Source organism: Lactuca serriola, chromosome 5 (genome assembly GCF_051521515.1).
Source record: "Lactuca serriola cultivar US96UC23 chromosome 5, Lser_US96UC23_V15, whole genome shotgun sequence".
In the NCBI taxonomy this organism is placed as follows: Eukaryota; Viridiplantae; Streptophyta; class Magnoliopsida; order Asterales; family Asteraceae; genus Lactuca; species Lactuca serriola.
In genome coordinates this window covers 20,003,559-20,147,737 of record NC_136412.1, presented here as the reverse complement: position 1 = coordinate 20,147,737, position 144,179 = coordinate 20,003,559, and the positions used below count along the sequence as shown (strand labels likewise).

The window sequence follows — 144,179 nt, the reverse complement described above, 5'->3', positions numbered from 1 at the left end:
TAAATATGATTAAGTGTAATTTTGAATTGATTAAAGGGTTTAGATCAATAGCAGAACGAATAAGAAGAATCAAGTAGGCAGAAAGATAAAAGTTTCTCCATTCTAAGAAGATGGGAGAGTACCTTTTATGCTTTATGATAGGTCTTAATGATTAAGAACCATATCTCAATTGATCCTCTAAGTGAGTCTTAGTACGATTGTATGTCTAAGAAGAGGAATCAAGAATTGAAGAAATGGTTAAATCAATAAGTCAATCATACTTCGTTCCAATAACAAGTCTTAAAGTTAAGATTGTGACAATGAGTGAAACGTATTAAAGGTTTACAACATTCATTAAATGTGGAAAATTGTGATGTCTTGGATAAGACAAAGACCAACTAGGACCAATTTATGAGGTGTTTTGATAAAAGCTACACTAACTCTTGAATATTTGTGTGTCAAGAAATGGTTTTTGACAAGAGAATCTTATATGTCAAGGAGTCAGTGGGAGTCTTAATGGTCTTGAAAGGTTTCAAGAACAAATCAAATGAACCTTATCGATCATCACTAACACACGAGTTGAGGTTTACAACCTATCGTGTTGACATTATTTTGATTCTGTGCCAATCCAATCGAGTTAATTATGCATGTGAGTTCTATGAGTTCTCATTTTGAATGCATAAAAGGCAAAGCACCTTAATCAATGAAAGGTACATTGATAGGAAAGGGTGAGTTGCTTAACTACTTGGAAGATATGGTGGGCAGCTGTGCTACCATAAAGGCAAGAAATCGAGATCAAGAAAGTTCGGTCCATATGAGTTTGAATTTGTCGTAAACTTTGGTTTTAACAAATTCACATGGATAGGAACACATACACCGCTCAAATCTAAGTGTCATAAGATTTCCTCCTTCATGAAAATGATTGTGAGGAAATGCTTTCACTAAGAAAGATTTAAGAAGATAGTGATTGTAAAATTGCATTCTCGAATTTGATTATGGTTACGGTATCCCTTTCCATAATTTGAATTGTGAGGTTTGGCAATTAGTCTTAACTGTTTAAACACACATATGGACTATCGAAGGCAAATGTGTATAAGTTCAAGAAACCTTGATAAAAGATTATCAAAGCACTAAGTATTAGAAACATGAACTTAAGAAATTCAATAAGCATTGTTTTTCTGAAAGTTAAGATGTTTATGAATACATGTCGAAGCTAGTGGGAGCATAAGTGTTATGTTTTATAATAATCATCAAGATAGTGGGAGCATAAAAGTTATGATTGTATGATTATTAAGGAAAGTATTGCAAGGTTAGCAATATTAATTATAGAAAACAAGAGTCATACTTTGCAAAGTCGCAATAGTTGAAGAGTTGTTTTGCTATAATTAAGGGAGAGAATATTATGCTTCATTTCAAATCTAAAGGTTTAGGTTGAGAAATGTTAATAAAATTTAGTCAAAGGTGCAAAGTGTGTTCTTAAAATTTCGATTATGATTACGGCATCCCTCTTCACAATTCGAATTTTGAGAACATAGCAAATAAAACATTATGCGTCGTGTCCCATACGCTTCAGGTATAAGATCGATTGCAAATGCTTTAATGTTTGACCATTCTAAAATTTTCCAAATGTCGAGCGCATTTAGAGGGAAAAGGGACTACAATTGGTTTTGGCTAAAATAATTAAACAACTATCAAAGGACAATCCAAGTTCGACGAGGATTGGTCGCTTGTGAGTAGTTGGAAGTATAGTATTGGAAAATATAGAAATGTTTCCATATTGGATGGACCATATCGACATCATTACGAATAGATAAGATTCTATTAAGAATGAGTTGTCATATGAAACATATGGAAGTGTGTCCATATTGGGAATTGAATATTGAGAAATCTATGATTAGATTAGAAACTTCTATGCAAAAGGATGTTCAAAGAATGTACTTTGAGTGAGAGACATCACGTCTATGGAATTGTCTTGTAACAATCTCCGATAGAGGACTTTGTAATATCATTGGCAATAGTCTTTGTGACTTTGGTGCAGTGACATTACGAAAGGATAAGTTGCATAGAATGTTAAATTTAACTTATGGAAAAAGGATTTGGAGTTGTGAAATGAGAATGATTGGAAATGTGTTCAATATGATCTATTTCACAAAGTAAGAACCATAGGTAAACATTGTGTGCATGCTAGGAGCATGGGACAAGTGTTGTAATTCAAGTAAGAAGTTGATTACCCGAAACTACAAATAATGAGTAATCAATATGGTGATAAATAAAAAGTGTTTTATTTATGCTCAAAGGGTTGAGGCCATATGGGATTAGTATTATTCTTGTGTTTCACATTTGCATGTTTTGACTTCCAGAATAATTGAGTTTATTAAGAATAATGGAATTATTCAAACGGGCCACAGTCGTTCATATGTTGGAAGTAGATATGAATGAAGACTGTCGTGAATTGGTGTGTGGATTGTCTAAAAGAGTATTACACATAAGCAAATGTTTGCTGCAACGTTCATGAGTACTTATGAATGTGATTTGAGCATTGGATTAGACCCACACTCACTTGGATCACTCCATGGATTGTATCACGAGTGATTGGTGAGACGATAACATCTTATATTCTTGAAACCGAGATGTGTGAGTTGTATCTTGCGAATCGGTTGCACATTGATAATATGTAAACGCACTAGTAACTTGGTGTTATAAAACATATTGTTGTGTGTGATTCGGTGCGTGAGTGCAAGCGAGCATTGTATCAAAGTTTATCCGTTCCTTTTATTCAAAGTAGGATAAAAGCGATATCTTTGGGCCCCTCGATGGTTTAGTGATGACAAACATAAATGCTCGGCCGGGCTAGGGCTAATTTGATTTGTTCAATTAGTCAGTTGTCATAAATCGGAAATCGAGATATAGTACAAAGAGAATGATTTGAAATCATATCTCATATGATATCTAGAATGGAGGAATATATGATCCCTTATCTAAGGACACGCGTATCTGATAGGATCAGAGTTGACAACGGCTTTGGAAAGCTACGATTGCAGATCGGGATCCGAAGTCATACGCAAAATAGTTGTTAGACTTATCCAAGTGGGAGACTGTTGGATTAGTGTCTAAGTCCATAACTATTTTGGTATGTACTTGACCCGATGGTGCATGGTCCTTTTGGGTTGCCTTCACCAAAGCAACTTGATTGGAGAAATAAATAGAGAGAGAGGTTATTATGATTTATTAATATGTTATAAGAATAATATATTAAAGGAGAAATCATATTTGTTTAATTAATATTGGTCAATAATTAATTAAGAATTAATTTTGTGATCAAGTGTAATTAATTAAACTAGAGGGGCTGAATTGTAATTATGTGATAGTTACAAAATAAGGTAAGGATTATCTTAAATATAGGGTGAACGAATTTAAGGAGATAATGCCTTAGAATTCGACTAGGATAAGGGTTTCTAAGACTTATCTTATGGTTGCTTGGTGGGCAAGCAACTAGATAAGGATAAGGACTAAAACCCTAATCTTTACACCTATATAAACCCCCTAAGGCTCATGAATTCGTCTAACCCTTCCCAAGAGGTCCTTAGGACGAATTCTAACCTCCCTCCTCTCTCTTTATACCTTCTCCACTTGCTCTTGGTGTTTGTAAGCCATTAGAGGAGTGACACTTGTGACTCTCTGCTTTCCAAGGTCAATTCAAGGAGGAATTGGATTGTTATTGCTATATAACAATCAAGGTATGTTCTTAAACCTAGTTACATGTTTATATTGATTTCCATATGCTAGAATTAGGGTTTATAGTCTTGGATTCAAAGCATATACAATAGAGAAACCTAGATCCACGCATTAGGGTTTGTATGAGCACATAGGATGTCTTATGACCAAAACCCATCAAAATCTTCATCTTACATACAATTGCCAGAGGCCAGATCCTGGTCGTTTATACAATTGTCAGGGTCTAGATCTGGTCTTACATATAATTGCCATGGGCCAAATCCTGGTTTTTTTCATACACATTCTAGGGGCCACATCCTGGTCTTCCATGCAAGTGTCACAAAGATAATTAGCATTCTACATAGTTTAGTGAGAAGATTCACCTACCTCTTGCTGTTGAACAAACACAGTTTGAAATGTCCAAATACTGGTGTTGCATCCCACCTATCGAAATATCAAAGGTCAAACCTTCATCCAAACTCAAAGACTAGTAATTTTCCCAAAATTCGAACAAGTCAAAAAGTCAACGGTAAAAGTCAACATCAGCTGACTTCCACGTCGTGATCAATCTATGGTTACGTCGTGGAAAACAAACTCATACTCGATCAAAATCTCATTCACGATCCAAATCAGCCATGATCAAATCTACTGTTATGTCGTGGTGTTCATGCCATCATGCTGTGACAGTGTCCGTCCAAACAGTCGATGAGCCTCATCGTCACATCATGACATCAATATGGCCACGTTGTGAATACTGCATTGAGGCAGCATAATGCATTAAGCCCTTAATCCTTTAAGCCATCTATTCCAACTTTCCAGAATGTTAGAGATTTTTTTTTGAAAGAGCTTTCCAGAATGTTATCTTACTCTAAGAACATTATCAAAATCGATGATTTATATACATGCATGTCTTGAGCTCATGCTAGGTTAAAATAAAAAAGTTGGAACTTCATGTTAGGTCAAAATAAAAAATTTGGAACTAAAATCTAATGCATGGATTCAAAAATCAACCAAACTTCATATTCATAGCATATAATCCTCAAGGGGACCTCAAGGATCCACAAAGTTGCCAACTTTATGGAATCCATCCATCCAAACTTTTTCAAAATCGGAGAAAATGCACAAAAAACTAAGATCTAGAAGCAAAGAAGATAAAGCTTGGAACTTGAACACTTATAATGGTCTAGAGAAAATTCTAGGAGATGATGATGAGACTTGCAAGCTGGTCCATGCATTAAGGACGCTTCCTTCTCCTCCAATACACCAAAAACACCACAAAAGACTTCATTCTCTGTCAAGACATCGAAAACACTACCAAAAGCTCACAAACTCAACAATGGAGGCTAGGTTTCGTTGAAAGGGTTTGGGGCTGAAGAGGATGCCCTAAACCTTGATTTTAGGGGCTTAAATATGGAAGGAACTCTAAAAGATCACGGGCTTGGGCTGTAGCTACTGTCACGTCGTGACCTTCCTCTTGTCATGTCGTGACAACCATTAAAAGCACACGTTCTTCATTTGGCATGCCATATCGTGACACTCTTTGATGCACGTCGTGGCATATGGTTTTCTTCAAAAACCTTGGCTTTTATTCCTTTATATCATCAACTCATCCAATCCGAGAAACGGGTGTTACAACTCTCTCCCACTTAAATTAGATTTCTTCCTCGAAATCTGTCCTTACTGGATACTCTTAAAACACCATTTGAACCCCTTGAGGGTTCTTCTAAGTCCATTTGCTTCTTCCAACATGCTAACGTTACTCCGAATGCTAGAACCATAACTATGACCATAATGATTTCCAAACTAAGTGCATGGACCATACTCGAGTAGAAACTCCCAAAGGACAAATTTACATCCGCCACAGTATTGGAAATATGTTTGAAATAATGACGCCCTTCAGACTGAAGGCCAACCCAATCCTTGGCGAGAAACAAGTAACCCGACGATGGGACAACACCAACACATCAGGACTAAACTACACCAAGAAGAATTAAATTCCCTATCCATAAACTAAAGATCCTGAAACCATGTCTAACTTCCAGACAGGCAAATCCACCTGAACCCTAACCATGTGGATTAAAACTCACAAATCCGGTCCGAACCATTCCTCCACAACCTTACGACATCTTACTGATTTACTGAAGGATAGAATTCACAGTCAATCATCGATGTCGACAACCTCACACTCAAATACATGAGCCTCAATAACTGAAACTACACTTGTAACACCTAGACATTAGGTATTTTCCATTTAACCCTAAGTATGAGAATTTATTTCAATATTGGTCCTTACGCCAAGCGTACTTGGGGTGTACTCTTGGCGTAGCTAATTAAAAAGGGTCGCATGTGTACGTGAGTACCTTGGGCGTACTTGTCAGGTGAGATAACCCTAATTTTTTTAGGCTTTGAGCACTATTTAAGCATCCTTATCCCCTCAAAACCCTTTCCTCCATCAGCCTCCATCTCCAAAAAATGTCCCTTGCAAAACTTAGTTCTTTGGTGTGTATTTTGAGCTAGAAAAGAGTGCGTTCTTATGCTTGTGAAGGAGGAAAAAGGTGGTAGATCAAATTGGAAGCTCAAGGCAACTTAGATCCAGAAGTATCTCACCCTCAAGCATCCCTTGAAGGTATAAAGCTTGGAACTTGATGAATGTTTTCCTTGGATCTTGCTAGTTCTTAAACTTTTATGCATTTTGATCCCATAATCTTGTTATTCATGAGTATGGCTTACTCTAAACCATAAGAATTGTCCTTTCAGATGTTTTTGAGTGCTAGGAACCATAAAAATGTGATATTGTACCCTTTCTTCCCGCCATGCAAGAGTTATGATGTTTTGGTTTGTGTATTAAGTTAGGGTTTTGGTTTATGGATTCCTTCTAGCCTTGGAAAGCCATAAAGTTGGAAACTTTATGACTTAGAATGATATTTGGGACTAGATATGTGTTGAGAGAAAAACTTTGAGACACACTTGAACAAACTTTAGAATAAGTATATTGCGGAATAGTTAATCTTGAAGGATCTAAAAGCTCAACAATAATATTTAATGTTAGATGGTTAGAGAGTTAGTTGCGGAAAAGTAAAGAAAAGGAAATGACAACAATTGTTATATCAAGTATACACATAAGTTGATTCATAACGAGGAATGCATTCAATCCAAGTTAATAAGTGAGATCAAACTTAGTGATTAAGTCACAAAAGACTTGCTCCGAAGAGTGATTGTAATCGATTATGGGAGAGTAAGAAGTGTGAGCAAGAGAGATAGAAAAGATAACCTCAGAGATGTGTATTCAGAGATGTGTATTCAGAATAAAAGATAACCTCAAGGTGTTTGTAAAAATGCATCAGTGAAAAAGACTATAGAACGATCAATTATGGTTATCTGTGTTGTAAACTAGATAATTTTACACAAATTTCTTTTCTTTTCTGAATTGAACTGCTACCTTTTTTATGTGTTATTAACTTTGCTAATTGTTATATATAAAGAGATTCATTTGAAAAAAAAACCATTGACTTAGATGCAATTTATAGGAGATAAAAGACATTGGTCAATGTTTCAAGACTAAACATGTCACATGGTGATCATTCTTCTCATCAAAAAGTCATTGATCTGGTTAAAGAATACAATGCTCAACATAAGGATAATGTCATTGCAATCATGCTCGACACCAAGGCACGTGTCCTCATATCACCAATTCCAATTTTTTGTCCCACCCACCCACCCACCCACCCAATCAACTCAACTTTTTTCCCTAATCAACAAAACTAATTAACTTAGCAAGTGCCCAAGAATTCACATTCACAATAAAAATAGGTGTTGGTACAGCAGACTATGTTAGTGTTAATTATGATGATCTTGTTAATGATGTAGAAGCTAATGACATGCTTCTGGTTGATGGTATGTTAACATGTCTATTCAACTTTAATTACTTGTGATCCAAGAGATGTAATGGAGACTATTCAGAAATGTAAAAACTCCAAGATTAGGTGTTCAGTTATTGGCTCTCAATAGAACTTTATATATGCAAGTATTTATGCCAAGAAACTAGAGGGTTATATTTTGTTGCTTTAGATGAGGCGAGGTCAAAAAAGTAATTTCAAATCTTTTAGTCCAAAATATATGTAAGAAGTTAGGTAAATTACATTTTTGGTCCTTGAATATAGCTCTATAGCTGGCTTCTTTAGTTTTGGTCCTTCGTTGAAGTTTTTGTAATGTTTTTGCTTCTGTTTCAAGTAAACTCACTATATTTTGGAGCAATATTACATTTTTAGTCCCTGATTTATTTTTTAAAAATTTTGGTCCAAAAAGTTTGCTCTTGCGGGTTTGATTCTTGTTCCAAGAATTAACTATATGTTTTGGGACCAAAAATTGGTATTTTTACTTGAAACAAGGACCAAAAGTGTTACAAGAACCTCAAATAAAGACCAAAATTGGAAAAATTAACTAGACTTGGGGACAAAAATTCTAATTTACACAAATGACTACATTTCAAGACCAAAATTTTAAAAGTCTGCTAAAGTAAACGTTACAAGAACCTCAAATAAGGACCAAATTGCAAGAAAAAAAATCTTTTTAGGACCAAAAATGAAAAAAATAGGCTATATCCAATACCCAAGGACTACAAATATAATTTACTTGAAGTTATCTAACATGTATATTGTTTTACAGGGACATTTAAAAGAGCTAATTATAGAGCATGCACCACCACCTCCCACCATAGCCGAATTTGCAATTGCTAATTTAATAAAAATGGGATTCCCACATTGAGGTGAGTGACTGACTGTGAGTATTTTTTTATATAAAAAAATCATTTCAATTTTCAACCCCATTCAGTCCTGTATTAAGTACTTAATCAGACACAATGTTTGTCTGGAATAGATGTTGCATCCAAATTAGATAAAAACTCAAAGATTATAGTAGCTTGCTCTTCTGACAACAGATATTATCCAATGTTATGGTGTTATTCAAGTAATGCAGTCGACTGGATCCTCCTTACGATCTAGACTAGTAAGAGTGAGTTTTATATCTTTTAATACTTATTCATTTGAAGTTTATAAAAGTGAATGATGTTGTAAATAAATTGCTTTTCTACAGTTGGAGGGGACAAATTGGGTGGTTTCTGAACTTCCGACTATAGTAACACAAGATATAGCTCTTCTTGATCAATGTGAAGCTTTATTCACTTGTGCATCTTCTTTATAGGTAAATATTTACATTTTAAATTGTCAAAAAAAATTAATAAAACTACAAAGGAACATGTAATTCACATGTAACTCACAAGTGATTTACATGTGAATCATAAGTGATTCATATGTGAATCACAAGTGATTCACATTTGAATCACAAGTGATTCACATATAAATCACAAGTGAATCACATATAAATCACAAGTGATTTACATATGAATCACATGTAATTCACATATAAAATCACATGTAATTCACATGTAAATTACAAGTGAATCCCATATGAGTTACATATGAATCACAAGTGATTCACATATGAATTACATGTGATTCACATGTAGTTCACAAGTGAATCACATAAGAATTACATGTGATTCACATGTAAATAACATGTAACTCACATATAAGATTTACATATGATTCACTTATGAATTACATGTGATTCACATGTAAATCACATGTAATTCACATATGAATCACATGTAAATATTATATGATATATGCATGTGCATTTTTGTGAGTGTTCTTGCATTAATCAATTTGTTTTTTAATTTTCTTGTAGATTTTGAAGAATTTGTGAAAAATATTGAAGAGGTGAAAAGTGATAAATTGAAGAAAATATGACAAAATGATAACATTGTGAATCTTCGTAGCATTTTTTATTTTTTATATTTTATTTTGTATCGAATAAAATACTTGTACTATTATGTTTATAGATTGATTAATAAAAATGAGATTTTTTATGATTTACTTACGAATATTATAGTATAAGAAATATGCATATATTCATTTGAAAAAAATATGAATATATGCACCTAAAATGTTTTTTTTTTGTTAAAAAAATTAGAGTTTTTTTTTTTATAAATATTTTAGTTTTTTTATATAAATTTACTAATTTTTAAAAATTTTTACTTTTTAAAACATGCAGCTTTATTAAAAAAATTACATTTTGTTTTAAAAAAATTGCAGTTTTTTTTCGAAAAGTTGCACTATTTTTGAAAAAAAATTGCAGTAATTTAGAAAAAAAATGAAGTTTCTTTTTAAAAAGTTACATTACAATTTTTTTTCTAAAAAACTGTAGTTTTTAAAAAAAATTCAAATTTTTTAAAAATTTATGCTTTCCAAAAAAGTTAAAAAAACAAATTTTTTTTTAGAAAAAAATCCAAAATTTTGTTTTATAATGTTAATTTGAGAGCTTTTTATTAATATTTCCAATAATACAAAAAATTAAGTGGGATTGGTATGATGACGATCATGTCCTTAATGATATGATTTTGATCCAACGTTCCACCTTTAGTTCTTAGGTTCTCAGGAAATTATGAATTCTCAACCGATTTCAACCCTATATATATATATATATATATATATATATATATATATATATATATATATATATATATATATATATATATATGTGTGTGTGTGTGTGTGTGTGTGTGTGTGTGTGCGTGTGTGTGTATGTGTGTGTGTGTGTGAGATCGGTTGAGAACTAATAGTTTTCCGAGAACCCAAGAACTAAAAGTGGAGCGTGAGATCAAAACTAATTCAATAAGGGCATGGTCGTAATCATACCAATCTCATTTAATGTTTAAATTTTTGTGTTATTGGAAACATTAATAAAAAATATTAAACATTTACATAATAACTCAAATTTCAGATTTTTTTAAAAAATATTATCAATTTTTTTTAAAAAAAATGGAGATCATTTAATTTTTTTTTAAGAAAACATGATTTAAAAAAAAATGAAAAAAATATTAAAAAAAACAGCAATTTTTTCAAAAAAACTGCATATTTTTATCAAAAAAACTGCATTTTTTTTTCAAAAAAAATCTGCAATTCTTTCATAAAAAAAATAAAAATTGTATTTCAATTTAAAAAAACAACATTTTTTTTTAAAATCTGCAAACTTTTCAAAAAAAAAAAGCTGCAATTTTTTTAAAAAACCTGTATTTTTTTTAAAAGCATTTATTTTAAAAAACTGCAGTTTTTTTAAAAACCAAATTTTTTCAAAAACACATTATTTTTTTAAAAAAAACTGCATTTTTTAGGTGCATATATACATATTTTTGGTACATTTATGCATATTTTTACAAGTGCATATATGCATATTTCATATTTTATAATATTTGTAAAAGAATCATAAGAAAATTCATTTTATTTACTAATATATAAACACAATACAATAAGTATTTTATTCGATACAATATAAAATATCAAAAACAAAAAATAGTATAAAACATCAAACTGTTTTCATGTCTTCGTGTCAATATTTCCATATTTTATTCAATTTATCATTTTTCATCTCTTCAATATTCAACACAATTTCTCCGAAATCTACAAGAAAAATAAAAAGAAATTTTTTGATGCAAAAACACTCACAAAAATACATATGTGATTTACATGTGAATCACATGTAATTCATATGTGATTTACATGTGAATCACATGTAATTCATATGTGTATTACATATGATTTACATGTGAATCATATATAATTCATATGTGAATTACTGTGAATTACATGTGAATCACATGTAATTTATATATGAATTACATATGATTCATATGTGAATAACATGTGATTTACATGTGAATCACATGTAATTCATATGTGAATTACATGTGATTTAAATGTGAATCATATGTAATTCATATGTGATTCACTTGTGACATGTGATTCACATATAATTTATATATAATGCACTTGTGATTTACATGTGAATTATATGTGATTCAAATGTGAATTACATGTGATTTTTATCTGAATCACATGTAATTTATATGTGATTCACTTGTGACATGTAATGTTTTTTTTTTAATTTTTTTTTATAAAGAACCATTTTTATAAAGTACACCATAATGCATTAACAAAAGCAAACCAAACCTTTGTTTATGAGCGAGGAGCGGCCATTTGTTGCTTCTTTATCATGTTTTACCATGATGTAAATAAATACATACACACACACACACACACATATATATATATATATATATATATATATATATATATCAAGTAATTAAATAAAATGTTACAACACTATTCTTTTTTTTCTTTACTACAGAACTTGTCATAAAATGTTATAAACATCTCTTTTGTAAGTAAATAAAGAAAAAGAAAGAAACTTGAACTTAGTGGTTTACCTTATATCACGAGGTGTAATAAATGTCCACTATGATCCTTGTGCCAAAGCAAAATCCACAACCATTTCCAAGCTTATTTTTCTACTCACAACATCTTGCAATATAAAGATCATTAAAAGTTACAACCAAGCCACTGATTGTGTTTTATTAAAAGAAATTTAATGTGGTTAAAAAGAAGAATATAAACAACTAGTTATTCATGTAAATTAATTTTACCATAAACACATCAAACTCATCCATAGCTGAAATTGAGCTTTTGTCATCTCATGAAGTGCAAGTGCAAAACATAGTGATGAGAATGATTTCTCTCCTCCTGTTATGCACTATAAAGATTATTATACAAAAAGGTTAAAAAAAATGATAGCTAAACTCTGTAGATTATCCCAATGTATAAAAAAGTGGTGATAGGAGTCATATGGTTAATAAGTATGACTTGTGGGAAATATAGTTTTATAGAACTTATAGCACCCGGTTCAATTTGAGTATGTAAATAAACATATGCAACTCACTAAACTCCCGTATACATAAAAAACATGATGATAGCAACCAAATAAACCCACTAGGACATAAACACAAACACATGGTGTGCATGAGGAACTTAACTAGAATAGAAACCTGTGTGTCCCTCGATTGGAGGCAGGAAATGGGGGGGAGGGTGGTAATCTAGGAATTCGGGGGTGGGGACGGAGGTGGGGAGGCTGGAAATTTCGAGGGTGAGGGCAGGGGATGCAATTCCTATACCTTTTGTCCTGTTGACATCCCTAAATTTCAACAAAGAAGTCACAAATCTTTTTTTTTTTTTTTTTTTTTTAACGTGTATATTTTTTAGAGTTCTACATTTCACACCGGTCCACCGTGAATCCATGATTATTTTGGTAAACTCTTGAATTATGGTTATTTTGTTAGAATTCATTTAACATTATGTTTTTGTGATTTTCTCTAGAACTTTGATTAGTTGGATTTCATATTTGGAGACAAAGTTAATCATAAATTCATATACTAAACTAGTGAAACTTTTAGATGTCAATTTTAAAAATATAATTTATAGAATAAAAAACAACTGAAAAATGCATGTAATTTACCATTTGAAATATACTATGCACTCTACCGAATTATATATATGGCTGTACAATTTCATGTAAAAATCGCATAAAATAATATTGAACTAGATTTGGTTTTATTATTTAATTATTCAAATCCAAGATTTAAAAGCTCATCATCTCCTGTCATCTCTCTCTAGGCTCCTCCAAATATTCTTACACCAGAGGATTGCCCAAAACACACTGTCTCTCTTTCTCTTTCTCTCTCTCTCCTCTTTCTATTAATTTATACTATTCCCATCAATCCCAGCTACAAATTCCATTTCTTTTCATTTATATACACAAAGGAGTGGAGGAATAACCAAGAAATATGTAAAGTTTTTTTAGTTAAAATATAATAACAATACCTTGCCTTTGGGGAAGAAACCCACATCCACCGTTCTCAATTATATGCATATTCATTCTTAGATCTTACCCACCTTCAAATCAGACCTCCATTAATGGTAAGTGTATACAGAAACTAATTTTCTTGTGTAGATTTCCCTAATTTTGTTTTGTATTGATCGATTTCTGTGATCTATTTGAATTGTGGGTTTTTATGAATCTGAAATCTACTTGAGATTGATGTTTGAGGGATCCGATTTTCTTGATTTTAGTTCGTGAATACTCGGACTGTTTTCCGATCACTCTTTGGTACCCGATTCTTCCTAATTTTGTCCGGATAAGGTAAGCATTTACTTGTTTTAATCCTTTCTTATCTACATTTTGATCTGTTGAAACTGGAAATATGCATAATTGTGTTGTTCTATCTGCTTCTTCACTAAATTTTTGTTGGACTCATGAAATCTGTAGCGTTTGGATTGATTTGCATCGATATAATAGGGTAAAGTTTCGATTTTTAATCAGAATTTTGATATCTTTCATTCTGTCGTTGTTGTAGTTGAATTGGGTTAGCAACTCAGCACCCCGATTAGTTTTTAGTTGAGGGTTATATCCAATTTCATGGCAATTCAACATGGGGTTATAGTAAAGATGGAATCGGATTTCGGTAAACTATTCATTGGTGGGATTTCATGGGACACCGATGAGGCTCGATTGAAAGAGTATTTTAGTGGTTATGGTGAAGTTATCGAAGCCGTGATCATGAGAGATCGTATAACTGGTCGTGCTCGTGGATTTGGTTTCATCGTCTTCGCTGATCCCGCTGTTGCAGAGAGAGTCGTGATGGAGAAGCATATGATTGATGGTCGAACCGTAAGTTAATTCAAAAATTCTCTAACCCTAATTAATAACAATCAACAATGCGATTTAGATTCTTAATTTCATTAAAAAAAAAATCACACAGGTCGAAGCCAAAAAAGCTGTTCCTAGAGAAGACCACCATGGATTGAACTTGAACAGAAACAACAACAACAGCATTCAAGGATCACCAGGTCCGGGAGGTCGTACGAAGAAGATATTCGTAGGAGGATTAGCGTCAACAGTCACCGAGAGTGATTTCAAGAAATACTTCGATCAATTTGGTACGATTACAGATGTGGTGGTGATGTATGATCACAACACTCAAAGGCCAAGAGGTTTTGGTTTCATCACATTTGATTCAGAGGAATCAGTGGATCGTGTTTTGCATAAAACCTTCCACGAACTCAATGGCAAAATGGTTGAAGTCAAACGGGCCGTCCCAAAAGAGTTATCCCCGGGCCCCAGTCGAAGCCCGTTGGTTGGAGTTGGATTCAACTACGGGTTGACCCGACCCAACACGTTCCTCACCAGCACCTACCCGCAAGGTTACAACATGAGCTCAATTTATGGAGGTCGAACGGATAGCCGGTTCAGCCCGATTGCACAATCGGGCCGAAACGGGTTCTCACCGTTTGGGTCGTCCGGTTACGGGATGGGTATGAACCTGGACCCGGGTTTGAGCCCGAATGCATTTGGAACGACCTCTAACAACATGGGTTACGGGCGGGTTTTGAGCCCGTACTCGAATCGGTTCGTTACCCCTATCGGTTACAACCAAAGTAATGTTAATGTTAGAAACGAGTCGTTTATCGGGTCAACAACTCGAAATGTTTGGGGAAATGGTGGTGGGCTGACGAGCCCGGGTGGGTCCGGTCCGTATTTGGGTTCGGGAACCAACGGTGGGTTTGGAGTATTTGGAAACGGGTCGAACTGGGGTTCGAACCCGATATCTACTCAAGGTGGTGGAGTGAGTTCGTCTGGCTACAATGGTGGAAGTATAGGCGAAAACAACTATGGAATTGGAGGTGGAGGTGGTGGTGGACTTGGAAGAAACAATGGGGTAACCCATGAAGGGTCTTATGGTAATTTATACCGTGGGGGTTCAATGTATGGTGAAACCACTTGGCAGCAGCAGCCTTCTAATGAGCTGGAGGGTTCGGGTCCCGGTCCGGGTTCATTTGGTTATGGGCTTGATAATTCGGAAGATGTCACAGGCAGAAGTTCTGAGGGCTATGTTGGTAATTATAGCATTGCAAATAGACAAACTAATAGGGGTATGTGTTATGTGTATGTCTAATTATATAAATAAGAAAATCACAAAATTGACCAAAATGGGTACGAGTTATTTAACAAAATAGTAACATCTTTTTGGGGCTTATCACACAAAATGACCACCTATTTCACAATGAGCCTCCTTAGAAATTGAAACAATGTTTTTTTTATGGTCTACACCACAAAAACAAAAAAAAAGATATATTGCGAAATACTACATGATTTTTCTTCGAAGGCTTTTATAGTCGAAAAACAATTTCACAATTTGCAAAATGGTGGTCATTTTGTTAAAAATGCATCCCACCCATTACCCATATTGGTCATTTTTGTAATTATCTCTAGATAGCATATATTCGTTTTGCTTTACATGTAGATATGTTGGTTTTAACTCTGCTTTTGGTGAATGATTTACATTACAGGGATTGCTGCATAGAAGTTTTTCAAGATTTGCATACAAGAAAGAAGGTAACTTTTAGGAGGAAGTGTTATTTGGTAGAAAACCCAAACCCTCTTTAGTATACAACACGAGGCAGGTTTTAAGGCTATTTGATTTTGTGGATTCTTCAGAAAAAAGATATAAACTACAAGATTTGATGGCTTTTAAAAAGGGGATTGGATTTGGTGACAAATTATGAATTTTGAATTTTGAATTGACGTTTAGGTTTCCAGTTCAGCATGTGTTCTTGGACAACCCCAACCCAACCCAACCCCCCCCCCCAGTAAGTTCCACTTTTGATGTGTTGTTGTGCATCTTTTCAACATGATGAGAGTGGTTAGATTTAGATCAAAATAATTTGTGTTTCTTTCTTTCATTTCGGATTTTATTTCTTCTTATTGTTGAGTTGTTGTAATGTCTGGTAAATTTGCCAGTACTTGATGATGTTGCTTTTCTTTCCTGAGAATGTACTTTTCAGCTTTCTGTTTGATTTACAAATTAAGTGTGAATGATTTAGAGAGATGTAATCCTTAACCTTTTAGGATTCTTATTAATTAATAAGTTGAATGAATGTTCGTTTTTTTATTTTTTTTTGTTCTTTCATCATCATGGTTTGTATGTTTATATATGTTTTTGAACGAGGTTTAAATGATCTCGTGACGTAATCATTTTCATCAGCCTTCTGTTCTTTAGACCATTTACTATGTCTAATCATTTAACTTGTTTATTTTAGTTTATGTTATTTGGGGTTCTTAAATATCTCTCTATGGCTTTGTCATTATGTTATTTTTAGAGCAACATGACAAAAGTAGAAACATAAACCCTACATTACCAATAGATGAAAACAGTATGGAAATATGTTCCAAATTTTAACAATATGGTGTAAAGGTGATGTTCTTCTTGTTCTATCAAGGAAGATCTATCTCTGAACTAAAATCTTTTTTCAGAACCGAATGAAATAAGTTAACATAATAACTTCGACGACAAACAAACTATGTTACTAATAGGGGTGTTCATGGTTTAGTTTGAAACTGTGAAACCGGTCAAACCGGGCATCGGTTTGGTTTCGCGGTTTGTATTTTTCTTTACAGTTTGGCTTGTGGTTTCAAATTTTCGAAACCGTAATGAATGGTTCGGCTTATGGTTTGAAAAGTTTTAAACCGAATAAAACCGGACCGAACCGTAGTGTGTGTGTGTGTATATATATATATATATATATATATATATATATATATATATATATATATATATATATATATATATATATATATATATATATATATATATATATATATAACCATTAAAACAATGTCATTTTGATAGAAAAAACAACAAGTTTCTTTTTATTCATTTGTTGCGTCTAAATTTATTTTTTCTAGTTTCCTAATGCAACCATGTCATATTTCGATTGTATGTTTTTTTTTATTAAACCTTCAGGTATTTATATCACTAAGTGTGAGACCCATGTATTACATGAGTTTAATTAAAAAAAATAAATATAAAATTTTAATAATTTGAAAGGTTTGAATTTATAAGAAAAATGAGAAAAATTTGAATTATTAAAATTAGTGAAACTTTAATGTATTGAATACATTACATATATAAACATTTTCTAATAAATACCTTACATATATATTACCTTACATATTAAATGTGGAATTTTAATTTAATAAAATGAAAAATACAATAAAATGACAAGTGGAAAATAGAAAATTTAAAAATTGTAGAAAATGTCATGTGTTCAAATAAATGAGAAGATGACATGCGCCAAAAAAACTTTCATTTATTATAGTAGATATTGGGCTTGTTTGGCAGGGAGCTTTTGGAAGCTTTGGGAGCTTCTAGCTTTTAGCTTTTGGCAAAACGCTCTAGTTTAAACAAAAAGGTTCGTTTTGCAGTACGAGCGTTTAGTTTTTAGTTTTAACAAAACGCTCCGATTCTAAAAGCTACTTCATGTAGCTTTTAACAAAACGCTCTGAAGCTTTTGAAATCAATTTCCATAATTACCCTTAAAAATATATTTATACATATTTTTATTTTTAATAAATTGTCCTTTTATGTAATTTTATATATTTCAAAAGCTTCCAGCTACTTTTGCCAAACATTCATATAACAAATAAAAGCTACAGCTTCCTGCTACCAGCTACCCGCTACCAGCTAACCGCTACCCGCTTCCAGCTAACAGCTACTTTTGCCAAACACGCCCATTATCATGTGTGATATTTTAAGTAAGTCTTGTATAAAAGTTTAATGGTTTTATTTTAGTGATAAATCGTGACTAAGGTAGTTGTTTCTTTTAGTCCATCAATGTTTATTCTTTATGTTAATTGTCAATGATTCAATTTGGTTTGTTCTTAATTTTATTTGAAAAATTAGGCGAATGCTCGCGCGTTGCGCAAAAACACATATATAGTTGAAGTCTTTACAAATGTTTTTTTTTTAAATAAAACAATAACGTTGTTGTTAAATTTGATATCATAATTTGTATACTAAATTGATATAATATATTGATTATTTTGAGTTATATGATAATATATAGATCTATTATAACTTAATAATCTCAATCTTTTGAATGACTTCTACCCGTGAGTTACACATGAATAAAATTAAATATAATATATAGTTTAATGTTATTTATAGTTGCTATTATTGTTAATTTATTTTTTTTAAATTTATTTGCTTAATGTTTTAATTTCAATCATTATAATTATTTAAAACATCAAACATTATTTTTTGATTTTAAATGTAACAATATAATCATTTATATAGAATTAGTTTTAACTATTGTTATTGAAAGTTATTTTAAGCTGCTTATTTAGAAACTTTTAACGATTATAAAAAAATCTTTAGGAAATATTTTAGTTAAATTGAGATTGCAATTTAGTTTTTGCATTTATCACTACAGTTTATCACTTATAACTATTTACAAAATATTCTTTGGTTTTTTAAGTGGAACTGAAATTTATATTTAAGTTGACATTGTAAAGCGTAGAAACATCTATATAGTTGAAGTCTTTACAAATATATGTTTTTTTTTTAATATAACAATAACGTTGTTAAATTTGATATAATAATTCGTATACTAAATTGATATAATATATTGATTATATTGAATTTTATGATAATATATATACATCTATTATAACTTCATAATCTCAATCGTTTGAATGACTTCTACCCGCGAGTTACAAATGAATAAAATTAAATATAATATATGATTTAATGTTATTTATAGTTGTTGTTATTGTTAATTAATTTATTAAAATTTATTTGCTTAATGTTTTAATTTCTATCATTAAAATTATTTAGAAAAATCAAACATTATTTTTTGATTTTAAAGGTAACAATATAATCATTTATATAGAGTTATTTTTAATTATTGTTATTGTAAGTTATTTTAAGCTACTTATTTGAAAACTTTTAATGATTATAAAAATATTTTTAGGAGATATTTTAGTTAAATTAAGATTCCAATTTAGTTTTTGTATTTATCACTACAATTTATTACTTTTAACTATTTACAAAATATTTTTTAGTTTTTTAAGCGGAACTGAAATTTATATTTAAGTAGACATTATAATGTTATATTTAAGTTAACAATTTAAGTATTTTGTCAAAGCTGTTCAAAAGTTGTAGCTTTACCAAAACGCCACTTTGACTCATCTATGTGTATAGAAATAAATAATAGTTGAAAATACATATAAAAATATGAATTATATACAAAATTGCCGCCTTAAGTCACGTCTTACAAACGACATGGCTCGCCAAGACTCGGAAAAGCTTAAGATTTGACATTTCCGCCTAGTCATGCCTTACGTTATTTAGAACTTTGCTATTAACCGACTAAAATGTTAACCGATTCACATTGGTTACCAAAATTCATTAACCGATTGAAATGATTATGGTTTGGTTTTGGCCTATAACCGAACGAAACCGACCCATACACACCCCTAGAAAATATAGCATATACATGAATTTTAGTTAGTTATTTTTTGAAGCAACATATATAATATGATCGATAACATGTATATAATATAATTTGCATTAACGATTCAACCACAACATACAATAATTATATTAAAAGAATACTATAACCAAAAAAATATAAAAAAAGAATTAACATATAACAAACATATAAATTAAAAGCTCTACCATAATAAAATAATTCAAAAAACGGTCAAAATACTTCAAACCATTACAAAAATCTTTAAACTTGTTTTCTTTTTCAATTGTATGTGATTTATATGGTTGTCTACATAAAATATTGACCTTTTATAGTAATATTTTCATTAAATGCATATGAAACATAATATATATGTTATAAAACTTTTGAGTGTTTAAGTCATTATTAAGAAAATTTTTGAGTGGTATTAATTTAAAATGGGGGGTTTCAAATGAATATTACACTAATATGTTATAAAATATTATAATTAATTTAAATAGACCATAAACATATATATATATATATATATATATATATATATATATATATATATATAAACCAAATCATTATAATAGCATCTACTTATGGTCCATCAACTTAGATAGATGTATTTTAGGATCATATCATCTCATTGGTATCCATTCATATATTGTGTGTGAATTTAGTTAATTAAATGTAGTTTTTTATTTGATACATTTTTTAGCTATTGACATTGTTATTTGGAAAACCATTTATTTAAACATTTTTTTATTTCGTTTATGATTAATTTCAAGCATTAACCGTTTTTCCAATGTATCAGAATCTTTTTTTTTTTTTTTTAAATTTATGTTGTTTAAACTATTATTGTTATCATGTTGTTTTAAGAAAATAGTTATAACAATTTTTATTACTTATCATAGAAAAAACAATATTTGTTAATAAAATGTTAATTATAAACACCTATTGGTGTTTAATTGTTAAGGAAATTAAGCATTTGGTTGAAAATACTTTATATGCTATAACTGGATGAAATTTTAAGTTATTTATAAATAAAGTTATTAATAATGCTAATTATTTTAAATCTTAAATGTGTCCATTTGTGACCTACACAAATGGGAAAAAATAGAAAGGACAATCGCATCCCAATATTAAAAAAAGTAAACATTTTAGAATTTCTTCTATATAAGTGGAACAAAGATAGAACTTGTGTAGCAAGACTTTTCCAAGAGAATTGGTTTTTGCCATCCAGAAAGTGCTAGCGGCGCAACTTATATAACATGTTTGATGTATAAACAATTAATAATCATTACTAAAATGCATTTGAAAAGTCATTGGAGAATATGAAAAAACATGGAAGTTTCAAATCAATATGGTGCTTGGAAATTTGTCTTTTTTATAAGTTTTGAGAATATGAAAGGACAAAGGAGTTTCAAATCAATGTAATGCTTAGAAAAATGCTAGCTTTATAAGATACTAGGCGAATCTCTGCGCGTTGCGCGAGAATAGAATTATATAGTTAAAGTAATAACTTTTACAAAATTATTATTTAATATTTCTACTTTGAAACAAAATTTTGTAGTAAAGCAAACATATAGTTAATATATTAGTTTTATTAAACATTCTAGTTTAATTTTTAAGTCATTGTGATATATACAATTATTTGATAATTTTATAAACCGTTTAAAATTGTGTAAATTATATATCAAATGAATGATAATATAACGGGTAACAAAACGTATGAAAAAAAAATATGAACTGCAACTTTTAGTAACATAAAAATAGAAAAACATCTATTATAACATTTGTATTAAAAAAGATATATACAATGAATAATAAAAAATACAAAAAATAAACACTATAATTTTTAATAACATAAAAACACTAAAACATCTATTATAACATTTATATTAACTTTTCATATTTAAATCATAAATCTCTTCAAATACATTAATGTTTTTAATGATCAAAACTTTACAACTTTATAAAAGAAAGGAAAATAAAAAGTTATTAGTGATTACTAATTAATAATCATAAGTTAAAAACTTTTGAGTTGTAACTAATTATTATTATTATTATTATTATTATTATTATTATTATTATTATTATTATTATTATTCTTATTCTTATTCTTATTCTTATTCTTATTCTTATGCTTATTCTTATTGTTGTTGTTGTTGTTGTTATTATTATTATTATTATTATATTCGTCCAAATTATTGGTTTTGATGCATCATTTTAATCCCTTCAATTATTAGACATAAATATATTTAATTATAAATTTATAACATACACAGGTGTATATACATGTTAAACAAATCACATATAATATATATATTTTCGTAAATGTCATATGTAATTCTTGTCGTAGTAATATGGATAAATTACTTTCATATGAAGAACATATCATGATAAGTCTAATATAATTACATATCAAACGTTCAAAATTATGTTATCTTTTAAATATCGTCTTTTAAATATGTTGTGTACGATAACCCAATAAAAAAAATAATAGAAAATAAACATAATCAAAATAGAAAAACTACAATAAAATAAATAAAAGCATTGAGTGGTTGAATATATAAATAAAGATGTTACATAAACATACATTTAAATCAAAAGAAAAAACTAACATTTGTCAACTTTGCTCAAACAAAAAAAACCTATATCCATTTTATGAATTTTCTTTCTTCATTTAACACCATTCAACCATAGAAACTTGATGACAATTCTTCACTAACTTGCAATCAAAATATTTTTCTTGAAAAAGAAGAATCAGAAAGATATTCGAAGCAAAACATTGATGTTTGGAGAGTCACATTCAAGATTGAGTAATACACACAAATCATATATAAAGATTAAATGAGAAACTGAATATAAAGAAAGAATAGAAAAGCTTCATTTGTTTTGGTTGAAAGAAAAAAAATCATATTACAATTACCATCGATGCGACATAACCCATTTCTTCAAATCATTATATTTGGATCGTTAATGCTTCAACTATATGAAAACTTTTGAATCACAATATCTTCAAATCCGTCTTACATGTAATATTTTATATAACACAAAAGACACAAAAGATTGACCTTTTTATAGTAAACTTTTCACTAAATGCTAATTAAACATAATATAAGTTATAAAACTTTTGAGTGTTAAATCATAATTAAGAAAACTTTTGAGTTGCATTAGTTAAAAAGGGGGGTTTCAAATGAATGTGGTTTGAGAAAGTTAAAAAATGGGGTTTCAAATGCATCAGATTTAAGAAAAAATGCTAGCTTTATAAGTATGTATGATATAGATAGATAATGATCCTAGTCTAATGGGTCCGGCTTAAATGAGCGTAAAAAGCTCAAACCATGAAACCAAATCGGAGCCAAACGTTAGTAACGGTTTGGTTTGGTTCGGTTTTAATTTTCAATGGTTTGGCTTTGGTTTTCGATTGACAAAAACCGTTACTAACGGTTTGGCATTGGTTTGACATAAAACCGAAAAAACCGGACCATGAACACCCCTAGTTACTAATGTTACTAATACATCAATGTGTGATGTATTATTTTTACCGTTGTTATAACGAAAGAACAGAAGATGGGATAACTCAGTTGGGAGAGCGTCAGACTGAAGATCTGAAGGTCACGTGCACCTTCACCGCATTTTATTTTTTACATTTTACAACTCTAGTCTTCATCCTGGTTTTGAATTGACTATTATGGTTATTCTTAGGATTTATATAATCTTAGAATAAAAAAGAACAATAGCGGGGATAGCTCAGTTGGGAGAGCGTCAGACTGAAGATCTGAAGGTCACGTGTTCGATCCACGTTCACCGCATTTTTATTTCTTCAATAATACAACCTCCTCGTATTTCTTCATTAAAAGCTCAGTTTTGTGTGTTGCTCGGATGTTCTATATATTAGGGATGGTTTATTTTTTTGTTTTCTTCATTTTTTACTTTAAACAACTCAAATAACAACAAAATCTCCAATGAGAAACAAACAAGCTATAAGCGGCCTAGGCTAAGTAACAGTGAAGCTGACATAAATATAAACAAGGACTACAAGCGTTGAAAGCATGATGTCAGGATAAATAATATAATTATAATGAAAAGATAGGTTTTACAAGTTAGGTAAGTCATCGATGGAACATATGTTAGCTGCTGAGGTTGAAATTTATGGTCAACTTTCAAGTTGGTTTACCAGGTCTTAAGTGAGTCCTATTCGTAAGGATATGGTGGGTAGAGTTTTCAATAATCACGTATGCAACGTATCTTTTTTCATGTAGTAAAAATCTTAAATTTTCCATTTAAGCATCAATATTATATACTTGCATCATGGCATAGAACATTTCATTCTGCACTTTAACTCCTTTAATACTTGTTCAATGTTTCACAGTATCTCCTTATCTATTAGAACATTCTCTAGTTATCATCATCATGAATCAAAAACTTGTACTTAGTACATAGGTACATGTATACCTTCATGCTTGACACCTTGCACCTCTTATTCATTTCTTGTTATAACATCTACAATGATGTATAGTTTAAATGGATTTTTGGATAATGTGAAATGAGTAATTGTCTTTAAATAGATTAAACATGATCATAGTTGAATGGCGTTGGCATTTAATTAATATGAAATTCAATGACCATTGAAGTTTTCATGGTCATTGAAATGTTCAACGAATATATGTAGACGTTGGTTCAAATCAGAACAATTATGTAATTAAGAACGCAGGAAAAAATATGAACCATATAATTCATTTTGCATCAAAAAGAACAGTAGCGGGGATAGCTTAGTTGGGAGAGCATCAGACTGAAGATCTGAAGGTCACGTGTTAGATCCACGTTCACCGCATTTTTATTTCTTCAATAATACAACCTCCTCGTATTTTTTCATTAAATGCTCAGTTTTGTGTGGTGCTCGGATGTTCTATATTTTAAGGATGATTTATTTTTTTTGTTTTCTTCATTTTTTACTTTAAACATCTCAAATAACAACAAAATCTCCGATGAGAAACAAACAAGCTATAAGCGGCCTAGGCTAAGTAACAGTGAAGCTGACATAAATATAAACAAGGTCTACAAGCTTTGAAAGCTTGATGTCGGGATAAATAATATAATTATAATGAAAAGACAGGTTTTACAAGTTAGGTAAGTCATCGATGGAACATATGTTAGCTGCTGAGGTTGAAATTTGTGGTCAACTTTCAAGTTGGTTTACCAGGTCTTAAGTGAGTCCTATTCGTAAGGATATGGTGGGTAGAGTTTTCAATAATCACGTACGCAATGTATCTTTTTTCATGTAGTAAAAATCTTAACTTTTCCATTTAAGCATCAATATTATATACTTGCATCATGGCATTGAACATTTCATTCTACACTTTAACTCCTTTAATACTTCTTCAATGTTTCATAGTATCTCCTTATCTATTAGAACATTCTCTAGTTATCATCATCATGAATCAAAAACTTGTACTTAGTACATAGGTACTTGTATACCTTCATGCTTGACACCTTGCACCTCTTATTCATTTCTTGTTATAACATCTATAATGATGTATAGGTTAATTGAATTTTTGGATAATGTGAAATGAGTAATTGTCTTTAAATAGATTAAACATGATCATACTTGGATGGCGTTGGCATTTAATTAATATGAAATTCAATGACCATTGAAGTGTTCATGGTCATTGATATGTTCAATGAATATATGTAGACTTTGGTTCAAATCAGAACAATTATGTAATTAAGAACGCAGGAAAAAATATGAACTATATAATTCATTTTGCATCAAAAAGAACAATAGCGGGGATAGCTTAGTTGGGAGAGCATCAGACTGAAGATCTGAAGGTCACGTGTTAGATCCACGTTCACCGCATTTTTATTTCTTCAATAATACAACCTCCTCGTATTTTTTCATTAAAAGCTCAGTTTTGTGTGTTGCTCGGATGTTCTATATTTTAAGGATGATTTATTTTTTTTGTTTTCTTCATTTTTTACTTTAAACATCTCAAATAACAACAAAATCTCCGATGAGAAACAAACAAGCTATAAGCGGCCTAGGCTAAGTAACAGTGAAGCTGACATTAATATAAACAAGGTCTACAAGCTTTGAAAGCTTGATGTCGGGATAAATAATATAATTATAATGAAAAGACAGGTTTTACAAGTTAGGTAAGTCATTGATGGAACATATGTTAGCTGCTGAGGTTGAAATTTGTGGTCAACTTTCAAGTTGGTTTACCAGGTCTTAAGTGAGTCCTATTCGTAAGGATATGGTGGGTAGAGTTTTCAATAATCACGTATGCAATGTATCTTTTTTCATGTAGTAAAAATCTTAAATTTTCCATTTAAGCATCAATATTATATACTTGCATCATGGCATTGAACATTTCATTCTGCACTTTAACTCCTTTAATACTTCTTCAATGTTTCGTAGTATCTCCTTATCTATCAGAACATTCTCTAGTTATCATCATCATGAATCAAAAACATGTACTTAGTACATAGGTACATGTATACCTTCATGCTTGACACCTTGCACCTCTTATTCATTTCTTGTTATAACATCTATAATGATGTATAGGTTAATTGAATTTTTGGATAATGTGAAATGAGTAATTGTCTTTAAATAGATTAAACATGATCATAGTTGGATGGCGTTGGCATTTAATTAATATGAAATTCAATGACCATTGAAGTGTTCATGGTCATTGATATGTTCAATGAATATATGTAGACTTTGGTTCAAATCAGAACAATTATGTAATTAAGAACGCAAGAAAAAATATGAACTATATAATTCATTTTGCATCAAAAAGAACAATAGCGGGGATAGCTCAGTTGGGAGAGCGTCAGACTAAAGATCTGAAGGTCATGTGTTAGATCCACGTTCACCGCATTTTTATTTCTTCAATAATAAAACCTCCTCGTATTTTTTCATTAAAAGCTCAGTTTTGTGTGTTGCTCGGATGTTCTATATATTAGGGATGATTTATTTTTTTTGTTTTCTTCATTTTTTACTTTAAACATCTCAAATAACAACAAAATCTCCAATGAGAAACAAACAAGCTATAAGCGGCCTAGGCTAAGTAACAGTGAAGCTGACATAAATATAAACAAGGACTACAAGCTTTGAAAGCTTGATGTCGGGATAAATAATATAATTATAATGAAAAGACAGGTTTTACAAGCTAGGTAAGTCATCGATGGAACATATGTTAGCTGCTGAGGTTGAAATTTGTAGTCAACTTTCAAGTTGGTTTACCAGGTCTTAAGTGAGTCCTATTCGTAGGGATATGGTGGGTAGAGTTTTCAATAATCACGTATGCAACGTATCTTTTTTCATGTAGTAAAAATCTTAAATTTTCCATTTAAGCATCAATATTATATACTTGCATCATGGCATAGAACATTTCATTCAGCACTATAACTCCTTTAATACTTGTTCAATGTTTCATAGTATCTCCTTATCTATTAGAACATTCTCTAGTTATCATCATCATGAATCAAAAACTTGTACTTAGTACATAGGTACATGTATACCTTCATGCTTGACACCTTGCACCTCTTATTCATTTCTTGTTATAACATCTACAATGATGTATAGTTTAAATGGATTTTTGGATAATGTGAAATGAGTAATTGTCTTTAAATAGATTAAACATGATCATAGTTGAATGGCGTTGGCATTTAATTAATATGAAATTCAATGACCATTGAAGTTTTCATGGTCATTGAAATGTTCAACGAATATATGTAGACGTTGGTTCAAATCAGAACAATTATGTAATTAAGAACGCATGAAAAAATCTGAACTATATAATTGATTTTGCATCAAAAAGAAAAATAGCGGGGATACCTCAGTTAAGAGAGCGTCAGACTGAAGATCAGAAGGTCACGTGTTCGATCCACGTTCACCGCATTTTTATTTCTTCAATAATACAACCTCCTCATATTTCTTCATTAAAATCTTAGTTTTGTGTGTTGCTCGGATGTTCTATATATTAAGGATGATTTATTTTTTTGTTTTCTTCATATTTTTACTTTAAACAACACAAATAGCAAGAAACTCTCCGATGAGAATCAAACAAACTATAAGCGGGCTTGGATAAGTAACAGTGAAGCTGACATAAATATAAAAAGGACTTCAAGCTTTGAAAGCATGATGTCGGGATAAATAATATAATTATAATGAAAAGACAGGTTTTACAAGTTAGGTAAGTCATTGATGGAACATATGTTAGCTTTTGAGGTTGAAATTTGTGGTCAACTTTCAAGTTGGTTTACCAGGTCTTAAGTGAGTCCTATTCGTAAGGATATGGTGGGTAGAGTTTTCAATAATCACGTATGCAATGTATCTTTTTTAATGTAGTAAAAATCTTAAATTTTCCATTTAAGCATCAATATTATATACTTGCATCATGGCATTGAACATTTCATTCTGCACTTTAACTCCTCTAATATTTCTTCAATGTTTCATAGTATCTCCTTATCTATTAGAACATTCTCTAGTTATCATCATCATGAATCAAAAGCTTGTACTTAGTACATAGGTACATGTATACCTTCATGCTTGACACCTTGCACCTCTTATTCATTTCTTGTTATAACATCTACAATGATGTATAGGTTAATTGAATTTTTGGATAATGTGAAATGAGTAATTGTCTTTAAATAGATTAAACATGATCATAGTTGGATGGCGTTGGCATTTAATTAATATGAAATTCAATGACGATTGAAGTGTTCATGGTCATTGATATGTTCAATGAATATATGTAGACTTTGGTTCAAATCAGAACAATTATGTAATTAAGAACGCAGGAAAAAATATGAACTATATAATTCATTTTGCATCAAAAAGAACAATAGCGGGGATAGCTCAGTTGGGAGAGCGTCAGACTGAAGATCTGAAGGTCACGTGTTAGATCCACGCTCACCGCATTTTTATTTCTTCAATAATACAACCTCCTCGTATTTTTTCATTAAAAGCTCAGTTTTGTGTGTTGCTCGGATGTTCTATATATTAGGGATGATTTATTTTTTTTGTTTTCTTCATTTTTTACTTTAAACATCTCAAATAACAAGAAACTCTCCGATGAAAAACAAACAAGCTATAAGCGGCCTAGGCTAAGTAACAATGAAGCTGACATAAATATAAACAAGGACTACTAGCTTTGAAAGCTTGATGTCGGGATAAATAATATAATTATAATGAAAAGACAGGTTTTACAAGCTAGGTAAGTCAATGATGGAACATATGTTAGCTGCTGAGGTTGAAATTTGTGGTCAAGTTTCAAGTTGGTTTACCAGGTCTTAAGTGAGTCCTATTCGTAAGGATATGGTGGGTAGAGTTTTCAATAATCACGTACGCAATGTATCTTTTTTCATGTAGTAAAAATCTTAACTTTTCCATTTAAGCATCAATATTATATACTTGCATCATGGCATTGAACATTTAATTCTGCACTTTAACTCCTTTAATACTTCTTCACTGTTTCATAGTATCTCCTTATCTATTAGAACATTCTCTAGTTATCATCATCATGAATCAAAAACTTGTACTTAGTACATAGGTACTTGTATACCTTCATGCTTGACACCTTGCACCTCTTATTCATTTCTTGTTATAACATCTACAATGATGTATAGGTTAATTGAATTTTTGGATAATGTGAAATGAGTAATTGTCTTTAAATAGATTAAACATGATCATAGTTGGATGGCGTTGGCATTTAATTAATATGAAATTCAATGACCATTGAAGTGTTCATGGTCATTGATATGTTCAATGAATATATGTAGACTTTGGTTCAAATCAGAACAATTATGTAATTAAGAACGCAGGAAAAAATATGAACTATATAATTCATTTTGCATCAAAAAGAACAATAGCGGGGATAGCTTAGTTGGGAGAGCATCAGACTGAAGATCTGAAGGTCACGTGTTAGATCCACGTTCACCGCATTTTTATTTCTTCAATAATACAACCTCCTCGTATTTTTTCATTAAAAGCTCAGTTTTGTGTGTTGCTCGGATGTTCTATATTTTAAGGATGATTTATTTTTTTTGTTTTCTTCATTTTTTACTTTAAACATCTCAAATAACAACAAAATCTCCGATGAGAAACAAACAAGCTATAAGCGGCCTAGACTAAGTAACAGTGAAGCTGACATAAATATAAACAAGGTCTACAAGCTTTGAAAGCTTGATGTCGGGATAAATAATATAATTATAATGAAAAGACAGGTTTTACAAGTTAGGCAAGTCATCGATGGAACATATGTTAGCTGCTGAGGTTGAAATTTGTGGTCAACTTTCAAGTTGGTTTACCAGGTCTTAAGTGAGTCCTATTCGTAAGGATATGGTGGGTAGAGTTTTCAATAATCACGTACGCAATGTATCTTTTTTCATGTAGTAAAAATCTTAACTTTTCCATTTAAGCATCAATATTATATACTTGCATCATGGCATTGAACATTTCATTCTACACTTTAACTCCTTTAATACTTCTTCAATGTTTCATAGTATCTCCTTATCTATTAGAACATTCTCTAGTTATCATCATCATGAATCAAAAACTTGTACTTAGTACATAGGTACTTGTATACCTTCATGCTTGACACCTTGCACCTCTTATTCATTTCTTGTTATAACATCTATAATGATGTATAGGTTAATTGAATTTTTGGATAATGTGAAATGAGTAATTGTCTTTAAATAGATTAAACATGATCATAGTTGGATGGCGTTGGCATTTAATTAATATGAAATTCAATGACCATTGAAGTGTTCATGGTCATTGATATGTTCAATGAATATATGTAGACTTTGGTTCAAATCAGAACAATTATGTAATTAAGAACGCAGGAAAAAATATGAACTATATAATTCATTTTGCATCAAAAAGAACAATAGCGGGGATAGCTTAGTTTGGAGAGCATCAGACTGAAGATCTGAAGGTCACGTGTTAGATCCACGTTCACCGCATTTTTATTTCTTCAATAATACAACCTCCTCGTATTTTTTCATTAAAAGCTCAGTTTTGTGTGTTGCTCGGATGTTCTATATTTTAAGGATGATTTATTTTTTTTGTTTTCTTCATTTTTTACTTTAAACATCTCAAATAACAACAAAATCTCCGATGAGAAACAAACAAGCTATAAGCGGCCTAGGCTAAGTAACAGTGAAGCTGACATAAATATAAACAAGGTCTACAAGCTTTGAAAGCTTGATGTCGGGATAAATAATATAATTATAATGAAAAGACAGGTTTTACAAGTTAGGTAAGTCATTGATGGAACATATGTTAGCTGCTGAGGTTGAAATTTGTGGTCAACTTTCAAGTTGGTTTACCAGGTCTTAAGTGAGTCCTATTCGTAAGGATATGGTGGGTAGAGTTTTCAATAATCACGTATGCAATGTATCTTTTTTCATGTAGTAAAAATCTTAAATTTTCCATTTAAGCATCAATATTATATACTTGCATCATGGCATTGAACATTTCATTCTGCACTTTAACTCCTTTAATACTTCTTCAATGTTTCATAGTATCTCCTTATCTATCAGAACATTCTCTAGTTATCATCATCATGAATCAAAAACATGTACTTAGTACATAGGTACATGTATACCTTCATGCTTGACACCTTGCACCTCTTATTCATTTCTTGTTATAACATCTATAACGATGTATAGGTTAATTGAATTTTTGGATAATGTGAAATGAGTAATTGTCTTTAAATAGATTAAACATGATCATAGTTGGATGGCGTTGGCATTTAATTAATATGAAATTCAATGACCATTGAAGTGTTCATGGTCATTGATATGTTCAATGAATATATGTAGACTTTGGTTCAAATCAGAACAATTATGTAATTAAGAACGCAAGAAAAAATATGAACTATATAATTCATTTTGCATCAAAAAGAACAATAGCGGGGATAGCTCAGTTGGGAGAGCGTCAGACTAAAGATCTGAAGGTCACGTGTTAGATCCACGTTCACCGCATTTTTATTTCTTCAATAATACAACCTCCTCGTATTTTTTCATTAAAAGCTCAGTTTTGTGTGTTGCTCGGATGTTCTATATATTAGGGATGATTTATTTTTTTTTGTTTTCTTGATTTTTTACTTTAAACATCTCAAATAACAACAAAATCTCTGATGAGAAACAAACAAGCTATAAGCGGCCTAGGCTAAGTAACAGTGAAGCTGACATAAATATAAACAAGGACTACAAGCTTTGAAAGCTTGATGTCGGGATAAATTGTAACAGCCCGGAATCTCAGGTATTGTTAAATTATGTTTTTGGGTGAGTTAAGAGGGGACTCGGCGAGTCGGAGCCTAGACTCGCCGAGTAGGATCGCAGACTTGGTCGCGGGTTCGCGACTGGACTCGACGAGTCCGATATGGACTCGGCGAGTCTACGCTGTTTAGCGAAAACCCTAACCGTTCAGGTTTGGGTCGTATATAATGCACTTATAGGCCGTCATTGTCCGTCTTTAGTCGACTGAGAAGAACCCTAAACGGCTGTGGGCGTCTAGAGCAAGAGTGAAGGATATTAGGGCTTTGAAGAAATTGTTGTGCAAGGAGGAGAAGAGTTTTGGCTAAAGGAACATCAAGGGATTCGAGTTCTGCGGTTTGGAGACACAGTGAGGGCATATTTCAGGTAATATTTCGGATTCCTTTCTGTTATGTTGATGTGTGCATGGATTTAGGGTTTATGGAACCCATTTGGTGATTAGATGAATTAGTACCTTGTTACCCAACGACTATAATCATGTATTAGGACCTTTAGAGGTCCAGAAGGTCCCATGCTTGTGTATTTCGGGACGAAACTTATCTCAGGAAGCAGTTTGATCGACTGCATGGCGTGGACTCGCCGAGTCCGATGAGCAGACTCGGCGAGTAGCTTGGAGATTGTCTGGAACTCGTCGAGCTGTTCTTCAGACTCGGCGAGTGGAGTCGGGGTGGCCCCGCGATTTTTCCACAAGGATCTCGTCGAGTCAAGAGGGATACTCGACGAGTAGAAAGGGAACATCAGGGGAAGTCGGGGAGGACGTCTAGACTCGCCGAGTCGCCATGGCACTCGCCGAGTCCGGTCGAGTTGACCGTTGACCGTTGACCATTGACCGTTGACCAGAGTTGACCTAAGTCTGCCTCTTTAGGGATAGTCACACTTATAAGGTATAAGTGTTAATGAGAGATATGTGATGTTATAGGGAGGTTGTAGCTCGTCGGATTGTGCACGAGTGACTTCAGGATTTGCTAGCTTTCAGCATTTACGAGGTGAGTCTTCTCACTATACTGTACCTGGAAGGGTTTGACTGTGTGACCGGAAGGTCAGATATGATATGTGATATGTATGCTATATGTGGTAAATTATTTGTTATATGTGTTATGTATGTCATGGGCCGGAAGGCGATTATATTATGGGCCGGAAGGCAATATGTTATGGGCCGGAAGGCGATATGTTGTGTGATGGACCGGAAGGTCGGCGTGGGTAGGACCGGAAGGTTTACCCAGCAGGGACGGAAGTCCCCTGAGACACATGGACCGGAAGGTCATGGCCTGGAAAGGCGTATGTGCGTAAGTTGTATATTGGGGAACTCACTAAGCATTTATGCTTATAGTTGTTTATGTATGTGTTTCAGGTACTAGCGAGGACCGTGGGAAGGCGCCGGCGTGATCGATACACACTGGAGAATGTTTTTATGATCTTGGGATTTTGACTATTTGTATTTGATAGAATACTCAAACTCTTTATGCCTTGTTTTGAATGGAAATACTTTATTTTTAAAAAACGAAAATTTGTTTGAAAATTTGAGTTGTTACAATTGGTATCAGAGCCTTGGTTTGAGGGATTCGGGTGCACCTTCGGGAGTAACTGAACTCAAACCGAGGATTTGAGGAAAACTTTTTAAATAAAGGCGTAAACTTTTGTAAATGGTTGTGTGGTAAGCAAGAAAGAAGCAGTGTGTACGATCAGTCAGCGCCCGAACGGTAAAGATCCCCAAAATACCTTACAATGTTATATGATATAAATTTTTATGCATGCTAGAAGACTAGGTATTCATGATAGGACTAGAGTGGCCTGATTTGTGATGCCTTAGTCTAGGGAAGTTTGCCGATATGAGATGCTTTGCTAGTATGCGGGTAGATAGTGCATATCAGAAGTAGAGTACTCACTATCCGGGGTTTGGGGAGGAAGACTTGGGATGAATGCTGATGCGGTGTGGTCGGTAGTATTGGGCCCGTACTACCGAAGACACCGGGTCAGTGGGAGACCCAAGTACGAATCCCTGGATATCGGAGACTGAGTAGGGTTGCGTTATCGAGTGCAAATACACTCGATGGAGTCTCTGATAGTTTTATGTTGTATTTCAGAGACATCATGGTTAGACCACACCACGGAGCGAGTACGAGCGGTGTGAGTGACGAGGAGATTCGTCAGATGATTCACGAGGAGGTAGCGGCGGCGATCCGGGCTGAGATCCCGGAGATGTTTGGGTCTATTAAGACCACCCTGATGGAGACATTCGATGAGCGGTACGCCACATTGACTGAGGCTGCAACCGCTGCAGTTACCGCAGCTGTGGCCGCTGCTAGGCCACAGGGGGGTGACTCGTTGCTGTTCCGAGAGTTCAGCAACACGAAGCCACCGGAGTTCGATGGGACGCAGGATCCGATTGCTGCGATGAGGTGGATCGCGGACATAGAGGGGTGCTTCTACACTTGTTCATGCCCGAAGCACCTGAGGGTACGGTTCGCTTTGAACCAGCTCCGTCTGGGAGCGAAGGACTGGTGGAAGTTCGTGACGGCGAACTTCACTTTGGCAGAGACTACAGCGGTGACATGGGAGGGGTTTACTGCCATGTTCAGGGATGAGTACGTTCCCCCGGTGGAGCGGGAACGATTGGTTCAGGAGTTCTTAACCCTCAAGCAGGGTACAGATTCGGTGGCGGTGATCACGCGGAAGTTTCATGAGAGGGCGATGTTTTGCCCCGAGCTGGTGTCCACAGAGCAGGCTCGGATGAGCCGGTACTTGGGTGTCTTGAGGAGGGATATCCGGGAGTTTGTGTCAAACTCCACTTACCATACTTTTGCGGAGCTTCAGGCGAATGCCAGGAAGCGCGAGATCGAGTTGGAGACCCAGGCCAGGGAGGAGGCCGAGTCTCAGCGGGTGGACCGGCGACCGGCTCAGTCCCAGCCGGCAGCCAAGCGGATAAAGTCCGCCGATTCGAGGACAGGAGGTTCGAAGGGTCGCACTTGCGGGAAGTGCGGCAAGAGTCATGATGGGGTATGTCGATCTGGTGCTTGCTACAAGTGTGGCAAGGAGGGGCACATTGCTAGGAAGTGCCCCAAGGGATTGACGGTTTGCTTTCATTGCAACCAGACTGGCCATAGGAAGGCCGAGTGCCCTCAGCTTCTTCAGGGATCTGCACCTGCTACCGGAGCTACTGCGACTCGACCGGTGAAGGCCGAGGCCCCGAGGGCTCGGAGAAGAGCCTTTCAACTGACTGCGGAGGAGGTCCGCGCTGCGCCCGATGTCGTGGCAGGTATGTTGTAATTCATGTATTTATTTTAATGTCGAGATGTTATGCTTATGTTATTATATGCGTAGGTACTTTCCTTGTGAACTCTGTGCCTGCCTTAGTGTTATTTGACTCGGGTGCGAGTAGGTCCTTTGTGTCCTTAGCCTTTAGTCAGCATATCAGCGCTAGTCGTGAGTCGTTGAGTCGACCTTTGAGAGTTTCTATAGCTGACGAGAAAGTGATCTGTGCTAGAGATTTTCGGGGTTGAATTCCCGATTGACCTGATTCCTATTGCGATGGGTGATGTCTGTGTCATCGTGGGCATGGACTGGTTGAGCCGATTCGGCGCTGTCATCGACTGTGAGCGTCAGTTGGTGACTATACGAAACCATAGTGGGGGAGTTCTTTCGGTGTACGGCGAGGGTACCCGTTTGGGATCAGCTTTTTGTTCGGCCACTAGGGCGAGGCAGTGTCTACAGCAGGGCTGTAAGGGTTTTGTGGCGTATGTGATGGATACGCGGATGGTTTCCGAGAGACCGAAGTCAGTTGAGGAGGTCCCTGTGGTGCGTGAGTTTCCAGATGTTTTTCCCGAGGAGCTGCCGGGAGTACCTCCTGTGAGGCAAGTAGAGTTTGGTATCGATCTGGTTCTGGGGGCCGCGCCTATTGCTAAAGTGCCTTATCGTCTTGCACCTCCAGAGATGCAAGAGTTGTCCTCGCAGCTCCAGGAGTTGCTGGGGAAGGGATTCATTCGGCCGAGCAGCTCGCCGTGGGGAGCACCTATTCTATTCGTCAAGAAGAAGGATGGTTCACACCGGATGTGCATTGATTACCGGGAGTTGAACAAGTTGACGGTCAAGAACCGTTACCCGTTACCGAGGATCGATGACTTATTCGATCAGTTGCAGGGAGCGTCTTGGTTTTCCAAGATCGATCTGAGGTCAGGGTACCATCAGGTGAGGGTGCGGGATGGGGATGTCCATAAGACAGCGTTTAGGACGCGATATGGGCATTATGAGTTTGTGGTGATGCCTTTCGGGCTCACCAATGCCCCGGCTGTGTTCATGGATCTCATGAACAGGGTATGCAGGCCGATGTTGGATCGATCAGTGATTGTATTTATCGACGACATTCTGGTGTATTCTAGATCTAGAGAGCAGCATGAGGAGCATTTGAGGGAGGTCCTTGAGGTATTGAGGTCAGAGAAGCTTTATGCAAAGTTCTCCAAATGTGACTTCTGGTTGCGGGAGGTCCAATTTCTAGGACATGTTGTTAATCAGAAAGGGATATTGGTCGATCCGGCCAAGGTTGAGGCGGTGATGAGTTGGGAAGTGCCGAAGTCACCTTCTGAGATCAGGAGCTTCCTTGGGTTGGCAGGGTATTATCGGAGATTTATCAAGGATTTCTCCAAGATCGCAGTGCCACTCACCAGATTGACCCGGAAGGGTGTTGCATTCTCATGGGGGCCCGAGCAGCAGACCTCCTTTGAGATACTCCGCCAGAGATTGTGCGAAGCCCCGGTATTAGCCCTCCCGGAAGGGATGGAAGATTTTGTAGTATATTGCGACGCATCGATTTCGGGACTGGGTGCAGTGTTGATGTAGAGGGGTCATGTGATAGCGTATGCGTCGAGGCAGCTGAAGCCTCATGAGGCGAGATATCCCACGCATGATTTAGAGTTGGGGGCAGTAGTATTCGCTCTCAAGATTTGGCGTCACTACCTGTATGGGGTTCGATGTACAATATATACGGACCATAAGAGCTTGAAGTATTTGATGGATCAGCCCAACCTAAATATGCGTCAGAGGAGGTGGTTGGATGTGGTCAAGGATTATGATTGTGAGATCCTGTACCACCCAGGTAAGGCTAATGTGGTAGCCGACGCGTTGAGCCGCAAAGCGGAGAGCACTCCATTGCGAGATGTATGCTTGAGACTGACTGTGATGACTCCTGTATTGGATGCTATTCATGGGGCACAGGCTGAAGCTGTGCGACCGGAAATGCAGAAGAAAGAGCGGGTTGTGGGGTTAATTTCAGAGTTCGTTAAGGATGGGCGAGGGCTTATGACATTTCAGGGTCGGATTTGGGTACCGTTTGTGGGCGGGACGCGTATTACTTTGATGGAAGAGGCTCATAGATCGAAATTCTCGATCCATCCCGGTGCTACGAAGATGTATTTGGACTTGAGGAAAGAGTATTGGTGGCCCTGCATGAAGAGGGACGTTGCATGGTTCGTTGAGAGGTGCTTGACCTGCCGTAGGGTTAAGGCCGAGCACTAGAGACCGCACGGCAAGTTACAGCCATTGGAGATCCCCGAGTGGAAGTGGGAACAAATCACTATGGATTTCATCACCAAATTGCCGAGGACTGCCAGGGGAGTTGATGCAATTTGGGTGATTGTGGATAGGTTGACGAAGAGTGCACACTTCCTTGCCATCAGTGAGAGTTCTTCAGCGGAGAAGTTGGCGGAGATATATGTGAGAGAGGTAGTATCTCGGCATGGGGTACCGATCTCGATTGTTTCAGACCGTGATGTGCGTTTCACTTCCAGGTTCTGGAAGAAATTTCATGAGGAGCTGGGTACTAAATTGCATTTTAGTACCGCATACCATCCCCAGACAGACGATCAGAGCGAGCGGACGATTCAGACGCTGGAGGACATGCTCCGGGCGTGTGTGTTAGACTTCGGGGGTAGTTGGGATGCGTATTTACCTTTGGCATAGTTTTCCTACAACAACAGCCATCATTCGAGCATTGGTATGCCACCTTTTGAGCTGTTGTATGGTAGGAGATGTCGGACCCCCATTTGCTGGGGAGAGGTGGGACAGAGAGTGATGGGCAGCACGGAGATCGTGCTTTAGACGACAGAGCAGATTCAGCAAGTTAGGCAGAGGTTATTGACTACCCAGAGCCGACAGAAGAGTTATGCAGACAGGCGCCGATCCGAGCTTGAATTTCAGGTCGGCGACTTCGTTCTCCTGAAGGTCTCCCCTTGGAAAGGAGTGATTCGATTCAGGAAGAGGGGCAAGTTGGGGCCCCGGTATATTGGGCCATTTCGTGTGATTGCAAGGATAGGCCGGGTAGCTTATCGGTTGGAGTTGCCAGCGGAGTTGGGACAGATCCACGACACTTTTCATGTGTCGCAATTGAGGAAGTGCATAACCGATGAGTCGGCAGTGGTTCCATTGGAGGATATTCAGGTGGATGCGAGCCTGAATTATGCCGAGAGACCAGTGGCCATCAGGGATCGGAAGATCAAGGTTATGAGGAACAAGGAAGTACCTCTGGTGTTGGTTCAGTGGCAACACCGTAAGAGGTCGGAAATGACTTGGGAGCCGGAATGTGAGATGCGGGAGCAGCATCCGGAACTATTTTCAGAGTGAGACTTCGAGGGCGAAGTCTAATCCAAGTGGGGGAGAATTGTAATAGCCCGAAATCTCAGGTATTGTTAAATTATGTTTTTGGGTTAGTTACGAGGGGACTCGGCGAGTCGGAGCCTAGACTCGCCGAGTAGGATCGCAGACTTGGTTGCGGGTTCGCGACTGGACTCGACGAGTCCGATATGGACTCGGCGAGTCTACACTGTTTAGCGAAAACCCTAACCGTTCAGGTTTGGGTCGTATATAATGCACTTATAGGCCGTCATTGTCCGTCTTTAGTCGAATGAGAAGAACCCTAAACGGCTGTGGGCGTCTAGAGCAAGAGTGAAGGATATTAGGGCTTTGAAGAAATTGTTGTGCAAGGAGGAGAAGAGTTTTGGCTAAAGGAACAGCAAGGGATTCGAGTTCTGCGGTTTGGAGACACAGTGAGGGCATATTTCAGGTAATATTTCGGATTCCTTTTTGTTATGTTGATGTGTGCATGGATTTAGGGTTTATGGAACCCATTTGGTCATTAGATGAATTAGTACCTTGTTACCCAACGACTATAATCCTGTATTAGGACCTTTAGAGGTCCAGAAGGTCCCATGCTTGTGTATTTCGGGACGAAACTTATCTCAGGAAGCAGTTTGATCGACTGCAGGGCGTGGACTCGCCGAGTCCGATGAGCAGACTCGGCGAGTAGCTTGGAGATTGTCTGGAACTCGTCGAGCTGTTCTTCAGACTCGGCGAGTGGAGTCGGGGTGGCCCCGCGATTCTTCCACAAGGATCTCGTCGAGTCAAGAGGGATACTCGACGAGTAGAAAGGGAACATCAGGGGAAGTCGGGGAGGACGTCTAGACTCGCCGAGTCGCCATGGCACTCGCCGAGTCCGGTCGAGTTGACCGTTGGCCGTTGACCATTGACCGTTGACCAGAGTTGACCTAAGTCTGCCTCTTTAGGGATAGTCACACTTATAAAGTATAAGTGTTAATGAGAGATATGTGATGTTATAGGGAGGTTGTAGCTCGTCGGATTGTGCACGAGTGACTTCAGGATTTGCTAGCTTTCAGCATTTACGAGGTGAGTCTTCTCACTATACTGTACCCGGAAGGGTTTGACTGTGTGACCGGAAGGTCAGATATGAAATGTGATATGTATGCTATATGTGGTAAATTATTTGTTATATGTGTTATGTATGTCATGGGCCGGAAGGCGATTATATTATGGGCCGGAAGGCAATATGTTATGGGCCGGAAGGCGATATGTTGTGTGATGGACCGGAAGGTCGGCGTGGGTAGGACCGAAAGGTTTACCCAGCAGGGACGGAAGTCCCCTGAGACACATGGACCGGAAGGTCATGGCCTGGAAAGGCGTATGTGCGTAAGTTGTATATTGGGGAACTCACTAAGCATTTATGCTTATAGTTGTTTATGTATGTGTTTCAGGTACTAGCGAGGACCGTGGGAAGGCGCCGGCGTGATCGATACACACTGGAGAATGTTTTTATGATCTTGGGATTTTGACTATTTGTATTTGATAGAATACACAAACTCTTTATGCCTTGTTTTGAATGGAAATACTTTATTTTTAAAAAACGAAAATTTGTTTGAAAATTTGAGTTGTTACATAAATAATATAATTATAATGAAAAGACAGGTTTTACAAGTTAGGTAAGTCATCGATGGAACATATGTTAGCTGCTGAGGTTGAAATTTGTGGTCAACTTTCAAGTTGGTTTACCAGGTCTTAAGTGAGTCCTATTCGTAAGGATATGGTGGGTAGAGTTTTCAATAATCACGTATGCAATGTATCTTTTTTCATGTAGTAAAAATCTTAAATTTTCCATTTAAGCATTAATATTATATACTTGCATCATGGCATTGAACATTTCATTCTGCACTTTAACTCCTCTAATATTTCTTCAATGTTTCATAGTATCTCCTTATCTATTAGAACATTCTCTAGTTAACATCATGATGAATCAAAAACTTGTACTTAGTACATAGGTACATGTATACCTTCATGCTTGACACCTTGCACCTCTTATTCATTTCTTGTTATAACATCTACAATGATGTATAGGTTAATTGAATGTTTGGATAATGTGAAATGAGTAATTGTCTTTAAATAGATTAAACATGATCATAGTTGGATGGCGTTGGCATTTAATTAATATGAAATTCAATGACCATTGAAGTGTTCATGGTCATTGATATGTTCAATGAATATATGTAGACTTTGGTTCAAATAAGAACAATTATGTAACTAAGAACGCAAGAAAAAAATATGAACTATATAATTCATTTTGCATCAAAAAGAACAATAGCGGGGATAGCTCAGTTGGGAGAGCGTCAGACTGAAGATCTGAAGGTCACGTGTTAGATCCACGTTCACCGCATTTTTATTTCTTCAATAATACAACCTCCTCGTATTTTTTCATTAAAAGCTCAGTTTTGTGTGTTGCTCGGATGTTCTATATATTAGGGATGATTTATTTTTTTTGTTTTCTTCATTTTTTACTTTAAACATCTCAAATAACAACAAAATCTCCGATGAGAAACAAACAAGCTATAAGCGGCCTAGGCTAAGTAACAGTGAAGCTGACATAAATATAAACAAGGACTTCAAGCTTTGAAAGCTTGATGTCGGGATAAATAATATAATTATAATGAAAAGACAGGTTTTACAAGTTAGGTAAGTCATCGATGGAACATATGTTAGCTGCTGAGGTTGAAATTTGTGGTCAACTTTCAAGTTGGTTTACCAGGTTTTAAGTGAGTCCTATTCGTAAGGATATGGTGGGTAGAGTTTTCAATAATCACGTATGCAATGTATCTTTTTTCATGTAGTAAAAATCTTAAATTTACCATTTAAGGATCAATATTATATACTTGCATCATGGCATTAAACATTTCATTCTGCACTTTAACTCTTTTAATACTTATTCAATGTTTCATAGTATCTCCTTATCTATTAGAACATTCTCTAGTTATCATCATCATGAATCAAAAACTTGTACTTAGTACATAGGTACTTGTATACCTTCATGCTTGACACCTTGCACCTCTTATTCATTTCTTGTTATAACATCTACAATGATGTATAGGTTAATTGAATTTTTGGATAATGTGAAATGAGTAATTGTCTTTAAATAGATTAAACATGATCATAGTTGGATGGCGTTGGCATTTAATTAATATGAAATTCAATGACCATTGAAGTGTTCATGGTCATTGATATGTTCAATGAATATATGTAGACTTTGGTTCAAATCAGAACAATTATGTAATTAAGAATGCAGGAAAAAATATGAACTATATAATTCATTTTGCATCAAAAAGAACAATAGCGGGGATAGCTCAGTTGGGAGAGCGTCAGACTGAAGATCTGAAGGTCACGTGTTAGATCCACGTTCACCGCATTTTTATTTCTTCAATAATACAACCTCCTCGTATTTCTTCATTAAAAGCTCAGTTTTGTGTGTTGCTCGAATGTTCTATATATTAGGGATGGTTTATTTTTTTGTTTTCTTCATTTTTTACTTTAAACAACTCAAATAACAACAAAATCTCCGATGAGAAACAAACAAGCTATAAGCGGCCTAGGCTATGTAACAGTGAAGCTGACATAAATATAAACAAGGACTACAAGTGTTGAAAGCATGATGTCAGGATAAATAATATAATTATAATGAAAAGATAGGTTTTACAAGTTAGGTAAGTCATCGATGGAACATATGTTAGCTGCAGAGGTTGAAATGTATGGTCAACTTTCAAGTTGGTTTACCAGGTCTTAAGTGAGTCCTATTCGTAAGGATATGGTGGGTAGAGTTTTCAATAATCATGTATGCAACGTATCTTTTTTCATGTAGTAAAAATCTTAAATTTTCCATTTAAGCATCAATATTATATACTTGCATCATGGCATAGAACATTTCATTCTGCACTTTAACTCCTTTAATACATCTTCAATGTTTCATAGTATCTCCTTATCTATTAGAACATTCTCTAGTTATCATCATCATGAATCAAAAACTTGTACTTAGTACATAGGTACATGTATACCTTCATGCTTGACACCTTGCACCTCTTATTCATTTCTTGTTATAACATCTACAATGATGTATAGTTTAAATGAATTTTTGGATAATGTGAAATGAGTAATTGTCTTTAAATAGATTAAACATGATCATAGTTGGATGGCGTTGGTATTTAATTAATATGAAATTCAATGACCATTGATGTAACATCCGAAATTTTAGGTATTTTATTATTCATTGAATTTCAAGTTTTATGGAAGAAATCGACGAGTTGATGCGTAGACTCACCGAGTAGAGACGCGAATCATTATCCGGGTGGATGGCTGGACTCTGCGAGTCGCCCCAAGGACTCGGTGAGTCCACACTGTTTAATGAAACCCTAATTCCTCGGGTTTAGGGCCTATTTAAAGGGCCTTATGGCTGTCATTTGCGACTACCAGACCCCAGAGAGAAACCCTAAGTGAGCTAGAGCGTTTGTGAGAGGAAAAGAGTCATTTCTTGATCATTTGTTAATGTGTTTGCAAATAGAAGAGGAGCAATACAAGAGGAGGCTGAAGAGGGTGCTAATCCAGTGATTCCAGGGCTTAGAGACTTCATTTTGAGGTATTCATTCGACCCTTCTTCAGTTTATGGTGTAATTCTTAGAGTTAGGGCTTTTTAGCCCCTTTAGAGGATGGTTATATGGAGTAATTGGTCCCTTCTCGTGTTGGTGCTGTAGATCTGGACCTAAAGAGGTCCAGAGACCCTTTTCCCTTGAGCTTTATGGGTGTTAATGGAGGTTATGAGCTTAGGATGTCATGTTAGAGGCCATATCTTCAAATAAGGCCTTTGAGCCTTTGCATGAGCACCAAGATATTAGCTTTACATGATTATAATGCTTTAGGAAGCTGGATATATGGTTTAGAGAAGCGGATCTGACCTCAAGAGGTCAATTCAGCTTGAGCATGGCATGAACTCGCTGAGTCCAATAGCTGACTCGACGAGTTGGACGAGGGTTTTCCCGATAATCACACAGTTGGTGACTCACTGAGTTGGGGAAGCGACTCGGTGAGTCAGAGGGAATCTAGAGGACAGAGTGCACGATGGTACTCGCCGAGTCAGGAGTCGGACTCGGCGAGTTGGGTCGGGACATTTCACATATTGTGATTAGTGATGATTTTCAGAGTTGAGGTTGACTCAGTGAGTTGAATGAGGACTAGGAGAGTGAAGAACACGTGTGGACTCGCCGAGTCACAGTTGTGCACTCGGCGAGTTTGGTCAAGGTTGACCGTTGACTTCGTTGACTTTTAGGGTTAGTCAATGTTTGGACCTTAGAGTCATCGGAATGGTAGAATAGTCTTTTACCCTTCCTAGAGGATGATGAGATAGAAAGAGATTAGCCTAGCCCTGAAGGTTGTATCAATTAGAGTATTTATTTCATGTGATTTGGCAGGGGCTAGACCAGAATTTACCGAGTCAGAGATTTAATGAGATATCTGAGGTGAGTCTTCTCACTATACTTTACCTTGAGTAGGTAACTAGAGTTATGTGATACAGTGTTTGTACGCTGTATATGTGTTATGTGTTGCACTGCATTATTCTATGTGATTTATGTTGTGCATGTTTACAGAGTTAGAACCTGAGGGTTCACAGAGTTTGGGTGCACGGACCCATAGAGTTATAGCCTCGAGTGGCTAATATGTGTTATATGTGGTATTTTGGGGAACTCACTAAGCCTTGTGCTTAGAGTGTTTAATGTTATGTGTTTCAGGTACTAGTGAGGATCGCGGAAAGGCGCCGGCTTGATCAGTACACACACGGGATTTTTATGTTATGAGATCTTGGGATTGATATATGTTATGAATTGAGTTTTAAACAATGATGTTTTTATGAATAATGAATGAATTATGTTTTTATAAAACGTGAAAAATTGTTTTGAAATTTACGGTGTTACAATTGAAGTGTTCATGGTCATTGAAATGTTCAATGAATATATGTAGACTTTGGTTCAAATCAGAACAATTATGTAATTAAGAACGCAGGAAAAAATCTGAACTATATAATTCATTTTGCATCAAAAAGAACAATAGCGGGGATAGCTCAGTTGGGAGAGCGTTAGAATGAAGATCTGAAGGTCATGTGTTCGATCCACGTTTACCGCATTTTTATTTCTTCAATAATACAACCTCCTCGTATTTCTTCATTAAAAGCTCAGTTTTGTGTGTTGCTCGGATGTTCTATATATTATGGATGATTTTTTTTTGTTTTCTTCATATTTTTACTTTAAACAACTCAAATAACAACAAAATCTCCGATGAGAAAGAAACAAACTATAAGCGGGCTAGGCAAAGTAACAGTGAAGCTGAAATAAATATAAACAAGGACTACAAGCTTTGAAAGCATGATGTCGGGATAAATAATATAACTATAATGAAAAGACAGGTTTTACAAGTTAGGTAAGTCATCGATGGAACATATGTTAGCTGCTGAGGTTGAAATTTGTGGTCAACTTTCAAGTAGGTTTACCAGGTCTTAAGTGAGTCCTATTCGTAAGGATATGGTGGGTAGAGTTTTCAATAATCACGTATGCAATGTATCTTTTTTCATGTTGTAAAAATCTTAAATTTTCCATATAAGCATCAATATTATATACTTGCATCATGGCATTGAACATTTCATTCTGCACTTTAACTCCTCTAATATTTCTTCAATGTTTCATAATATCTCCTTATCTATTAGAACATTATCTAGTTATCATCATCATGAATCAAAAACTTGTACTTAGTACATAGGTACATGCATACCTTCATGCTTGACACCTTGCACCTCTTATTCATTTCTCGTTATAACATCTACAATGATGTAGAGTTTAAATGAATTTTTGGATAATGTGAAATGAGTAATTGTCTTTAAATAGATTAAACATGATCATAGTTGGATGGCGTTGGCATTTAATTAATATGAAATTCAATAACCATTGAAGTGTTCATGGTCATTGAAATGTTCAATGAATGTATGTAGACTTTCGTTCAAATCAGAACAATTATGTAATTAAGAACGTAGGAAAAAATATGAACTATATAATTCATTTTGCGTCAAAAAGAACATAGTGGGGATAGCTCAGTTGGGAGAGCGTCAGACTGAAGATCTTAAGGTCACGTGTTCGATCCACGTTCACCGCATTTTTATCTCTTCAATAATACAACCTCCTCGTATTTCTTCATTAAAACCTCAGTTTGTGTGTTGCTCGGATGTTTTGTATATTAAGGATGATTTAGTTTTTTGTTTTCTTCATATTTTTACTTTAAACAACTCAAATAACAACAAAATATCCGATGAGAAACAAACAAACTATAAGCGGGCTAGGCTAAATAACAGTGAAGCTGACATAAATATAAACAAGGACTACAAGCTTTGAAAGCATGATGTCGGGATAAATAATATAATTCTAATGAAAAGATAGGTTTTACAAGTTAGGTAAATCATCGATGGAACATATGTTAGTTGCTGAGGTTTAAATTTGTGGTCAACTTTCAAGTTGGTTTACCAGGTCTTAAGTGACTCCTATTCGTAAGGATATGGTGGGTAGAGTTTTCAATAATAACGTATGCAATGTATCTTTTTTCATGTAGTAAAAATCTTAAATTTTCCATTTAAGCATCAATATTATATACTTGCATCATGGCATTGAACATTTCATTCTGCACTTTAACTCCTCTAATATTTCTTCAATGTTTCATAGTATCTCCTTATCTATTAGAACATTCTCTAGTTATCATCATCATGAATCAAAAACTTGTACCTAGTACATAGGTACATTTATACCTTCATGCTTGACACCTTGCACCTCTTATTCATTTCTTGTTATAACATCTACAATGATGTATAGGTTAATTGAATTTTTGGATAATGTGAAATGAGTAATTGTCTTTAAATAGATTAAACATGATCATAGTTGGATGGCGTTGGCATTTAATTAATATAAAATTCAATGACCATTGAAGTGTTCATGGTCATTGAAATGTTCAATGAATATATGTAGACTTTGGTTCAAATCAGAACAATTATGTAATTAATAACACAGGAAAAAAATTTGAACTATATAATTCATTTTGCATCAAAAAGAACAATAGCGGGGATAGCTCAGTTGGGAGAGCGTCAGACTGAAGATCTGAAGGTCACGTGTTCGATCCACGTTCACCGCATTTTTATTTCTTCAATAATACAACCTCCTCGTATTTCTTCATTAAAAGCTAAGTTTTGTGTGTTGCTCGGATGTTCTATATATTTGGGATGATTTTTTTGTTTTCTTCATATTTTTACTTTAAGCAAGTCAAATAACAACAAAATCTCCGATGAGAATCAAACAAACTATAAGCGGGCTTGGCTAAGTAACAGTGCAGCTGACATAAATATAAAAAAGGACTTCAAGCTTTGAAAGCATGATGTCGGGATAAATAATATAATTATAATGATAAGACATGTTTTACAAGTTAGGTAAGTCATCGATGGAACATATGTTAGCTGCTGAGGTTGAAATTTGTGGTCAACTTTCAAGTTGGTTTACCAGGTCTTAAGTGAGTCCTATTCGTAAGAATATGGTGGGTAGAGTTTTCAATAAGCACGTATGCAATGTATCTTTTTTCATGTAGTAAAAATCTTAAATTTTCCATTTAAGCATAAATATTATATACTTGCATCATGGCATTGAACATTTCATTATGCACTTTAACTCCTCTAATACTTCTTCAATGTTTCATAGTATCTCCTTATCTATTAGAACATTCTCTAGTTATCATCATCATGAATCAAAAACTTGTATTTAGTACATAGGTACATGTATACCTTCATGCTTGACACCTTGCACCTCTTATTCATTTCTAGTTATAACATCTACAATGATGTATAGTTTAATTGAATTTTTGGATAATGTGAAATGAGTAATTGTCTTTAAATAGATTAAACATGATCATAGTTGGATGATGTTGGCATTTAATTAATATGAAATTCAATGACCATTGAACTGTTCATGGTCATTGAAATGTTCAATGAATGTATGTAGACTTTCGTTCAAATCAGAACAATTATGTAATTAAGAACGCAGGAAAAAATCTGAACTATATAATTTATTTTGCGTCAAAAAGAACAATAGCGGGGATAGCTCAGTTGGGAGAGCGTGAGACTGAAGATCTGAAGGTTACGTGTTCGATCCACATTTACCGCATTTTTATCTCTTCAATAATACAACCTCCTCGTATTTCTTCATTAAAAGCTCAGTTTTGTGTGTTGCTCGGATGTTCTATATATTAGGGATGATTTAGTTTTTTGTTTTCTTCATATTTTTACTTTAAACAACTCAAATAACAATAAAATATCCGATGAGAAACAAACAAACTATAAGCGGGCTAGGGTAAATAACAGTGAAGCTGACATAAATATAAACAAGGACTACAAGATTTGAAAGCATGTTGTCGGGATAAATAATATAATTATAATGAAAAGATAGGTTTTACAAGTTAGGTAAGTCATCGATGGAACATATGTTAGTTGCTGAGGTTGAAATTTGTGGTCAACTTTCAAGTTGGTTTACCAGGTCTTAAGTGAGTCCTATTCGTAAGGATATGGTGGGTAGAGTTTTCAATAATCACGTATGCAATGTATCTTTTTTCATGTAGTAAAAATCTTAAATTTTCCATTTAAGCATCAATATTATATACTTGCATCATGGCATTGAACATTTCATTCTGCACTTTAACTCCTCTAATATTTCTTCAATGTTTCATAGTATCTCCTTATCTATTAGAACATTCTCTAGTTATCATCATCATGAATCAAAAACTTGTACTTAGTACATAGGTACATTTATACCTTCATGATTAACACCTTGCACCTCTTATTCATTTCTTGTTATAACATCTACAATGATGTATAGGTTAATTGAATTTTTGGATAATGTGAAATGAGTAATTGCCTTTAAATAGATTAAACATGATCATAGTTGGATGGCGTTGGCATTTAATTAATATAAAATTCAATGACCATTGAAGTGTTCATGGTCATTGAAATGTTCAATGAATATATGTAGACTTTGGTTCAAATCAGAACAATTATGTAATTAAGAACACAGGAAAAAAATTTGAACTATATAATTCATTTTGCATCAAAAAGAACAATAGCGGGGATAGCTCAGTTGGGAGAGCGTCAGACTGAAGATCTGAAGGTCACGTGTTCGATCCACGTTCACCGCATTTTTATTTCTTCAATAATACAACCTCCTCGTATTTCTTCATTAAAAGCTTAGTTTTGTGTGTTGCTCGGATGTTCTATATATTTGGGATGATTTTTTTGTTTTCTTCATATTTTTACTTTAAGCAAGTCAAATAACAACAAAATCTCCGATGAGAATCAAACAAACTATAAGCGGGCTTGGCTAAGTAACAGTGCAGCTGACATAAATATAAAAAAGGACTTCAAGCTTTGAAAGCATGATGTCGGGATAAATAATATAATTATAATGATAAGACATGTTTTACAAGTTAGGTAAGTCATCGATGGAACATATGTTAGCTGCTGAGGTTGAAATTTGTGGTCAACTTTCAAGTTGGTTTACCAGGTCTTAAGTGAGTCCTATTCGTAAGGATATGGTGGGTAGAGTTTTCAATAAGCACGTATGCAATGTATCTTTTTTCATGTAGTAAAAATCTTAAATTTTCCATTTAAGCATAAATATTATATACTTGCATCATGGCATTGAACATTTCATTATGCACTTTAACTCCTCTAATACTTCTTCAATGTTTCATAGTATCTCCTTATCTATTAGAACATTCTCTAGTTATCATCATCATGAATCAAAAACTTGTATTTAGTACATAGGTACATGTATACCTTCATGCTTGACACCTTGCACCTCTTATTCATTTCTAGTTATAACATCTACAATGATGTATAGTTTAATTGAATTTTTGGATAATGTGAAATGAGTAATTGTCTTTAAATAGATTAAACATGATCATAGTTGGATGATGTTGGCATTTAATTAATATGAAATTCAATGACCATTGAACTGTTCATGGTCATTGAAATGTTCAATGAATGTATGTAGACTTTCGTTCAAATCAGAACAATTATGTAATTAAGAACGCAGGAAAAAATCTGAACTATATAATTTATTTTGCGTCAAAAAGAACAATAGCGGGGATAGCTCAGTTGGGAGAGCGTGAGACTGAAGATCTGAAGGTTACGTGTTCGATCCACGTTTACCGCATTTTTATCTCTTCAATAATACAACCTCCTCGTATTTCTTCATTAAAAGCTCAGTTTTGTGTGTTGCTCGGATGTTCTATATATTAGGGATGATTTAGTTTTTTGTTTTCTTCATATTTTTACTTTAAACAACTCAAATAACAATAAAATATCCGATGAGAAACAAACAAACTATAAGCGGGCTAGGGTAAATAACAGTGAAGCTGACATAAATATAAACAAGGACTACAAGATTTGAAAGCATGATGTCGGGATAAATAATATAATTATAATGAAAAGATAGGTTTTACAAGTTAGGTAAGTCATCGATGGAACATATGTTAGTTGCTGAGGTTGAAATTTGTGGTCAACTTTCAAGTTGGTTTACCAGGTCTTAAGTGAGTCCTATTCGTAAGGATATGGTGGGTAGAGTTTTCAATAATCACGTATGCAATGTATCTTTTTTCATGTAGTAAAAATCTTAAATTTTCCATTTAAGCATGAATATTATATACTTGCATCATGGCATTGAACATTTCATTCTGCACTTTAACTCCTCTAATATTTCTTCAATGTTTCATAGTATCTCCTTATCTATTAGAACATTCTCTAGTTATCATCATCATGAATCAAAAACTTGTACTTAGTACATAGGTACATTTATACCTTCATGCTTGACACCTTGCACCTCTTATTCATTTCTTGTTATAACATCTACAATGATGTATAGGTTAATTGAATTTTTGGATAATGTGAAATGAGGAATTGTCTTTAAATAGATTAAACATGATCATAGTTGGATGGCGTTGGCATTTAATTAATATAAAATTCAACGACCATTGAAGTGTTCATGGTCATTGAAATGTTCAATGAATATATGTAGACTTTGGTTCAAATCAGAAAAATTATGTAATTATGAACACAGGAAAAAAATCTGAACTATATAATTCATTTTAAATCAAAAAGAACAATAGCGGGGATAGCTCAGTTGGGAGAGCGTCAGACTGAAGATCTGAAGGTCACGTGTTCGATCCACGTTCACCGCATTTTTATTTCTTCAATAATACAACCTCCTCGTATTTCTTCATTAAAAGCTAAGTTTTGTGTGTTGCTCGGATGTTCTATATATTTGGGATGATTTTTTTTGTTTTCTTCATATTTTTACTTTAAGCAAGTCAAATAACAACAAAATCTCCGATGAGAATCAAACAAACTATAAGCGGGCTTGGCTAAGTAACAGTGCAGCTGACATAAGTATAAAAAAGGACTTCAAGCTTTGAAAGCATGATGTCGGGATAAATAATATAATTATAATGATAAAACAGGTTTTACAAGTTAGGTAAGTCATCGATGGAACATATGTTAGCTGCTGAGGTTGAAATTTGTGGTCAACTTTCAAGTTGGTTTACCAGGTCTTAAGTGAGTCCTATTCGTAAGGATATGCTGGGTAGAGTTTTCAATAAGCACGTATGCAATGTATCTTTTTTCATGTAGTAAAAATCTTAAATTTTCCATTTAAGCATAAATATTATATACTTGCATCATGGCATTGAACATTTCATTATGCACTTTAACTCCTCTAATACTTCTTCAATGTTTCATAGTATCTCCTTATCTATTAGAACATTCTCTAGTTATCATCATCATGAATCAAAAACTTGTATTTAGTACATAGGTACATGTATACCTTCATGCTTGACACCTTGCACCTCTTATTCATTTCTAGTTATAACATCTACAATGATGTATAGTTTAATTGAATTTTTGGATAATGTGAAATGAGTAATTGTCTTTAAATAGATTAAACATGATCATAGTTGGATGATGTTGACATTTAATTAATATGAAATTCAATGACCATTGAACTGTTCATGGTCATTGAAATGTTCAATGAATGTATGTAGACTTTCGTTCAAATCAGAACAATTATGTAATTAAGAACGCAGGAAAAAATCTGAACTATATAATTTATTTTGCGTCAAAAAGAACAATAGCGGGGATAGCTCAGTTGGGAGAGCGTGAGACTGAAGATCTGAAGGTTACGTGTTCGATCCACGTTTACCGCATTTTTATCTCTTCAATAATACAACCTCCTCGTATTTCTTCATTAAAAGCTCAGTTTTGTGTGTTGCTCGGATGTTCTATATATTAGGGATGATTTAGTTTTTTGTTTTCTTCATATTTTTACTTTAAACAACTCAAATAACAATAAAATATCCGATGAGAAACAAACAAACTATAAGCGGGCTAGGGTAAATAACAGTGAAGCTGACATAAATATAAACAAGGACTACAAGATTTGAAAGCATGATGTCGGGATAAATAATATAATTATAATGAAAAGATAGGTTTTACAAGTTAGGTAAGTCATCGATGGAACATATGTTAGTTGCTGAGGTTGAAATTTGTGGTCAACTTTCAAGTTGGTTTACCAGGTCTTAAGTGAGTCCTATTCGTAAGGATATGGTGGGTAGAGTTTTCAATAATCACGTATGCAATGTATCTTTTTTCATGTAGTAAAAATCTTAAATTTTCCATTTAAGCATCAACATTATATACTTGCATCATGGCATTGAACATTTCATTCTGCACTTTAACTCCTCTAATATTTCTTCAATGTTTCATAGTATCTCCTTATCTATTAGAACATTCTCTAGTTATCATCATCATGAATCAAAAACTTGTACTTAGTACATAGGTACATTTATACCTTCATGATTAACACCTTGCACCTTTTATTCATTTCTTGTTATAACATCTACAATGATGTATAGGTTAATTGAATTTTTGGATAATGTGAAATGAGTAATTGTCTTTAAATAGATTAAACATGATCATAGTTGGATGGCGTTGGCATTTAATTAATATAAAATTCAATGACCATTGAAGTGTTCATGGTCATTGAAATGTTCAATGAATATATGTAGACTTTGGTTCAAATCAGAACAATTATGTAATTAAGAACACAGGAAAAAAATTTGAACTATATAATTCATTTTGCATCAAAAAGAACAATAGCGGGGATAGCTCAGTTGGGAGAGCGTCAGACTGAAGATCTGAAGGTCACGTGTTCGATCCACGTTCACCGCATTTTTATTTCTTCAATAATACAACCTCCTCGTATTTCTTCATTAAAAGCTAAGTTTTGTGTGTTGCTCGGATGTTCTATATATTTGGGATGATTTTTTTTGTTTTCTTCATATTTTTACTTTAAGCAAGTCAAATAACAACAAAATCTCCGATGAGAATCAAACAAACTATAAGCGGGCTTGGCTAAGTAACAGTGCAGCTGACATAAGTATAAAAAAGGACTTCAAGCTTTGAAAGCATGATGTCGGGATAAATAATATAATTATAATGATAAGACAGGTTTTACAAGTTAGGTAAGTCATCGATGGAACATATGTTAGCTGCTGAGGTTGAAATTTGTGGTCAACTTTCAAGTTGGTTTACCAGGTCTGAAGTGAGTCCTATTCGTAAGAATATGGTGGGTAGAGTTTTCAATAAGCACGTATGCAATGTATCTTTTTTCATGTAGTAAAAATCTTAAATTTTCCATTTAAGCATAAATATTATATACTTGCATCATGGCATTGAACATTTCATTATGCACTTTAACTCCTCTAATACTTCTTCAATGTTTCATAGTATCTCCTTATCTATTAGAACATTCTCTAGTTATCATCATCATGAATCAAAAACTTGTACTTAGTACATAGGTACATGTATACCTTCATGCTTGACACCTTGCACCTCTTATTCATTTCTAGTTATAACATCTACAATGATGTATAGTTTAATTGAATTTTTGGATAATGTGAAATGAGTAATTGTCTTTAAATAGATTAAACATGATCATAGTTGGATGATGTTGGCATTTAATTAATATGAAATTCAATGACCATTGAACTGTTCATGGTCATTGAAATGTTCAATGAATGTATGTAGACTTTCGTTCAAATCAGAACAATTATGTAATTAAGAACGCAGGAAAATATCTGAACTATATAATTCATTTTGCGTCAAAAAGAACAATAGCTGGGATAGCTCAGTTGGGAGAGCGTCAGACTGAAGATCTGAAGGTTACGTGTTCGATCCACGTTCACCGCATTTTTATCTCTTCAATAATACAACCTCCTCGTATTTCTTCATTAAAAGCTCAGTTTTGTGTGTTGCTCGGATGTTCTATATATTAGGGATGATTTAGTTTTTTGTTTTCTTCATATTTTTACTTTAAACAACCTAAATAACAATAAAATATCCGATGAGAAACAAACAAACTATAAGCAGGCTAGGGTAAATAACAGTGAAGCTGACATAAATATAAACAAGGACTACAAGCTTTGAAAGCATGATGTCGGGATAAATAATATAATTATAATGAAAAGATAGGTTTTACAAGTTAGGTAAGTCATCGATGGAACATATGTTAGTTGCTGAGGTTGAAATTTGTGGTCAACTTTCAAGTTGGTTTACCAGGTCTTAAGTGAGTCCTATTCGTAAGGATATGGTGGGTAGAGTTTTCAATAATCACGTATGCAATGTATCTTTTTTCATGTAGTAAAAATCTTAAATTTTCCATTTAAGCATCAACATTATATACTTGCATCATGGCATTGAACATTTCATTCTGCACTTTAACTCCTCTAATATTTCTTCAATGTTTCATAGTATCTCCTTATCTATTAGAACATTCTCTAGTTATCATCATCATGAATCAAAAACTTGTACTTAGTACATAGGTACATTTATACCTTCATGATTGACACCTTGCACCTCTTATTCATTTCTTGTTATAACATCTACAATGATGTATAGGTTAATTGAATTTTTGGATAATGTGAAATGAGTAATTGTCTTTAAATAGATTAAACATGATCATAGTTGGATGGCGTTGGCATTTAATTAATATAAAATTCAATGACCATTGAAGTGTTCATGGTCATTGAAATGTTCAATGAATATATGTAGACTTTGGTTCAAATCAGAACAATTATGTAATTAAGAACACATGAAAAAAATTTGAACTATATAATTCATTTTGCATCAAAAAGAACAATAGCGGGGATAGCTCAGTTGGGAGAGCGTCAGACTGAAGATCTGAAGGTCACGTGTTCGATCCACGTTCACCGCATTTTTATTTCTTCAATAATACAACCTCCTCGTATTTCTTCATTAAAAGCTAAGTTTTGTGTGTTGCTCGGATGTTCTATATATTTGGGATGATTTTTTTTGTTTTCTTCATATTTTTACTTTAAGCAAGTCAAATAACAACAAAATCTCCGATGAGAATCAAACAAACTATAAGCGGGCTTGGCTAAGTAACAGTGCAGCTGACATAAGTATAAAAAAGGACTTCAAGCTTTGAAAGCATGATTTCGGGATAAATAATATAATTACAATGATAAGACAGGTTTTACAAGTTAGGTAAGTCATCGATGGAACATATGTTAGCTGCTGAGGTTGAAATTTGTGGTCAACTTTCAAGTTGGTTTACCAGGTCTTAGGTGAGTCCTATTCGTAAGAATATGGTGGGTAGAGTTTTCAATAAGCACGTATGCAATGTATCTTTTTTCATGTAGTAAAAATCTTAAATTTTCCATTTAAGCATAAATATTATATACTTGCATCATGGCATTGAACATTTCATTATGCACTTTAACTCCTCTAATACTTCTTTAATGTTTCATAGTATCTCCTTATCTATTAGAACATTCTCTAGTTATCATCATCATGAATCAAAAACTTGTACTTAGTACATAGGTACATGTATACCTTCATGCTTGACACCTTGCACCTCTTATTCATTTCTAGTTATAACATCTACAATGATGTATAGTTTAATTGAATTTTTGGATAATGTGAAATGAGTAATTGTCTTTAAATAGATTAAACATTATCATAGTTGGATGATGTTGGCATTTAATTAATATGAAATTCAATGACCATTGAAGTGTTCATGGTCATTGAAATGTTCAATGAATGTATGTAGACTTTCGTTCAAATCAGAACAATTATGTAATTAAGAACGCAGGAAAAAATCTGAACTATATAATTCATTTTGCGTCAAAAAGAACAATAGCGGGGATAGCTCAGTTGGGAGAGCGTCAGACTGAAGATCTGAAGGTCACGTGTTCGATCCACGTTCACCGCATTTTTATCTCTTCAATAATACAACCTCCTCGTATTTCTTCATTAAAAGCTCAGTTTTGTGTGTTGCTCGGATGTTCTATATATTAGGGATGATTTAGTTTTTTGTTTTCTTCATATTTTTACTTTAAACAACTCAAATAACAATAAAATATCCGATGAGAAACAAACAAACTATAAGCGGGCTAGGCTAAATAACAGTGAAGCTGACATAAATATAAACAAGGACTACAAGCTTTGAAAGCATGATGTCGGGATAAATAATATAATTATAATGAAAAGATAGGTTTTTCAAGTTAGGTAAGTCATCGATGGAACATATGTTAGTTGCTGAGGTTGAAATTTTTGGTCAACTTTCAAGTTGGTTTACCAGGTCTTAAGTGAGTCCTATTCGTAAGGATATGGTGGTTAGAGTTTTCAATAATCACGTATGCAATGTATCTTTTTTCATGTAGTAAAAATCTTAAAGTTTCCATTTAAGCATCAATATTATATACTTGCATCATGGCATTGAACATTTCATTCTGCACTTTAACTCCTCTAATATTTCTTCAATGTTTCATAGTATCTCCTTATCTATTAGAACATTCTCTAGTTATCATCATCATGAATCAAAAACTTGTACTTAGTACATAGGTACATTTATACCTTCATGCTTGACACCTTGCACCTCTTATTCATTTCTTGTTATAACATCTAGAATGATGTATAGGTTAATTGAATTTTTGGATAATGTGAAATGAGGAATTGTCTTTAAATAGATTAAACATGATCATAGTTGGATGGCGTTGGCATTTAATTAATATAAAATTCAACGACCATTGAAGTGTTCATGGTCATTGAAATGTTCAATGAATATATGTAGACTTTGGTTCAAATCAGAAAAATTATGTAATTAAGAACACAGGAAAAAAATCTGAACTATATAATTCATTTTAAATCAAAAAGAACAATAGCGGGGATAGCTCAGTGGGAGAGCGTCAGACTGATGATCTGAAGGTCACGTGTTCGATCCACGTTCACCGCATTTTTATCTCTTCAATAATACAACTTCCTCGTATTTCTTTATTAAAAGCTCAGTTTTGTGTGTTGCTCGGATTTTCTATATATTAGGGATGATTTAGTTTTTTGTTTTCTTCATATTTTTACTTTAAGCAAGTCAAATAACAACAAAATCTCCGATGAGAATCAAACAAACTATAAGCGGGCTTGGCTAAGTAACAGTGCAGCTGACATAAATATAAAAAAGGACTTCAAGCTTTGAAAGCATGATGTCGGGATAAATAATATAATTATAATGATAAGACAGGTTTTACAAGTTAGGTAAGTCATCGATGGAACATATGTTAGCTGCTGAGGTTGAAATTTGTGGTCAACTTTCAAGTTGGTTTACCAGGTCTTAGGTGAGTCCTATTCGTAAGAATATGGTGGGTAGAGTTTTCAATAAGCACGTATGCAATGTATCTTTTTTCATGTAGTAAAAATCTTAAATTTTCCATTTAAGCATAAATATTATATACTTGCATCATGGCATTGAACATTTCATTATGCACTTTAACTCCTCTAATACTTCTTTAATGTTTCATAGTATCTCCTTATCTATTAGAACATTCTCTAGTTATCATCATCATGAATCAAAAACTTGTACTTAGTACATAGGTACATGTATACCTTCATGCTTGACACCTTGCACCTCTTATTCATTTCTAGTTATAACATCTACAATGATGTATAGTTTAATTGAATTTTTGGATAATGTGAAATGAGTAATTGTCTTTAAATAGATTAAACATGATCATAGTTGGATGATGTTGGCATTTAATTAATATGAAATTCAATGACCATTGAAGTGTTCATGGTCATTGAAATGTTCAATGAATGTATGTAGACTTTCGTTCAAATCAGAACAATTATGTAATTAAGAACGCAGGAAAAAATCTGAACTATATAATTCATTTTGCGTCAAAAAGAACAATAGCGGGGATAGCTCAGTTGGGAGAGCGTCAGACTGAAGATCTGAAGGTCACGTGTTCGATCCACGTTCACCGCATTTTTATCTCTTCAATAATACAACCTCCTCGTATTTCTTCATTAAAAGCTCAGTTTTGTGTGTTGCTCGGATGTTCTATATATTAGGGATGATTTAGTTTTTTGTTTTCTTCATATTTTTACTTTAAACAACTCAAATAACAATAAAATATCCGATGAGAAACAAACAAACTATAAGCGGGCTAGGCTAAATAACAGTGAAGCTGACATAAATATAAACAAGGACTACAAGCTTTGAAAGCATGATGTCGGGATAAATAATATAATTATAATGAAAAGATAGGTTTTTCAAGTTAGGTAAGTCATCGATGGAACATATGTTAGTTGCTGAGGTTGAAATTTTTGGTCAACTTTCAAGTTGGTTTACCAGGTCTTAAGTGAGTCCTATTCGTAAGGATATGGTGGTTAGAGTTTTCAATAATCACGTATGCAATGTATCTTTTTTCATGTAGTAAAAATCTTAAAGTTTCCATTTAAGCATCAATATTATATACTTGCATCATGGCATTGAACATTTCATTCTGCACTTTAACTCCTCTAATATTTCTTCAATGTTTCATAGTATCTCCTTATCTATTAGAACATTCTCTAGTTATCATCATCATGAATCAAAAACTTGTACTTAGTACAAAGGTACATTTATACCTTCATGCTTGACACCTTGCACCTCTTATTCATTTCTTGTTATAACATCTACAATGATGTATAGGTTAATTGAATTTTTGGATAATGTGAAATGAGGAATTGTCTTTAAATAGATTAAACATGATCATAGTTGGATGGCGTTGGCATTTAATTAATATAAAATTCAACGACCATTGAAGTGTTCATGGTCATTGAAATGTTCAATGAATATATGTAGACTTTGGTTCAAATCAGAAAAATTATGTAATTAAGAACACAGGAAAAAAATCTGAACTATATAATTCATTTTAAATCAAAAAGAACAATAGCGGGGATAGCTCAGTGGGAGAGCGTCAGACTGAAGATCTGAAGGTCACGTGTTCGATCCACGTTCACCGCATTTTTATCTCTTCAATAATACAACTTCCTCGTATTTCTTTATTAAAAGCTCAGTTTTGTGTGTTGCTCGGATTTTCTATATATTAGGGATGATTTAGTTTTTTGTTTTCTTCATATTTTTACTTTAAGCAAGTCAAATAACAACAAAATCTCCGATGAGAATCAAACAAACTATAAGCGGGCTTGGCTAAGTAACAGTGCAGCTGACATAAATATAAAAAAGGACTTCAAGCTTTGAAAGCATGATGTCGGGATAAATAATATAATTATAATGATAAGACAGGTTTTACAAGTTAGGTAAGTCATCGATGGAACATATGTTAGCTGCTGAGGTTGAAATTTGTGGTCAACTTTCAAGTTGGTTTACCAGGTCTGAAGTGAGTCCTATTCGTAAGGATATGGTGGGTAGAGTTTTCAATAAGCACGTATGCAATGTATCTTTTTTCATGTAGTAAAAATCTTAAATTTTCCATTTAAGCATAAATATTATATACTTGCATCATGGCATTGAACATTTCATTATGCACATTAACTCCTCTAATACTTCTTCAATGTTTCATAGTATCTCCTTATCTATTAGAACATTCTCTAGTTATCATCATCATGAATCAAAAACTTGTACTTAGTACATAGGTACATTTATACCTTCATGCTTGACGCCTTGCACCTCTTATTCATTTCTAGTTATAACATCTACAATGATGTATAGTTTAATTGAATTTTTGGATAATGTGAAATGAATAATTGTCTTTAAATAGATTAAACATGATCATAGTTGGATGATGTTGGCATTTAATTAATATGAAATTCAATGACCATTGAAGTGTTCATGGTCATTGAAATGTTCAATGAATGTATGTAGACTTTCGTTCAAATCAGAACAATTATGTAATTAAGAACGCATGAAAAAATCTGAACTATATAATTCATTTTGCGTCAAAAAGAACAATAGCGGGGATAGCTCAGTTGGGAGAGCGTCAGACTGAAGATCTGAAGGTCACGTGTTCGATCCACGTTCACCGCATTTTTATCTCTTCAATAATACAACCTCCTCGTATTTCTTCATTAAAAGCTCAGTTTTGTGTGTTGCTCGGATGTTCTATATATTAGGGATGATTTAGTTTTTTGTTTTCTTCATATTTTTACTTTAAACAACTCAAATAACAATAAAATATCCGATGAGAAACAAACAAACTATAAGCGGGCTAGGCTAAATAACAGTGAAGCTGACATAAATATAAACAAGGACTACAAGCTTTGAAAGCATGATGTCGGGATAAATAATATAATTATAATGAAAAGATAGGTTTTTCAAGTTAGGTAAGTCATCGATGGAACATATGTTAGTTGCTGAGGTTGAAATTTTTGGTCAACTTTCAAGTTGGTTTACCAGGTCTTAAGTGAGTCCTATTCGTAAGGATATGGTGGGTAGAGTTTTCAATAATCACGTATGCAATGTATCTTTTTTCATGTAGTAAAAATCTTAAAGTTTCCATTTAAGCATCAATATTATATACTTGCATCATGGCATTGAACATTTCATTCTGCACTTTAACTCCTCTAATATTTCTTCAATGTTTCATAGTATCTCCTTATCTATTAGAACATTCTCTAGTTATCATCATCATGAATCAAAAACTTGTACTTAGTACATAGGTACATTTATACCTTCATGCTTGACACCTTGCACCTCTTATTCATTTCTTGTTATAACATCTACAATGATGTATAGGTTAATTGAATTTTTGGATAATGTGAAATGAGGAATTGTCTTTAAATAGATTAAACATGATCATAGTTGGATGGCGTTGGCATTTAATTAATATAAAATTCAACGACCATTGAAGTGTTCATGGTCATTGAAATGTTCAATGAATATATGTAGACTTTGGTTCAAATCAGAAAAATTATGTAATTAAGAACACAGGAAAAAAATCTGAACTATATAATTCATTTTAAATCAAAAAGAACAATAGCGGGGATAGCTCAGTGGGAGAGCGTCAGACTGAAGATCTGAAGGTCACGTGTTCGATCCACGTTCACCGCATTTTTATCTCTTCAATAATACAACTTCCTCGTATTTCTTTATTAAAAGCTCAGTTTTGTGTGTTGCTCGGATTTTCTATATATTAGGGATGATTTAGTTTTTTGTTTTCTTCATATTTTTACTTTAAGCAAGTCAAATAACAACAAAATCTCCGATGAGAATCAAACAAACTATAAGCGGGCTTGGCTAAGTAACAGTGTAGCTGACATAAATATAAAAAAGGACTTCAAGCTTTGAAAGCATGATGTCGGGATAAATAATATAATTATAATGATAAGACAGGTTTTACAAGTTAGGTAAGTCATCGATGGAACATATGTTAGCTGCTGAGGTTGAAATTTGTGGTCAACTTTCAAGTTGGTTTACCAGGTCTGAAGTGAGTCCTATTCGTAAGGATATGGTGGGTAGAGTTTTCAATAAGCACGTATGCAATGTATCTTCTTTCATGTAGTAAAAATCTTAAATTTTCCATTTAAGCATAAATATTATATACTTGCATCATGGCATTGAACATTTCATTATGCACATTAACTCCTCTAATACTTCTTCAATGTTTCATAGTATCTCCTTATCTATTAGAACATTCTCTAGTTATCATCATCATGAATCAAAAACTTGTACTTAGTACATAGGTACATTTATACCTTCATGCTTGACACCTTGCACCTCTTATTCATTTCTAGTTATAACATCTACAATGATGTATAGTTTAATTGAATTTTTGGATAATGTGAAATGAATAATTGTCTTTAAATAGATTAAACATGATCATAGTTGGATGATGTTGGCATTTAATTAATATGAAATTCAATGACCATTGAACTGTTCATGGTCATTGAAATGTTCAATGAATGTATGTAGACTTTCGCTCAAATCAGAACAATTATGTAATTAAGAACGCAGGAAAAAATCTGAACTATATAATTCATTTTGCGTCAAAAAGAACAATAGCGGGGATAGCTCAGTTGGGAGAGCGTCAGACTGAAGATCTGAAGGTCACGTGTTCGATCCACGTTCACCGTATTTTTTATCTCTTCAATAATACAACCTCCTCGTATTTCTTCATTAAAAGCTCAGTTTTGTGTGTTGCTCGGATGTTCTATATATTAGGGATGATTTAGTTTTTTGTTTTCTTCATATTTTTACTTTAAACAACTCAAATAACAATAAAATATCCGATGAGAAACAAACAAACTATAAGCGGGCTAGGCTAAATAACAGTGAAGCTGACATAAATATAAACAAGGACTACAAGCTTTGAAAGCATGATGTCGGGATAAATAATATAATTATAATGAAAAGATAGGTTTTTCAAGTTAGGTAAGTCATCGATGGAACATATGTTAGTTGCTGAGGTTGAAATTTTTGGTCAACTTTCAAGTTGGTTTACCAGGTCTTGAGTGAGTCCTATTCGTAAGGATATGGTGGGTAGAGTTTTCAATAATCACGTATGCAATGTATCTTTTTTCATGTAGTAAAAATCTTAAAGTTTCCATTTAAGCATCAATATTATATACTTGCATCATGGCATTGAACATTTCATTCTGCACTTTAACTCCTCTAATATTTCTTCAATGTTTCATAGTATCTCCTTATCTATTAGAACATTCTCTAGTTATCATCATCATGAATCAAAAACTTGTACTTAGTACACAGGTACATTTATACCTTCATGCTTGACACCTTGCACCTCTTATTCATTTCTTGTTATAACATCTACAATGATGTATAGGTTAATTGAATTTTTGGATAATGTGAAATGAGGAATTGTCTTTAAATAGATTAAACATGATCATAGTTGGATAGCGTTGGCATTTAATTAATATAAAATTCAACAACCATTGAAGTGTTCATGGTCATTGAAATGTTCAATGAATATATGTAGACTTTGGTTCAAATCAGAAAAATTATGTAATTAAGAACACAGGAAAAAAATCTGAACTATATAATTCATTTTAAATCAAAAAGAACAATAGCGGGGATAGCTCAGTGGGAGAGCGTCAGACTGAAGATCTGAAGGTCACGTGTTCGATCCACGTTCACCGCATTTTTATCTCTTCAATAATACAACTTCCTCGTATTTCTTTATTAAAAGCTCAGTTTTGTGTGTTGCTAGGATTTTCTACATATTAGGGATGATTTAGTTTTTTGTTTTCTTCATATTTTTACTTTAAGCAAGTCAAATAACAACAAAATCTCCGATGAGAATCAAACAAACTATAAGCGGGCTTGGCTAAGTAACAGTGCAACTGACATAAATATAAAAAAGGACTTCAAGCTTTGAAAGCATGATGTCGGGATAAATAATATAATTATAATGATAAGACAGGTTTTACAAGTTAGGTAAGTCATCGATGGAACATATGTTAGCTGCTGAGGTTGAAATTTATGGTCAACTTTCAAGTTGGTTTACCAGGTCTGAAGTGAGTCCTATTCGTAAGGATATGGTGGGTAGAGTTTTCAATAAGCACGTATGCAATGTATCTTTTTTCATGTAGTAAAAATCTTAAATTTTCCATTTAAGCATAAATATTATATACTTGCATCATGGCATTGAACATTTCATTATGCACTTTAACTCCTCTAATACTTCTTCAATGTTTCATAGTATCTCCTTATCTATTAGAACATTCTCTAGTTATCATCATCATGAATCAAAAACTTGTACTTAGTACATAGGTACATTTATACCTTCATGCTTGACACCTTGCACCTCTTATTCATTTCTAGTTATAACATCTACAATGATGTATAGTTTAATTGAATTTTTGGATAATGTGAAATGAGTAATTGTCTTTAAATAGATTAAACATGATCATAGTTGGATGATGTTGGCATTTAATTAATATGAAATTCAATGACCATTGAACTGTTCATGGTCATTGAAATGTTCAATGAATGTATGTAGACTTTCGTTCAAATCAGAACAATTATGTAATTAAGAACGCAGGAAAAAATCTGAACTATATAATTCATTTTGCGTCAAAAAGAACAATAGCGGGGATAGCTCAGTTGGGAGAGCGTCAGACTGAAGATCTGAAGGTCACGTGTTCGATCCACGTTCACCGCATTTTTATCTCTTCAATAATACAACCTCCTCGTATTTCTTCAATAAAAGCTCAGTTTTGTGTGTTGCTCGGATGTTCTATATATTAGGGATGATTTAGTTTTTTGTTTTCTTCATATTTTTACTTTAAACAACTCAAATAACAATAAAATATCCGATGAGAAACAAACGAACTATAAGCGGGCTAGGCTAAATAACAGTGAAGCTGACATAAATATAAACAAGGACTACAAGCTTTGAAAGCATGATGTCGGTATAAATAATATAATTATAATGAAAAGATAGGTTTTTCAAGTTAGGTAAGTCATCGATGAAACATATGTTAGTTGCTGAGGTTGAAATTTTTGGTCAACTTTCAAGTTGGTTTACCAGGTCTTAAGTGAGTCCTATTCGTAAGGATATGGTGGGTAGAGTTTTCAATAATCACGTATGCAATGTATCTTTTTTCATGTAGTAAAAATCTTAAATTTTCCATTTAAGCATGAATATTATATACTTGCATCATGGCATTGAACATTTCATTCTGCACTTTAACTCCTCTAATATTTCTTCAATGTTTCATAGTATCTCCTTATCTATTAGAACATTCTCTAGTTATCATCATCATGAATCAAAAACTTGTACTTAGTACATAGGTACATTTATACCTTCATGCTTGACACCTTGCACCTCTTATTCATTTCTTGTTATAACATCTACAATGATGTATAGGTTAATTGAATTTTTGGATAATGTGAAATGAGGAATTGTCTTTAAATAGATTAAACATGATCATAGTTGGATGGCGTTGGCATTTAATTAATATAAAATTCAACGACCATTGAAGTGTTCATGGTCATTGAAATGTTCAATGAATATATGTAGACTTTGGTTCAAATCAGAAAAATTATGTAATTATGAACACAGGAAAAAAATCTGAACTATATAATTCATTTTAAATCAAAAAGAACAATAGCGGGGATAGCTCAGTTGGGAGAGCGTCAGACTGAAGATCTGAAGGTCACGTGTTCGATCCACGTTCACCGCATTTTTATCTCTTCAATAATACAACTTCCTCGTATTTCTTTATTAAAAGCTCAGTTTTGTGTGTTGCTCGGATTTTCTATATATTAGGGATGATTTAGTTTTTTTTTTTCTTCATATTTTTACTTTAAGCAAGTCAAATAACAACAAAATCTCCGATGAGAATCAAACAAACTATAAGCGGGCTTGGCTAAGTAACAGTGCAGCTGACATAAATATAAAAAAGGACTTCAAGCTTTGAAAGCATGATGTCGGGATAAATAATATAATTATAATGATAAGACAGGTTTTACAAGTTAGGTAAGTCATCGATGGAACATATGTTAGCTGCTGAGGTTGAAATTTGTGGTCAACTTTCAAGTTGGTTTACCAGGTCTGAAGTGAGTCCTATTCGTAAGGATATGGTGGGTAGAGTTTTCAATAAGCACGTATGCAATGTATCTTTTTTCATGTAGTAAAAATCTTAAATTTTCCATTTAAGCATAAATATTATATACTTGCATCATGGCATTGAACATTTCATTATGCACTTTAACTCCTCTAATACTTCTTCAATGTTTCATAGTATCTCCTTATCTATTAGAACATTCTCTAGTTATCATCATCATGAATCAAAAACTTGTACTTAGTACATAGGTACATGTATACCTTCATGCTTGACACCTTGCACCTCTTATTCATTTCTAGTTATAACATCTACAATGATGTATAGTTTAATTGAATTTTTGGATAATGTGAAATGAGTAATTGTCTTTAAATAGATTAAACATGATCATAGTTGGATGATGTTAGCATTTAATTAATATCAAATTCAATGACCATTGAAGTGTTGATGGTCATTGAAATGTTCAATGAATGTATGTAGACTTTCGTTCAAATCAGAACAATTATGTAATTAAGAACGCAGGAAAAAATCTGAACTATATAATTCATTTTGCGTCAAAAAGAACAATAGCGGGGATAGCTCAGTTGGGAGAGCGTCAGACTGAAGATCTGAAGGTCACGTGTTCGATCCACGTTCACCGCATTTTTATCTCTTCAATAATACAACTTCCTCGTATTTCTTCATTAAAAGATCAGTTTTGTGTGTTGCTCGGATGTTCTATATATTAGGGATGATTTAGTTTTTTGTTTTCTTCATATTTTTACTTTAAACAACTCAAATAACAATAAAATATCCGATGAGAAACAAACAAACTATAAGCGGGCTAGGCTAAATAACAGTGAAGCTGACATAAATATAAACAAGGACTACAAGCTTTGAAAGCATGATGTCGGGATAAATAATATAATTATAATGAAAAGATAGGTTTTACAAGTTAGGTAAGTCATCGATGGAACATATGTTAGTTGCTGAGGTTGAAATTTGTGGTCAACTTTCAAGTTGGTTTACCAGGTCTTAAGTGACTCCTACTCGTAAGGATATGGTGGGTAGAGTTTTCAATAATCACGTATGCAATGTATCATTTTTCATGTAGTAAAAATCTTAAATTTTCCATTTAAGCATCAATATTATATACTTGCATCATGGCATTGAACATTTCATTCTGCACTTTAACTCCTCTAATATTTCTTCAATGTTTCATAGTATCTCCTTATCTATTAGAACATTCTCTAGTTATCATCATCATGAATCAAAAACTTGTACTTAGTACATAGGTACATTTATACCTTCATGCTTGACACCTTGCACCTCTTATTCATTTCTTGTTATAACATCTACAATGATGTATAGGTTAACTGAATTTTTGGATAATGTGAAATGAGGAATTGTCTTTAAATAGATTAAACATGATCATAGTTGGATGGCGTTGGCATTTAATTAAAATAAAATTCAACGACCATTGAAGTGTTCATGGTCATTGAAATGTTCAATGAATATATGTAGACTTTGGTTCAAATCAGAAAAATTATGTAATTATGAACATAGGAAAAAAATCTGAACTATATAATTCATTTTAAATCAAAAAGAACAATAGCGGGGATAGCTCAGTTGGGAGAGCGTCAGACTGAAGATCTGAAGGTCACGTGTTCGATCCACGTTCACCGCATTTTTATCTCTTCAATAATACAACTTCCTCGTATTTCTTTATTAAAAGCTCAGTTTTGTGTGTTGCTCGGATTTTCTATATATTAGGGATGATTTAGTTTTTTGTTTTCTTCATATTTTTACTTTAAGCAAGTCAAATAACAACAAAATCTCCGATGAGAATCAAACAAACTATAAGCGGGCTTGGCTAAGTAACAGTGCAGCTGACATAAATATAAAAAAGGACTTCAAGCTTTGAAAGCATGATGTCGGGATAAATAATATAATTATAATGATAAGACAGGTTTTACAAGTTACGTAAGTCATCGATGGAACGTATGTTAGCTGCTGAGGTTGAAATTTGTGGTCAACTTTCAAGTTGGTTTACCAGGTCTGAAGTGAGTCCTATTCGTAAGGATATGGTGGGTAGAGTTTTCAATAAGCACGTATGCAATGTATCTTTTTTCATGTAGTAAAAATCTTAAATTTTCCATTTAAGCATAAATATTATATACTTGCATCATGGCATTGAACATTTCATTATGCACTTTAACTCCTCTAATACTTCTTCAATGTTTCATAGTATCTCCTTATCTATTAGAACATTCTCTAGTTATCATCATCATGAATCAAAAACTTGTACTTAGTACATAGGTACATGTATACCTTCATGCTTGACACCTTGCACCTCTTATTCATTTCTAGTTATAACATCTACAATGATGTATAGTTTAATTGAATTTTTGGATAATGTGAAATGAGTAATTGTCTTTAAATAGATTAAACATGATCATAGTTGGATGATGTTGGCATTTAATTAATATGAAATTCAATGACCATTGAAGTGTTCATGGTCATTGAAATGTTCAATGAATGTATGTAGACTTTCGTTTAAATCAGAACAATTATGTAATTAAGAACGCAGGAAAAAATCTGAACTATATAATTCATTTTGCGTCAAAAAGAACAATAGCGGGGATAGCTCAGTTGGGAGAGCGTCAGACTGAAGATCTGAAGGTTACGTGTTCGATCCACGTTCACCGCATTTTTATCTCTTCAATAATACAACCTCCTCGTATTTCTTCATTAAAAGCTCAGTTTTGTGTGTTGCTCGGATGTTCTATATATTAGGGATGATTTAGTTTTTTGTTTTCTTCATATTTTTACTTTAAACAACTCAAATAACAATAAAATATCCGATGAGAAACAAACAAACTATAAGCGGGCTAGGCTAAATAACAGTGAAGCTGACATAAATATAAACAAGGACTACAAGCTTTGAAAGCATGATGTCGGGATAAATAATATAATTATAATGAAAAGATAGGTTTTACAAGTTAGGTAAGTCATCGATGGAACATATGTTAGTTGCTGAGGTTGAAATTTGTGGTCAACTTTCAAGTTGGTTTACCAGGTCTTAAGTGAGTCCTATTCGTAAGGATATGGTGGGTAGAGTTTTCAATAATCACGTATGCAATGTATCTTTTTTCATGTAGTAAAAATCTTAAATTTTCCATTTAAGCATCGATATTATATACTTGCATCATGGCATTGAACATTTCATTCTGCACTTTAACTCCTCTAATATTTCTTCAATGTTTCATAGTATCTCCTTATCTATTAGAACATTCTCTAGTTATCATCATCATGAATCAAAAACTTGTACTTAGTACATAGGTACATTTATACCTTCATGCTTGACACCTTGCACCTCTTATTCATTTCTTGTTATAACATCTACAATGATGTATAGGTTAATTGAATTTTTGGATAATGTGAAATGAGGAATTGTCTTTAAATAGATCAAACATGATCATAGTTGGATGGCGTTGGCATTTAATTAATATAAAATTCAACGACCATTAAAGTGTTCATGGTCATTGAAATGTTCAATGAATATATGTAGACTTTGGTTCAAATCAGAAAAATTATGTAATTAAGAACACAGGAAAAAAAATCTGAACTATATAATTCATTTTAAATCAAAAAGAACAATAGTGGGGATAGCTCAGTTGGGAGAGCGTCAGACTGAAGATCTGAAGGTCACGTGTTCGATCCACGTTCACCGCATTTTTATCTCTTCAATAATACAACTTCCTCGTATTTCTTTATTAAAAGCTCAGTTTTGTGTGTTGCTCGGATTTTCTATATATTAGGGATGATTTAGTTTTTTGTTTTCTTCATATTTTTACTTTAAGCAAGTCAAATAACAACAAAATCTCCGATGAGAATCAAACAAACTATAAGCGGGCTTGGCTAAGTAACAGTGCAGCTGACATAAATATAAAAAAGGACTTCAAGCTTTGAAAGCATGATGTCGGGATAAATAATATAATTATAATGATAAGACAGGTTTTACAAGTTAGGTAAGTCATCGATGGAACATATGTTAGCTGCTGAGGTTGAAATTTGTGGTCAACTTTCAAGTTGGTTTACCAGGTCTGAAGTGAGTCCTATTCGTAAGGATATGGTGGGTAGAGTTTTCAATAAGCACGTATGCAATGTATCTTTTTTCATGTAGTAAAAATCTTAAATTTTCCATTTAAGCATAAATATTATATACTTGCATCATGGCATTGAACATTTCATTATGCACTTTAACTCCTCTAATACTTCTTCAATGTTTCATAGTATCTCCTTATCTATTAGAACATTCTCTAGTTATCATCATCATGAATCAAAAACTTGTACTTAGTACATAGGTACATGTATACCTTCATGCTTGACACCTTGCACCTCTTATTCATTTCTAGTTATAACATCTACAATGATGTATAGTTTAATTGAAATTTTGGATAATGTGAAATGAGTAATTGTCTTTAAATAGATTAAACATGATCATTGTTGGATGATGTTGGCATTTAATTAATATGAAATTCAATGACCATTGAAGTGTTCATGGTCATTGAAATGTTCAATGAATGTATGTAGACTTTCGTTCAAATCAGAACAATTATGTAATTAAGAACGCAGTAAAAAATCTGAACTATATAATTCATTTTGCGTCAAAAAGAACAATAGCGGGGATAGCTCAGTTGGGAGAGCGTCAGACTGAAGATCTCAAGGTCACGTGTTCGATCCATGTTCACCGCATTTTTATCTCTTCAATAATACAACCTCCTCGTATTTCTTCATTAAAAGGTCAGTTTTGTGTGTTGCTCGGATGTTCTATATATTAGGGATGATTTAGTTTTTTGTTTTCTTCATATTTTTACTTTAAACAACTCAAATAACAACAAAATATCCGATGAGAAACAAACAAACTATAAGCGGGCTAGGCTAAATAACAGTGAAGCTCACATAAATATAAACAAGGACTACAAGCTTTGAAAGCATGATGTCGGGATAAATAATATAATAATAATGAAAAGATAGGTTTTACAAGTTTGGTAAGTCATCGATGGAACATATGTAAGTTGCTGAGGTTGAAATTTGTGGTCAACTTTCAAGTTGGTTTACCAGGTCTTAAGTGAGTCCTATTCGTAAGGATATGGTGGGTAGAGTTTTCAATAATCACGTATGCAATGTATCTTTTTTCATGTAGTAAAAATCTTAAATTTTCCATTTAAGCATCAATATTATATACTTGCATCATGGCATTGAACATTTCATTCTGCACTTTAACTCCTCTAATATCTCTTCAATGTTTCATAGTATCTCCTTATCTATTAGAACATTCTCTAGTTATCATCATCATGAATCAAAAACTTGTACTTAGTACATAGGTACATTTATACCTTCATGCTTGACACCTTGCACCTCTTATTCATTTCTTGTTATAACACCTACAATGATGTATAGGTTAATTGAATTTTTGGATAATGTGAAATGAGTAATTGTCTTTAAATAGATTAAACATGATCATAGTTGGATGGCGTTGGCATTTAATTAATATAAAATTCAATGACCATTGAAGTGTTCATGGTCATTGAAATGTTCAATGAATATTTGTAGACTTTGGTTCAAATCAGAACAATTATGTAATTAAGAACACCGGAAAAAAATCTGAACTATATAATTCATTTTGCATCAAAAAGAACAATAGCGGGGATAGCTCAGTTAGGAGAGCGTCAGACTGAAGATCTGAAGGTCACGTGTTAGATCCACGTTCACCGCATTTTTATTTCTTCAATAATACAACCTCCTCGTATTTCTTCATTAAAAGCTAAGTTTTGTGTGTTGCTCGGATGTTCTATATATTTGGGATGATTTTTTTTTGTTTTCTTCATATTTTTACTTTAACCAAGTCAAATAACAACAAAATCTCCGATGAGAATCAAACAAACTATAAGCGGGCTTGGCTAAGTAACAGTGCAGCTGACATAAATATAAAAAAGGACTTCAAGCTTTGAAAGCATGATGTCGGGATAAATAATATAATTATAATGATAAGACAGGTTTTACAAGTTAGGTAAGTCATCGATGGAACATATCTTAGCTGCTGAGGTTGAAATTTGTGGTCAACTTTCAAGTTGGTTTACCAGGTCTGAAGTGAGTCCTATTCGTAAGGATATGGTGGGTAGAGTTTTCAATAAGCACGTATGCAATGTATCTTTTTTCATGTAGTAAAAATCTTATATTTTCCATTTAAGCATAAATATTATATACTTGCATCATGGCATTGAACATTTCATTATGCACTTTAACTCCTCTAATACTTCTTCAATGTTTCATAGTATCTCCTTATCTATTAGAACATTCTCTAGTTATCATCATCATGAATCAAAAACTTGTACTTAGTACATAGGTACATGTATACCTTCATGCTTGACACCTTGCACCTCTTATTCATTTCTAGTTATAACATCTACAATGATGTATAGTTTAATTGAATTTTTGGATAATTTGAAATGAGTAATTGTCTTTAAATAGATTAAACATGATCATAGTTGAATGATGTTGGCATTTAATTAATATGAAATTCAATGACCATTGAAGTGTTCATGGTCATTGAGATGTTCAATGAATGTATGTAGACTTTCGTTCAAATCAGAACAATTATGTAATTAAGAACGCAGGAAAAAATCTGAACTATATAATTCATTTTGCGTCAAAAAGAACAATAGCGGGGATAGCTCAGTTGGGAGAGCGTCAGACTGAAGATCTGAAGGTCACGTGTTCGATCCACGTTCACCGCATTTTTATCTCTTCAATAATACAACCTCCTCGTATTTCTTCATTAAAAGCTCAGTTTTGTGTGTTGCTCGGATGTTCTATATATTAGTGATGATTTAGTTTTTTGTTTTCTTCATATTTTTAATTTAAACAACTCAAATAACAACAAAATATCCGATGAGAAACAAACAAACTATAAGCGGGCTAGGCTAAATAACAGTGAAGCTGACAGAAATATAAACAAGGACTACAAGCTTTGAAAGCATGATGTCGGGATAAATAATATAATTATAATGAAAAGATAGGTTTTACAAGTTAGGTAAGTCATCGATGGAACATATGTTAGTTGCTGAGGTTGAAATTTGTGGTCAACTTTCAAGTTGGTTTACCAGGTCTTAAGTGAGTCCTATTCGTAAGGATATGGTGGGTAGAGTTTTCAATAATCACGTATGCAATGTATCTTTTTTCATGTAGTAAAAATCTTAAATTTTCCATTTAAGCATCAATATTATATACTTGCATCATGGCATTGAACATTTCATTCTGCACTTTAACTCCTCTAATATTTCTTCAATGTTTCATAGTATCTCCTTATCTATTAGAACATTCTCTAGTTATCATCATCATGAATTAAAAACTTGTACTTAGTACATAGGTACATTTATACCTTCATGCTTGACACCTTGCACCTCTTATTCATTTCTTGTTATAACATCTACAATGATGTATAGGTTAATTGAATTTTTGGATAATGTGAAATGAGTAATTGTCTTTAAATAGATTAAACATGATCATAGTTGAATGGCGTTGGCATTTAATTAATATAAAATTCAATGACCATTGAAGTGTTCATGGTCATTCAAATGTTCAATGAATATATGTAGACTTTGGTTCAAATCAGAACAATTATGTAATTAAGAACACAGGAAAAAAATCTAAACTATATAATTCATTTTGCATCAAAAAGAACAATAGCAGGGATAGCTCAGTTGGGAGAGCGTCAGACTGAAGATCTGAAGGTCACGTGTTCGATCCACGTTCACCGCATTTTTATTTCTTCAATAATACAACCTCCTCGTATTTCTTCATTAAAAGCTAAGTTTTGTGTGTTGCTCGGATGTTCTATATATTTGGGATGATTTTTTTTGTTTTCTTCATATTTTTACTTTAAGCAAGTCAAATAACAACAAAATCTCCGATGAGAATCAAACAAACTATAAGCGGGCTTGGCTAAGTAACAGTGCAGCTGACATAAATATAAAAAAGGACTTCAGGCTTTGAAAGCATGATGTCGGGATAAATAATATAATTATAATGATAAGACTGGTTTTACAAGTTAGGTAAGTCATCGATGGAACATATGTTAGCTGCTGAGGTTGCAATTTGTGGTCAACTTTCAAGTTGGTTTACCAGGTCTTAAGTGAGTGCTATTCGTAAGGATATGGTGGGTAGAGTTTTCAATAAGCACTTATGCAATGTATCTTTTTTTCATGTAGTAAAAATCTTAAATTTTCCATTTAAGCATAAATATTATATACTTGCATCATGGCATTGAACATTTCATTATGCACTTTAACTCCTCTAATACTTCTTCAACGTTTCATAGTATCTCCTTATCTATTAGAACATTCTCTAGTTATCATCATCATGAATCAAAAACTTGTACTTAGTACATAGGTACATGTAAACCTTCATGCTTGACACCTTGCACCTCTTATTCATTTCTAGTTATAACATCTACAATGATGTATAGTTTAATTGAATTTTTGGATAATGTGAAATGAGTAATTGTCTTTAATTAGATTAAACATGATCATAGTTGGATGGCGTTGGCATTTAATTAATATGAAATTCAATGACCATTGAAGTGTTCATGGTCATTGAAATGTTCAATGAATGTATGTAGACTTTCGTTTAAATCAGAACAATTATGTAATTAAGAACGCAGGAAACAATATGAACTATATAATTCATTTTGCGTCAAAAAGAACAATAGCGGGGATAGCTCAGTTGGGAGAGCGTCAGACAGAAGATCTGAAGGTCACGTGTTAGATCCACGTTCACCGCATTTTTATCTCTTCAATAATACAACCTCCTCGTATTTCTTCATTAAAAGCTCAGTTTTGTGTGTTGCTCGGATTTTCTATATATTAGGGATGATTTAGTTTTTTGTTTTCTTCATATTTTTACTTTAAACAACTCAAATAACAACAAAATATCCGATGAGAAACAAACAAACTATAAGCGGGCTAGGCTAAATAACAGTGAAGCTGACATAAATATAAACAAGGACTACAAGCTTTGAAAGCATGATGCCGGGATAAATAATATAATTATAATGAAAAGATAGGTTTTACAAGTTAGGTAAGTCATCGATGGAACATATGTTAGTTGCTGAGGTTGAAATTTGTGGTCAACTTTCAAGTTGGTTTACCAGGTCTTAAGTGAGTCCTATTCGTAAGGATATGGTGGGTAGAGTTTTCAATAATCACGTATGCAATGTATCTTTTTTCATGTAGTAAAAATCTTAAATTTTCCATTTAAGCATCAATATTATATACTTGCATCATGGCATTGAACATTTCATTCTGCACTTTAACTCCTCTAATATTTCTTCAATGTTTCATAGTATCTCCTTATCTGTTAGAACATTCTCTAGTTATCATCATCATGAATTAAAAACTTGTACTTAGTACATAGGTACATTTATACCTTCATGCTTGACACCTTGCACCTCTTATTCATTTCTTGTTATAACATCTACAATGATGTATAGGTTAATTGAATTTTTGGATAATGTGAAATGAGTAATTGTCTTTAAATAGATTAAACATGATCATAGTTGAATGGCGTTGGCATTTAATTAATATAAATTCAATGACCATTGAAGTGTTCATGGTCATTGAAATGTTCAATGAATATATGTAGACTTTGGCTCAAATCAGAACAATTATGTAATTAAGAACACAGGAAAAAAATCTGAACTATATAATTCATTTTGCATCAAAAAGAACAATAGCGGGGATAGCTCAGTTGGGAGAGCGTCAGACTGAAGATCTGAAGGTCACGTGTTCGATCCACGTTCACCGCATTTTTATTTCTTCAATAATACAACCTCCTCGTATTTCTTCATTAAAAGCTAAGTTTTGTGTGTTGCTCGGATGTTCTATATATTTGGGATGATTTCTTTTGTTTTCTTCATATTTTTACTTTAAGCAAGTCAAATAACAACAAAATCTCCGATGAGAATCAAACAAACTATAAGCGGGCTTGGCTAAGTAACAGTGCAGCTGACATAAATATAAAAAAGGACTTCAAGCTTTGAAAGCATGATGTCGGGATAAATAATATAATTATAATGATAAGACAGGTTTTACAAGTTAGGTAAGTCATCGATGGAACATATGTTAGCTGCTGAGGTTGAAATTTGTGGTCAACTTTCAAGTTGGTTTACCAGGTCTTAAGTGAGTCCTATTCGTAAGGATATGGTGGGTAGAGTTTTCAATAATCACGTATGCAATGTATCTTTTTTCATGTAGTAAAAATCTTAAATTTTCCATTTAAGCATCAATATTATATACTTGCATCATGGCATTGAACATTTCATTCTACACTTTAACTCCTCTAATATTTCTTCAATGTTTCATAGTATCTGCTTATCTGTTAGAACATTCTCTTGTTATTATCATCATGAATCAAAAACTTGTATTTAGTACATAGGTACGTTTATACCTTCATGATTGAGACCTTGCACCTCTTATTCATTTCATGTTATAACATCTACAATGATGTATAGGTTAATTGAATTTTTGGATAATATGAAATGAGTAATTGTCATTAAATAGATTAAACATGATCATAGTTGGATGGCGTTGGCATTTAATTAATATCAAATTCAATGACCATTGAAGTGTTCATGGTCATTGAAATGTTCAATGAATGTATGTAGACTTTCATTCAAATCAGAACAATTATGTAATTAAGAACGCAGGAAAAAATCTGAACTATATAATTCATTTTGCGTCAAAAAGAACAATAGCGGGGATAGCTCAGTTGGGAGAGCGTCAGACTGAAGATCTGAAGGTCACGTGTTCGATCCACGTTCACCGCATTTTTATCTCTTCAATAATACAACTTCCTCGTATTTCTTCATTAAAAGCTCTGTTTTGTGTGTTGCTCGGATTTTCTATATATTAGGGATTATTTAGTTTTTTGTTTTCTTCATATTTTTACTTTAAACAACTCAAATAACAACAAAATATCCGATGAGAAACAAACAAACTATAAGCGGGCTAGGCTAAATAACAGTGAAGCTGACATAAATATAAACAAGGACTACAAGCTTTGAAAGCATGATGTCGGGATAAATAATATAACTATAATGAAAAGATAGGTTTTACAAGTTAGGTAAGTCATCGATGGAACATATGTTAGTTGCTGAGGTTGAAATTTGTGGTCAACTTTCAAGTTGGTTTACCAGGTCTTAAGTGAGTCCTATTCGTAAGCATATGGTGGGTAGAGTTTTCAATAATCACGTATGCAATGTATCTTTTTTCATGTAGTAAAAATCTTAAATTTTCCATTTAAGCATAAATATTATATACTTGCATCGTGGCATTGTACATTTCATTCTGCACTTTAACTCCTCTAATATGTCTTCAATGTTTCATAGTATCTCCTTATCTATTAGAACATTCTCTAGTTATCATCATCATGAATCAAAAACTTGTACTTAGTACATAGGTACATTTATACCTTCATGCTTGACACCTTGCACCTCTTATTCATTTCTTGTTATAACATCTACAATGATGTATAGGTTAATTGAATTTTTGGATAATATGAAATGAGTAATTGTCATTAAATAGATTAAACATGATCATAGTTGGATGGCGTTGGCATTTAATTAATATCAAATTCAATGACCATTGAAGTGTTCATGGTCATTGAAATGTTCAATGAATGTATGTAGACTTTCATTCAAATCAGAACAATTATGTAATTAAGAACGCAGGAAAAAATCTGAACTATATAATTCATTTTGCGTCAAAAAGAACAATAGCGGGGATAGCTCAGTTGGGAGAGCGTCAGACTGAAGATCTGAAGGTCACGTGTTCGATCCACGTTCACCGCATTTTTATCTCTTCAATAATACAACCTCCTCGTATTTCTTCATTAGAAGCTCGGTTTTGTGTGTTGCTCGGATGTTCTATATATTAGGGATGATTTAGTTTTTTGTTTTCTTCATATTTTTACTTTAAACAACTCAAATAACAACAAAATATCCGATGAGAAACAAACAAACTATAATCGGGCTAGGCTAAATAACAGTGAAGCTGACATAAATATAAACAAGGACTACAAGCATTGAAAGCATGATGTCGGGATAAATAATATAATTATAATGAAAAGATAGGTTTTACAAGTTAGGTAAGTCCTCGATGGAAAGTATGTTAGTTGCTGAGGTTGAAATTTGTGGTCAACTTTCAAGTTGGTTTACCAGGTCTTAAGTGAGTCCTATTCGTAAGGATATGGTGGGTAGAGTTTTCAATAATCACGTATGCAATGTATCTTTTTTCATGTAGTAAAAATCTTAAATTTTCCATTTAAGCATCAATATTATATACTTGCATCATGGCATTGAACATTTCATTCTGCACTTTAACTCCTCTAATATTTCTTCAATGTTTCATAGTATCTCCGTATCTATTAGAACATTCTCTAGTTATCATCATCATGAATCAAAAACTTGTACTTAGTACATAGGTACATTTATACATTCATGATTGACACCTTGCACCTCTTATTCATTTCTTGTTATAACATCTACAATGATGTATAGGTTAATTGAATTTTTGGATAGTGTGAAATGAGTAATTGTCTTTAAATAGATTAAACATGATCATAGTTGGATGGCGTTGGCATTTAATTAATATAAAATTCAATGACCATTGAAGTGTTCATGGTCATTGAAATGTTCAATGAATTTATGTAGACTTTGGTTCAAATAAGAAAATTAAGTAATTAAGAACGCCGGGAAAAAAATCTGAACTATATAATTCATTTTGCATCAAAAAGAACAATAACGGGGATAGCTCAGTTGGGAGAGCGTCAGACTGAAGATCTGAAGGTCACGTGTTCGATCCACGTTCACCGTATTTTTATTTCTACAATAATACAACATCCTCTTATTTCTTCATTAAAAGCTAAGTTTTGTGTGTTGCTCGGATGCTCTATATATTTGGGATGATTTTTTTTGTTTTCTTCATATTTTTACTTTAAGCAAATCAAATAACAACAAAATCTCCGAAGAGAATCAAACAAACTATAAGCGGGCTTGGCTAAGTAACAGTGCAGCTGACATAAATATAAAAAAGGACTTCAAGCTTTGAAAGCATGATGTCGGGATAAATAATATAATTATAATGATAAGACAGGTTTTACGAGTTAGGTAAGTCATCGATGGAACATATGTTAGCTGCTGAGGTTGAAATTTGTGGTCAACTTTCAAGTTGGTTTACCAGGTCTTAAGTGAGTCCTATTCGTAAGGATATGGTGGGTAGAGTTTTCAATAATCACGTATGCAATGTATCTTTTTTGATGTAGTAAAAATCTTAAATTTTCCATTTAAGCATCAATATTATATACTTGCATCATGGCATTGAACATTTCATTCTGCACTTTAACTCCTCTAATACTTCTTCAATGTTTCATAGTATCTCCTTATCTATTAGAACATTCTCTAGTTATCATCATCATGAATCAAAAACTTGTACTTAGTACATAGGTACAAGTATACCTTCATGCTTGACACCTTGCACCTCTTATTCATTTCTAGTTATAACATCTACAATGATGTATAGTTTAATTGAATTTTTGGATAATGTGAAATGAGTAATTGTCTTTAAATAGATTAAACATAATCATAGTTGGATGGCGTTGTCATTTAATTAATATGAAATTCAATGACCATTGAAGTGTTCATGGTCATTGAAATGTTCAATGAATGTATGTAGACATTCATTCAAATCAGAACAATTATGTAATTAAGAACGCAGGAAAAAATCTGAACTATATAATTCATTTTGCGTCAAAAAGAACAATAGCGGGGATAATTCAGTTGGTACAGCGTCAGACTGAAGATCTGAAGGTCACGTGTTCGATCCACGTTCACCGCATTTTTATCTCTTCAATAATACAACCTCCTCGTATTTCTTCATTAGAAGCTCGGTTTTGTGTGTTGCTCGGATGTTCTATATATTAGGGATGATTTAGTTTTTTGTTTTCTTCATATTTTTACTTTAAACAACTCAAATAACAACAAAATATCCGATGAGAAACAAACAAATTATAAGCGGGCTAGGCTAAATAACAGTGAAGTTGACATAAATATAAACAAGGACTACAAGCTTTGAAAGCATGATGTCGGGATAAATAATATAATTATAATGAAAAGATAGGTTTTACAAGTTAGGTAAGTCCTCGATGGAACATATGTTAGTTGCTGAGGTTGAAATTTTTGGTCAACTTTCAAGTTGGTTTACCAGGTCTTAAGTGAGTCCTATTCGTAAGGATATGGTGGGTAGAGTTTTCAATAATCACGTATGCAATGTATCTTTTTTCATGTAGTAAAAATCTTAAATTTTCCATTTAAGCATCAATATTATATACTTGCATCATGGCATTGAACATTTCATTCTGCACTTTAACTCCTCTAATATTTCTTCCATGTTTCATAGTATCTCCTTATCTATTAGAACATTCTCTAGTTATCATCATCATGAATCAAAAACTTGTACTTAGTACATTGGTACATTTATACCTTAATGATTGACACCTTGCACTTCTTATTCACTTCTTGTTATAACATCTACAATGATGTATAGGTTAATTGTATTTTTGGATAATGTGAAATGAGTAATTGTCTTTAAATAGATGAAACATGATCATAGTTGGATGGCGTTGGCATTTAATTAATATAAAATTCAATGACCATTGAAGTGTTCATGGTCATTGAAATGTTCAATGAATTTATGTAGACTTTGGTTCAAATCAGAAAATTATGTAATTAAGAACGTCGGAAAAAAATCTGAACTATATAATTCATTTTGCATCAAAAAGAACAATAGCGGGGATAGCTTAGTTGGGAGAGCGTCAGACTGAAGATCTGAAGGTCACGTGTTCGATCCACGTTCACCGCATTTTTATTTCTTCAATAATACAACCTCCTCGTATTTCTTCATTAAAAGCTAAGTTTTGTGTGTTGCTCGGATGTTCTATATATTTGGGATGACTTTTTTTGTTTTCTTCATATTTTTACTTTAAGCAAGTCAAATAACAACAAAATCTCCGATGAGAATCAAACAAACTATAAGCGGGCTTGGCTAAGTAACAGTGCAGCTGACATAAATATAAAAAAGGACTTCAAGCTTTGAAAGCATGATGTCGGGATAAATAATATAATTATAATGATAAGACAGGTTTTACAAGTTAGGTAAGTCATCGATGGAACATATGTTAGCTGCTGAGGTTGAAATTTGTGGTCAACTTTTAAGTTGGTTTACCAGGTCTTCAGTGAGTCCTATTCGTAAGGCTATGGTGGGTAGAGTTTTCAATAATCACGTATGCAATGTATCTTTTTTCATGTAGTAAAAATCTTAAATTTTCCATTTAAGCATCAATATTATATACTTGCATCATGGCATTGAACATTTCATTCTGCACTTTAACTCCTCTAATACTTCTTCAATGTTTCATAGTATCTCCTTATCTATTAGAACATTCTCTAGTTATCATCATCATGAATCAAAAACTTGTACTTAGTACATAGGTACAAGTATACCTTCATGCTTGACACCTTGCACCTCTTATTCATTTCTAGTTATAACATCAACAATGATGTATAGTTTAATTGAATTTCGGGATAATGTGAAATGAGTAATTGTCTTTAAATAGATTAAACATAATCATAGTTGGATGGCGTTGTCATTTAATTAATAAGAAATTCAATGACCATTGAAGTGTTCATGGTCATTGAAATGTTCAATGAATGTATGTAGACTTTCATTCAAATCAGAACAATTATGTAATTAAGAACGCAGGAAAAAATCTGAACTATATAATTCATTTTGCGTCAAAAAGAACAATAGCAGGGATAATTCAGTTGGTAGAGCGTCAGACTGAAGATCTGAAGGTCACGTGTTCGATCCACGTTCACCGCATTTTTATCCCTTCAATAATACAACCTCCTCGTATTTCTTCATTAAAAGCTCGGTTTTGTGTGTTGCTCGGATGTTCTATATATTAGGGATGATTTAGTTTTTTGTTTTCGTCATATTTTTACTTTAAACAACTCAAATAACAACAAAATATCCGATGAGAAACAAACAAACTATAAGCGGGCTAGGCTAAATAACAGTGAAGCTGACATAAATATAAACAAGGACTACAAGCATTGAAAGCATGATGTCGGGATAAATAATATAATTATAATGAAAAGATAGGTTTTACAAGTTAGGTAAGTCCTCGATGGAAAGTATGTTAGTTGCTGAGGTTGAAATTTGTGGTCAACTTTCAAGTTGGTTTACCAGGTCTTAAGTGAGTCCTATTCGTAAGGATATGGTGGGTAGAGTTTTCAATAATCACGTATGCAATGTATCTTTTTTCATGTAGTAAAAATCTTAAATTTTCCATTTAAGCATCAATATTATATACTTGCATCATGGCATTGAACATTTCATTCTGCACTTTAACTCCTCTAATATTTCTTCAATGTTTCATAGTATCTCCGTATCTATTAGAACATTCTCTAGTTATCATCATCATGAATCAAAAACTTGTACTTAGTACATAGGTACATTTATACATTCATGATTGACACCTTGCACCTCTTATTCATTTCTTGTTATAACATCTACAATGATGTATAGGTTAATTGAATTTTTGGATAGTGTGAAATGAGTAATTGTCTTTAAATAGATTAAACATGATCATAGTTGGATGGCGTTGGCATTTAATTAATATAAAATTCAATGACCATTGAAGTGTTCATGGTCATTGAAATGTTCAATGAATTTATGTAGACTTTGGTTCAAATAAGAAAATTAAGTAATTAAGAACGCCGGGAAAAAAATCTGAACTATATAATTCATTTTGCATCAAAAAGAACAATAACGGGGATAGCTCAGTTGGGAGAGCGTCAGACTGAAGATCTGAAGGTCACGTGTTCGATCCACGTTCACCGTATTTTTATTTCTACAATAATACAACATCCTCTTATTTCTTCATTAAAAGCTAAGTTTTGTGTGTTGCTCGGATGCTCTATATATTTGGGATGATTTTTTTGTTTTCTTCATATTTTTACTTTAAGCAAATCAAATAACAACAAAATCTCCGAAGAGAATCAAACAAACTATAAGCGGGCTTGGCTAAGTAACAGTGCAGCTGACATAAATATAAAAAAGGACTTCAAGCTTTGAAAGCATGATGTCGGGATAAATAATATAATTATAATGATAAGACAGGTTTTACGAGTTAGGTAAGTCATCGATGGAACATATGTTAGCTGCTGAGGTTGAAATTTGTGGTCAACTTTCAAGTTGGTTTACCAGGTCTTAAGTGAGTCCTATTCGTAAGGATATGGAGGGTAGAGTTTTCAATAATCACGTATGCAATGTATCTTTTTTCATGTAGTAAAAATCTTAAATTTTCCATTTAAGCATCAATATTATATACTTGCATCATGGCATTGAACATTTCATTCTGCACTTTAACTCCTCTAATATTTCTTCAATGTTTCATAGTATCTCCTTATCTATTAGAACATTCTCTAGTTATCATCATCATGAATCAAAAACTTGTATTTAGTACATAGGTACATTTATACCTTCATGATTGACACCTTGCACCTCTTATTCATTTCTTGTTATAACATCTACAATGATGTATAGGTTAATTGAATTTTTGGATAATGTGAAATGAGTAATTGTCTTTAAATAGATTAAACATGATCATAGTTGGATGGCATTGGCATTTAATTAATATGAAATTCAATGACCATTGAAGTGTTCATGGTCATTGAAATGTTCAATGAATGTATGTAGACTTTCATTCAAATCAGAACAATTATGTAATTAAGAACGCAGGAAAAAATCTGAACTATATAATTCATTTTGCGTCAAAAAGAACAATAGCGGGGATAGCTCAGTTGGGAGAGCGTCAGACTGAAGATCTGAAGGTCACGTGTTCGATCCACGTTCACCGCATTTTTTTCTCTTCAATAATACAACCTCCTCGTATTTCTTCATTAAAAGCTCAGTTTTGTGTGTTGCTCGGATTTTCTATATATTAGGGATGATTTAGTTTTTTGTTTTCTTCATATTTTTACTTTAAACAACTCAAATAACAACAACATATCCGATGAGAAACAAACAAACTATAAGCGGGCTAGGCTAAATAACAGTGAAGCTGACATAAATATAAACAAGGACTACAAGCTTTGAAAGCATGATGTCGGGATAAATAATATAATTATAATGAAAAGATAGGTTTTACAAGTTAGGTAAGTCATCGATGGAACATATGTTAGTTGCTGAGGTTGAAATTTGTGGTCAACTTTCAAGTTGGTTTACCAGGTCTTAAGTGAGTCCTATTCGTAAGCATATGGTGGGTAGAGTTTTCAATAATCACGTATGCAATGTATCTTTTTCCATGTAGTAAAAATCTTAAATTTTCCATTTAAGCATAAATATTATATACTTGCATCATGGCATTGAACATTTCATTCTGCACTTTAACTCCTCTAATACTTCTTCAATGTTTCATAGTATCTCCTTATCTATTAGAACATTCTCTAGTTATCATCATCATGAATCAAAAACTTGTACTTAGTACATAGGTACAAGTATACCTTCATGCTTGACACCTTGCACCTCTTATTAATTTCTAGTTATAACATCTACAATGATGTATAGTTTAATTGAATTTTTGGATAATGTGAAATGAGTAATTGTCTTTAAATAGATTAAACATGATCATAGTTGGATGGCGTTGTCATTTAATTAATATGAAATTCAATGACCATTGAAGTGTTCATGGTCATTGAAATGTTCAATGAATGTATGTAGACTTTCATTCAAATCAGAACAATTATGTAATTAAGAACGCCGGAAAAAATCTGAACTATATAATTCATTTTGCGTCAAAAAGAACAATAGCGGGGATAATTCAGTTGGGAGAGCGTCAGACTGAAGATCTGAAGGTCACGTGTTCGATCCACGTTCACTGCATTTTTATCTCTTCAATAATACAACCTCCTCGTATTTCTTCATTAAAAGCTCGGTTTTGTGTGTTGCTCGGATGTTCTATATATTAGGGATGATTTAGTTTTTTGTTTTCTTCATATTTTTACTTTAAACAACTCAAATAACAACAAAATATCCGATGAGAAACAAACAAACTATAAGCGGGCTAGGCTAAATAACAGTGAAGCTGACATAAATATAAACAAGGACTACAAGCTTTGAAAGCATGATGGCGGGATAAATAATATAATTATAATGAAAAGATAGGTTTTACAAGTTAGGTAAGTCCTCGATGGAACATATGTTAGTTGCTGAGGTTGAAATTTGTGGTCAACTTTCAAGTTGGTTTACCAGGTCTTAAGTGAGTCCTATTCGTAAGGATATGGTGGGTAGAGTTTTCAATAATCACGTATGCAATGTATCTTTTTTCATGTAGTAAAAATCTTAAATTTTCCATTTAAGCATGAATATTATATACTTGCATCATGGCATTGAACATTTCATTCTGCACTTTAACTCCTCTAATATTTCTTCAATGTTTCATAGTATCTCCTTATCTATTAGAACATTCTCTAGTTATCATCATCATGAATCAAAAACTTGTACTTAGTACATAGGTACATTTATACCTTCATGCTTGACACCTTGCACCTCTTATTCATTTCTTGTTATAACATCTACAATGATGTATCGGTTAATTGAATTTTTGGATAATGTGAAATGAGTAATTGTCTTTAAATAGATTAAACATGATCATAGTTGGATGGCGTTGGCATTTAATTAATATAAAATTCAATGACCATTGAAGTGTTCATGGTCATTGAAATGTTCAATGAATATATGTAGACTCTGGTTCAAATCAGAACAATTATGTAATTAAGAACGCAGGAAAAAAATCTGAACTATATAATTCATTTTGCATCAAAAAGAACAATAGCGGGGATAGCTCAGTTGGGAGAGCGTCAGACTAAAGATCTGAAGGTCACGTGTTCGATCCACGTTCACCGCATTTTTATTTCTTCAATAATAAAATCTCCTCGTATTTCTTCATTAAAAGCTCAGTTTTGTGTGTTGCTCGGATGTTCTATATATTAGGGATGATATATTTTTTTTGTTTCCTTCATATTTTTACTTTAAACAGGTCAAAAAACAACAAAATCTCCGATGAGAATCAAACAAACTATAAGCAGGCTTGGCTAAGTAACAGTGAAGCTGACCTAACTATAAAAAAGGACTTCAAGCTTTGAAAGTATGATGTCGGGATAAATAATATAATTATAATGATAAGACAGGTTTTACAAGTTAGGTAAGTCATCGATGGAACATATGTTAGCTGTTGAGGTTGAAATTTGTGGTCAACTTTCAAGTTGGTTTACCAGGTCTTAAGTGAGTCCTATTCGTAAGGATATGGTGGGTAGAGTTTTCAATAATCACGTATGCAATGTATCTTTTTTCATGTAGTAAAAATCTTAAATTTTCCGTTTAAGCATAAATATTATATACTAGCATCATGGCATTGAACATTTCATTCTGCACTTTAACTCCTCTAACACTTCTTCAATGTTTCATAGTATCTCCTTATCTATTAGAACATTCTCTAGTTATCATCATCATGAATCAAAAACTTGTACTTAGTACATAGGTACATGTATACCTTCATGCTTGACACCTTGCACCTCTTATTCATTTCTAGTTATAACATCTACAATGATGTATAGTTTAATTGAATTTTGGGATAATGTGAAATGAGTAATTGTCTTTAAATAGATTAAACATGATCATAGTTGGATGGTGTCGACATTTAATTTATATAAAATTCAATGACCATTGAAGTGTTCATGGTCATTGAAATGTTCAATGAATATATGTAGACTTTGGTTCAAATTAGAACAATTATGTAATTAAGAACGCAGGAAAAAAATCTGAACTATATAATTCATTTTGCATCAAAAAGAACAATAGCGGACAGCTCAGTTGGGAGAGCGTCAGACTGAAGATCTGAAGGTCACGTGTTCGATCCACGTTCACCGCATTTTTATTTCTTCAATAATAAAACCTCCTCGTATTTCTTCATTAAAAGCTCAGTTTTGTGTGTTGCTCGGATGTTCTATATATTAGGGATGATTTATTTTTTTTGTTTTCTTCATATTTTTACTTTAAACAGTTCAAAAAACAACAAAATCTCCGATGAGAATCAAACAAACTATAAGCGGGCTTGGCTAAGTAACAGTGAAGCTGACATAAATATAAACAATGACTACAAGCTTTGAAAGCATGATGTTGGGATAAATAATATAATTATAATGAAAAGACACATTTTACAAGGTAGGTAAGTCATCGATGGAACATATGTTAGCTGCTGAGGTTGAAATTTGTGGTCAACTTTCAAGTTGGTTTACCAGGTCTTAAGTGAGTCCTATTCGTAAGGATATGGTGGATAGAGTTTTCAATAATCACGTATGCAATGTATCTTTTTTCATGTAGTAAAAATCTTAAATTTTCCATTTAAGCATTAGTATTATATACTTGCATCATGGCATTGAACATTTCATTCTGCACTTTAACTCCTCTAATACTTCTTCAATGTTTCATAGTATCTCCTTATCTATTAGAACATTCTCTAGTTATCATCATCATGAATCAAAAAGTTGTACTTAGTACATACATGTTTATTGCTTCATGCTTGACACCTTGCACCTCTTATTCATTTCTTGTTATAACATCTACAATGATGTATAGTTTAGTTGAATTTTTGGATAATGTGAAATGAGTAATTGTCTTTAAATAGATTAAACATGATCATAGTTGGATGGCGCTGGCATTTAATTAATATGAAATTCAATGACCATTGATGTAACATCCGGAATTTTAGGTATTTTATTTATTCGTTGAGTTTCAAGTTTTATGGAAGAAATTGGTGAGTTGATGCGTAGAGTCGACGAGTAGAGACGCGAATCATTATCCGGGTGGATGGCTGGACTCGACGAGTCGCCCCTAGGACTTGGCGAGTCCACACTGTTTAATGAAACCCTAATTCCTCGGGTTTGGGGCCTATTTGAAGGGCCTTATGGCTGTCATTTGCAGCTACCAGACCCCAGAGAGAAACCCTAAGTGATCTAGAGTGTTTGTGAGAGGAAATGAGTCATTTCTTGATCATTTGTTAGTGTGTTTGCAAATAGAAGAGGACCAAGACAAGAGGAGGCTGAAGAGGGTGCTAATCCAGTGATTCCAAGGCTCAGAGACTTCATTTTGAGGTATTCATTCGTCCCTTCTTCAGTTTATGGTGTAATTCTTAGAGTTAGGGCTTTTTAGCCCCTTTAAAGGATGGTTATATGGAGTAATTGGTCCCTTCTCGTGTTGGTGCTGTAGATCTGGACCCAAAGAGGTCCAGAGACCCTTTTCCCTTGAGCTTTATGGGTGTTAATGGAGGTTATGAGCTTAGGATGTCATGTTAGAGGCCATATCTTCAAATAAGGCCTTTGAGCCTTTGCATGAGCACCAAGATGTTAGCTTTACGTGATTATAATGCTTTAGGAAGCTGGATCTATGGTTTAGAGAAACGGATCTGACCTCAAGAGGTCAATTCAGCTTGAGCATGGAATGAACTCGCCGAGTCCAATAGCCGAGTCGACGAGTTGGACGAGGGTTTTTTCCCGATAATCACACAGTTGGTGACTCACTGAGTTGGGGAAGCGACTCGGTGAGTAAGAGGGAATCTAGAGGACAGAGTACACAATGGTACTCGCCGAGTCAGGAGCCGGACTCGGCGAGTTGGGTTAGGACATTTCACAGATTGTGATCAGTGACGATTTTCAAAGTTGAGGTGGACTCAGTGAGTCGAATGAGGACTAGGAGAGTGAAGAACACGTGTGGACTCGCCGAGTCACAGTTGTGCACTCGACGAGTTTGGTCAAGGTTGACCGTTGACTTCGTTGACTTTTAGGATTAGTCAATGTTTGGATCTCAGAGTCATCGGAAGGGTAGGATAGTCTTTTACCCTTCCTAGAGGAAGAATAGAGAGAAAGAGATTAGCCTAGCCCTGAAGGTTGTATTAATTAGAGTATTTATTTCATGTGATTAGGCAAGGGCTAGACCAGAGTTTACCGAGTCAGAGAGTTACTGAGATATCTGAGGTGAGTCTTCTCACTATACTTTACCTTTAGTAGATAACTAGAGTTATGTGATACAGTGTTTGTATGCTGTATATGTGTTATGTGTTGCACTGCATTATTCTATGTGATTTATGCTGTGCATGTTTACAGAGTTAGAACCTGAGGGTTCACAGAGTTTGGGTGCACGGACCCACAGAGTTATAGCCTCGAGTGGCTTATATGTTTTATATGTGGTATTTTGGGGAACTCACAAAGCCTTGTGCTTATAGTGTTTTATGTTTTGTGTTTCAGGTACTAGTGAGGATCGCGGAAAGGCGCCAGCTTGATCAGTACACACACGGGATTTTTATGTTTTGAGATCTTGGGATTGATATATGTTATGAATTGGGTTTTAAACAATGATGTTTTTATGAATAATGAATGAATTATGTTTTTATAAAACGCAAAATATTGTTTTGAAATTTACGGTGTTAAAATTGCAGTGTTCATGGTCATTGAAATGTTCAATGAATATATGTAGACTTTGGTTCAAATCAGAACAATTATGTAATTAAGAACGCACGAAAAAATATGAACTATATAATTAATTTTGCATCAAAAAGAACAATAGCGAGGATAGCTCAGTTGGGAGAGCGGCAGATTGAAGATCTGAAGGTCACGTGTTCGATCCACGTTCACCGCATTTTTATTTCTTCAATAATAAAACCTCCTCGTATTTCTTCATTAAAAGCTCATTTTTGTGTGTTGCTCGGATATTCTATATATTATGGATGATTTATTTTTTTTGTTTTCTTCATATTTTTACTTTAAACAACTCAAATAACAACAAAATCTCCGATGAGAAACAAACAAACTACAAGCGGGCTAGGCGAAGTAACAGTGAAGCTGACATAAATATAAACAAGGACTACAAGCTTTGAAAGCATGATGTCGGGATAAATAATATAATTATAATGAAAAGACACGTTTTACAAGTTAGGTAAGTCATCGATGGAACATATGTTAGCTGCTGAGGTTGAAATTTGTGGTCACCTTTCAAGTTGGTTTAGCAGGTCTTAAGTGAGTCCTATTCGTAAGGATATGGTGGGTAGAGTTTTCAATAATCACGTATGCAATGTATCTTTTTTCATGTAGTAAAAATCTTAAATTTTCCATTTAAGCATCAATATTATATACTTGCATCATGGCATTGAACATTTCATACTGCACTTTAACTCCTCTAATATTTCTTCAAAGTTTCATAGTATATCCTTATCTATTAGAACATTCTCTAGTTATCATCATCATGAATCAAAAACTTGTACTTAGTACATAGGTACATGTATACCTTCATGCTTGACACCTTGCACCTCTTATTCATTTCTTGTTATAACATCTACAATGATGTATAGGTTAATTGAATTTATGGATAATGTGAAATGAGTAATTGTCTTTAAATAGATTAAACATGATCATAGTTGGATGGCATTGGCATTTAATTAATATAAAATTCAATGATCATTGAAGTGTTCATGGTCATTGAAATGTTCAATGAATATATGTAGACTTTGGTTCAAATCAGAACAATTATGTAAATAAGAACGCAGGAAAAAAATCTGAACTACATAATTCATTTTGCATCAAAAAGAACAATAGCGGGGATAGCTCAGTTGGGAGAGCGTCAGATTGAAGATATGAAGGTCACGAGTTCGATCCACATTCACCGCATTTTTATTTCTTCAATAATAAAACCTCCTCGTATTTCTTCATTAAACGCTCAGTTTATGTGTTGCTCGGATGTTCTATATATGAGGGATGATTTATTTTTTTTTTGTTTTCTTCATATTTTTACTTTAAACAAGTCAAATAACAACAAAATCTCCGATGAAAATCAAACAAACTATAAGCGGGCTTGGCTAAGTAACAGTGAAGCTGACATAAATATAAAAAAAGACTTCAAGCTTTGAAAGCATGATGTCGGGATAAATAATATAATTATAATGAAAAGACAGGTTTTACAAGTTAGGTAAGTCATCGATGGAACATATGTTAGCTGCTGAGGTTGAAATTTGTGTTCAACTTTCTAGTTGGTTTACCAGGTCTTAAGTGAGTCCTATTCGTAAGGATACGGTGGGTAGAGTTTTCAATAATCACGTATGCAATGTATCTCTTTTCATGTTGTAAAAATCTTAAATTTTCCATTTAAGCATCAATATTATATACTTGCATCATGGCATTGAACATTTCATTCTGCACTTTAACTCCTCTAATACTTCTTCAATGTGTCATAGTATCTCCTTATCTATTAGAACATTCTCTAGTTATCATCATCATGAATCAAAAACATGTACTTAGTACATAGGTACATGTATACCTTCATGCTTAACACCTTGCACCTCTTATTGATTTCTTGTTATAACATCTACAATGTTGTATAGTTTAATTGAATTTTTGGATAATGTGAAATGAGTAATTGTCTTTAAATAGATTAAACATGATCTTAGGTTGATGGCATTGGCATTTAATTAATATGAAATTCAATGACCATTGAAGTGTTCATGGTCATTGAAATGTTCAATGAATGTATGTTGACTTTGGTTCAAATAAGAACAATTACATAATTAAGAACGCAGGAAATAATCTGAACTATATAATTCATTTTGCGTCAAAAAGAACAATAGCGCTCAGTTGGGAGAGCGTTAGACTGAAGATATGAAGGTCACGTGTTCGATCCACGTTCACCGCATTTTGATTTCTTCAATAATACAGCCTCCTCGTATTTCTTCATTAAAAGCTTAGTTTTGTGTGTTGCTCGGATGTTCTATATATTAGGGATGATTTATTTTTTTGTTTTCTTCATATTTTTACTTTAAACAACTCAAATAACAACAAAATCTCCGATGAGAAACAAACAAACTATAAGTGGGCTTGGCTAAGTAACAAAGAAGCTGACATAAATATAAACAAGGACTACAAGCTTTGAAAGCATGATGTCGGAAAAAATAATATAATTATAATGAAAAGATAGGTTTTACAAGTTAGGTAAGTCATCGATGGAACATATGTTAGCTGCTGAGGTTGAAATTTGTGGTCAACTTTCAAGTTGGTTTACCAGGTCTTAAGTGAGTCCTATTCGTAAGGATATGGTGGATAGAGTTTTTGTGACAACCCGAAATTTCCATTCTGAACAAACCATATCAAGCCAATAGAAGTAGACCAGTTGCAGTGAAAACTCGGATTTCGAGTATAAGTTTGGCAGTTTTAATTATTTACACTTAAGAAGATATTAGGAGAGTGGTTGCACTAGGGTTTTGTGCAACACTGTTATTCCATTTCTCTAGGACATTAGAGTTCATTCCGAGAATAGAAATATTTTCTGCCAAAAATATCAGGACTATAAATAGAATTTTGAACCAAATTGGTTCATTTGTTGAATTCCAATTAGAGAAAAGCCAAATTTCCTCTCACGGATCTTCGGGTTTTTATTCCAGATTGTGAGTATACTTCTCTAGTTGTTTTATACTACTTGTTATAAGCTTAATAACATAGATTGCTTGCCAAATAAGTGAGATCCGGGAGTTTACCGCCCAAGAACGTTCTTGGGGAGTAAACTCCATTTTAAGGTCCTTAAGGGTTCAAATGACCCTCAAAGCTTTAGAACTCGAACTAGAAGCCTTAAACTCATGCTTTATACCAACAAAACCATTAGAAATCATGGCTAGAAGGGATTTTACGGCCAAGAAGCTCCTTAGGCCGTAAACTCCATGTTTTAGGTGCCAAAATGCCTTCAAACTTTCCCTAAGGCTTAGACTTTATTTTTGGCATGTACTCCTAAGTGATTAGAACCTAGAAAACTCATGGAAACACAAGTGTGGAAGAGTTTACGGCCAAGAGTATTTCTTGGGCCGTAAACTCCTTTAAAGGGGTCAAAGGACACCCTAAATCTTTCCTTAAGCCAAGAGACTATTTGGGCAAGTACCTAGATGAGTTTTGGACTAGTTAAAATACTTAGAACACCAATAGTGAGGGAGTTTACGGCCCAAAAGGTTCCATGGCCGTAAACTCCATAAAATGGTACCATTTGGTGCCATAAACCCTCCTAAAGCCAAGTACTAAAGTGTATATTAGTTCCTAGAAATGTTTCAGACTTGAAAGCACCATAAGAACCCTCCCAAGGGAGTTTACGGCCGTAAACTCCAAGGGAATAGGGTCTTTGGGCCGTAAACTCCCCAAAGGAGTCAATATGGTGCCCAAACACTTGTATAAGCCTTGAAACAATTCCCACTAGAGTTGTAATAATTCTAAGCTCCATTTCACTACTAGAAAAAAGGCCTTTTACGATGCTCATTGCGCGTCGTAAAACGCTCAGACGACGCGCAAATGCGTGTCAAGGAAGGCCCTGTCATAAAGAGAGACGACGCGCTTTTGCGACGCGCATTTATGACGCGCAATTACGACGCGCAATGCGTATCAAGGAAGGCCCTGTCATAAAGGAAGACGACACGCATTCGCGTGTCGTAACCTTACGACGCGCGTGTTTATGACACGCAACGCGTATCAAGAAAGCCCATGTCAAGAAAGGCCATGTCATAAATAAAGATGACACACATTTTTGCGTATCATAATTTTAAATGTTAAAAAAAAATTATTTATGGATTTACTAATTTTCAAATTAAATTTGCATTTAATGTCCAATAATAGAAAATAATATATCATATATAAAAAATATAATCCATTACATAAAATTTAATGTCATACAAAAATACAATACATTGTAATACATTGGGATTAAGGGGACCTAATTGTACATTGCTATTAAGAGGTTTTCCCTAACTATATAACCTATTTGTATAACCAAGTCCAAATGAAAGTATCCACGACCTTCTTCCAGCTGTGTTAGATTCCGAATGAATTAACCTATATATTAATAAAAAAAAATAACATTAACATATAGCAATAAATAATAATATTAATAATAATAATAGCCATATTAATAAGTGCATTAAGTCAAAAAGAAAACACAACTACGTATTTGTCTATTTTGTTGACTGGATGAACTATGTGAATGTGAGTAAATGACCCTATTACCCTTCTGTACATATGAATTCAAAAAGAAACACCCCTTTGTATGTACTATGTCAAAAAGCATCACCCCCTAGTGAACTATCTGAATGCAAGTAAATGACCATTCTACCCCTTTGTATTTGTTAGGTCAATAAGAAACACACCTATATATATGTCCCTTTTTTTACTAAATAAATAAACTGTTTGAATGCAAGTAAATGACCATTTTACCCTTCTGTATCTATACCCATCAAAGTAAAAGATGCTGAATGATAAATGATACATTAATGGATGATATGTCACATAACACATACCTAAAAAAAGCAAGAAATGGCTTCATTAACTTTCTTTTCAGTAGAACCCCATGATGATTGAAGATGTGCTTGTGAAAGAAGACAATAGCCAAGAAGGTGAAGAAGTGTGCACCATTCGTAGTTTACACCCTGCATACCACTAGATGTTTGATCCTTATTTCAGGTTTTATAACGCTTCTGGTCCCTATTCCAAGTAAAATGACTATCTTTTTCAGACCAAAATAGACATTTTATTTGGACTATAGACCAAAAAATGCTACAAGCACCTCAGTTGAGGACCAAAATTGCAAAAATAAGCTATTCTCAGGGACCAAAATCGTAATTTACTCTAACCTTAAAGATACTATTAAGTTAGTTATGCACAAAATAAAATACTAACTTTTCTATTGAGTGGAAGAGCTCTAAACCCATTAGCTCTTGAAGCCACATTCTCATTTCCAGTATTGCCCTTTTGTGTGACACCAAAAGATATTCAATTACATGTTAGTAAACAAAAAAATATAAAAATGCAAAATTCGATAAAATAATAGTGATATGTGGATTTATAATAACCTTATCCTTTGTGACCTTTGTGCCCTTTGACTTGTTGCAAGATCAGGTGGTCTAGGAACAATAATATGCAACTTACTATCCATGCCACCTTCCTATATAACCATAAAAATAAAAATATAATTAAAAACTAAAAAAAGAAAACGTCTAAAAAATCATTCACAAGATCAAATGGACCACATATAATCTGTATGTTACCTTTTTTGGTGCCTTGTGGATAAAATTAGCTTGTTGCTTTGTGTTAGTGACCTGAGATGTAAATTATAGGCATCAAGTATTTATCCTTTAATATAATAAGTGTGCAGAAATGTTTCATTACAATGATAAAAGGGTATTTATGACCTTACACAAGAGGCCTCCCTCGAGCTTTTGTCTTTTGGCTGCTTGACCTTCTACATTAATAGAATTGTTACCCGATTTTTGAACTCTAACACACAATGTTATAAAGTTTTTTCAAATTTATGGTTTATAAAACAATAATACATTATCCTATTTGATTCTTTTTCCATTCCTATCTGCTTTTAACAGTAATTAAGAAGCATAATCACAAGAATAATTTCAATTTCAGCAGTATAATTAATACCTGGAATAATCCATTAAATGTTCTTGATTTTGTTTAGCTAATTGACTTGCAGTAGGTTTCATTAAAGTTGAAGATCTAGGAAAACTTGGTTTCAAACTTGATTTTGTCTTAGATTTATAATTATCAGTTCTTTTAGGCTGTTGCTTCTGGAAGTTTGGTAGCCTCCTCTAATTTGTCTTCTTTGAACAAAGAGTTTTCATCCATTCTTCTTCTATCATCTGCACTTATTCTCTCTTCTACTGTCATATCACTACGAGCTTTTCCTTATCAAAACATCCTTATTTATTAGACAAATAAAAATGACAACATTAACCCCATAATGATTTCAAATTCTTGGTGGGGCAAATCAAATGTTAGAAAAACCCTTTTATCTTAGAAGCTTTTATCGAAAAGAAAAAAAGCTCTGAAAAAAAAACTTTTGCGATTTGTAAGTTTGCCATGAAAACCATTTTGAAAATTTCTTTTTAACTATTCTATATTAAGATAAATTATAGAAAGGAAAAAAAAAACTTATATTTTGGATATTTTTACAGAAAAAGCTTGTAAAAATGTATAAAAATAAGGGCTTTTTTTATTTCATGTAGCACAGCTGCTACTCCTCTGCTTACTTCCATCAAGCAAACAACATGTTTGGTAGCCACTTTCATATAATTTCTTGTGGGTGTGTGTGTATGTGTTTCTTTATCCTAATGGTGATAGTTTTCTCCCCAATAAATATTTGCTGCCACTTTCATTGTGGCTATGGCTAAGATTAGTGAGAAAATAACACAACTGAGATAGTTTTATGGATCTTATCTGACCACAATCTTTACAGGAAAGTCTCTTGTTCCTGTGCATAAAACCACCATCAAGTTCAAGACTCCATTACTCCCCTTTCCAAGAACTCAAGTGTTCCATCGTTATTGCAGATCAATCATGAAGACAGATACAACATTACCTATCATAGTCAAGGAAATTCACTCCATGATCTTGGAGATACTCTCGAGGCAGAAAACGATGATGTAACTCAAGAAAACAGATTACTCCCAGCAATGAATAAAATATTTACCAAAGTAATTAATGGGAGTTTTATACAAAGGTATATTACTTTAAAAAAATATTTACCAAACTATTGTGTTTTGAAACTTAATTACCAAAAGGTTGTAAATTGAAGTTTTTATGCGGTGTATTATTTTCTCTTTTCTAATTTTAAATTAACTTCTTTTGTTTTAATTAGCTTCTAACTTCATCCCTATCACCATCATATAATGTCGAATACCATTAACTTTTATCAGGCAGCCATCTTTCTTCGTCTACAAAAAGTAAACAAAAAAACTCAAATCTACAATAAGCGAAAATTAAACCTAAAGTTTCAAATAAATATTTACCCCAAAAACAAATTTAACCTGAAGCTACTAAACCAAATATAACGGGGTTGATCACTGATTGTATCAGAGACGAACTAGAAGGGGAAATGGGTCCGGTGAGATCAAGGGAGTTGAGCACTATTTGATTAGAATATGAACAAACACAGGGCAAAGATCAAATAAACTTTCTTCCAGATAAACTTTCTTTATTTAATATATTTTGACCAATTTTGAAAAGATGTGTAATACTTCCCGGAAGAGGATCAGATAAACTTTCTTCCAGATCATCAACAGGATACCCATTTTGAAAAGATGAATATTCTTTATATAATATATTTTGACCAATCTTGCTTCCAATTTGCTCCAAGTAACCTAATAATTTGCATCGTATGGTATGGATCCATTATAAGTTAACACAAAAAATGAAAAAAAAGACAGAAATACCCCTCTCCATACCTGCAACAGATGGTGCTGCTTCTTTTGCTTCAAAAGCTTCACAGACTTTAGATATATCTATTATTGCATCACTCATATACGGGCGAAGAATATTCGACTCCCCAAGATCAAGAAACATGTTGTGAACCTGAATAATTTTGGTTTAGTTCATTTAATGTTTCAGTTAGAAAGATTTTATAAAAATAAGAAGATTTAACAAAAAAAAATCTACCTTGGATTCATATGCGGATAAGGTATTCTGTATCATTCGAGACACTTCATCAAGAGAATGACATGAATATTTTTCATCTCCCGTCTTTTCCTTAGTTTTATTGACTTTGGAAGACTGTAACAGAGACAAAAAAAAGTATGGATTCCTAGCATATGCATACAGTATACCTGGCCTCATTGCATTGAAGCCGGAGCCACCAGCATCATCAGCATTTAATGTGGACATCTGAGCAGGTCTTGCTTGCTTTTCGCATTGCCAATGATCACATCTAACAGGTTCAGCAACTGAAACACAGTAACAAGTTTCACATTGTTAATGATCACATCTAACTGAGGATTTCGACTGTTCAAAGGAGATTCTTATAACTAATTTTGACATAGCTTCCATGTGCAAGAATTACTTCAAAACATAGTAACACAAAAAAGGACAATACATGTAATCTACCTCAATGTTATTGCTATTGTACATTACACTTCAGAATTAATAAAAACATGTGTAGTTCCTTGCTCAAAATATATAATATAGCATGAAAACACAAGAGTCACTCATTGGGGCATTTTATCAAACAGTTGGTGTTCACCAAAAAGTATCCCTAAACAGGCAGTGGTTAATTATTCAAAGATTACCAGGTTGCTGTCTTATGTAGTAACAAAGCAACCAAAAATAACGAGCATTAGCCCAAGTTGTAGGAGCGTAGAGAAATAAAACATCAATTGTGCTTAGAAGATTCAAAAGATTTACAAACAGTGTAATTCAGAAAAAAAAAACTGTTGACTGATGTCTTTAATAAGAATTGATTACTCACCTGCATATATAAATGCATGATGGTTCCATCATTGGCAGTGGGTAACAAGTTCACGACATCAACCACTCTGTAGTCACGAAACCTTGTGGTGAGATTCTTGAGGGTTTCAACGACCCTTGTAGGCTCGAGAGTAACCAAGTCGCAGGGTTGTGATGTCATACCGGGAATCCATAGCCAAGTTGGGTGAAGGAACAAGACAATTTAATAAGATAACTCTAAAATAGGAGATAGAAACCTAAATTGCCTTTTAGGTTTTGAAAACGTGAATTCAAGGAGAGGAAAAAACCTTTCTGGGCTTAGAATCCCTAGTTCTTCAACATAGAGCCCTTAATCATAATGATTTTGTAAGGTCTATTTTTGGGAGAAAAAAACCCTTAATATCAACAATCTTGTTCCGCCTTAAGATTTGACGAACGTGAAAGCTAAATTCCATCATCTCCAAACGATTCCATACGACTTCAACCCTTTGTAATAGCCTCTTGAGTTGTTCTATTATATCTCGTACCCATCGATCACCACCAGAAACCCTAGCACGTACTAAGTCGATAGAAAATGAGAGAGTTGGGATTTTAGAAGAAAATAAAAGACCTCCAGCTACCTACTAAGAAGCAAGACGCACATTAGGGTTCTTCGTCTGTTTGTTGTTTTGATTTATCTATGGGAAATCAGATACAAACGAGAATCAAGCTTTGCATTCCATAATTCATAGCGATAACTCATGGAATTCACATAGCTTCATTAAGCCAAACCATGGAAAAGAGAAATGTAGAAACGAAGGAAGATGAGAATAAGGCGGGGTTTTCTAACTTTTGGGGATTTTGTTTCCCGCTTAGTTATTAAAGGTTGGAAAATGCGCGTTCCATTAAAATTTATAAAGCGACATCCTTAGACGACACACATTTTATTATAGGTGCCCTCCGTGTTTTTATTAGACACTCATTTAAGGGCGCGCAATAATGCGTGACATAAATTCTTATATTTTTTAAAGAGATGACACTTTTTTAATGTCACACGCTTTTGCGTAACATAAATCAAGGAGTGTCGTTGTTTGCGCGTCGTAAAAGGCTGTTTTTCTAGTAGTGTTTAGTGCCTTGGTTGAGATTTTACGGCCAAGAGTTTAATCCCCTGGGCCGTAAACTCCAATGAATATGGTCATTAGACCTTAAACTCCCATTAGGGGCATTGCACTCCTTTGTTGTAATCCATTAGCCTCCTAGCACTTGACCAAAAGTGTTTTCCTCGCGCTTAAATGTTATTACTTGTATAATTGGTGTTTTTATCACTAGTTATCTATATACATATGTTTTCATATGTAATTAGGATCATTGTGTGTGTCTAAGTCTTCACTTGACACCAAGCACTTGTCCGATCCTTCCGTATGATAACAGTCCGTTGAATTCCAGTCACTTACTGCAGGTGAGTTCATACCCCTTAACTAAGACTTTAAACTATTTTAAATGTTTTACCGGGGGGGGGGGGGATACAAGTAGAATCATGCTAGTTATTATATCAATCACATGCGATTAATAAGTAGAATTACGCTAGTTATTATATCAATCACATGTGATTAATATACAACATTCAAAAGATTTGGCTACTCAGTAGTCGTTTTAACAAACGGTTTCCTTCAAATGATTTTTATAAACATTTTATATGTTTTAAACTACTTATTACACTGTACATCTTACTCTGTACATTACCTTTCAAACTTATTTACAACTATGTTTCAAACAAATGTTTCCTTATACTTAAACTGTTTTATCAAACTTATGCCTTCAAATTGTTTTATAGATTGACATCAAGTCAATCTTTTCTTAAAATAATATTTAAGTTTCAAATGTCTTACAAAACTTATTTATGCTTTTATATTGTAAATTGCATGCCTCTATATGTATAATTATATAAGAAATGTTTAAAAGACTTAGGAAGGCTATCCACCCTATTTCCTTTTCGCGCTTGAGATGTGGTCTGGTGGGATATCGGGTACTCGTCCAAAAGTCGTTTAAATATTAGTTATATATCATGTGTACATATATAGTCATAAAAGGTCCTTCCAGTTCATTCCATGCCCTTGGGTAGCAAGGGTATACATCCATGACCATACGTACCGGTTAGATTACTAGTAAACTACCATATGGGTAGTTTAGGAAGATACTAGAACAATTACTAGAACGCGATATCATACAATGAGTCAGTTCATTCATGAGTCAATACTTTCTAGAACATTACAGTACATTACTATACTTGCTAGATACAGAGAGCACACATTACAGCTAGCACACGTAGAACATTTCCGTACATTACACTTACATTAATACGTTAATAAAATTGTGATCCACTGTATGGGATCATGCCTTAATTGTCATGACCCGGGTTGTAGCCAGAGTCTCTTGAAGGGAGAGCGTGAGTTTGCGTATAGATCTATAATGGATTGACTATCCTACACCTTACTGCTAGCTACAGTAGGACCGACAGGTCTGCAGGTGCCAAACGTCATACCTTATTTTCGACTATACGTTGTTGTTGTAACCCGTCTATAGTATGAGTTTGTGTATGGATCTATACTGGATTGACTATCCTACACCTTGCTGCTAGCTATAGCAGGACCGGCCGGTCTGCAGGTGCCAAACGTCATATCTTATTTTCGACTATAAGTTGTCGTTGTTACCAGTCTATAATATGGTGCAATTTATCACATAATGCCTTAATATAAAATCCGGTTTAAGGTAGTTAGTACGACTGTAGTTCTTATAGCACTACACCATAGTACTAGTTCATTTTCCCATTTCATTCACTTCGTGAATATTCACACGACGCACGGTAATGTGGAGACTATATTTTTGTTAATGATATTTATACTTGGGAAAATACATACTCTTACGCGAGACACACATCCAGACACTAGATGCCTTGGTAGAAGGCTATATTCAGAACAGTTAGGTCTTGGTAGAAGACACCTTCACGTACTAGTAGGAATCATAGGGATTTCTAGTGTTTTTCAAACACTTACAGTTCATATACTCTTTCAATACATATACTTACAAATTCTTACATACAAATACTTACATACAAATTAAGACACTAAATACTTATGATCTCACCAGCTTCAAAGCTGATACTCGCTTTCAAAATTACTTGTATCCTCAGGTTATCATAGACAGGTACCGATGCAAGGAGAAAGGAAGATGGAGCTTGTTCAAGACTTATCTTTCATTTTGATTTATGCTTTAGTGTTTATCAAAATTTGACAGAATACATTTGTATAATAATTATATTATTAATGCAATGGATGATGTTGTTGCTTGTTTACTACTTTACATTGTTGTTGATATTATACATGATGTCCTCCGCCCCAGAACGTTTCCGCCGTTCTTGGTTTTGGGGTGTGACAGATTGGTATCAGAGCATTGTTTATAGTGAATTAAGTATCTCAACCCATAAAAGATATACTAACTATAAATACATAAGGGATTAAAAATACTCTGACCAAGAGTTTATACTTTAAATAGTAAAATATTTAAGTAAGTATACGTGCTGCATTCATACTAAAATCAGTGTCACTAGGACAGTACAAAAGAATTACGATTGTTGGACAACACAAGTGGGCTTAGAGATATATGGTCAAAATTGGGAAGATATAGCCTGATCGCCTATATTATCCGAGGGTTGACTAGCATGTGCCTAAGTTTAAGTGTGTGGTTGCAACGATGCTAAAATCTTACCAACCCTACCACAATGAGAACAATAGAACATAACATTAAAATTAAAATACTATAGGAGTATTTGGTGTTACTATAAGTACTTTATACTTGATAACTAAAACGGGATCTTCATTACTAAGTTGATAGTTGCTAAGTGGATATACTAAGGCTATATGTAATTAGGATGTTATAGACTTAGAATCTGTGATAATTTTGCCTTACCCCTATTCTGTGTGAATTTGGAATTAAGGTCACTTATTCGAAGGTCTATCCTGTTTAGATTACACATAGCTGATATGCACTTCACAAATAGTGATGTAACTAATGAAGGTTTTCTAAATAATTATCTAGATAGTTCGTCTAATAATTATTCTCTTACCCTAAATTCTCACATAGAAAACATAACTGGACTTTATCCCCTCGGCAACTAGTATCTTCCGAACGAAGTCATAGCTGGTTGGTTTGGAGAAGAACCAGAGAATGATCATCCTATCCCCTTGAATGATCACCATGATGAAGAGAATTCGTACGATGCTAACTCCGAACTAGAGGTTGAGAACCTACCCTAAGCAACCCCCTTTCCAATTCTTAACCCTCGTCCGACTTTTCAAGGCCCGAACCCTAAGTGGGTGGAACGCTTGGAAACATGGAGCCAAGGACAAAATCAGTCTATGCCATTTGATGGCGACCAGAGCTTTTACGACTTGAGCAATGGGGGCTCAGCAGATACAGTCTTGCCAATCTTGGTCCGCAGAGTGGCCGGAAATGATATTCAAGGCAGGACAACCCTACATCAGATTACAGAAGTAGTCGCCTATGCTAGAATGCATACCCTCCACACCATTCATCTAGAAGATGCACACGAGAGATCAGAGAGAAACCATGAAACCCTGCTGCAAGCACTGGCTGAATCACGAGCCGAAGTTATAGAGCTCCGAGTACACCAGATGGTGTGCGAAAGACACCTACTTGACATGGAACGTCAATTGGCTAAACTAAGAGTACACCAGAGGGATGACCGTCGCCAGTAGTAGACGCTTTACTTTATTCCTTTATTAAAAAGGGAATCGTGTTTTCTGTCTATGCCCGATGTGGCATTTTCTATGAAATTATCTTGTACCGTAAGTACTTTAGCTAGGTCTTTATGCTGTCAGGGACTATCTTCTGTGGATATGATGTAAGACCTTTACAAGGTCATTTTTTCCCCAAATCTTTACGTCGTCAATATCCAAGATATTGACAGCCGGCTAACTTCTGTGTCATTCTTTATTCAAGTACTCTTATCATTCTCTCATTAGAGTCTAGCTGAATCATGCTTTAGTCAAGTCATTGGACTATAGTGATTTATCTCCGGAGACATTTCCAAGTCTCTTTCAGTGGTTGGATCTTGTTATTCACCAACCCACGATACCTCAGCTCGAACGACAAACGTCTTGAGACCATTCTACGAACTTACTTCTACTCATTACTAGGACTACATCATAGGGATGTAGGTCAAACCTCCACGAACATACGTCCATTCCGTACTAGGACTGCATCATAGGGATGTAGGTCAAACTTTCGAGAACATAGTCGTACTCTTTACATGAACAATCTAAGTACATCAAGGGTCAACCAGAATTGCTCACAAAATCCTTATCTTTTGTGTTACAGAATCATGTCGCCCAAGAAAAACGATCAACCCTTCAACCAAACACCAACTCTTCAGATTGATGCAGCTACCTTTCAAGCTGCAGTCTCGGCTGCCGTGTCAGCTATTCTGACCCACCTTAACGCTAACAACGCGCATGTTAGCGAGATTATTAACAACAATTCCAATCCGAGTAACAATCAAACACCGCAACGAGCAGCAAACTACCACGACACCCCGAGTTCCTAGACGAAGAGTAACAAACGTAAGTTTTGGGATAGAAAGAAGGACAAATCGCGTAAAGGAACGAACAAGAAAGAACCACGGGTAACGACCTTCACAACTACGACATCTGTACCTCCTACTACCATCCCTTCGGAAATACCAGTTGTCCCTAACCCAACCCGACAATATGCTGGAGATCTCTCAAATTGCATCAAATGTAATTATCACCACCATGAACCTTGTCGGGGGATGCAGTGCTCAAACTGCAACAAAAAGGGGCACACCAAACGTTACTGCAAGAGCCTATCAAGACCGATCAACAATTCACCCAACGCCGATGGGAACCAGACTTGCTATCATTGTGGTGAGTTTGGGCACTATAAAAGAGATTGCCCGAAAAAGGAAAGAACCCGCGTCCCCATAACTCCTACTCGACACTTCACTTCCTCCACCGATGTGGGTACTGTCCAGATATGTCACCAATGCGGTGAGATTGGACACCTCAAGAAAGATTGCCCGATAACGCAGAATTCTGGCGCAGATGGGAAAATTCTCAGGATCACAGCTGCAGGAGAGCTTGCTCCAGAACCATGTTAAATGTAATTTAGGCGTTTCATTGTAACAGACTTATAAACTATCTAGAACTAGTGCAACTAGAGTCTTACCTTAGGCGAGATCCTGTCTGTATAGGAATTCTCGTGCTGCGTATACTTGTCTTTGGTAGTATATCTTATTCGCAGCAATGGTCTTTTGGTAAATCTAAAGTACTATAACTCCGTTCATGGTTGCACGGTTGTGTTTTGTCTGTAATCGTCTTATGTTCGAATCTAATGTCTTTAAGTTTCAGTATGATTCCTACATTTTCATACGACTCGATTAAATTTGATCCTCACGAAAACAACTTTTTACGTACATCTCTTTCTTCTAGATCACTTTTCCAGTGAAGCCGTCATATCAAAACACCGAAGTACTCATGCCAGGAATACCTCTTAGTTATTTTCTTTCCGAAGGAATCCACAAAGTACCACTTGTGCAGTACGTCAAGTTCAATCCGGGAATTCATGCGGATGATCTATCACTGAGGAATGTATACATAAGAGTGCTATATAATCAAGGTTCTACAGGTTTAGAATTAATGATTTCGCCTTAACTGTTTTCCTCATTGGGATGTGAGGGTAAGGAAGAATCAGTTATTCGACTACCTTTTTAATCTTAATTATATACGACTCGTATACACGAGATTGTGATCGTGAAGCCCTGTATGAATTCTAAAATGGACTTCAGGACGGAGAACTGCCTAAGTATATGAGTAATCACATCGTCATACGAACAAACTTAGAACCCAGTACGACTCCTGAAAACAGATCGCCCTATAGTTTAAACACCCACGGAGATACCAGAACAGTGCAAACAACTAAGCGAACTACACAGAAATAGAATTAGAAGACTAGGTTTCTCACCCTAGAGAACCCCGGTCATATTCTTCTAGAGATCGACGGATCGCATTGTATGTACCTCGGTTATTGAGGACTCCGTCAAGATTTTTATAAAAATCGTTATCTCTGCCTCGCACAGATGAAATGGTTGAGCAAAAACAAGGAAAATAATTACTTCCAGGAATGGACCAGAGACACTGACAGTTTTTCGCCAAATTCTAGGTCTTACCGACCTACCGCATTAGTTCATTCAGAACTCCTCGCAAGCTACAAAAACCCGTATGGCTTTGACCCAGCAAGGGGTGGCCTTTGACTGGGAAGTTACGCATGAAAAGGAACCTTTGAGATTCCAAGTGAGTGACCAAGTTCTTTAGGATAACTCACTCTGAGAATGGCTTAATACGCTTCGTAAAGCGTGGAAAGCTAAATCCAAGATAGACAGGACCTCCGAGATTCTTATCAGAATCGGTCCTGTGCCTCACACAAACTAAACCTACCCCGCGAACTCAGTAACGTACTTTCTACTCTTCGCATCTCGATCGTGAAACCATACCTTTCCGTTAGGACTCTTGCAAGTCCACTTGTCGAGATCCTCGCCTTCGCATTAGAACCGTAGTGACCCTCGACCGAGAGGTCAAGCGGACGAAGAAACGCCGTTGTCAATTAGTGAAGGTTCGTTGGAATGCCAACCGAGAGCCCGATTTCACTTAAGTGCGCTAGAACCAATCGATTAGGAAGTTTCCTCCTCACGACTCGATCATTCGTGCATACTTCCTTGCCTAAATTCTAATTTCGGGACGAAATTCCCTTTAACAGGGGGATGATGTGACAACCCGAAATTTCCATTCTGAATAAACCATATCAAGCCAATAGAAGTAGACCAGTTGCAGTGAAAACTCGGATTTCGAGTATAAGTTTGGCAGTTTTCAGGATTTACACTTAAGAAAATATTAGGAGAGTGGTTGCACTAGGGTTTTGTGCAACACTGTTATTCCATTTCTCTAGGACATTAGAGTTCATTCCGAGAATAGAAATATTTTCTGCTAAAAATATCAGGACTATAAATAGAATTCTGAACCAAATTGGTTCATTTGTTGAATTCCAATTAGAGAAAAGCCAAATTTCCTCTCACGAATCTTCGGGATTTTATCCCAGATTGTGAGTATACTTCTCTAGTTGTTTTATACTACTTGTTATAAGCTTAATAACATAGATTGCTTGCCAAATAAGTGAGATCCGGGAGTTTACCGCCCAAGAACGTTCTTGGGGAGTAAACTCCATTTTAAGGTCCTTAAGGGTTCAAATGACCCTCAAGGCTTTAGAACTCGAACTAGAAGCCTTAAACTCATACTTTATACCAACAAAACCATTAGAAATCATGGCTAGAAGGGAGTTTACGGCCAAGAAGCTCCTTAGGCCGTAAACTCCATGTTTTAGGTGCCAAAATGCCTTCAAACTTTCCCTAAGGCTTAGACTTTATTTTTGGCATGTACTCCTAAGTAATTAGAACCTAGAAAACTCATGGAAACACAAGTGTGGAAGAGTTTACGGCTAAGAGTATTTCTTGGGTCGTAAACTCCTTTAAAGGGGTCAAAGGACACCCTAAATCTTTCCTTAAGCCAAGAGACTATTTGGGCAAGTACCTAGATGAGTTTTGGACTAGTTAAAATACTTAGAACACCAATAGTGAGGGAGTTTACGGCCCAAAAGGTTCCATGGCCGTAAACTCCAGAAAATGGTACCATTTGGTGCCATAAACCCTCCTAAAGCCAAGTACTAAAGTCTAGATTTGTTCCTAGAAATGTTTGAGACTTGAAAGCACCATAAGAACCCTCCCAAGGGAGTTTACGGCCGTAAACTCCAAGGGAATAGGGTCTTTGGGCCGTAAACTCCCCAAAGGAGTCAATATGGTGCCCAAACACTTGTATATGCCTTGAAACAATTCCCACTAGAGTTGTAATAATTCTAAGCTACATTTTGTGCCTTGGTTGAGAGTTTACGGCCAGGAGTTTACTCCCCTGGGCCGTAAAATCCAATGAATATGGTCATTAGACCTTAAACTCCCATTAGGGGCATTGCACTCCTTTGTTGCAACCCATTAGCCTCCTAGCACTTGACCAAAAGTGTTTTCCTCGCGCTTAAATGTTATTACTTGTATAATTGGTGTTTTTATCACTAATTATCTATATACATATGTTTTCATATGTAATTAGGATCATTGTGTGTGTCTAAGTCTTCACTTGACACCAAGCACTTGTCCGATCCTTCCGTACGATAACAGTCCGTTCAATTCCAGTCACTTACTGCAGGTGAGTTCATACCCCTTAACTAAGGTTTTAAACTATTTTAAATGTTTTACCGGGGGGGGGGGATACAAGTAGAATCATGCTAGTTATTATATCAATCACATGCGATTAATAAGTAGAATTACGCTAGTTATTATATCAATCACATGTGATTAATATACGGCATTCAAAAGATTTGGCTACCCAGTAGCCGTTTTACCAAACGGTTTATGTTTTAAACTACTTATTACACTGTACATCTTACTCTGTACATTACCTTTCAAACTTATTTACAACTATGTTTCAAACAAATGTTTCCTTATACTTAAACTGTTTTATCAAACTTATACCTTCAAATTGTTTTATAGATTGACATCAAGTCAATCTTTTCTTAAAATAATATTTAAGTTTCAAATGTCTTACAAAACTTATTTATGCTTTTATATTATAAATTGCATGCCTCTATATGTATAATTATATAAGAAATGTTTAAAAGACTTAGGAAGGCTATCCACCCTATTTCCTTTTCGCGCTTGAGATGTGGTCTGGTGGGATATCAGGTACTCATCCAAAAGTCGTTTAAATATTAGTTATATATCATGTGTACATATATAGTCATAAAAGGTCCTTCCAGTTCATCCCATGCGCTTGGGTAGCAAGGGTATACATCCATGACCATATGTACCGGTTAGATTACTAGTAAACTACCATATGGGTAGTTTAGAAAGATACTAGAACAATTACTAGAACGCGATATCATACAATGAGTCAGTTCATTCACGAGTCAATACTTTCTAGAACATTACAGTACATTACTATACTTTCTAGATAGAGAGAACACACATTACAGCTAGCACACGTAGAACATTTCCGTACATTACACTTACATTAATACGTTAATAAAATTGTGATCCACTGTATGGGATCATGCCTTAATTGTCGTGACCCGGGTTGTAGCCAGAGTCTCTTGAAGGGAGAGCGTGAGTTTGCGTATAGATCTATAATGGATTGACTATCCTACACCTTACTACTAGCTACAGTAGGACCGACAGGTCTGCAGGTACCAAACGTGGCACCTTATTTTCGACTATACGTTGTCGTTGTAACCCGTCTATAGTATGAGTTTGTGTATGGATCTATACTGGATTGACTATCCTACACCTTGCTGCTAGCTACAGCAGGACCGGCCGGTCTGCAGGTGCCAAACGTCATATCTTATTTTCGACTATAAGTTGTCGTTGGTACCAGTCTATAGTATGGTGCAATTTATCACATAATGCCTTAATATAAAATCCGGTTTAAGGTAGTTAGTACGACTGTAGTTCTTATTGCACTACACCATAGTACTAGTTCATTTTCCCATTTCATTCACTTCGTGAATATTCACACGACGCACGGTAAGGTAGAGACTATATTTTTGTTAATGATAGTTATACTTGGGAAAATACATACTCTTACGCGAGACACACATCCAGACACTAGATGCCTTGGTAGAAGGCTATATTCAGAACAGTTAGGTCTTGGTAGATGACACCTTCCTGTACTAGTAGGAATCATAGGGATTTCTAGGGTTTTTCAAACACTTACAGTTCATATACTCTTTCAATACATATACTTACAAATTCTTACATACAAATACTTAAATACAAATTAAGACACTAAAAACTTATGATCCCACCAGCTACAAAGCTGATACTCGCTTTCAAAATTACTTGTATCCTCAGGTTATCATAGACAGGTACCGATGCAAGGAGAAAGGAAGATGGAGCTTGTTCAAGACTTATCTTTCATTTTGATTTATGCTTTAGTGTTTATCAAAATTTGACAGAATACATTTGTATAATAATTATATTATTAATGCAATGGATGATGTTGTTGCTAGGTTACAACTTTACATTGTTGTTGATATTATACAAGACGTCCTCCGCCCCAGAACGTTTCCGCCGTTCTTGGTTTTGGGGTGTGACAGTTTTTAATAATCATGGCATTGAACATTTCATTTTGCACTTTAACTCCTCTAATACTTCTTCAATGTTTCATAGTATCTCCTTATCTATTAGAACATTCTCTAGTTATCATCATCATGAATCAAAAACTTGTACTTAGTACATTGGTACATGTATACCTTCATGCCTGACACCTTGCACCTCTTATTCATTTCTTGTTATAACATCTACAATGATGTATAGTTTAATTGAATTTTTGGATAATGTGAAATGAGTAATTGTATTTAAATAGATTAAACATGATCAAAGTTGGATGGCTTTGGCATTTAATTAATATAAAATTCAATGACCATTGAAGTGTTCATGGTCATTGAAATGTTCAATGAATATATGTAGACTTTGGTTCAAATCGGAACAATTATGTAATTAAGAATGCAGGAAAAAAAATCTGAACTATATAATTCATTTTGCATCAAAAAGAACAATAGCGGGGGTAGCTCAGTTGGGAGAGCGTTAGACTGAAGATCTGAAGGTCACGTGTTCGATCCACGTTCACCGCATTTTTTATTTGTTCAATAATACAACCTCCTCGTATTTCTTCATTAAAAGCTCAATTTTGTGTGTTGCTCGGATGTTCTATATATTAGGGATGATTTATTTTTTTGTTTTCTTCATATTTTTACTTTAAACAACTCAAATAACAACAAAATCTCCGATGAGAAACAAACAAACTATAAGCGGGCTAGGCAAAGTAACAGTGAAGCTGACATAAATATAAACAAGGACTACAAGCTTTGAAAGCATGATGTCGGGATAAATAATATAATTATAATGAAAAGACACGTTTTGCAAGTTAGCTAAGTCATCGATGGAACATATGTTAGCTGCCGAGATTGAAATTTGTGGTCAGCTTTCAAGTTGGTTTACCAGGTCTTAAGTGAGTCCTATTCCTAAGGATATGGTGGGTAGAGTTTTCAATAATCACGTATGCAATGTATCTTTTTTGATGTAGTAAAAATCATAAATTTTCCATTTAAGCATCAATATTATATACTTGCATCATGGCATTGAACATTTCATTCTGCACTTTAACTCCTCTAATACTTATTGAATGTTTCATAGTATCTCCGTATCTATTAGAACATTCTCTAGTTATCATCATCATGAATCAAAAACTTGTACTTAGTACATAGGTACATGTATACCTTCATGCTTGACACCTTGCACCTCTTATTCATTTCTTGTTATAACATTTACAATGATGTAAAGTTTAATTGAATTTTTGGATAATGTGAAATGAGTAATTGTCTTTAAATAGATTAAACATGATCATAGTTGGATGGCGTTGGCATTTAATTAATATGAAATTCAATGACCATTGAAGTGTTCATGGTCATTGAAATGTTCAATGAATATATGTAGACTTTGGTTCAAATCAGAACAATTATGTAATCAAGAACGCAGGAAAAAAATCTGAAATATATAATTCATTTTGCATCAAAAAGAACAACAGCGGGGATAACTCAATTGGGAGAGCGTCAGACTGAAGATCTGAAGGTCACGTGTTCGATCCACGTTCACCGCATTTTTTATTTCTTCAATAATACAACCTCCTCGTATTTCTTCATTAAAAGCTCAGTTTTGTGTGTTGCTCGGATGTTCTATATATTAGGGATGATTTTTTTTTGTTATCTTCGTATTTTTACTTTAAACAACTCAAATAACAACAAAATCTCCGATGAGAAACAAACAAACTATAAGCGGGCTAGGCTAAGTAACTGTGAAGCTGACATAAATATAAACAAGGACTACAAGCTTTGAAAGCATGATGTCGGTAAATAATATAATTATAATGAAAAGACACGTTTTACAAGTTAGGTAAGTCATCGATGGAACATAGTTGTTTAAAACACCAAATTCATGTCAATATATGCCATTATATGTCATTAGGACTCGTTTGTGTCTTGGGAGTTCACTCGTGGAACTTATCATCCTTATACACATCTTCAATTGAATCACCCACATAAGGTGAGTTCATACCCCTATAATCAATCTTTTAACTATTTTAAATGCTTTTGGGGGAGATACAAGTTGGACACAATGATAACTGTGTAAATTTTTTGCTATAAACATCATTTTAACAGATTGCTTATGTATTATAAGTGATCAAAACATTTCAAAAACTCTTTTTAAGTTGTGTTACTTTTTAGTTTATAAAACTTCGCTTTTAAAGTATAATCATTACTTAATAGATAAATGAGTCTTTTCTTCATGTTGGAAACAAATCAAGTAAACATACTAGTGAACCATAATAGGTATGGTTTAGGTGTTCAGTTCACACTAGAACATACTATAAAGAGAAACAGGGAGGTAGATACAATACACAATAACATAGAGAACATACTATAATGAGAAACAGGGGGGAAGATACAATACACGATAATAGAAAGAATCCACTAAATACTATAACAGAAGAACAAATCATGATTAACAGCATTATGCCAATGATCGCTTACTCATTGTTCTAAACAAAAGGTGATAATAAATGTGGTATACAAGAACAAGATAACTTTAATGTGAAACTACTTCACGGCTCAGTAGTTTGTTTGCTGAAGTTGCGTTTTGTAACCAGAATCTCTTGGAGGGAGAGCATATAGTATGAGTACAACCACATCACATTATGACATTAATAAAACGAGCTAGTTTTATAGTATTCAATACTTCAGTTGTGTCAATTTAAAAGACAACAACAAACTTCCATCAATACAAGCGACAAACAGAACAATTGAGTCATAGTACATTCAGTAGAAAGGGACCTATAATGCTAACTTTATGATTCCTTAGTGCATACATCAGGGATATATATTAATCGGATCTGACCGACAGTAGAATGTGTGTTTTCCGCTTCATTTTCTGTTCCTTGTTTGGTTGTGGGCTTAAAGCACATGCACCCAGTCTATTATCTATTTGATCTTAGTTATATATATATATATATATATATATATATATATATATATATATATATATATATATATATATATATATATATATATATATATATATATCGCGTATACACCAAGTAATCATAAGGTGTACCAGGTATGGGTCAGGTCATAGTATACAAATTTAATACATCGTTTTCTAGTACAAAACCATACTTTTCAGATAGAACATGAGTAAACTGAACTAGAAACTTACCAATAAACGGTTTAATCCACTTTATTAAACCAGTATAACTTAAAGGACCTTAAGTGGTTAATTCTATAATACCTTGGTCTATACATCAGGGTTATATATAATTAATACTCGATAGGTATTTGGATGTGTGCTTTCCGCTTTACTTCCTGTTCCTTGTTTGGTTGTGGGCTTAGGGCATATTCACACAACTGATTATCTATTCGATATTAGATTATATATAGCTAGTATAAGCCAAGTGATTATAGAAGGAACCATTCTGGTTACCATTTTTTACTAAAAGAAATAAGGGTTTTCTTAGAGAATGTTTTTATCAAATATAAAGGAACTATTGTAGTTAACTCCGTGACTACCAAGTGAATACGTCAGGGTTATATACAATGATGATCTAACAAACAATGGGAGGTGTGCCTTCTGCCTCATTTCATGTTCCTTGTTTGGTTGTGGGCTTAGGGCAGATACACACCATCGATTGGTTTTTCACTATGGGTTTTATATAACTTATATCCATTTAATACTCATATAAAGGATTATAGAGTCATTTTTACTTATCTTTCATCAAAGCAGGAAATACAAGAATTTCTGAGGGAACATGCGAACTTTTCTAAAAAGAACTTTCAACTTACTTTACATCACTAAAATCTTATGAACTCACCAGCTTAAATGCTGATATACTCTTTCAAAATAACTTGAATTCTTAGGAAACTAGTAGACAGGTACGTGTGTTAGGATTCAAAAGATGGAGCATAGTTGTTTCATGTCTTGTTTTGTTATTTACATATGTAGTCTATGCTATGTGAACCACATACTTTGTAAACACTTTTTTTCTAATGAAATGGTTGTTTATTACTTTGATTACTATGATACATGTCTTGTGATACTAAACATAACGTCCTCCACCCCCGAACGTTTCCGCCGTTCTGGTTTGGGGGTGTGACAGGCACCTCCTGAGATGCCAGAGCCGTCATCTTAGCTGCAGGAGCTGTTAGCTAAGTAGTTCATCCGTCCGAGCAGTTCTATTTGGGGAGCACCGATTTTATTCGTCAAAAATAAGGATGATTCACACCAGAAGTTCACGCTGAAGAACCGTTATCCCTATTCGTGGATTGATGATCTCTTTGATCTGCAACAGGGAACATCTTGGTTCAACAAGATAGATCTGCGGTCTAGGTGCCCTTAGGTCAGGGTGAGAGAGGAGGATGAGGAGAAGTCCACATTCTAGACTCGTTATGGGCATTACGAGTTCTTGGTAATGCCATTAGGGCTCACTAATGTGCCTATAGTATTTATGAATTTGATGAATCGGGTATGTAGTCTGATGCTCGATCTCTTGGTTGTGTTTATTGATGATATCTTGGTGTATTCAAAGACTAGAGAGCAACATGAGGAGCATCTTTGCGAGCTTCTCGGGGTTCTAAGGTGAGAACGACTTTATGCTAAGTTCTCAAAATGCAAGTTTTGGTTGCAAGAGGTTCAGTTCTTTGGACACCTCGTTAACCAGGATAGGATTTTGGTCGATCTGGCCAAAATCAAGGCGATGATGAAGTGGGAGGTTCTGAAATCTCCCTCGGATATCAGGAGTTTCTTGGGTTTCATAGGGTACTACCGGAGATTCAATCGGGACTTATCCAAGATTGCAATACCCCTCACTTGTCCGGCGAGGAAAGCGTGGATTTTCGGTGGGGTCCTGAGCAGCAGTCAACATTTGAGACCCTTCGGCAAAGACTTTGTGAGGCCCTACGTTTGAGCCTCCCATAGGGAATCGACGATTTTGTGGTTTTCTTTGATGCATCTATCACTGGGTTGGGGATAGTTCTCAAGCAGAGAGGATGAGTGATAACTTATGCTTCGCGGCAGCTGAAGCTGCATGAGACGAGATATCGCACGCATGATATTGAGTTGCGGGTGGTGGTTTTTGCCCTCAAGATTTGGAGACATCACCTATATGGGTTCGGTTGTACCATCTACATGGATCACAAGAGTTTGAGGCATATTATGGATCATCTGAACTAGAACATGAGGCAACATGAGTGGCTGGATGTAGTCAAGGATTATGACTATGAGATCCTTTACCATCTGGGTAAAGTGAATGTGGTGGCGGATTCCTTGAGCTACAAGTCGGTTGGACCTTTTTTTGAGGTGTCATGTATGAGGATATCCATGGATTATTTGCTTGTGGGGTTGATTAGGGAGGCTCGGGCCGAGGGGGTGCGGGAAGAAAATGGGAAGATTGAGAGGATTAGGGGAGAGATCACCAGGTTTGTTCCGAACAGTAGTGGCATGTTGACTCGTTGAGCTCGGGTTTGGGTTCCTATGTATTGTGGGGTTAGACATATTGTGTTGTAGGAGGCTCATAATTATTGTCTTTCTATCCATCCGTGGGCCACCAAGATGTATCGGGATCTGTGTTTGAGCTATTGGTGGTCGTGCAAGAAGAGAGAGATTGCTTGGTACGTCGAGAGGTTTTTGACTTGCAGGATGGTCAAGGCCAACCATCAAAGGCTGCATGGCAGGTCGCAACCTCTATAGGTTCCCATGTTGAAATGGGAGTAGATTTCGATAGATTATATCACCAAGTTGCCAATGAAGGCAAGGGATTTTGATGTTCTTCGGGTCACCGTGGATCGAATGACGAATAGTGCCCACTTCCTAGCCATTCGGGAGAGTTTGTTGGCCGATAAATTGGCTAATGTGTATATTCGCGAGATCGTTGCTCGCCATGTGTGACATCCCCAAAATCACGGCCAGAAAAGACCGATTTTCATTTATGCTTTTAAAATAATTTCAGAGTAAATCTTTTTGATTTGAAAGTGTTGCGGAATTTGTTCCCAAAACAAAACATGATAAAATAATATTTATCAAAGCATTTCAACAAGAGATGCATTTTCAATATATAATCAAAACTTGGAATGTCATGTTCCGATACAGACCATAAAGCATAAACGATAACATTACAAGTCATTCAACAAATATATACATATACAGACTTGTAAACAAAAACAACTCGATGATTCATCCATCTTACGCCCTTGCGCCACTTCCTGTAATACAAATAAAACTGAGTGGGTCAGGCTTGGGAGCCTGGTGAGCATATAGGGTTTTCAACCCACAATAAATAAATTATATTTAATTTCACCAACCAACACTATCCCGATTACCCGTTCCTGTTATCCTCACTTTACGTCCCTAAAACAACATCTATCTCAAGGGACCTAATCTAGGATTTTCATCGGGACGGACATTACTGCTAAGGGGCTTCCTCAACAATAGATATCCTAAAGGCAACCCTGAGGGGGATAGAGTACACCGGTGAACACATCGTTCACAACACCTACAGGTTATGAACCTGCTAGCGTTCCACAAGACTGTCTAGAAAGAGTCTGTGGTCATTATCCATACTCCGCTGAATAACTAAATCAACAACAACAACAACATCGAGGCCTCTCATCTGTTTATTACACACCAACTATCTACCCATGTTCTACCCAACATATTAGTAGATAAGAATATACATTTTCATACATAGTTTAAAACCTGTATAGCATTTTCATTCAATATATATTCCACATAACAGATGAGGCATACCCACATAACACGTATGTCATAGAAAACAAATCAGATCTATGAGATAGAAGAGAGTGAATATACATTCAAACACATGACAACAAAGTTATACACATAACACGTATTTCGTATAAAATACTTCATAATTATGCGTTAGAAGAAAGTAACTACACACTCACACATATAAACCATAATTTACTTAATACACTCAAACCGTACTTGTATTATTATCGTGTTTATGAAAGGTAGTATACACCCACTTGATCAGAAGATGATCGGACAGCACTACGACTTGCAGAAGTAGTAATCCTCAGCAGATCTGGAAGATCTCCACAAAAATCGAACTTCTCGCGGGCAAAGCTTCGGTTTAGGAACCGCACTTCTCGGGGTCTTTGGGATCTCGGGACTTTCTTCGGGGCTCGAGAATAATACCGGGGCTTCGGGGTACTTCTTTCTTGGAAAACGATGCAAAACGGGAGAGAGAAGAGAGAAAAATAGCAAAGGAGTCGGCTGCCCTCGCATCCTATTTATAGGAGGCTGGAGCCTCGGAGTACGCGGGGTGTACTGCCTCAGAAACGTCACTACTTACACATCCGAAGTGCTCGAGTGCGAGTTTCGACATACCTCGGTATACGCGGGGCGTACACGAGTATGCGGGGCGTAAATAATTTGTATTTAAATAATTTTAAATACAAATTATTTAATAAACTTTGGAAATTCATATCGTCTTCATACGAACTCCGTTTTCGACGCTCTTTATATCCACGCGAAGGTGAGACTACGCTCTACAACTTTCGTTTAGACTCTGTCGGCTAATTTTAACTTTATTTTTATTATTTTATTTTAATAGGCCGGGACAGAAACTTTCGTTATAAATTCATAACTTCTTCGTTTGACGTCCGTTCTCGCCTAACTTTTTATCGCTTTGATACCGACAATGAGATCTTCGATTCTCGTTTAGATTGTTTCAGCTAAAAACCGCTCGATCTCAAATCGAGTATTTCAGGCTGCATACCGCTAAGCCGAAACTTCGATAAATCATAACTTCCTCATACGAAGTCAGATTTGGGCGTTCTATATATATTCGGAAACCTCGTTTCAACTACTACAACATTATTCAAAGATATCAAGTTTATTTTACACTTAAATTTTGACGCTTATTTGTACTCTTAATTAATCAAACCACATAATTAAGCAATTAAGCACAAAACACATAATACTCAAATAATACACTCTTATTATTTTAAAACGGGTTACAAAGGTTAACCTAGACTATTACATTGCTAAAAATGGCAAGCCCGGAAACATAGGCATTACAATTCTCTCCACCTTAGAATGATTTCGTCCCCGGAATCACACATCAACAAACAAATGTGGATAGCGACCCATCATTTCACTCTCCGTCTCCCAGGTGAGATTCGGCCCATTCGTGTGTTTCCATCGGACAAGCACTAACCCAACCATCTTACATCGCAATTTCTTAGTCTTTCGGTCAACAATTGCCTCTGGTTCTTCAATCAACCTTTTGTTCTCATCGATTCTCAACTCTGAAAGTGGAATCATGTCGGGAACTTCTCCCGTGAACTTCCTCAAATAACACACATGAAAAGTGTTATGAATTCCATTCAGTTCTTCTGGTAGTTCGAGCTTGTAAGCTTGGTTCCCAATCCTCTGAAGAACTTTAAATGGTCCAATAAACCTTGGACTTAATTTTCCCCTTTTACCAAATCTTATAAGTCCCTTCCACGGCGAGACTTTAAGCAAAACCGAATCTCCAATTTTAAAAGTCATCGGTCTTCGCTTTTTGTCAGCATAGCTCTTTTGACGATCCTGAGCTACTAACATTCTTTCCCAAACTATTTTCAACTTTTCAGTAGTTTGATGAACCATCTCTGGTCCCATAAACTACTTTGCCCAAGCCTTAAGCCAACAAGACGGCGTACGACACTTCTGCCCGTACAAAGCTTGATAAGGTGCCATCTTAATGCTCGAGTGGAAACTATTATTGTAGGAAAATTCTACCAAAGGTAAATGTTCATCCCAGTTACCTAGGAATTCCAGAGTACATGCTCTCAGGATATCTTCAAGCGTTTGTATCGTTCGTTCGCTCTGACCATCAGTCTGCGGATGGTAAGCTGTACTTAAACACAACTTGGTACCCATTTCCTCTTGTAGACTTTTCCAAAACCTCGAGGTGAAATGGCTATCACGATCCGACACAATCGTTAACGGAACACCGTGAAGCCTCACAATTTCCTTCACGTAAGAATTCGCAAGCTTTTCCATAGACCATTTCTCCTTGGCTGCTATGAAATGCTGTCACACCCCCAAACCTGAACGGCGAAAACGTTCGGGAGCGGATGACTTCATGTGGTAACGTAACAAATGAATACATAGTAAAGAAAGCAATACAACCATCATATATATAATTGAAAGTTTACATTTGTCATAAGTTACATGTTCAAAACTTAATTACAATATGATGTCAAAATACGAGATTAAACTGGCGCCGCAACATCCCTTCATCAAAAGCGAAATGAATACCTGAAATTACTGATTTCCTGGGACATACAAGTAATTTTGAAAGAGTAGATCAGCATTTAAGCTGGTGAATTTCATAAGTATTTAAGTGACAATGTTTGAATGAAAGGAAATGTTTTATCTTTGTTTGTTTGTGTTTAGAAAATCCTATATTTTCTACTAGTATAAAAGTAGCCTTCACTCAAGACCAATGTTTGTTTCCAAAATGTATGTAAATGTAAAATAACCAATGAGTTTGAAAACCTTGTAAATCAATGCATTTTTAATACCCCTTGTGAGTTTTATAACCATACTATTGACTCTGAATGCCTATACACAATGTTCTTCAGGCGTTGGAATGTTATGACGTTTGTCACACCAAACGGTGGACTGCAGCTAACAGTCAGGGCGCGGGTTGTCAAGCCCGTATAGATCTATACACAAACACCATGCTCCCCCTCCAAGGGATTCTGGTATATAATACAGGACTTGAAATGTGTACTCGAACGTACATGAAGTTAGTGTCTCACAAATCCGTGGTATAAAAACATATCTACTTGTTAAAATGTTACGTTTGTTCTTGTATACGAAAGTAAACTTCTTGAAATATATGTTTCTAGTACATAAGAGTTAGAAATCTGTTCGTAAAACTATACCTATTATAGTTTTCAAAAAGTGTGCCTTGTTTGTTTAGAAATACTTAGGAAAAGAATCACTTGTTTATGAAAGCATAGATTTTTGGTGTAGAGTCTAAGATAGAAAAGAATAATCTAAGAACAGTTTAGTTTTATACATGCATTACAACAACTTTATATTTTAAAAGATCGAATGCTATTGTAATATATGTTATATATATAAAAGTTCCTTTAAAGGTTTATAAATCGCATGTGATTTGAATATATAACAGTATATAAAAGAGTTTCTTTATGTAACACACGATAATACTCGTGTGTTTTACTTGTAATCCCCCCCTTGAAAGCATATAAAAGTATTTAGAATAATTAAAACGGTTGATTAAGGGGTATGAAACTCACTTGAAAGTTTTGGAGATAGCGAGATGGAAAACCGGGCAGAGTTTCGTCTCGGGAAACGGACTTTCCTTGGGATTCTTGGGAATCTCGGGAGTAAAATCGACCTTCGGGACTTGAGCCAAAAAGACCAGAGCTTCGGGTTTGAACGGACACGGAAAACGAGGCAAAGTTGAGAGAGAGAGAAGAGAAATGAGCCCTTTCTTTGGAAACCCTCGCATCCTATTTATAGTAAGGCTGGTCTGCCTCGGTACGCGGGGCGTACGCTCGTACGCAGCGCGTACGCGTACGTCATGCATGACCGAAGCCTCGACTGCCTCGGCTTCGGATGGGACGGGTTGCTGGGTACGCGGGTCGGATGGGACGGCGGGTCGGACGGGTCGGGGCTTCGGACGGGTCGGTTCCTTCGGATAACACGACGTGGACGATCAGAGGCCAATCCTCTCGGTTACGCGGGGCGTACAGGAGTACGCAGCGCGTACCTCGGATGAGGACGCTGACTCCCCTTCGGATAATAACCGAATTTTGATTAAAATAAATAATTAATTTATTTAATAAAATTCAAAAATTCATATCTTCTTCATACGAACTCCGTTTTCGATGGTCTTTATATCCTCGCGTAGGTGAGACTACGCTCTACAACTTTCGTTTAGACTCCGTCGGCAAATTCCGAAATTATTATTTTTTTTAATTATTAAAAACCCATCGTGTTTAAGGAATTTCTTTGAAAATTCATAACTTCTTTATCTGATGTCGGTTTTTGCCAGACTTTTTACCGCTGGAATACCATTGTCGAGACCTTCAATTCTCGTTTAGGTCATTCCGGCCAAAAGTCGCTCGATCTCCGATTCGAGTTTTTAGCTGTCTATTGCTAAGCTGAACTTGGAAAAATCATAACTTCGCTATATGAAGTCGGATTTGGGCGTTCTTTTCACGTACGATCATGGTTCAAAGACATTTAATCATAGAAGGAAATTAAATAGAACTATTTGTACATTTTATTATGAAAGTAAATTTTTATTATTCAGAAGTGGTTACAATACTTGACCCATTTTGGTCGTTACAAAGAGTTGAAATATCGGGTTGTCACATCATCCCCCCGTTAGAGAGAATTTCGTCCCGAAATTTAAAGTAGTAAAGATACTAGTGAACATGAAAGAGATGAGGGTACTTTTGTTTCATCTGATCCTCGCGTTCCCATGTGAATTCGGGTCCCCGCTTGGCGTTCCAGCGAACCTTCACGATGGGTATGCGACTTTGTTTTGTTTGTTTGACCTCTCAGTCCATGATTTCTACTGGTTCGACCATAGAGGGCTTCAAACGGAGCAGCCTTTATGCTTGTATGATAACTATTGTTGTATGAAAATTCGACAAGGGGTAAATGAATATCCCATGCCTTTCCAAAGTCAATCACACAGGCTCTCAGCATGTCTTCTAAAGTTTGTATTGTTCTCTCACTTTGTCCGTCTGTCTGTGGGTGGTAGGCTGTACTCATGTCCAGCCTAGTTCCCAGGGAACTTTGTAGTGACTGCCAGAACCTTGAAGTGAATCTACTATCTCGATCGGAGATAATGGATATCGGAACACCATGCAGTCGCACTACTTCCCTTAAGTAAGTTCTTGTAAGCTTCTCCATTTTGTCAGTCTCCTTGATGGGTAGGAAATGCGCGGATTTGGTCAGTCTGTCAACAATGACCCATATGGTATCGAGTCCACTTGTCGTCTTGGGTAACTTGGTTATGAAGTCCATAGTAATCCGCTCCCATTTCCATTCCGGTATCTCTGGTTGTTGTAGTAGTCCTGACGGTTTCTGATACTCGACCTTAACCTTAGCGCAAGTAAGACATTTACTCACGAAGGTAGCAATTTCTGCTTTCATGTTAGGCCACCAGTACAGTTTCTTAAGATCCAGATACATTTTATCTGAACCCGGGTGAACGGAATATCTTGAGTTGTGAGCCTCGGTCATGACTACGTTTCTGAAACCACCATGATTTGGGGTCCAGATTCGGTCCATGAGATAGTAGGCTCCACCACCCTTGACTTCTAAATTCTTCTCCATTCCTCGCAGGGATTCACCTGCCACATTTTCAGGTTGCAAAGCTTCCATTTGTGCCTCCTTAATTTGTGTGGACAAGTGGGAATGGATAGTCATGGTCAGAGATTTGACCCTCCGACCAGTGTATTCCTTTCAACTGAGGGTGTCAGCTACTACGTTGGCCTTGCCAGGATGATAAATAATTTCGCATTCGTAGTCATTCAGTAACTCAACCCATCGTCGTTGTCGCATGTTGAGTTCCTTCTGATCGAAAATGTGTTGAAGGCTCTTGTGATCGGTGAAAATAGTACTCTTTGTTTCGTATAAGTAGTGCCTCCAGATCTTCAGAGCAAATACCACTGCTCCTAATTCGAGATCGTGTGTCGTATAGTTCACTTCGTGTGTCTTAAGTTGTCGGGAGGCATAAGCGATAACCTTCCCTCTCTGCATAAGAACACAACCAAGTCCTTGATTTGAAGCATCGCAATACACTACGAAGTCTTCTATCCCTTCGGGGAGGGATAGTATCGGTGCGGTGCACAAGGCCTGCTTTAGTGTCTGGAATGCCTTCTCTTGTTTCGCTTCCCAGTCAAAGGCCACAACTTTCTGGGTTAATGTAGTAAGAGGCTTCGCAATGCTCGAAAAGTTCTTTATAAATCTGCGATAGTAGCCAGCTAGACCTAGAAATTGACGAATTTCCGTAGGTGTCTTTGGTGCCGACCAGTTCTCAATAGCCTTAATTTTGGAGGGGTCCATGTGTATACCTTTCTCGCTAACAACGTGGCCTAAAAATTCGACTCTTAGTATCCAAAATTCGCATTTAGAGAACTTCGCATAGAGTTTCTCCGTTCGCAGTGTTTCTAGGACTTTTCGTAGGTGCTGACTATGTTCTTCCTCACTTCGAGAGTAGATAAGTATATCATCGATAAAGACGATGACGAACTGATCCAAGTAAGGGCGGCATACCCTATTCATTAGGTCCATAAATACTGCTGGTGCATTGGTTAATCCGAACGGCATCACCACGAATTCGTAGTGTCCATAACGAGTTCGGAAGGCTGTCTTTGGAATGTCCCCCTCTAGAACTCGTAATTGGTGATATCCGGCTCGCAGGTCTATTTTGGAGAAGTAGTTCGCCCCTTGAAGTTGATCGAATAGGTCGTCAATACGGGGTAGAGGATAGCGGTTCTTGACAGTAAGTTTGTTCAGCTCTCTGTAGTCGATGCACATACGAAACGATCCGTCTTTCTTCTTTACAAACAAGACCGGTGCTCCCCAAGGTGAGAAACTTGGTCTTATGAATCCTTTGCGAAGGAGTTCATTAAGTTGACTGGAAAGTTCCTGCATCTTTGCTGGTGCAAGACGATAAGGCGACTTCGCTACTGGGGTAGCTCCTGGAATTAAGTCGATTATGAACTCGACTTGGCGTTGCGGTGGTAATCCTAGTAGTTCTTCTAGAAAGATATCGGGAAAGTCGCGTACTACCGAGATGCTCTTGATGTCCTTCAGTTCTTGACTTGTATCGACGATGTGTGCTAGGAATGCTCGACAATCCTTCCGCAAGCACTTTCGAGCTTGGGTGCACGAAATGATGCGAAGGTTTGTACTAGATTTGTCGCCGTAGCTAACTAATGTTTCGTTGTTAGGGAGGTTAAGACGGACTGCTTTCTCAAAGCACATGATGTCGGCGCGAAGAAGACTCAACCAATCCATGCCGACTATGACGTCGAAACTTTTAATTTGAACCGGCATGAGATTGATTGGGAAAGAATGGCCGTCTAATGTTAACGTACAACCCATGTATATGCAATTTGTGTTTTCGGTTTTTCCATTGGCCATCTCTACAGTGAATGAATTTTCTAACTTGCTAGGTTTAGGTTTAAGTAAATGAATAAAGTTTTGACTCACGAAGCTTCTCTCCGCTCCACTATCGAATAATATGCATGCGTATGAATTATCGAGAAGGAACGTACCAGCAACTATAGTTGGGTCAGCTACAGCTTCGTCGTGGCCTATTGCCAAAACTCGTCCCACACCTCCGGTGCCTGCTGCCTTAGGACAGTTTCTTTTGTAGTGGCCCACCTCGCCACAACCGTAGCAAGCCTGCCCTACACCCGCACCAGGAATTTGAGTGATCGGCTTTGCGGGTTCTTTGCAGAAACGGGCTATGTGTCCTTTCCTGCTGCAGTTGGCGCACTGCATATATCGACAAGGTCCATGGTGGTGGTAATTGCATTTGGTGCATTTTGGGAGGTTGCCTATATAAGGCTTTGCTGGGTAGGTATTTGTAGGGGCTGTAGCAGGTACGATGGCAGCATTTACTGAAACCAGTTGTTTCTTTGCGGATTCTTGGGAAGACCCACCCTTCCCTTTAATCCACGCTCTCTTCCTGCCATTGTTGTTGTTGTTGTTGTTGTTGTTGTAGTTGTTGTTGTTGTTGTTGTTGTTGTTGTTGTTGTTGTTGTAGTTGTTGTTTCCTTTCTGTGGTGCTGGTGCAGAAGTGGTTGAGTTCTGATGACCTCCGTAGTCGATCAGAGATTGTGCCAGTTGCTTAGCACTTTCAAAGGTGTCAGGTTTAGAAGCTAACACGCTTGATCGCATTTGGGGCGTCAGTCCCCAGATGTACCTTTCTATCTTCTTGCTCTCGGGAGCAATCATATCTGGACAAAGGATTGCGAGTTCGCAGAATCTGTTGGTATAAGTAGCGATGTCGGTACCCACCATTCCGAGAGTCCATAGCTCATGTTCAAGCTTTTGAATTTCTCCCCGTGGGCAGTATTCTCTCATCATCATGGCCTTCAAGCTCTCCCAGCTTATGGAGTTCGCCACGATTAGGGTAAGTACTTTAACGTGGCCATTCCACCAAGTTAAAGCTTTATCGAGAAGGGTGAAGGTTGCAAATTTGACCTTACTGTGCTCGGGACAGGAGCAGATTTCAAAGACTGCCTCCGTCCTTTCAATCCACTGCCTCAGGGCTATCACACCACCAGTACCATAAAACATCCGGGGCTTGGCATTAGTGAAGTCCTTATAGGTGCATCCTCGAGGTGGTCCATGACTCTCGCCATGGTTGGATGGGTGTGTGCCAGATCCCGAGCCATTAGCACTCGAGTTATTGATCTGTGACATGGCAGCTTCCACCGCTGCGGTGACTGCTGCTTGAAACATTACAGCATCAAATTGGGGTGGTGGAGGTGGTGGTGGTATAGGTGCTTCCTCACTGTTGTTTCGCCTTGGATTCCTACGCGGAGGCATCCTTCAACTATAGATGGAAAAGACAAGGATAAGAATTTCATAGAATGGAAAATGTATGTGTCTCATGAACTAAATCGCTATAGTTCAACAACAGATGATAGTATGAGTCTTAAAAAAAAAGAATGAAAGTTATTTGTAAGACTGAAGGTATGAAACAAGTATTTGGGTTCACAAAGACCATTCAAGGTTCGAACGAAATACTTAACATAGTAGTAATAGTGCCACTTACATTAATATAAAAGTTGTTACAACGATCATGAAAATTTGACCCCTATAAGGGTCTCCGATTACAAAGTTCGAGAAATTTAAAGACTTTTAGCCGAGGTCCTAAGCTATAACAAAAATTGAGTCCTTGACAAGCACTACTTGCGTCGAAGGTTGCTGTTGGAGCTTGACTCCGCATCTGAGTGCTTTGACTCCATTAGACGCCTATTGAAAGCGGCTTGTTGTTCCCTTAGTTCGGCGAGGGCTGCAATCATTTGCGCTTGAAACGCTTCGGTTTGGAATTGGGCGTTGTCTTGCATCTTGTCCAACCTACGGATGTCAGAAGTGTGAACCTGCACTTCCACGTTGATATCCCGGAGTCGACTAGCTTGTACTCCAGACTGATAGGACTGATTGGATAACTTACCCACCATTACCGGGAGTGCTCGATCAGCCGAACCTCCGCCGCGGACATCATAGAAGTCCCGGCACATGCCGTAGGGAGGGCGTAGGTTTTGCTGTTGGCTCCAATGGTGGAGGTGACTTCCCCAGACGGGAGTCGGTCCTTGAAAGTTCCTTACGAAGACGGGAGGTTGAATGGGTGGTGGATCGATAACTTCCGGCTCTGAGTCGGTACCGGAGTCATCACCCACTTCTATGGGTTCCTCGTCCTCTTCGGGATCATCTTCGATCCATCCTCCGTTACCTTGGTTGGGAAAGTAGGGGTCGCCAGGGTGGTGAAATCCAGCCATTTGACTGTACGAGAAATAGGGTTATAAGAATTGAATAAAGCCGGAACATGTAAAACATGTAAGTTAAACTAGTTTAGATAGCAAATACTCCTATAGTTTTTAAATTCTTGTGTTTGATTCTTGTAATGGTTTGGTAAGGTTTGACTTGTTGCTTACTACGATCATTCCTCGATATACGTTGGTCCAATCTTGGGCAAATATAGTTGATCACGCTATATTTGTCCAAAATCTGATTACATATATCGAGTCTCAATCGTAGTGTCAACTTGCCTAAATACTTGTATAATTGTATAACATGAAAATAGTTTGTGGTATGCATGTAATTGTACTTAAATGAACTATCAATTTAAGTTGAACGAAATGTTGCTTAAGTGTAAAAAGAAAATTTGTTTTGTCAGAGAGTATTAGTCCCTTAAGCATTTATAGTTTGTATATCTTATGTGGTTCGATATACTTAGTTCACTATAAACATTGCTCTGATACCAATCTGTCACACCCCCAAACCTGAACGGCGGAAACGTTCGGGGCGGATGACTTCATGTGGTAACGTAACAAATGAATACATAGTAAAGAAAGCAATACAACCATCATATATATAATTGAAAGTTTACATTTGTCATAAGTTACATGTTCAAAACTTAATTACAATATGATGTCAAAATACGAGATTAAACTGGCGCCGCAGCATCCCTTCATCAAAAGCGAAATGAATACCTGAAATTACTGATTTCCTGGGACATACAAGTAATTTTGAAAGAGTAGATCAGCATTTAAGCTGGTGAATTTCATAAGTATTTAAGTGACAATGTTTGAATGAAACGAAATGTTTATCTTTGTTTGTTTGTGTTTAGAAAATCCTATATTTTCTACTAGTATAAAAGTAGCCTTCACTCAAGACCAATGTTTGTTTCCAAAATGTATGTAAATGTAAAATAACCAATGAGTTTGAAAACCTTGTAAATCAATGCATTTTTAATACCCCTTGTGAGTTTTATAACCATACTATTGACTCTGAATGCCTATACACAACGTTCTTCAGGCGTTGGAATGTTATGACGTTTGTCACCCCAAACGGTGGACTGCAGCTAACAGTCAGGGCGCGGGTTGTCAAGCCCGTATAGATCTATACACAAACACCATGCTCCCCCTCCAAGGGATTCTGGTATATAATACAGGACTTGAAATGTGTACTCGAACGTACATGAAGTTAGTGTCTCACAAATCCGTGGTATAAAAACAGATCTACTTGTTAAAATGTTACGTTTGTTCTTGTATACGAAAGTAAACTTCTTGAAATATATGTTTCTAGTACATAAGAGTTAGAAATCTGTTCGTAAAACTATACCTATTATAGTTTTCAAAAAGTGTGCCTTGTTTGTTTAGAAATACTTAGGAAAAGAATCACTTGTTTATGAAAGCATAGATTTTTGGTGTAGAGTCTAAGATAGAAAAGAATAATCTAAGAACAGTTTAGTTTTATACATGCATTACAACAACTTTATATTTTAAAAGATCGAATGCTATTGTAACATATGTTATATATATAAAAGTTCCTTTAAAGGTTTATAAATCGCATGTGATTTGAATATATAACAGTATATAAAAGAGTTTCTTTATGTAACACACGATAATACTCATGTGTTTTACTTGTAATCCCCACCTTGAAAGCATATAAAAGTATTTAGAATAATTAAAACGGTTGATTAAGGGGTATGAAACTCACTTGAAAGTTTTGGAGATAGCGAGATGGAAAACCGGGCAGAGTTTCGTCTCGGGAAACGGACTTTCCTCGGGATTCTCGGGAATCTCGGGAGTAAAATCGACCTTCGGGACTTGAGCCAAAAAGACCAGAGCTTCGGGTTTGAACGCACACGGAAAACGAGGCAAAGTTGAGAGAGAAAGAAGAGAAATGAGCCCTTTCTTTGGAAACCCTCGCATCTTATTTATAGTAAGGCTGGTCTGCCTCGGTACACGGGGCGTACGCTCGTACGCAGCGCGTACGCGTACGTCATGCATGAACGAAGCCTCGACTGCCTCGGCTTCGGATGGGACGGGTTGCTGGGTACGCGGGTTGGATGGGACGGCGGGTCGGATGGGACGGCGGGTCGGACGGGTCGGGGCTTCGGACGGGTCGGACGGGTCGGTTCCTTCGGATAGCGCGACGTGGACGATCAGAGGCCAATCCTCTCGGTTACGCGGGGCGTACAGGAGTACGCAGCGCGTACTTCGGATGAGGACGCTGACTCCCCTTCGGATAATATCCGAATTTTGATTAAAATAAATAATTAATTTATTTAATAAACTTCAAAAATTCATATCTTCTTCATACGAACTCCGTTTTCGATGGTCTTTATATCCTCGCGTAGGTGAGACTACGCTCTACAACTTTCGTTTAGACTCCGTCGGCAAATTCCGAATTTTTTTATTTATTTATTAAAAACCCATCGTGTTTAAGGAATTTCTTTGAAAATTCATAACTTCTTTATCTGATGTCGGTTTTTGCCAGACTTTTTACCGCTGGAATACCATTGTCGAGACCTTCGATTCTCGTTTAGGTCATTCCGGCCAAAAGTCGCTCGATCTCCGATTCGAGTTTTTAGCTGTCTGTTGCTAAGCCGAACTTGGAAAAATCATAACTTCGCTATATGAAGTCAGATTTGGGCGTTCTTTTCACGTACGATCATGGTTCAAAGACATTTAATCATAGAAGGAAATTAAATAGAACTATTTGTACATTTTATTATGAAAGTAAATTTTTATTATTCAGAAGTGGTTACAATACTTGACCCATTTTGGTCGTTACAAAGAGTTGAAATATCGGGTTGTCACAAATGCGCACTCTTAGTGAATCGATCAACAACCACCCAAATCATGTTGTGACCATTCTTTGTTCTGGGCAGTTTAGTGACAAAATCAATAGCAATGTCTTCCTACTTACCCATAGGCACAGGCAAAGGTTGTAAACTCCCGTATGGTTTCTGATGTTGTGTCTTTACTCTCGCACAAGTCACACACTCAGCCACATACTTTGCAACATCAAGCTTCATCGTCGGCCACTAGTAGTAGGGTTTTAGGTCCCTATACATTTTAGTGCTACCGGGATGAATCGAGTACATGGTTTTGTGAGCTTCTTCCATTAGAAGATCTCTGACTCCTCCTGCCATTGGTATCCAAATCCGATCTTGGAACACCTTCAGTCCATGACTGTTTACAACGAACACCAATGTTTTGCCCAAACGTTCCTCCTTTCTGTCATTCTTCTCAGAAGCTTCGCTCTGAGCTTTCTTTATACTTTCCAAAATAGTCGAGACAACTTCAATTCTCAACGCTCTTGTCCTTTTCCTTTCAAGATTGACTTTCCGACTGAGAGCATCAGCAACAACATTAGCTTTACCGGGGTGGTAAAGTATCTCGCAGTCGTAGTCTTTAAGTAATTATAGCCAGCGTCGTTGCCTCATATTCAATTCCTTTTGATTAAAGAGATATTGGAGACTCTTATGAACAGTGAAAAGTTTGCACTTCGTGCCATAGAGGTAATGCCTCCATATTTTCAGAGCGAAAACTACCGCTGCCAACTCCAAATCATGAGTCGGGTAGTTCTTTTCATGCTCTTTCCGCTGTCAAGACGCATATGCTATCACCTTTTCTCTTTGGGTCAAAACACAACCCAATCCAACCCCAGACGCATCGCTATAAACAGCGAAGTCTTCAACTCCATCGAGTAGAGAAAGTATCGGTGCCTCGCATAGCTTCTTCTTTAGCTTCTCGAATGCTTCTTTATGCTTCTCACTCCAAGCATAAATAGCTCCTTTGTGGGTCAAAGCTGTCAATGGAGTAGCAATGAAGAAAAGCCTTGGATAAACCTTCGGTAATATCCGACTAATCCCAAAAAGCTTCGGATCTCCGTAGGACTTTCAGTTGTTCCCACTTTATTACAGCTTCAATCTTTGCTGGATCAACCATTATCCCTTCTTGGTTGTGACCCAAGAATTGGACTTCACGAATCCAAAAATCACATTTGGAGAACTTTGCATACAGCTTCTCCTTCTTCAAAACTTCTAACACTTCTTGCAAGTGTCTGCCATGCTCTTCTTGGCTTTTTGAGTAAATCAGAATGTCATCTATGAACACTATCACAGATTTATCAAGGAACGGATTACAAACCCTGTTCATTAAATCCATGAATGCTGCTGGAGCATTGGTTAGTCCAAATGACATAACCAAAAACTCGTAGTGTCCATATCGTGTTCTGAATGCAGTCTTCTCTATATCCTGCTCTCTTACTTTCAGCTGATGATATCCTGACCTTAGGTCGATCTTTGAAAAATGACTTGAACCTTGCAATTGATCAAATAGGTCATCAATCCTCGGCAACGGATATCTATTCTTTATTGTTGCCTTATTCAGCTCTCGGTAATCAATGCACATTCTCATACTTCCATCTTTCTTCTTTACAAATAACACCGAAGCTCCCCAGGGTGATGAACTAGGTCTAATGAAACCTTTGTCCAATAACTCCTGAAGTTGCATCATTAGCTCCTTCATCTCCGTCGGTGCTAATCGATAAGGTGCTTTTGCAATCGGCGTTGTCCCGGGCAACAAGTCTATTCTAAACTCAACTTGTCGATCAGGCGGTAATCCAGGAAGATCTTCGGGAAATACTTCCGGATAATCACACACAACGGGAATATTCTGCATCACCTTCTTTTCCTTCTTAGCATCGATCACGAATGCTAAGTATGATGTACACCCCATGGTCAAACATTTTCTGGCTTTCATTAGAGAAATGATTCCAGAATTTACTCTGCGTTTGTCCCCATACACCATAAACGAATCTTTCCCAGGCGGGTTCACTTTCACTATCTTCTTCTTGCACAAAATCTCGGCATTGTTGGCACTAAGACAATCCATTCCCAAAACGATGTCGAAACCGTTAAGTTCGATAGGCAATAATTCCTCATGGAACTTATTCCCATTCAGATCAATTAAGATGTTTTTCATACGATGGCTAACAGGTACAAACTTGCAACTAGCAACTTCGACTAATAAGGCATTATCTAGTCTATCAACAGACAAAGCTAGCTTTCTACCAAATTCATGCGATATAAAGGAGTAGTTGGCTCCAGAATCAAATAAAATTTGGGTAGGCAAATTGTTAACGAGAAAGGTACCTGATGCGACATCAGCTTCATCTTTAGCAGCTTCCAGTGTCATCTGGAATGCTCTCGCCTTTGGCTTTGGCGGAATGTTGGGTCTAGCTGCCTCCTTCTTCTTCGGGCAGTCCCTCGACATATGTCCCTCCTCACCACAACCATAGCAAACCTTCTTAGAGAGGGTACAATCATTGGCATAGTGCCCTGGCTTTCCACATTTGTAGCATGTGGCCGCTACCTCACATTTTCCATGATGCTTCTTCTTACATTTGTCGCACCATTTCGCTTCGCCTCCACTTCCCCTCGAACCAGACTTCGAGAACCTGTTTTTCTTGTTGGACCCTGAAGTTCCATCGAACTTCCTCTTTTCACCAACACCTATCCTTTCCAGACCCTTTTCCTTCTGTTGGGCCTTCACATTCTTAGCTGCGCGAACAGCTGTTTTCAGAGTAGTTGCCATCTTGACTGTCGGACCAAAGTCGGCAGGCAGTCTATTAGCAAACCTCTCAATCTTGGAGGGTTCCATTGGCACCAGGTACGGAAATAACTTCATTTTCTCAGTGAATGCAGTAGCATAGTCATCTATGCTCATCCTCCCCTTCTTTAAGTTTTGGAACTCAATACTGCACCCTTATTTGTTCCAGGAACTCCTCCCATGACATTTTCAGGGCTTCTCCTCGTGGCATAGTATCTGCCAACAACTTCCACCAACTCAAGACTCCAGTCTTCAGTTGTCTAACTGCAAAGGTGGTCTTCTGTTTGTTGCTACAGCCGCAACTTTCAAATACCATCTCCATTTCGGAGATCCAATCCATTATCTCAACAGGCTTTGGGCTCCCAGAAAGACTTGGCGGCTTGGTACCCAATAAGTTCTTGTACATTCGCCCATCCTTGTTGTTTCTCCTTTCCGAATCGTTCCTTCGTTCTCCTTGAGTCCCAAATTGACTCATAATGCGACTATTGTTCCCTTCCTCCGATTGCTCAGGAATCAATTCGGGTTCCTCAATAGGTATGATAGGTTCATCCTTATTATCATGCAACATCTGTCGCATCTCATCCCTTTGTTCGGCTAACATAGCCCGAATCATGGCTTGCACCCCATCCATTGTTATTGGTTCTGGTGCTACTGCTACAACAGGTATTTGCTCAATCACTGGCGTTTGATTCCTGTTTTCATCCGCTTTTCCAACGCCACTCCTTGTTCTCACCATTTTTGATCTACACATCGAATAAGGTGAAATTTAGATCTTCATTCACGATAAGATATTCAAATCATCCTTATTACTCCAAACGATAACATGCTAGTTCTAATATCGTATACATACGCTTAGAATCCTAAACACATAAACCTTCAGATCCGGTTGGCGACAAACCGTAGATCCGGACAAATAATATCATATATGGCAACATATAACATTTAGCAAATAAAAGCATTTTAGGCAACTTTCCTAAAATAAAGTAGTGCTCGTGTCTAAAATCCAATAGACACACCTCTCAAAATTCCACTTAGCATTCTAAGTTTAAGTCTAGAAATCCTACAAATTCCTAGTTCGCTTAAACTAATGCTCTGATACCAACTGTGACATCCCCAAAATCACGGCCAGAAAAGACCGATTTTCATTTATGCTTTTAAAATAATTTTAGAGTAAATCCTTTTGATTTGAAAGTGTTGCGGAATTTGTTCCCAAAACAAAACATGATAAAATAATATTTATCAAAGCATTTCATCAGGAGATGCATTTTCATTATATAATCAAAACTTGGAATGTCATGTTCCGATACAGACCATAAAGCATAAACGATAACATTACAAGTCATTCAACAAATATATACATATACAAACTTGTAAACAAAACAACTCGATGATTCATCCATCTTACGCCCTTGCGCCACTTCCTGTAATACATATAAAACTGAGTGGGTCAGGCTTGGGAGCCTGGTAAGCATATAGGGTTTTCAACCCACAATAAAAAAATTATATTTAATTTCACCAACCAACACTATCCCGATTACCCGTTCCCATTATCCTCACTTTACGTCCTTAAAACAACATTTATCTCAAGGGACCTAATCTAGGATTTTCATCGGGACGGACATTACTGCTAAGGGGCTTCCTCAACAATAGATATCCTAAAGGCAACCCTGAGGGGGATAGAGTACACCGGTGAACACATCGCTCACAACACCTACAGGTTATGAACCTGCTAGCGTTCCACAAGACTGTCTAGAAAAAGTCTGTAGTCGTTATCCATACTCCGCTGAATAACTAGATCAACAACAACAACAACATCGAGGCCTCTCATCTGTTTATTACATACCAACTATCTACCCATGTTCTACCCAACATATTAGTAGATAAGAATATACATTTTCATACATAGTTTAAAACCTGTATAGCATTTTCATTCAATATATATTCCACATAACAGATGAGGCATACCCACATAACACGTAATTCATAGAAAACAAATCAGATCTATGAGATAGAAGAGAGTGAATATACATTCACACACATGACAACAAAGTTATACACATAACACGTATTTCGTATAAAATACTTCATAATTATGCGTTAGAAGAAAGTAACTACACACTCACACATATAAACCACAATTTACTTAATACACTCAAACCATACTTGTATTATTATCGTGTTTATGAAAGTTAGTATACACTCACTTGATCAGAAGATGATCGGACAACACTACGACTTGCAGAAGTAGTAATCCTCAGCAGATCTGGAAGATCTCCACAAAAATCGAACTTCTCGCGGGCAGAGCTTCGGCTCGGGAACCGCACTTTTCGGGATCTTCAGGATCTCGGGACTTGCTTCGGGGCTCGAGAATAATACCGGGGCTTCGGGGTACTTCTGTCTTGGAAAACGATGCAAAACGGGAGAGAGAAGAGAGAAAAATAGCAAAGGAGTCGGCTGCCCTCGCATCCTATTTATAGGAGGCTGGAGCCTCGGAGTACGCGGGGCGTACTGCCTCAGAAACGTCACTGCTTACGCATCCGAAGTGCTCGAGTGCGAGTGTCGACATACCTCGGTATACGCGGGGCGTACACGAGTATGCGGGGCATAACTCAGATCAGATCGGTGACTCCTTCGGATAATCATCCGAATTAAAGATTAAATTTTAAATACAAATTATTTAATAAACTTCGGAAATTCATATCGTCTTCATACGAACTCCGTTTTCGACGCTCTTTATATCCACGCGAAGGTGAGACTACGCTCCACAACTTTCGTTTAGACTCTGTCGGCTAATTTTAACTTTATTTTTATTATTTTATTTTAATAGGCCGGGACAGAAACTTTCGTTATAAATTCATAACTTCTTCGTTTGATGTCCGTTCTCGCCTAACTTTTTATCGCTTTGATACCGACAACGAGATCTTCGATTCTCGTTTAGATTGTTTCGGCTAAAAACCGCTCGATCTCAAATCGAGTATTTCAGGCTGCATACCGCTAAGCCGAAACTTCGATAAATCATAACTTCCTCATACGAAGTCAGATTTGGGCGTTCTATATATATTCAGAAACCTCGTTTCAACTAATACAACATTATTCAAAGATATCAAGTTTATTTTACACTTAAATTTTGACGCTTATTTGTATTCTTAATTAATCAAACCACATAATTAAGCAATTAAGCAAAAACACATAATACTCAAATAATACACTCTTATTATTTCAAAACGGGTTACAAAGGTTAACCTAGACTATTACATTGCTAAAAATGGCAAGCCCGGAAACACAGGTGTTACACCATGGGATTCTGGTCTCCATTTTTTCAGACCGTGACATTCAGTTCACCTCCCACTTCTGGCAGAAGTTCCATAAGGAACTTGGCATGAGACTGCACTTTAGCACAACTTATCATCTGCAAACTGATGGTTAGAGTGAGCAGATCATTCATACTCTCAAGTATATGTTGCGAGCTTGCACCATTGATTTTGGTGGGAGCAAGGACTCCTACCTACCTCTTGCAAAGTTCTCATACAACAATAGTTTCCACTCCAACATTAGTGCTCTGCCTTTTGAGCTTTTGTATGGGTGGATATGTCGTACCCCAGTCTGTTGGGGTGAGGTTGGTCACAGAGTCATGGGTCGGAATGAGATGGTTCTTCAGACTACAAAGATGATTTAGCAGATCAGGCAGAGATTGCAGACTGCTCAGAGTCAGCAAAAAAGTTGTGCCAACCATCACCAATCTGAGTTAGAGTTTCAGGTCGATGATATGGTGTTGCTGAAAGTCTCACATTGGAAAGGTGTGATTTATTTCCGGAAGAGGGGAAATTGGGTCCCCGATATATTGGACCATTCTGGATTATAGCCAGGGTTGGAAAGGTTGCATACAGATTAGGCCTTCACTAGTACAAAAATAACTTACAGACACACCAAAAAAGTGTGACCATATGCGTATAGTGAAATTTTATTTTTTTTCACTAAAAGTGTGACTGAAGGTGGCACCATCGTATGGGTCTTATGGTGACTTTAAAATTTAGTGTCCGTATGATATGAAAACATGTGGCCTTATTATAAAAGTGTGGCTAATGTGTATGAAATTTTGTACCTTAAATCAATCACTTTATCGAATATTGTAGTGTTAAACCGTCAGTAGATACATTTATTTAGTAATTGTAGTGACTATATATCACTAACTTGTGACATTCATGTTGTTTAAGTGTGGTTGTTTTCTAATATATTGTCACACATTTTAAAATTTATTATGACTATTGTGTATCTTTTGTAAACATATAATAATGGTGATCATAATCATGTTCGCTAAATTGCCACATGTAATTAATTCCATAAGTGGCAATTTGCTTATAATTAGTCACAAAAAGAATCAATTTTTGTGACTATTGTCTATTGTATAGAGACACAATTAAGTGAAACACAATCATAAGTATTATTAAGACACACATTTTGTTAAATTTAATGAATATTCGGTATTGTATTAAGACTATTGGGTATCTTTTAGAAACATATAATTACGGTGAACATGACCATGTTCGCTAAATGGACACATGTAATTAATTATGTAAGTCACGATTTGATAGTATTTAGTGACAAAATCAATCAATTATGGTATTTATTTTCCTCATAAATTGTTTTTCATGTTGTTATTATTTAACTTAGTCATAAAAACATTAGAAAAAACATCATCTTAAAACAAATGTAGACTCATAGTTCTTGTATATTATTGTTATTGTTAACCATTTAGCTACACGTTAAAAACCATTTAACAATAATTCAGTTTTTATTGTTAACCATTTTAGAGATATTGAAAACCTATAAAACATGGCCAAATTTATATTAAAGCCACAATAATTCAATTTGTATTGTTACTTTTTCTACATTGGAGACACATCAAAATAATTTAAATAAAAGTAACCAAACCCAACAATATGAAACAATATCAAAAATCATAATTTCATATTAGTAATAATTGAAATCCAAATCCATACATAAAATTCCTAATTAAAATACAAAAAAAAAATTGTACTAATTGCAAGTATTTAAATTATGGTAAAAAAGCAAACACATCACAAAGCAAAACCTAGACATAACTAGGCATTCATCTTATTACTATTATTGTAGACAAAGCCTTGAGTTCAACATCTTTTTTCTCAAGCTCAAGTTTTCCATTCTGCAGTGCAACTTTCATATCTTTAATTTCCTCCTTAGATGATTCTTTGTTGCGAGGAACATTGAAATATTTGTTGTAAGTGACTCCCGTGCCGACACCCTTTAAAAATTCGCCCTTTTCGTTGCCAAAAACTAAGGTCATGGCATCCGTTCCTGGTTCAACATTTATTTCTCCTTCTTTTATCTGCTTTTCTTGTTCCATCCGGCACACAAAATATTAATAATTATTGTCCTAAAAAAACTGATTAAATCTTTACAATAATACTAATAAAAATGTTTAGTGAAGTTACTAGTTTATCCGCCATGAGTTTAATATCTTCATCCTTAAATTCTGCTTTACTTTCACATCCTTTACACCACATAATTGACCTTGGGGGCATTTCTTCCTTTGAAATCATTTTCTCTTCAATCCTGATAAAAAAAATTAAATTGTAAACAGTATAAAGAAAAATCATGTTCACTACAATGATATGAAGGTAATGTAATAGGAACATATAGCTAAAAACAAAGCTTACCAACTTCCGCCTAAGAGTAGTATACCCCCCCTCGTCCCATCCGATGAACATGCTTTGACATTTTTTGTGCTTTGATAGTCCTTTATGACACAACCTGTCAAAAAAATAAAAGATTTGTCATGCAATTTTTGGTATGTTTATGATAAATAAATGAAGAAGTTTTGGAAAAAAAAATTGTAACATTAGACTCTTCATATTGTGTATACGTCACGAATTTGTTCCAATCATATTTTTCAATAATTAGTGCATGGTAACGAAGGGGGATTTTTCTGAGCATTTTGGGATTGCCTAGATGTGGCTTGATGTAAGCTGCATACTATTTCCTTCGAAAGTTCTGTCCAAGCCTATTCATCACAAATTGTTTTCCAGTTTCATCAACTTCAAGAAAGCGCTAAAATGAAACAATAATGAATATGTTAGTATTTTATAGATGATTTGTAAATACAATATGAGATGCAGCTAAAAAAAGTGAATAAAATATTTACTGTAATCTCTTCCCAAAGTTAGTCCTTCACTTCTGGTTTTACTTTCTTCCAACAAAGAGCACTTAATCCCACCTTATCGCGGACAAGATCTCCCAAATAACTAACAAACACTGCATTATTCTTCCCTGTAAACACACCAGATTCATCAAACTTGACACATTTTTTTCTTCCACCAGAATTGACATACTCGGTCTTCAGCTTTGGCAATCGAGTCATACTCCATCTTCCTATTTGACCTTGTAGGAACTGTGCTTTGGATTTCTTCTTCGGAATCTAAATGGCTATTATAGTCAATGTCCTTTATTCACCATCTTCTATGTCTGAATCATAAGCTTGGGTTCCATCATCTTGCTCATATTCCATATCATAGCCGGGCATATCCACGTGTTGTTCCTTGTTCACCTCCATGATTCTTCTGTTGACATGAAACATAAGAAATAAGTTAGATTATATATATGTTTACTGAAAAGGTATGAGTAACTTATGTTACAAACAAGTTTTCACAAATGTGTTTCATCGAACATTTGGTGTGCCACAAGCACAATAATATGTAGTATATATATATTTTTTTGTTTTATGTATAATCCCCTAATCAATACAATCACTAACATTGACACAATACACAAACAATATAATTACAGTAGAATGCGTGATGAATGTTGTCGATTGATGAACTAAATTATAATCCAACTGTGATATAACCTTGAGAAAAACGATATAGTGGTTGAAAAAATCATGGTCTTTTAAATATTACAATGTTAGTACATCCTAAATTGAGGGTTGTTACCAAATTTACTATAATTTCCTTGATTTGCTGGATTGTTCTTCATAGTTTTGGTGGTGACCCAAAACAATATGGAAAAATTTCTTGCCTCCCCTTATATTTGCGTAATTTCATTTGATGAATTCAAAGATTTTCCAAATTTTGATCTGATAGTGATCCCACACGATGAGAAGCATAAATCGTGGTTTAGAAAAATGTTATTGCTTTTAAAACATTATTACGAGTTATTTGATATTAATAGAAATATTAGATATTTGATATATATATATATATATATATATATATATATATATATATATATATTATATATATATATATATATATATATATATATATATATATATATATATATCATTGATTTACCCAATTGTATTACACACGTACCACCGGCCGACCACCTGGAACCCATACACCTATTATAAACCGATTTTGGTCCTAAACCCATACCAACACCCCTACCTGACAGAGTAATGATCAACCCGTACGACCAACTGACCACATGGAACCCATACACCTATTATCAACCCATTTTGGTCCTAAACTCGTACCAACACCCGTACCTGACATAGTAATGATCAACTCGTACCACCAACCGACCACATGGAACCCATACACCTATTATAAATCCATTTAGGTCCTAAACCCATACCAACACCCCTACTTGACATAGTAATGATCAACCCGTACCTCCAGCCGGCCACATGGAACCCATACACCTATTATAAACCCATTTTGGTCCTAAACCAGTACCAACACCCCTACCTGGCATAGTAATGATCAACCTGTACCACCAACCTACCACATGGAACTCATACACCTATATAAACCCATTTTGGTCCTAAACCCGTACCAACACCCCTACTAGACATAGTAATGATCAACCCGACCACGAACTGACCACATGGAATCCATACACCTATTATAAACCCATTTTGGTCCTAAACCCATATCAACACCCCTACCTGACATAGTAATGATCAAACCGTACCACCAACCGACCACATGGAACCCATACACCTATTATAACCCATTTTGGTCCTAACCCGTACCAACTCCCCTACCTGACATAATAATGATCAACCCGTACCACCAACCAACCACATGGAACCTATACACCTATTAGAAACCCATTTTGGTCCTAAACCCATACCAACACCCCTACCTAACATAGTAATGATCAACCCGTACCACCAACCGACCACATGGAACCCATACACCTATTGTAAACCCATTGTGGTCCTAAACTCATACCAACACCCCACCCTGACATAGTACTGATCAACCCGTACCACTAACCGACCACATGGAACCCATAAACCTAAGGTAATTAATATATTCTATTTAATTTATATTTTTTTATGGTAATAATAAAAAAATCAGGTATGAATTTTATACTTAATTAATATTATATTAATATATAACACTATTATCATTAATCATTATAACCGTCGTCGTTCAACTTGCATTTCCCCTGTAGACTGTAGGTAATCAGAACTGATGTGAGAATAGCCTGCGTCGATGTCTCTTCATCTCCGATTGATCATCCATTTAAACCCTCTCCTTGTATGAAAATGGTTATTCTTACCTTTTCATCACCAACCGTCGGTAAGTTCAAATTGCTCCTCCTCTGTGAAAAAAATCCATCAATCAATGGGAAAAAAAGATGAATAATGATCCATGGGAAACGTCTAGGTTACAACTATGGAGTATATGCAGTGAACAGCCAAAAAATACACCAATCGTAGAGTATGGGAAATGAAATGATAAGAGATTCACGATCAGAGTTGTTCATGGCGGATATTTTACCAATTATCTAGGTAAATCTTATGAAAAAACAAAAGTTTACTTTGTTACTTTTGTCAACATCGATTTTCTTAACATGGAATTGTTGGGTCATTTTTCTAAAAGTTTGGGTTATACAACAATGGGTTAATGGAATCATATGCCTACTGAAGAACATTGTGGTTTATCCATGATTCCAATTTTGGATGATGATTATTTGGGAACTTTCAAAATGATGGTTAGGGTACACCAATTTCATGATATTCAACATCTATACATAGAACACAAGTGGATATATGTGCCAATCAATTTCACCCACTTCATGATGAACTCACCCTCCAAAAGAGTTGAGAAGCTTATTCATCTGTTTGTAACAGAACACCCTATGGAAACAGTTGATGATGGAATAGCATACATCAATCATATTCTAAGCATGACCATTCCCAGAGGAAACATGGAAGATGCAATGGACATGGCCAAGAAGAATGTCATTGCATGGCAAAACTTAGTGTATGCAACCATTATCTCTATCTTTTGATGAAGTAATATGTTTCATGTTTAAGAAATAATATATATGCTTTGTATACTGGATGGATTAGAACATCCTATTTTGTAAGCAACTTGAAAGTCTTTTTTTGGTTAATGTTATATATGATATGTGTATATGCTTTATGTTAATGGTTGTGTTGATTCTAACTGTCAAAGGGGCAAAATGGGAATTAATGAAAAAATATAAATTTTTCATTGTAATCATGAGCGTAGTTTCATAGTACATTGATTTAATAAGAAAAAACTGAATAAAATTATAAGAGTGAACTGTAAGTAAGATGCAATATAAAAATAACTAATGAAAGTGAGTTGTTATTTCAAACCTGGACATAATTCCTCCTGCTTTTTATTTTGGCAATGTATACATATTTTCACAACATTTATGAATAAAAACAATTATTCACAACATCTATACTTCTAAAGAGAATGTTAAATAGTTCCTTACATATCTCTTGCAATCTTAAGATGAGCTAGAAAGACTGTTAGGTCACAATTTTGTGGTGTGAGCTAGGCATTCATCTTGTATAGGTCTTGGTAGGGTCTTGGGGTTTGTTATGTTGGTTGTAGTATGTTAGCGAGTGTGTGCGGCCATACACGTGTGTGCGGCTGCACACTCTATGTGCGGCCATACACGTGTGTGCGGTTGTACACATGTGTGCGGCTGTACACACGTGTGCGGCTGGTGGTCCTATAAATAGAGTGTGTCTATGTCAGTTGGAGAGAGACGTTAGTGACGTATGTGTGTGTTTTCCCAAGGTGTACCTGACATTTATATGATATAGATGTGTGCATGATTGGATTAATTCTTCTTCTACTCCTTCTACACTCTGTTTGATTGTTTGCCTTAATTGATCACTGATTTGGATCCATAGTTTTTGGGACTTACAATTGGTATCAGAGCCAATTCAGTGTCAATTTGAAGAATCATAAAGGTGTGCAGTTAGAGTTTGAAAGTGTGCGGTTGGAACTTTGAAGGTGTGCGGCTGGAGTTTGAAAGTGTGTGGTTGGAACTTTGAAGGAGTGCAGTTGGAACTTTGAAGGTGTACGGTTAGAGTGTGCGATTGAGTGTGCGGTTGGAGTGTGCGGTTGGGACCCAGGATTGTAATGACTTGGGTCCCCAAATCTAAATAATCCCGCTCATTGTGAAGGAACAGCTGCGGAGGAATGTCGTCAAACCTTGGTACGTCGACAGCGGTTGTTCTTGACACACTAACAGGAGACATCTCCCAATTGCACATGATTCAAACTTTTAATGGGAGCTATGTTTCCTTCATGGGAGGAGATCGAGGGAAGATCACTCGAAAATGAATAGTTGTAAATGGAGTGCTGAGTTTTGAGAATGTCATCTACGCTCTTGAGTTAAAGTATAGCTTGTTGAGTGTCTCACAGATCGGCTTATAGACTACGGATAATGATATAAGGTTAAGCAGTGAAGACCTCAATGCAATAGCGTTTACAAAGTGATCCATCGAGTTGTACATGACGTTTTTCTGATAGAGACGTGTGCAATCTTAATTAACAGAGTGTAGAAGGAGTAGAAGAAGAATTAATCCAAGCATGCACACATTTATATCATATAAATGTTAGGTACACCTTGGGAAAACACACACATACGTCACTGACGTCTCTCTCCAACTGACACAGACACACTCTATTTATAGGACCACCAGCCGCACACGTGTGTACAGCTGCACACATTTGTACAACCGCATACACGTGTATGGCCACACACAGAGTGTGCAGCCGCACACACGTGTATGCCCGCACACACTCGCTAACATACTACAACCAACATAACAAACCCCAAGACCCTACCAAGACCTATACAAGATGAATGCCTAGCTGAAACCACAAAATTGTGACCTAACAATCTCCCCCTTGGTTTGAGCTAGCATGGACTCAGGTCTTCTTCGATCAGTGATCACTATCTTGAGACTTTATCACTGCAGTGACGCAAGGCTCTTCGACTGTGGTCTTGAACTTGTCACCAAATTCTGCAATAAGTTTGTTCTTCAAGTCAGAGTAGCCTGCTGATAGGGCACCAAGATTAAGCTGCAGATCGGAGATCTATTTAGAATTCTGAAAGTTTTCTTCTGGAAACTCAAATATCGAGGTTTCCGATCAAAACGTCTTTCTCGATGATCTTCTGTTTAAGAGTAGTGATCTCCTCCTTGAGCTCTGAGATAGATGGGCTTGCTCCCCCTGAACTTCCTTCACCTATTGATATTCATTTTCCACGAGGTAAAGGATCTGAATCTTGTTGAGCAAGAAACCCGGCAAGCCTCAGAGAGGCAACATCATGCTCAGGTTGTGGAGGAGAAGAACCCCCAAGAGTGGAAGAACTCTCGACTTCAAACGAAGATCTAACATTACTTGGTCCTTTTAGGGTCGATTGAGTTGGTGTAGCAGCTATAGAGGGTTGTTGGACTGGTGGTTCTTGATCTTGAATAAGATCTCCCTGCCTCTGATCAAGTCATCTTGTTTTCATAGGAGGCTGGGAGGTTTGTGTCAGTATCTGATCAATCATCAAATGGCAATGAAGTTGGAATAGCAAATGGAAGGGGAGGAATCCTTGAAGTTGTATCCATATCGATTGAAAGGTGTCGGCCATCCGATCAAAAGTTGGAGACGTTACTTTGAGAACACCACTAACTCCTTTTGTCAATGATCAAGCAACAAACAGTCGCAATAGAATAAGAGGATGAAAAGAAATCGAGCTTGCACACGTCTCTATCAGAAAAACGTCAGGTACAACTCGATGGATCACTCTGTAAACACTATTGCATTGAGGTCTTCACTGCTTAACCTTATATCATTATCCGTAGTCTATAAGCCGATCTGTGAGACACTCAACAAGCTATACTTTAACTCAAGAGCGTAGATGACATTCTCAAAACTCAGCACTCTATTTACAACTATTCATTTTTGAGTGATCTTCCCTCCATCTCCCCCCGTGAAGGAAACATAGCTCCCATTAAAAGTCTAAATGACGTGCAATTGGGAGATGTCTCCTGTCAGTGTGCCAGGAACAACCGATGTCGACGTACCAAGGTTTGACGACATTCCTCCGCAGCTGTTCCTGCACAATGAGCAGGAATATTTAGATTTGGGGACCCAGGTCATTACAAGCCTGGGTCCCAACCGCACACTCCAACCACACACCTTCAAAG

General features: G+C 35.1%; 1 protein-coding gene and 28 non-coding genes across 32 annotated transcripts; all 29 read left to right on the top strand.

The window, feature by feature from the left end:
• The first annotated feature begins 13,239 nt into the window (after nucleotides 1-13,239).
• On the top strand, nucleotides 13,240-16,591 carry LOC145052121 (heterogeneous nuclear ribonucleoprotein 1-like). 4 transcript variants are annotated; one of them, XM_078999931.1, is made up of 5 exons: nucleotides 13,240-13,559; nucleotides 13,713-13,782; nucleotides 13,997-14,310; nucleotides 14,402-15,572; nucleotides 15,990-16,591. In XM_078999931.1, exons 3-5 carry the CDS (start codon nucleotides 14,059-14,061, stop codon nucleotides 16,001-16,003), a joined length of 1,437 nt encoding a protein of 478 aa, XP_078856057.1. In that variant the 5' UTR covers nucleotides 13,240-13,559; nucleotides 13,713-13,782; nucleotides 13,997-14,058; the 3' UTR covers nucleotides 16,004-16,591. The 4 variants fall into 4 exon arrangements, with proteins under 4 accessions (XP_078856057.1, XP_078856058.1, XP_078856059.1 ...); XM_078999932.1 differs by having other exon boundaries at nucleotides 13,677-13,782; XM_078999933.1 differs by lacking the exon at nucleotides 13,713-13,782.
• A 7,088-nt stretch (nucleotides 16,592-23,679) lies between these two features.
• Nucleotides 23,680-23,752, top strand: TRNAF-GAA (transfer RNA phenylalanine (anticodon GAA)). The gene has a single exon. It is a non-coding gene; the product is annotated as a tRNA-Phe (tRNA).
• Nucleotides 23,753-26,747: 2,995 nt separating this feature from the next.
• Nucleotides 26,748-26,820, top strand: TRNAF-AAA (transfer RNA phenylalanine (anticodon AAA)). The gene has a single exon. It is a non-coding gene; the product is annotated as a tRNA-Phe (tRNA).
• A 5,041-nt stretch (nucleotides 26,821-31,861) lies between these two features.
• Nucleotides 31,862-31,934, top strand: TRNAF-AAA (transfer RNA phenylalanine (anticodon AAA)). The gene has a single exon. It is a non-coding gene; the product is annotated as a tRNA-Phe (tRNA).
• A 15,035-nt stretch (nucleotides 31,935-46,969) lies between these two features.
• TRNAF-GAA (transfer RNA phenylalanine (anticodon GAA)) lies at nucleotides 46,970-47,042 on the top strand. Its single transcript has one exon. It is a non-coding gene; the product is annotated as a tRNA-Phe (tRNA).
• Nucleotides 47,043-49,012: 1,970 nt separating this feature from the next.
• Nucleotides 49,013-49,085, top strand: TRNAF-GAA (transfer RNA phenylalanine (anticodon GAA)). Its single transcript has one exon. It is a non-coding gene; the product is annotated as a tRNA-Phe (tRNA).
• A 1,970-nt stretch (nucleotides 49,086-51,055) lies between these two features.
• On the top strand, nucleotides 51,056-51,128 carry TRNAF-GAA (transfer RNA phenylalanine (anticodon GAA)). Its single transcript has one exon. It is a non-coding gene; the product is annotated as a tRNA-Phe (tRNA).
• Nucleotides 51,129-53,099: 1,971 nt separating this feature from the next.
• Nucleotides 53,100-53,172, top strand: TRNAF-GAA (transfer RNA phenylalanine (anticodon GAA)). Its single transcript has one exon. It is a non-coding gene; the product is annotated as a tRNA-Phe (tRNA).
• Nucleotides 53,173-55,143: 1,971 nt separating this feature from the next.
• On the top strand, nucleotides 55,144-55,216 carry TRNAF-GAA (transfer RNA phenylalanine (anticodon GAA)). Its single transcript has one exon. It is a non-coding gene; the product is annotated as a tRNA-Phe (tRNA).
• Nucleotides 55,217-56,163: 947 nt separating this feature from the next.
• Nucleotides 56,164-56,236, top strand: TRNAF-GAA (transfer RNA phenylalanine (anticodon GAA)). Its single transcript has one exon. It is a non-coding gene; the product is annotated as a tRNA-Phe (tRNA).
• Nucleotides 56,237-57,187: 951 nt separating this feature from the next.
• On the top strand, nucleotides 57,188-57,259 carry TRNAI-GAU (transfer RNA isoleucine (anticodon GAU)). Its single transcript has one exon. It is a non-coding gene; the product is annotated as a tRNA-Ile (tRNA).
• Nucleotides 57,260-58,209: 950 nt separating this feature from the next.
• Nucleotides 58,210-58,282, top strand: TRNAF-GAA (transfer RNA phenylalanine (anticodon GAA)). Its single transcript has one exon. It is a non-coding gene; the product is annotated as a tRNA-Phe (tRNA).
• Nucleotides 58,283-59,233: 951 nt separating this feature from the next.
• TRNAF-GAA (transfer RNA phenylalanine (anticodon GAA)) lies at nucleotides 59,234-59,305 on the top strand. The gene has a single exon. It is a non-coding gene; the product is annotated as a tRNA-Phe (tRNA).
• A 950-nt stretch (nucleotides 59,306-60,255) lies between these two features.
• TRNAF-GAA (transfer RNA phenylalanine (anticodon GAA)) lies at nucleotides 60,256-60,328 on the top strand. The gene has a single exon. It is a non-coding gene; the product is annotated as a tRNA-Phe (tRNA).
• Nucleotides 60,329-61,279: 951 nt separating this feature from the next.
• On the top strand, nucleotides 61,280-61,351 carry TRNAF-GAA (transfer RNA phenylalanine (anticodon GAA)). The gene has a single exon. It is a non-coding gene; the product is annotated as a tRNA-Phe (tRNA).
• Nucleotides 61,352-62,301: 950 nt separating this feature from the next.
• On the top strand, nucleotides 62,302-62,374 carry TRNAF-GAA (transfer RNA phenylalanine (anticodon GAA)). Its single transcript has one exon. It is a non-coding gene; the product is annotated as a tRNA-Phe (tRNA).
• Nucleotides 62,375-63,326: 952 nt separating this feature from the next.
• TRNAF-GAA (transfer RNA phenylalanine (anticodon GAA)) lies at nucleotides 63,327-63,398 on the top strand. Its single transcript has one exon. It is a non-coding gene; the product is annotated as a tRNA-Phe (tRNA).
• A 950-nt stretch (nucleotides 63,399-64,348) lies between these two features.
• Nucleotides 64,349-64,421, top strand: TRNAF-GAA (transfer RNA phenylalanine (anticodon GAA)). The gene has a single exon. It is a non-coding gene; the product is annotated as a tRNA-Phe (tRNA).
• A 951-nt stretch (nucleotides 64,422-65,372) lies between these two features.
• On the top strand, nucleotides 65,373-65,445 carry TRNAF-GAA (transfer RNA phenylalanine (anticodon GAA)). Its single transcript has one exon. It is a non-coding gene; the product is annotated as a tRNA-Phe (tRNA).
• Nucleotides 65,446-66,395: 950 nt separating this feature from the next.
• TRNAF-GAA (transfer RNA phenylalanine (anticodon GAA)) lies at nucleotides 66,396-66,468 on the top strand. The gene has a single exon. It is a non-coding gene; the product is annotated as a tRNA-Phe (tRNA).
• A 951-nt stretch (nucleotides 66,469-67,419) lies between these two features.
• On the top strand, nucleotides 67,420-67,492 carry TRNAF-GAA (transfer RNA phenylalanine (anticodon GAA)). Its single transcript has one exon. It is a non-coding gene; the product is annotated as a tRNA-Phe (tRNA).
• A 950-nt stretch (nucleotides 67,493-68,442) lies between these two features.
• On the top strand, nucleotides 68,443-68,515 carry TRNAF-GAA (transfer RNA phenylalanine (anticodon GAA)). Its single transcript has one exon. It is a non-coding gene; the product is annotated as a tRNA-Phe (tRNA).
• A 4,020-nt stretch (nucleotides 68,516-72,535) lies between these two features.
• On the top strand, nucleotides 72,536-72,608 carry TRNAF-GAA (transfer RNA phenylalanine (anticodon GAA)). The gene has a single exon. It is a non-coding gene; the product is annotated as a tRNA-Phe (tRNA).
• A 2,995-nt stretch (nucleotides 72,609-75,603) lies between these two features.
• TRNAF-GAA (transfer RNA phenylalanine (anticodon GAA)) lies at nucleotides 75,604-75,676 on the top strand. The gene has a single exon. It is a non-coding gene; the product is annotated as a tRNA-Phe (tRNA).
• Nucleotides 75,677-76,623: 947 nt separating this feature from the next.
• On the top strand, nucleotides 76,624-76,696 carry TRNAF-GAA (transfer RNA phenylalanine (anticodon GAA)). Its single transcript has one exon. It is a non-coding gene; the product is annotated as a tRNA-Phe (tRNA).
• A 950-nt stretch (nucleotides 76,697-77,646) lies between these two features.
• Nucleotides 77,647-77,719, top strand: TRNAF-GAA (transfer RNA phenylalanine (anticodon GAA)). The gene has a single exon. It is a non-coding gene; the product is annotated as a tRNA-Phe (tRNA).
• A 2,994-nt stretch (nucleotides 77,720-80,713) lies between these two features.
• Nucleotides 80,714-80,786, top strand: TRNAF-GAA (transfer RNA phenylalanine (anticodon GAA)). The gene has a single exon. It is a non-coding gene; the product is annotated as a tRNA-Phe (tRNA).
• A 2,990-nt stretch (nucleotides 80,787-83,776) lies between these two features.
• TRNAF-GAA (transfer RNA phenylalanine (anticodon GAA)) lies at nucleotides 83,777-83,849 on the top strand. The gene has a single exon. It is a non-coding gene; the product is annotated as a tRNA-Phe (tRNA).
• A 1,974-nt stretch (nucleotides 83,850-85,823) lies between these two features.
• On the top strand, nucleotides 85,824-85,896 carry TRNAF-AAA (transfer RNA phenylalanine (anticodon AAA)). The gene has a single exon. It is a non-coding gene; the product is annotated as a tRNA-Phe (tRNA).
• The last annotated feature ends 58,283 nt before the right edge of the window (nucleotides 85,897-144,179 follow it).

Excerpts from the sequence above, each read along its gene's own strand:
- LOC145052121 (XM_078999933.1), top strand. The coding sequence starts at position 14,059 with ATGGCAATTCAACATGGGGTTATAGTAAAGATGGAATCGGATTTCGGT. Across the intron at positions 14,311-14,401 it reads ATATGATTGATGGTCGAACC|GTCGAAGCCAAAAAAGCTGT; the intron begins GTAAGTTAATTC and ends AAAATCACACAG.